This window comes from Bufo bufo, chromosome 5 (genome assembly GCF_905171765.1).
Source record: "Bufo bufo chromosome 5, aBufBuf1.1, whole genome shotgun sequence".
Taxonomy (NCBI): Eukaryota; Metazoa; Chordata; class Amphibia; order Anura; family Bufonidae; genus Bufo; species Bufo bufo.
In genome coordinates, this window is record NC_053393.1 from 173,482,328 (window position 1) to 173,626,506 (window position 144,179).

Sequence of the window (144,179 nt, forward strand, 5' to 3'; positions counted from 1 at the left end):
AAAGAGCAAATGCAAAGCCGCCAAGGTAAAAGGAGGAGCAAGGGAGGAAAAACCGCCAGCCTAAGAAGATAAGGCGAGTGGAAAAAGATAGGGGATAGAAATAGTAATACACAAGGGGGTCTGGGGCCCTGGAGTCAAGAAAACATATAATATATCAAATTCAATCGGAAACGGTAAAGGAACATACATATATGGGAAGATCAAAAGGTCATGTACTTATCTGTTTGGTAGCAGCAAAAAAAGAGGAATTGTATGGGGAGGTGCTGACTATTATACTTGGACTTAGTATGGGAGTTGTCTATCACTATGGTTTCCATGTTCCTACTGTTTGTATTCTTTGCTGCTATTGGTGGACAGTAAAGAAAGGGTTAAGCAATATGAGCCTCCGTGTCTTGACATAAAATCTAATGACTGTCCTCCAAGGGCAGATCTTCTGTACCCACTAGAGATAAAAGACACTGATAGTCTTGGCGCCATGTTCTCCGTAGTAAGAGGAGCCATGTAGAGGAGCTGCAATACTTCATTTATGGTGGCCCTGAACTGTCAGGTCAGGAGGCTCTACAGCTGCTTTTACCTAGCTACTAGCAATGTAGCTGAAAGCAGGCTGAGCATAATGTAGCTCACTGTAAAACCCATCAAGTATTTGCAGAGGAGTGGAGAGTGGGGGCAGAATTTTGTGACTCATCCTTACTTCATCCACTTAGTGTCTCCACTACAACAATATTTCTTTGTGATTCTTAAATCATTCTCCAGCTCAGCGGTTTTCAATGCAATATTAACTAGTTCAGAGGGAAAGTGTATAAAGCAAGGACGTGGCTGAAACTATTGCTTGATGCAAAGGTAATGTTACTTGTTCTATAGATAATGAGATTTATCAAAACTGGTGCAAAGGAAAACCGGCTTACTTGTCCATAGCAAACAATTAGATTCCAACTTTTATTTTTCTTTTGGAAAATGAAAAGCTCAATGTTATTGGCTGCTATGGACAACTAAGTCAATGTTCCTTGCACCAGTTTTGGTAAATTTAACCCACCGTCATCTTAAAGTGAATGTCTGCAATTTCATACGTTATCCCTAAGAGCGTATTCTCACATGGCGCTTTACCGCGTTCCCTTGATGCATTTTTCAAATGTAATTACCATGCAAAGCGGTCAGCATTACCTCTGTATGAAACAGCAGGCACCCGGCAGCTATGGTACTCGCTCCGGCGTGGGCTCCATCTTCAAAGACCCAACATCTGCCATACATGTACAGCAGATGTCAGGAAGGGGTTATCCAAGTTGTTTTTAGTGATGACCTATCCTCTTCAATGGGTCATCAGTATCTGATCAGTGGGGGTCCGACACCCAGAACCACTGGTGATCAGCTGTTTGAGAAGGCAGTAGTGCCGTGGCCTTCTCCAGCTTTGCCTAGACCATGTGATGTCACGTTCATTGGTCATATGGCCTAGGCGCAGTTCAGCCCCATTGAAAGGAATGGGGCTGAGCTGCGATACCAAGCACAGCCTCTATACACAGCCAGAGCCACAGCCTTTATACACAGCCAGAGCCACAGCCTCTATACACAGCCAAAGCCACAGCCTCTATACAATGTACAGTACTGTGCTTGGTGAGCAGAGAGAAGGCAGCAACGCTCACAGGAGCGCCAGTGCCTTCTCAAACAGCTGATCGGCGGGGGCCATGGGTGACGGACCTCCCCTGATCACATACTAATGACCTATCCAGAGGATAGGTCATCAGTAAATTACACTTGGAAAACCCCTTTAATGAACATCTCTCAGCTATTAGAAGGTGATAGATAATTAGGATGGACAAGGTGAGAAGAAAAGATATGAAGAGACTAGTGTGGCCATATATGAGATCCGTAAAGTCTTTGAATTAAAATGGCGTGTACTTGAGGAGGTTCATAGTGATGAAAGACAACTGTATGAGAGGGAGGTCTTTTGGATTTATACTTTGGACACCTAAAAGGGGTATTCCAGTTGCATTAAGTTATCCTCTATGCATAGGATAGGGGATAACTATTAGATCACTGCGACCCCCACCGATCACAAGAACAGCCCTCTGAAATGAATGGAGCAGCCGGCTAGGTATGCATGCGGCCGCCCGAGCTGTACTCCATTACGGTGTTCACCGCACAGGATAATTTTGTTTATATATTGCAAATGAGCCATTTTTTATTGTTTTATTTCTTTTTATTATGAGGAAAAGGGGTTACAAAAACAGCAGAGCTGGCTGTACTGCACTGCAGGGCTTATATTAGGCTTCTTTCATATCTGCTTTGGAAGTTCAGTAAGATTCTATCAAAAACCCCAGACAAAATAGTGAAGTCTGCCACCCTTTTTAAGATGCTGGCCTCCCTGACAGAAAACTGGACAGCTCCAATTATAGTCAGCAGGGTCCATAGGGTGCCATTCATGTCCACTATGCAGCTGATCCAGCACTTCCATGCTTTTCATCGTTTTTCTCCTATAACAGAGCTAGCTCCAATGTGAACATAGTCTTAGGGCTCATTCAGACAACCGTATGCTGTCCGCAAAAGTACTGAATGCTATCAGTTTTTTTGCGGATCCGGAAAAAAACGGATAGCATTCTGTATTTTTGCGGACCCATAGACTTCAATGGGGCCATGTCCTGATTTTCACGGACAAGTATAGGACATGTTTGATTTGTTTTGCGGAATCATGGAATAGAAAAGGGCCCCATAGAAGTGAATGGGTCAGCATCTAATCCGCAAGAAAATGGATCTAAATTTTTGTGGATAGCATACGGCCGTCTGAATGAGCCCTTAGGCTCACATTGTAGGGGCCACTGTGCGTGGTAGGTGAAAATATACAGAATACAACACAAAGAGTTTATGTTAATTTAAGTAAATAAGTACAATTAAGGCAAATGTTGCATTCCAAATAATTTGGTTGAGATGTGTTACTGAATAAAAATAAAGGATAACTGTATTTTCCAAGTCTTTGTGTGTTCACACCTTTTTCATTCCTGATGTGATCAGTTTATTCTGGCTGAATGTCTGTATAATGAGAACATGTCTCAGTTGTAAGTCAATGGGATACTGCCACCTACAGGCCAGGCGTATTAATACTCGATGCAGGTGATGTTCATAAAGCAGGGGACCATTCGGGACTTTTTGGTAAATCCTTGCATGCTATACAAAATTATTCTGGACAAAGTTGTCTTAAAACTCTGAATTGTGCCATTCCTCTGTTATTCCTCCTGAAAAAGTATAAATAAACTGAACACTGAGTAACATAGTACATAAGGCCGAAAAAAGACATTTGTCCATCCAGTTCGGCCTGTCATCCTACAAGTTGATCCAGAGGAAGGCAAAAAAACCCTGTGAGGTAGAAGCCAATTTTCCTCACTTTAGGGGAATAAAAAATTCCTTCCCGACTCCAATCAGGCAATCAGAATAACTCCCTGGATCAACGACCCCTCTCTAGTAGCTATAGCCTGTAATATTATTACACTCCAGAAATACATCCAGGCCCCTCTTGAATTCCTTTATTGTACTCACCATCACCACCTCCTCAGGCAGAGAGTTCCATAGTCTCACTGCTCTTACCGTAAAGAACCCTTTTCTATGTTTGTGTACAAACCTTCTTTCCTCCAAACGCAGAGGATGTCCCCTCGTCACAGTCACAGTCCTGGGGATAAATAGATGATGGGATAGATCTCTGTACTTCCCCCTGATATATTTATACATAGTAATTAGATCTCCCCTCAGTCGTCTTTTTTCTAACGTGAATAACCCTAATTTTGATAATCTTTCAGGGTACTGTAGTTGCCCCATTCCAGTTATTACTTTAGTTGCCCTCCTCTGGACCCTCTCCAGCTCTGCTATGTCTGCCTTGTTCACAGGAGCCCAGAACTGTACACAGTACTCCATGTGTGGTCTGACCAGTGATTTGTAAAGTAGTAGGAATATGTTCTCATCACGGGCATCTATGCCCCTTTTGATGCAACCCATTATCTTATTGGCCTTGGCAGCAGCTGCCTGACACTGTTTTTTGCAGCTTAGTTTGCTGTTTATTAAAATTCCTAGATCCTTTTCCATGTCAGTGTTACCGAGTGTTTTACCATTTAGTATGTATGGGTGACTTGCATTATTCCTTCCCATGTGCATAACTTTACATTTGTCAGTGTTAAACCTCATCTGCCACTTATCTGCCCAAGCCTCCAATCTATCCAGATCCCTCTGTAGTAGTATACTGTCCTCTTCAGTGTTAATTACTTTACACAGTTTAGTGTCATCTGCGAAAATTTATATTTTACTATGCAAGCCTTCTACAAGATCATTAATAAATATATTGAAGAGAATAGGGCCCAATACTGACCCCTGAGGTACTCCACTAGTGACAGTGACCCAATCTGAGTATGTACCGTTAATAACCACCCTCTGTTTTCTATCATTGAGCCAGTTACTTACCCACTTACAGACGTTTTCTCCGAGTCCGAGCATTCTCATTTTATATACTAACCTTTTATGAGGTACAGTGTCAAATGCTTTGGAGAAGTCCAGATACACGACATCCATTGATTCGCCGCTGTCAAGTCTAGTACTTACCTCCTCATAGAAACTGATTAAATTAGTTTGACATGACCGATCCCTCACGAAGCCATGCTGATATGGCGTTATTTGCTTATTTCCGTTAAGATGCTCTAACATAGCATCTCTCAGAAAACCTTCAAACAGTTTACCCACAACAGATGTTAAACTTACCGGCCTATAGTTTCCAGGCTCTGTTTTTGGACCCTTTTTGAATATTGGCACCACATTTGCCATGCGCCAATCCTGTGGGACATTCCCTGTCAGTAAAGAGTCCGCAAATATCAGAAATAAGGGTCTGGCTATGACATTACTTAATTCCCTTAGGACACGGGGGTGTATGCCATCCGGTCCTGGCGATTTGTCTATTTTGATATTTTTAAGTCGCTGTTGTACTTCTTCCTGGGTCAGACAGGACACTTTTAATGGCAAATTTATTTCAGCATTCAGCATTTCATCTGACAGTTTATTTTCCTCAGTGAATACATTGGAGAAAAAAATATTTAACAGCTTTGCTTTCTCCTCGTCGCTCTCTGTGACTCCCCCCTCATTACTCTTTAAAGGGCCGACACCTTCAGATTTATACTTTTTAACATTTATATAATTGAAGAACATTTTAGGGTTAGTTTTACTCTCTTTGGCAATTAATCTCTCGGTCTCTAGTTTGGCCGCTTTTATTTGTTTTTTACATGTTCTGTTTTTTTCCTTATAGTTTTTCAGTGCTTCCGTGCTACCCTCCTGTTTTAGTGTTTTATATGCTTTCTTTTTGTCATTTATTGCTTTCTTTACAGTTCTGTTTATCCACATTGGTTTCTTTTTGTTCCTTAACCTTTTATTCCCATACGGTATGTACCTCTCACAATGAGATTTTAGGATGTTTTTAAAGATATCCCATTTTTTGGCTGTATTTTTATTTTTGAGGACTTTGTCCCAGTTAGTTAGGCCTATGGCCTCTCTTAGTTGGCTAAATTTAGCTTTTTTGAAGTTTGGTATTTTTGTTCCTCCCTGTAGAAACGCTCTTTTGAATGATAATTGGAAGGTTATTACTTTATGGTCACTATTTCCCAGGTGTCCCCCAACCTGCACGTCTGTTGTTCTGTCAGGTCTATTGGTTAATATTAAGTCCAGTATGGCCGTCCCTCTAGTCGGGTCCTGAACCAGTTGGGAGAGATAATTGTCTTTGGTTATTGCCAAGAATCTGTTTCCTTTATGAGATATACAAGTTTCAGTTTCCCAGTCTATATCTGGGTAGTTGAAGTCCCCGATAATAACCACCTCATTATGATTTGCCGCCTTGTCTATCTCGTTTAGTAGTAGATTTTCTGTGGACTCTGGTATATTAGGTGGTTTATAGTAGACTCCTATTAGTAATTTATTGTTGTTTTTAGCTCCATGTATCTCTACCCATAGTGACTCCACATGTTCATGTCCCTCACTTATATCTTCACGGAGTGTGGGCTTTAGACAAGACTTTACATAAAGGCAGACCCCTCCACCTCTCCGGTTTTGACGATCCTTTCTGAACAGACTGTAACCTTGTACATTAACTGCCCAGTCATAGTTATCATCCAGCCATGTCTCAGTTATTCCCACTATGTCATAGTCCTCCTCACACATCACTAATTCCAGTTCACCAGTTTTATTAGTCAGGCTTCTGGCATTAGTATACATACATTTGAGAGGTTTATGTATATTTTTTACCCTACACCTTTCCTTCTGAACTGTTCTTGTCCCTCCTTCCAAGAGTGTTACCATTCCCCTAGTCAAAAGGGTGTGTGACAGTGTCAGATTATGTAAGGACACATCCTGTTGACAAGGGGAGTGGTAATGCCCAATTGTCAATTTATTCATAAATTTACAGGAGGAATAACATTACAGTAAAGAGTTCCGAGACTAGATGCTACTGATTTCTTTTTATACGTAATCAGTGGCAGACTTTACAACTACTCAAACCAAACAATTTTTGGGGGCCCAGAGATCAGGGGGCTCTCTGCTGGCCACAAGCAGCTGAATGACAAAGTATGACTAAAGGGGTGAACATACCAGCTGGTTTAGATGCCCTGGGGGGAGAAGGTCTTAGCGGACCGACGAGCGGAGCATAGTGGTGAGGTGGGAGTGGAGTTTTGATGTGTGACAGAGCTGGTTACTGCATTTACTTTAGTGGGAGCAGCTCTGCAATAACCAGTCCCATCCGCTACACAACTGACGAAGCTGAGGAGTTCCTTCGCCTACATCTGGTGGTAGAGCTACTTCGGAACAGCTAATTGGCATGAGTGTCGGACCCTTCAATAAGATATTGATGGCCTGTGGACCCGCTTCTATCTCCAGAGCAGGCCCTTAGAATTTAAGGAGACCACACGGTGCATGCATCGTTCTCTCAATTCACTGCTATAGGAAGCCTTATAGAAGTAAATGGGGAATAAGCTGTGCAAGTGCAGCCACCTTTCCATTCACCATTATGGGACTGCCGGAAATATCCGAGCCAGCACTGAGTTATTTTGTTAAAGAGGTTGACAAACCTTTATTTTCACCCAGGCAGCCCCCCTGAGGGTAGCATCAGAGCATCTCATGCTCCGATGCGCTCCCTTGCGCAGGGCAAGGTCTCTTTTGTTTTTAACCTCTTTAGGACACAGGGCGTACGCCCTGTGTATTTCCGATCACCGCCGCGCGGCGGGAGGTGATCGGAACCCAGTGCCTGCTCAAATCATTGAGCAGGCACCTGGGGCCAATGCGCCGGGGGGTCCTGTGACCCCCCGTGTAGGCGATCGCAGCAAACCGCAGGTCAATTCAGACCTGCGGTTTGCTGCGTTTCCGGATTATTCGGGTCTCTGAGGACCTGATAACCCGGAACAGGATGGTGATCGGTGGTGTGTTTTTACCCCACCAATCACCATCCTGCGATCCTGAGAGGTGATGTGACATCACCTCAGGATCGCCTCTGATTGGTAGGTGGGCGGGCAGGAGATTCAAATGTTGCCAGCGCTCCTCTCCTCCTCCTTTTGTGTCCCGGAGCGGAGGAGAGAGGAGCGCTGCTGTGCAAGTCGTCGGATCACCCCGTTAGTGGTAAAAAAAAAAGTTGTTACAGCTGTGTAACCCTAGACCCCCCAGGGGTGCTGCCGCTTGCCCCCATCCCCCCCCACAACTTTTTTGGGGCGCAGGCATTTATTTTTTTTTTTTGTGTGGGTACGCTGACTGTGGCCGGCACTCTTAGCGTCCGGCCACTGTTAGCGCATCGCGCACCCCACCGCTGATCAACTTCGGACGGTTTTCACATTTTTCCCCTTTTTTTAGTTAGTCTTTTTTTTTTTCTGTTAGTTTTAAGGATAAGTACGCGAACACCCGTGCCCCCACGCACACCAAATAAAGATTTACACGCACGCACATACACATGCAGACACACACTCCCCTATGGCCCGCCGGATGTTCTCGGCTGAGGAGACATATGCCCAGCTTGCCTCCGAGTCCGAGAGTCCCAGTGAGGACAAGGATGACCCCACTTTCCTGTTGTCATCCGCGTCCTCCTCATCATCTAGCAATGATGATGATGAGCCCCCAAGGCGGCGGAGACGCCGCCAGGTGGAGCAAGGGGACTGCCATGCTAGGGACCCTGTGGCCCACCCTAGTACGAGCAGCTCTGGGGCTCGTACTAGTTTTCCAGCCCACCAGTTAAATCCACCGGAGCCCCCTGCCGGTGAACTTGATGGTGTACCCCAGAGCGATTTGAGCCTGTGATTCCTGAGTTTGTAGGCCAATCAGGAATCCAGATTTCCACAGTGGGCTTCACTGAATATGACTTTTTTAGTCTTTTTTTCAGTGACCAACTGGTAAATCTAATGGTGGAGCAAACAAACCTGTACGCCCAACAGTTTATTGCTCAACACCCGGGCTCCTTTTTGGCTAGGCCCGGTGGCTGGACGCCGGTCAGTGCAGCTGAGATAAGGACATTTTGGGGCCTCGTGCTGCATATGGGCCTAGTCAAGAAACCTTGTGTCAGGCATTACTGGAGTGGGGACGTCCTCTACCAGACCCCACTTTACAGTACGGCCATGACACGTACCCGGTTTGAGGCCATCCGGAAATGCCTGCATTATTCAGATAATGCAGCATGTCCCCCCCAAGGTGATCCGTTCAAGGGTAGACTCATTTTCCGCTAGTATGTTCCCTCAAAGTGGGCGAGGTATGGCGTGAAGCTGTACAAACTTTGTGAGAGTACCTCAGGGTACACTTACAAGTTTCGTGTGTACGAGGGGCGAGATTCCCGTATTCAACCCCCAGAATGTCCCCCACTCTGGGTGTTAGCGGGAAACTTGTGTGGGACCTTATGCACCCACTGCTAGATAAAGGTTATCACCTGTACGTGGATAACTTTTATACTAGTATCCCCTTGTTCCAGTCCCTCGCCGCCAGATCCACGTCCGCTTGTGGGACCGTGCGGAAAAATCAATGCGGCCTCCCTGCCCACCCCCTCCAGGTACCTATCCCCAGGGGTGAGACCCGTGCCCTTACCAGTGAAAACCTGTTGCTGGTCAGATATAAGGACAAGAGGGATGTCCTTGTACTGTCCACAATTCACGGTAACAGCATCACCCCTGTCCCTGTGCGAGGTACCGCGGCAACGGTCCTCAAGCCCGATTGTATCGTCGACTACAATCGGTATATGGGAGGAGTTGATCTCTCTGATCAAGTCCTCAAGCCATATAATGCCATGCGCAAAACCCGTGCATGGTACAAAAAAGTTGCGGTCTACTTAGTGCAGGTTGCCTTGTACAACTCTTTTGTGCTGTCCCGGAGCGCTGGCAACACAGGGACATTCCTTCAGTTCTATGAGGCAGTCCTCAAGGCCCTGATCTTTTCGGACCGGGAAAGAGCAGGCCGGAGTACCTCGGGAACTGGAGGCGCCCGGATCGTCCCTGGCCAACACTTTCCAGGTGTGGTCCCCCATACTGGAAAGAAAGGACGAACCCCAAAAAAGTGCAGAGTGTGTCACAGGAGGGGGATACGGAAGGACACCACTACTCAGTGCGACACGTGCCCCGATCATCCGGGCCTCTGCATTGACGGTTGCTTCAGGGAGTACCACACTTCCATGGAGTACTAAATTTATATCCCAATTTAGCCACTGACAATCGGATAAAAAACTGGTTCTCAAACTAAAATAATTTACAAATTAGGTATCGCCGCGTCGGTATTAATCTCCTCTATAAAAATACCCCATGACCTAACCCCCCAGATTAACACGGTCCAAAAAAAAAAAAAAAAACGGTGCAAAAAAAGAAAATTTTCTTTTCACCTTACATAACAAAAAGTTTAATAGCAAGCGATCAAAAAGTCATATAGCCCCCAAAATAGTGCCAATAAAACCGTTCTCTCATCCCGCAAAAAATGAGCCCCTACATAAGATAATCAGCTAAAAAACAAACAGAAAAATGACTCAGACTTTAGAGTTACAAATTTTTTTTTTTTGTATCAAAAAGGATAATATAGTCTAAAACCTAAATAATTGTAAAAAAGTTGACTTATTCGGTATCACCGCGTCTGTAAGAATCTCCTCTATAAAAATACTCCATTACCTAACCCCCTAGATTAACACGGTCAAAAAAAACAAAAAACTGTGCCAAAACAGCTATTTCAATCAGTTTTTTCCGGTAAAAGCAAGGGTTAACAACCAAACAAAACGTAATATTTATTACCCTGATACTGCAGTTTACAGAAACGTCACATTTGTGGTCGTAAACTGCTGTATCACTAAAAGGCAGGGCGCAAAAGGAAAGGACCGACATGGTTTCTGGAAGGCCGATTTTGATGGCCTTTTTTATTGACACCATGTCCCTTTTGAAGCCCCCCTGATGCACCCCTAGAGTAGAAACTCCCTAAAAGTGACCCCATCTAAGAAACCCCACCCCTCAAGGTATTCAAAACTGATTTTACAAACTTTATTAACCCTTTAAAAAGTATATGTTCTGAGACTGGCACTCCCTCGCATGGAAATAGAGCAATGATAGTAGTGTTGTTACACAATATTTAATTTGGCACAATATGTTAAAATACAACGTTACAATACAATGTTAAAATACTTAACAGTCGCTGCAGCGGAAACACAATGACAATATAAGTCCCTAAAAATGGCTAAAATCTAAAACTTCAATAAAAACTCAAAAAAAGTCCAAAAAGAAGGGACAAAAGTCTCAGTCTATTCCTTATAATAGTATTGGCATTTCTTTCTTATATGCAATATAACAAGAAAATCCATGCAAGGCACTTTTTCAAATATTCGGAATTGTCCGATATAAATATTCGATAAAGTCTCCAATCGGACATAAAATTTTTAATCACAGGTGAATGTCAATTATCCTGCAGTCCCAATATTCGATCCTTTTGATTTTTACTCACGGTATTTATTCATATTCACGTGGTTCTCAGTGATTAGTGTCCCACCTGGTTCGTTCGTCACTGGTCTCTCTCGATCGTTATCCACAAATCTCGGATCTGGTCATACGATCAGGGTGTAATATCGCGAGAGGTAAACTTATACTTGTACTGACCAGTTTGAATGGCTGAAATTCCGGGTCTTTATCTTTGGAGCGCTCCGAATTTTTTTGTATATATCCGGATATTAATATACGAACTTCCAGTGGGGGTCTCTTGTTGTGGATGTCTTTGCATCAAAGATACATATGTACCCTAAAAATAGTCCCAACAAAACCGCCACCTTATCCCGATGGGGTCACTTTTAGGGAGTTTCTACTCCAGGGGTGCATCAGGGGGGTTGAAACAGGACACAATGTAAATAAACCGGTCCATAAAAATCAGCCCTCCAAAAACCACACGGCGCTCCTTTCCCCCTAGTTTCTTAGATGGGGTCACTTTTATGGAGTTTTTACTCTAGGGGTGCATCAGGGGGGCTTCAAATGGGACATGGTGTAAATAAACCAGTCCAGCAAAATCTGCCTTCCAAAAACAATATGGCGCACCTTTCCCTCTACGCCCTGCTGTGTGCCCGTACAGTAGTTTACGGCCACATATGGGGGGTTTCTGTAAACGGTAGAGTCAGGGCAATAAAGATACAGTCTTGTTTGGCTGTTAACCCTTGCTTTGTTAGTGGAAAAAATGGGTTAAAATTGAATATTTGGCAAAAAAATGAAATTCTCAAATTTCATCCCCATTTGCCAATAACTCTTGTGCAACACCTAAAGGGTTAACAAAGTTCATAAAATCAGTTTTGAATACCATGAGGGGTGTAGTTTCTTAGATGGGGTCACTTTTATGGAGTTTCTACTCTAGGGGTGCATCAGGGGGGGGGCTTCAAATGGGACATGGTGTAAATAAACCAGTCCAGCAAAATCTGCCTTCCAAAAACCTATGGCGCACCTTTCCCTCTACGCCCTACTGTGTGCCCGTACAGTAGTTTACGGCCACATATGGGGGGGTTTCTGCAAACTACAGAATCGGGGCAATAAATATTGAGTTTTGTTTGGCTGTTAACCCTTGCTTTGTTACTGAAAAAAATAGATTAAAATGGAAAATTTGGCAAAAAATCTAAATTTTGGGTGGTTTCTATTATATAAGCCTCACAAAGTGACTTCAGACCTGAACTGGTCCCTAAAAATTGGGTTTTTGAAAATTTCTGAAAAATTTCAATATTTGCTTCCAAACTTCTAAGCCTTGTAACATCCCCAAAATATAAAATATCATTCTCAAAATGATCCAAACATGAAGTAGACATATGGGGAATGTAAAGTAATAACTATTTTTGTAGGTATTACTATGTATTATAGAAGTAGAGAAATTTAAACTTGGAAATTAGCAATTTTTACAAATTTTTGGTAAATTTGGTATTTTTTTATAAATAAAAAAAAAACATTTTGACTTCATTTTACCAGTGTCATGAAGTGACGAAAAAAAACAATCTCAGAATGGCCTGGATAAGTCAAAGCGTTTTAAAGTTATCACCACTTAAAGTGACACTGGTCAGATTTGCAAAAAATGGCCTGGTCCTTAAGGTGAAATAAGGCTGTGTCCTTTAGGAGTTAATAACTCACTGCCGGGCGGAAACTTCCGCCCGACAGTGTATTCGGTGACGTCACCGGCTCTGATGAGCGGGCTTTAGCGCTGCCCTAGCCGTTTTACTGGGCTTCCTGGCAGCCCCATGGAGAGCCCCGGTACGTCACCGGATCTCCAAAAAATGCCTTTGCCCTGCACGATTTAGCGCAGGGCAAAGGAGAGCATCGGAGCATGAACTGCTCCGATGCTCAAGTCAGGAGGGCTGTCGGGGAGAAAATGGAGGCATGTCTGGGGTTCAACCCCTTTAAGTCCCATAGAAGTGAATGGAGGGTGACTGCGCATGCGTGGCTGCTCTCCCTTCACTTTGGGGACCTCATTCTGAAGATAAGAGTGGGTCCCAGAGGCAGGAACTGCACCCATCTGATATTTGTGGTATGGGGGAGGTCATAAGGTGCAGTCTATGTAAGAACGAGGACCATGGGGAGCAGTCCATCTGAGAAAATAAAGCCCTCTGAGTAAGTAAGAGGGTCATCGGCAGTCTGTGTAGGAACAGGGAGGCATGGGCAGGGGACTGTCTGTGAGAAAGATGGGATATGGGGAGATGTCTCTGTGAGAAGTAAAGGCTCATGAGGGACAGTCTGAGTAAGTAAAGAGGGCATGGGCAGTCTGTGTGCGAACAGGGAGGCATGGGCAGCGGTCTGTATGAGAAAGAGGGGACATTGAGTGTAATCTGTGGGAAAAATGGTCACGGGAGCAGCTTGTATGAGAAATAGGGTCATAGGGAACAGTCTGTAAGAGAAATAGGATCATAGGGAACCAGTAATTATAAGAAACAAGGGGGCATGGGGAGCAAGATTAATTGTTATTGCTGTGGGGGTGCACTGGAGGCACTCCGGCTCTGGGATGCTGTGTGCAGTATATGTAGTGTCTGTGCGAGTGGTAAATAGAGGGTCTTTCTGATTGACTGGAGTCTAGTCTACCATCTGAGTAGTGAATGATGTAACTGCTATTTGAACAGGCAGGGGGATTATATGGTATGTGGGCTGGTGGGCTTGTGCACCAGGGCTGCTTCTCAGTCCCTGTCTAGCTCAGAGGAAAGGGTCCATATAATTTTTAAAATATTGGTTGTCTAGACTCTAACTGAACGATCTGTGTGCACGAGGTATTAAAGTGGCCATATCCATTAAAACAGAATTGCCTGAACCAATTTCTGAGGGTGCGGCTAGCTGCCAACTCACCCTTAACTACAGATGCCACAGGAAAATAAGGATTGGGCATGTTGGATTTCAGCATACCCCATCCTTTGTTCCCAAGGCTTATTCGCCTCTTCATTGTAAATGGATGCACATGTATAGGGAGTCAGGAAAAATGGCTGTTGTCTAAACAAATGGTCAGTCAGCAGCTATTGAAGGTACATGGGTGCCTTTACAGTGTGAAAGTGACATCTCCCAAATACCTACCGCCACCAACACATCAAATATGCTCTGCATCAGTAGTCCACACTTATCCTCTTGTGTCTGATATAAAGCAGAACGACCGGTCTAGTGTACTGTTACTATTCCCCTGTCCTCTATAGATAGTGACATGGGGACATATTTACTAAACTTGTTGTTGTACAGTAGCCTGTAAAACAAGACATCTTTTTCTTCTGTCTGCAGTGACCTGGTTTGGCCACTAGGTGCCAGCATGTGTAAATAAGTAAAAATATATTAACATTTTATTTTTATACAGTTACATGACAAATATAAATGATGAAATAAAAAAATAATGTCAATTTGTTTTCTAAAAAGTGTTTGGAAAATATTACTTTTGATGCTGGTGTTTCTTTATATAAACCATCAAGAAAAAGACAATGACAATCAGTTTTACGGTTATGACAGACTTGTCAGTCGGAGGCACAGATTTCTACACACATACAGTGAAGGATATCGGTCACCAACATTTGCTGCCTGATCTGAAGGAAGTATAGACGTGTTCTGTTCTCACGTGTAGTGAGACGTGTTCTGCTTGTTATGTGCGTGCCTTGTAGTTTTGGACAAATGTATATTTTTAGTTGTAGTGCTTGTGAAGGAGTGCTCTTAATGATATTAACAAGCACATAGTCCTTGTGTAATGTATTGGGATTGTCCATATTGCCTCCTATGCCGACTAGATGTATTTTTCCATCACATTATACACTGCTCGTTTCCATGGTTACGACCACCCTGCAATCCAGCACAGTCCTCTCTGGTGGATGGGACCGCAGGAGTGTGCATATTCCAACACTTTTTTCTATAGTATGCAAACATGGCCACCACTGCTGGATTGCAGGGTGGTCGTAACCATGAAAACAAGCAGTGTATAATGTGATGGAAAAATGTATCTAGCCTGAAAAGGAGGCAATATGGACAATCACAATACATTAGTAAGTGCCTTGTATTAACTTAGTCTATATGATAAATGCCTTTGGATGAAGTGAGACAACCCCTTTAAGAGGCCCTGTTCACATCATGTCAGAGCCCTATATTGGAGGCGTACGTCGAGAAGACACAATTTTGGCATAATCCAGGGGAATGGGGGTTTATAGATATGTTCGGCTTAGAAGCTGTTAACTCTTTACTACACCTGACAGAAAAGCTGACATGTTCTATACTGCATCAGACAGGAGAAGTGACAGGTCCTCTATACTGCATCATACAGGATAGCTGATAGGTTCTCTATACTGTACCATACAGGAGAGCAGACAGGTTCTCTATATTACACCACAGGAGAGCCGACAGTTTCTCTACTGCACTATACCACACAGGAGAACTGACAGGTTCTCTATACTACACCACAGGAAAGATGACAGGTCCTCTATACTGTACCACACAGGGGAGCAGTCGGGTACTTTATACTGCACCACACAGGAGAGCAGTCGGGTCCTCTATACTGCACCACACAGGAGAGTAGTCGGGTCCTCTATACTACACCACACAGGAGAGCAGTCAGGTCCTCTATACTGCACCACACAGGAGAGTAGTCAGGTCCTCTATAGTGCACCACACAGGAGAGCAGTCAGGTCCTCTATACTGCACCACACAGGAGAGTAGTCAGGTCCTCTATACTACACCACACAGGGGAGCAGTCAGGTCCTCTATACTGCACCACACAGGAGAGTAGTCGGGTCCTCTATACTGCACCACACAGGAGAGCAGTCAGGTCCTCTATACTGCACCACACAGGAGAGCAGTCAGGTCCTCTATACTGCACCACACAGGAGAGTAGTCAGGTCCTCTATAGTGCACCACACAGGAGAGCAGTCAGGTCCTCTATACTGCACCACACAGGAGAGTAGTCAGGTCCTCTATACTGTACCACACAGGGGAGTAGTCAGGTCCTCTATACTGCACCACGCAGGAGAGCAGTCAGGTCCTCTATACTACACCACACAGGAGAGCAGTCAGGTCCTCTATACTGTACCAAACAGGAGAGCAGTCAGGTCCTCTATACTGTACCAAACAGGGGAGCAGTCAGGTCCTCTATACTGCACCACGCAGGAGAGCAGTCAGGTCCTCTATACTACACCACACAGGAGAGCAGTCAGGTCCTCTATACTGCACCACGCAGGAGAGCAGTCAGGTCCTCTATACTACACCACACAGGAGAGCAGTCAGGTCCTCTATACTACACCACACAGGAGAGCAGTCAGGTCCTCTATACTACACCACACAGGAGAGCAGTCAGGTCCTCTATACTGTACCAAACAGGAGAGCAGTCAGGTCCTCTATACTGTACCAAACAGGGGAGCAGTCAGGTCCTCTATACTGCACCACACAGGAGAGCAGTCAGGTCCTCTATACTACACCACACAGGAGAGCAGTCAGGTCCTCTATACTGTACCAAACAGGAGAGCAGTCAGGTCCTCTATACTACACCACACAGGAGAGCAGTCAGGTCCTCTATACTACACCACACAGGAGAGCAGTCAGGTCCTCTATACTGTACCAAACAGGAGAGCAGTCAGGTCCTCTATACTGTACCAAACAGGGGAGCAGTCAGGTCCTCTATACTGTACCAAACAGGGGAGCAGTCAGGTCCTCTATACTGCACCACGCAGGAGAGCAGTCAGGTCCTCTATACTACACCACACAGGAGAGCAGTCAGGTCCTCTATACTGCACCACACAGGAGAGCAGTCAGGTCCTCTATACTGCACCACACAGGGGAGTAGTCAGGTTTTCTATACCACACCACACAGGGGAGATGACAGGTCCTCTATACTACACCACACAGGAGAGAAGACAGGTTTTCTATACCACACCACACAGGGGATATGACAGGTCCTCTATACTACACCACACAGGAGAGCTGACAGGTTTTCTATACCACACCACACAGGAGAGTAGTCAGGTCCTCTATACTGCACCACACAGGAGAGCAGTCAGGTCCTCTATACTACACCACACAGGAGAGCAGTCAGGTCCTCTATACTGCACCACACAGGAGAGCAGTCAGGTCCTCTATACTACACCACATAGGAGAGCAGTCAGGTCCTCTATACTACACCACACAGGAGAGCAGTCAGGTCCTCTATACTACACCACACAGGAGAGCAGTCAGGTCCTCTATACTGTACCAAACAGGAGAGCAGTCAGGTCCTCTATACTGTACCAAACAGGGGAGCAGTCAGGTCCTCTATACTGCACCACACAGGAGAGCAGTCAGGTCCTCTATACTACACCACACAGGAGAGCAGTCAGGTCCTCTATACTGTACCAAACAGGAGAGCAGTCAGGTCCTCTATACTACACCACACAGGAGAGCAGTCAGGTCCTCTATACTACACCACACAGGAGAGCAGTCAGGTCCTCTATACTGTACCAAACAGGAGAGCAGTCAGGTCCTCTATACTGTACCAAACAGGGGAGCAGTCAGGTCCTCTATACTGTACCAAACAGGGGAGCAGTCAGGTCCTCTATACTGCACCACGCAGGAGAGCAGTCAGGTCCTCTATACTACACCACACAGGAGAGCAGTCAGGTCCTCTATACTGCACCACACAGGAGAGCAGTCAGGTCCTCTATACTGCACCACACAGGGGAGTAGTCAGGTTTTCTATACCACACCACACAGGGGAGATGACAGGTCCTCTATACTACACCACACAGGAGAGAAGACAGGTTTTCTATACCACACCACACAGGGGATATGACAGGTCCTCTATACTACACCACACAGGAGAGCTGACAGGTTTTCTATACCACACCACACAGGAGAGTAGTCAGGTCCTCTATACTGCACCACACAGGAGAGCAGTCAGGTCCTCTATACTACACCACACAGGAGAGCAGTCAGGTCCTCTATACTACACCACACAGGAGAGCAGTCAGGTCCTCTATACTACACCACATAGGAGAGCAGTCAGGTCCTCTATACTGCACCACGCAGGAGAGCAGTCAGGTCCTCTATACTACACCACACAGGAGAGCAGTCAGGTCCTCTATACTACACCACACAGGAGAGCAGTCAGGTCCTCTATACTACACCACACAGGAGAGCAGTCAGGTCCTCTATACTACACCACACAGGAGAGCAGTCAGGTCCTCTATACTGTACCAAACAGGAGAGCAGTCAGGTCCTCTATACTGTACCAAACAGGGGAGCAGTCAGGTCCTCTATACTGCACCACGCAGGAGAGCAGTCAGGTCCTCTATACTACACCACACAGGAGAGCAGTCAGGTCCTCTATACTGCACCACACAGGAGAGCAGTCAGGTCCTCTATACTGCACCACACAGGGGAGTAGTCAGGTCCTCTATACTGCACCACACAGGAGAGCAGTCAGGTCCTCTATACTACACCACACAGGAGAGCAGTCAGGTCCTCTATACTGCACCACACAGGAGAGCAGTCAGGTCCTCTATACTGCACAACACAGGGGAGTAGTCAGGTCCTCTATACTGCACCACACAGGAGAGCTGACAGGTTTTCTATACCACACCACACAGGGGAGATGACAGGTCCTCTATACTACACCACACAGGAGAGAAGACAGGTTTTCTATACCACACCACACAGGGGATATGACAGGTCCTCTATACTACACCACACAGGAGAGCTGACAGGTTTTCTATACCACACCACACAGGAGAGTAGTCAGGTCCTCTATACTGCACCACACAGGAGAGCTGTCAGGTCCTCTATACTGCACCACACAGGAGAGCAGTCAGGTCCTCTATACTACACCACACAGGAGAGCAGTCAGGTCCTCTATACTGCACCACACAGGAGAGCTGACAGGTCCTCTATACTGCACCACAGAGGAGAGCTGACAGGTCCTCTATACTACACCACACAGGAGAGCTGACAGGTTTTCTATACCACACCACACAGGGGAGATGACAGGTCCTCTATACTGCACCACACAAGAGAGCTGAAAGGTCCTTTACTGCAACATACAAGAGAGCATGCGTATTCATAGAAAAAGTCAGTAAACAGACAGAGTTCAGTACAGGGACAAACAGAACAGCCACACCTTCACTAGTACTAGCAAGCTAGAATACCTAATGCTCAGGCACTCCCACTGGGGATAGCATCCTAAATACACTGAGACAGCCATTAAGCACACATTAAGACGTGTGCTCTGCCCTTTAAGAGCCAAGAAGCACACTCCCCCTGGGAATGGGAAGAGCAGACATACCAGCAAAGCGCAGGCTACATCCTGCAGAAGGAGTAGGATACTCCGGCGGCTGGGCCTGCTGTGGGTGAGGATGAGGAGAGGTAGAGTGTCTGGGCCGCTTGACAGAACAGATGGGTTGATTAATGTAGTGCCCATGTATGCCGAGAGAGCAGAAGGCACGGCCTGCCATACTAATGCAAGTTTTGTTTTACAGCTAAAATTCTAAACGTTAAAACAAGACTATGGTGCTAGCTGTAATACAGCCAGAGATAGAACCTTTACAATCCAGGTTGTGAGTGAGATCTGCAGGTATTACCGGAGGATAGGTCATATTAACTCCCAGAAATCCCTTTAATACTGCTTTAATATTTAATATTGCTGGTATTCCCTCAAATTATTGACGTTGAGCTTTGTACCTGCTAGACCAGGTTAATGTGTTGACTTGTATTCTAAATTTAATTTTGTATTTCTTTTTAATACTTTGTTCCCACTTCTGTTAAAATTTCCAATTTTCTAACAGGTGAGATGAGTGAAAACTTTTTTTTTCGGATTTATGTTTGATTTATATTTGGATTTATAATTGCTTCACTTTATATATGTGAATACAACAAATCCCCCAAACAGTCCATACACCTAGGAACAAATATATAAAATAAAGAAACAATGGACATACATAAAATGTGCAGAAATACTTTTAAAAATAAAAAGTACAATACTCTGATTCTGGAGTAACATCATTTAGCTGGGATACTGGTTGGGTCCACAACTTGTCATCAGATGTGGATTAGGCCATTATAGGACCACCTCCTTGACTTCAAAGCCCAGAATAAGCAGGAAATTTAAATGAGAGAACTATGTTGTAATGAATATTTTACAAAATACTATATATCAATCTGCTCAGCATCTCCTGCTCTATAACATACTGCTGGCACACTACTTTGTATTTTCATGGTTATAGGTTTCCTTTAAAGAGTCACTGTATTTTTACACAATTTCATTTAATTTAATAGAAAACGGTATAACTAGCACATTTCTAAATAACTTCATTTCAAAAATATGCCTGTATCCACCTGAAAAAAATCTGTAAAGGCATGTTGCCAGACAAGATCCGTCTCTGGTAACAGAGACACAGAAGACGGTAGAGAGAAAGTGGGGGCATGTCAGAGCTAGCTGAGATCATGAGACTGATAAAAAGAACTGCTTTTACACAGCTACTGAACATCACAGGAGCCTCCTACCTTTCTTTAAGTGTGATTTATCCCTCCTTGTGTGTTCTGTGAGCTCAGGAGCTGAAAATAAACATAGTGGGAAGTAAGGGAAAGGATGTAACAGCAATACACTATTGGCAGAAGGGATACACCCCCTGCTTCTCAGCGAAATGCATCTAGCTGTGCAGCTGAGGCTTCTTTCACACTTACGTTAGGCTTGTCTGGCAGGCTCTTCCGGCAGGGCAACAGCCTGCCGGATCCATACTAACGCTTGCACACGTGCGCTACCGGAAGTCCACCCCGGCCCCATTCACTACCGTCACATGCCGGGTGCCCAAGGAAGACCTCAGGGACGTCTTGCAAACAGGGCATGGGCAGATAAAAGACCAGGGACCAACAGAGTACTTTATTACACATGTATTAAATGAACATGACAGTAACATATGCAGGTTAGGCAATAGTGGTAGCACTACCACAAAACCAAGAGCGGCGGCAGACCAAAAGGCAAAACACAGGAGGGCGAAGAGTCAGTGAGCCCCATTCTTCACAGAGCCCCTGGTGGTGGGGGGGATGAACTGGGCCTAGGGCTCACTGGTCGCACCTCCAGGAAGGTCCCGGTACACTTGTCCACTACCTACAAAGAACCACGCTGGTGCAAGCACCAGCGGAACAAACAACAGAACTGGAACCCAAGCAAACACACGAAATGGATCAGACAACAAGACAAACCGAAACCAGCACAGAAGCAGATGCCTGGACCCCATGCAGAATAGAAGCATGGGGGTCTCAGACAGAGCTGCACACAGACAAGAGATACTCCCTCCAGAGAACCCAGGGGCCCTCTCATGAAGGCAGGACAAACACAGGAACAGAAGCAGTAAGGCACTGCAGGACAGACAAGGAACAGACTAGATCAGAAGCAGTAGGCACTGCCAGGCTGGACAAAGGACAGGATCAGAAGCAGTTTTGCACTGCCAGGCTATCAGATGCAGTTAGAGCACTGCTAGACTAGACATGGAACAGAGTGGATCCAGACAGAGAACAGGTACAGAAGAAAAGGAAAGGCATGGACAAGGATAACAACATCACCACAGAACATCAGACAAGGCAACAACAACAACAATGCATTACCAGGCGACACCACACAGAAGGGAGGATGGCAAAACCCCCTGGGTCAGCAGCAAGGTGCTACACCCAGAAAGACACAAGACAGACTGACCCCCAAGCCCCACAGCTCACAGATAGGTATAGCTGTGATAACAAGGGCACCTGATAAGCCACACCCAGGAACAAATCAGGGAATGTTAAACCCATCAAAACCAGGATTAACAAGAAGCACTGAACAAACTATAAAAGGACACAGATCACACACAAGGCCACAGCCAGCACTCATCGCAGAACCAGCATACATGGGAACACCCACAGTCAGTACACAAAGCGCATGCATCCAGCCAGCACGGCACCGGTGACAAGAACCACAGAGATGCAGACATGGGAGCCACAAACACAGGCCACAGTTCACACACAAAACCGCAGCCAGCATACAGCTCCAATCAACCAGCATACACAGGAGTCAGCCTGCAGCCAGTACGCGAGAGGGCATGCAGCCAGCCTACACGGCCACAACTGTCACAGTGAACCGCACTTTGAGAACTATAATGGGGACGGGACGGAGATCCGGCTGCAGCACAGCAACCATGCTGAGAGGCGGCCGGATAAAAAACGCTCAGTGCAGGCAGTATTTTTAGTTTACCAGCAATCGTGTGATATTCTGTATGTCTGCCAGTGTACTGCCTGTTACCGACTGATACTCCACCGCTTGCACTGAAACATCCAAAGTCGATTCGCATAAAACTTTGTTTCAATACTGTACGGAGCGAGCGCTCTGTACAGTACTAGAATGTATTGGCTCTGATGAGCCGAAGTTATTACTTCGCGAAGTCTTGCCAGACTTCACGTAATAACTTCATAAATTAATTTTTACTGTAAAAAATCATTTCCCAAACTCGGGTTCGGTTCCAAGGTATCACTTGGAACCGAACCAGAGTTCGGGAAATGTTTTTTTACGGTAGAAATCAGTTTATGAAGTTATCACGCAAAGATTTTTCGCGAGGCTTCGCGAAGCAATAACTTCGGCTCATCGGAGCCAATATATTCTAATACTGTACAGATTGCCCACTCTGTACAGTATTCTAACAAAGTTTTATGCAAATCGACTTCGGATGTTTCATCCGAAGTCGATTCGCTCATCCCTAATTACAATGTAAAAAAAATTGCTCCTGCAAAAAAACAAAAATGAGAAAAAAAATTATGCAATTTTGAAGTACTTGTGCCCAATTACAGTCTATGGGTATGTCGAGCCATTTTTTCTGTTTACAAATGTATCCACTTGACTTACAGCAAAAACGAGATGTGAATAGCCCTTTACCATGGTTTGCATTTCCATGTAGCATGTATGCATCAGGTATGCGTTTTAAATGTTTGTTCATTCTTTTGACGATATAGTAATAAAGATTTGCTGTGCTATTTATTTAATTATAAAAATGTGCATTTGTAAAATTATTCAATTTATACGTTAGTAAAGTGACTTCTTGCATTCTATTTTATAAAAAACACTATTGTTAAAATTAAATACTGTAAATGAAAAAAATGGAAGCTGTGGTATATTTTACTTATAGCGTTTATTAACTGGGAACTGTAAACACATTATTACAATACAATCATAAAAAGGCATAAAATTTTTAATAAAAGATAAAAAGTCCCATTCTCACCTTACAGGCCTTGTAGTTTATATGTGATTCAAATATAGTATATACAAAAATTCAACATAAAACATGACAAAAAACAATGAAACATTCTATGATTTATCTGTGCAGTGACACGGCATGTATCAAGGGCAGAAAAGAACGTATTTGGGTACATGCACACGGCAGTGTAGTTTATGTGACTTTTCCACCTGGATTTTCGAGCACTTTTCGCTGCAATTCTGCACCAAAATCAACCTGTGCTACTTGTGGAATTTGACATGGATTTGCCCCAGATTTAACCCTTTGCATTCAAAAGGGTGAGATCTGCACTGAAAATGTGCACAAACAATTGACATACTCTGGATTTCAAAATCTGTACCGCAGGTCAATTTCCATGCGGAAAAGGTCTATAACCCTCTACATGAGATTTTGAAAATCTCATCCACTTAGTTGGTACTGTATTATGCTACTTTTTTTTTGCTTGAAAATCCACACGTAATACGCACCATGTGCATATACCCTTACATGGAAGGTCATAACTTGTATAAAATCAGTATGTACAATCATTAAATTCCTTCCTTGTACCTTACAGCGGGCCGTTATTGATAATGTGACTCAACTAGTAAGATGTTTTACAAGACATGTCATCATTGTAACAATTTCTCATTTACACCCAACCTCAAGTACAGACATGGTAAAGTGCTGTTGCTTAACATATGTGGTAATTACATAAAAAATATGCATCGTGCATATGAATTCGTTTTTCTTTGTCAGTTAATGACAACAAATTGACAAATAACAACAAAATATGATTAAAATAGTGTACGCATAGTCTAAAGCAGGGGTGCACAACCTGCGGCCCAGGAGCTCACATGGATTTTTCATGTAAAAATAAAAAAGAGGAGTGGTGAGTAGGGCAGGAGCAGAGATGGGAAGTACTAGTGATTAGTGTTGAGCGAACTTGTGTTTTAAGTTCGGCGTCTAAAGTTCGGGTTATCGAAGTATCCCGTTATGGATTCCGCTACCACGTACCATAACGGGATACTTCGATAACCCGAACCCAAACTTTAGACGCCGAACTTAAAACACAAGTTCGCTCAACACTACTAGTGATGTATGCACTATGTGGCCATCTTTGGTACTCCATATATTGGCAAAATAAAGGTCTCCTGACCCCTGGGTGGAACTCCAGAGAGGTGTAGATGAGATGAAGAGGTGGCCACACAGGCGTGCAGCTATCCTCTTTGTAATTTGAAGTAGTGAAACACCCAATTGTTTCAGCATCTAACATAAACTACAATGAGGAGTGCCCCATACAAGCACAGTCTTTTCCTTTCTGGAGTTCATAGATGGAGAAGTGAAATCCCATTCTCCTGACAGGTAGGAGCCCGGGGAGAAGAACCTGCACATATCAGATATTTATGACATATACAGTACATAAATGTCTCAGATGACTGAAACCTCTTCAAGTTCTATTGCGGTTCTTGGGATGGGTTAAATCTGACAATGAGACCCTTGAAGCAGAAAAGGTTGTGCATACCTGGTTTACAAGACCTAGAAAAGGTAGACACGGCTTCTTTGTTTGGTTTAAGTGTTTCTTGCTTTGTAAATCTGTCTACTTTTATGTTTGGTCAATTAGCGCAAATTACCAAGCGGCAAATTTGTTGCAGAAATTTCTGCGATTGGAAATGTCATTTCATACACGTGAATAGAGTTCTTTCTGCAGTTTGGGCATGGATTTTTGCCAGCCTCATTCAGATGGACGAGATGGTTGCAGATCCTTCTGCAATAAATCCATCCAACTTACCCTTAAAGGGGTATTCCAGTTACATTACGTATTAGATTGGTGAGGGTCCTACCGCTGGGACCCTCAACGATCACGGTCTGGCATGTGTGCAGTTGCTCCATTAATTTCTATGGGATTTCCTGAGATGGCTCAGCGCTGTACTAGGCCATCTCTGGAACTCCCATAGAAATGAATGGAGCAGCCATGCACATGCCCGACCACTTAATTTATTTCAGTGGGCTGCAGGGGGTACGGAGCCCTAGTTCTTGTGATCGGTCAGGGTCCCAGCTGTAGGACCCTCACAATCCAATAGTGCCTTTAAGCTGGAAATACAAATTAGATGTATGTTGGCCAAGCCTACCAATTTCATCTGCATTGTTCGACCATCTAATGTGTACGTCGGCCTCCTGACTCTCTCCCAATGACAGATGTCAAGGGAGAGAAGGGTTGGGCATGTTGGACTTCAACACACTTGATCCTTTTGTTTATGGGGAGATAAGCTGCCAACAGAGGTGTCTGACATCATCTCTCTTCACTCCCATTCACAACACATGCATGCTCAGCTGAGCATGCATGTGTATGGGGGCTGGGAGCGTTACCTTAGCCTGTGGTATCATTTGTTAAAATACACACAGGACATTGCCTGCCAGAAAAGAGCTAGGGTCAAAGAGCTGTGGTATTGTTGGATGCATGCTGGGCCTGGTATTACCTGTACGGACCTGACAGCATAATAGATTTTATTGTCAGGTACACAAATCACACAACGTACGCTAAGCAACATAACAAGTATTGCTAGCATTTTACATTCACATTTAATGAAGCAATTTTGAGGCATTTCATACATTACAACCTACAATCCGTATTCATTGGTGAGCGTTTGTAACTGCCTGAATTATTGTCTCGAGAAATCACTGTGGCGTTATACATTAGGTTTTTGAATGATAATATATTTAGATTATTAAAGCGAATTAAGTCGGTATCTAATCCAGACAGCAGTTCACCAAGTAAGGCCATGATGTCATCCCAAGCAGTGGGCCGATTCCAATGACATCATGGCTTGAAGAGGATTTCCTCATGGACGGATCCTGATGTCCAGTGATATATTTTAAATATTGAAACTATAAACTGATTTAAATCCATAAAAAACATCAATAAAAAAGGACTGCTTTACAGAAGATTGTGCTGAAGATCCTTCAGGCTGCTGCTTCACATCGCTGGCTGAATAAGACTTCAACTATACTGGGGTCAGCAAGAGTAGATATATCTCCCAAATCCTTCTCATTCCGCGCAATCTGTCGCAGTACTCGCCGCATTATCTTGCCTATAAAAAGGGAGCATAGAGTTTAGAAATGCATGTTGATTGGATACTTGTTAGGGCTCATGCACATGACTGTATGTGTTTTGTGGTCCGCAAAACACGGATCCTGGCCGAGTGCATGCTGCCATTTTATTTTTCACTTCAATAGAAATGTTCTATCTTTTTTGCGGGGGCACAGAACGGACTTGCAGAAGGAAAACGGCACGTGGTGTCCACATCTTTTCAGACTCTTTAAAATGAGTAGGTCCGCAATCCGATCTGCAAAAGATGTGGATCGGATACGGACCAAACATAAGGTCATGTGCATGAGCCCTTAAAAGCACGTTTCACCATAAGGGGGGCGAAAGGGGTTATATGAGATTAGAAATAAAAGATAGAAATCTATCTTCATTCAGCAGGACCTGCGCTGACGTCACCGCACTCACCACGTGGTGAGCGCGATGACGTCACCAAAGGTCTTTTTGAAGGTCCTGAAAGAAAAAGAAAGAAGAGGATGCCGGCTGCGTGAACAATTGGAACTGGTAAGTTAATTATTATATTTTTTTTAACACCTCAATCTACAGTTTAGTATGCATTCTGTATTCAGAATGCTAATATTTTCCCTTATAACCATGTTATAAGGGAAAATAATACAGGGAATACACTTTAATGGGGTCCGGGGTTGCTTTCATCCCTATTATCTCCTAGCAACCATGAGTGAAAATCGCACCGCATCCGCACTTGCTTGTGGATGCTTGAGATTTTCACACATCCCCATTCATTTCTATGGGGCTTGCGGTGCGTGAAAAACACAGAATATAGAACATTCTGCGATTTTCACGCAACGCACAAGTGATGCGTGAAAATCACGGCTCATCTGAACAGCCCTATTGAAGTGAAATGGGACCGGATTCAGTGCGGGTGCAATGCGTTCACCTCGCGCATTGCACCTGTGCGGAATTCTCGCCTGTGTGAAAGGGGCCTTAAGCTAGGAAAGATTTATTGTAGATATTATCTGAATCTTGAGAAAAAAATCTATATAATATTTCATGGTAACAATAGCAAGAAAATACCAGGAAATGAATTATTACACCTGGAAAGCAATAGGCATACTCACTGGACAGAGGCCAGTAACCTTTACATGAGCGATTACACTGATCACTGATATTACCTAGTGTATAAATGTTCTCTCATTAACAGCTTACCAAACCAATTATTAGTTACATGCAATTTTTCAAGGAGGATGAAAGTGATCTCTATGTCGTTGGACCTGCTTCTGCACGTCGGTACACATCAGATTGACAGAACTGGTAAAATGCAACACAGGGGTTTTACCTGATCGTGTCTTTGGCAATCCTGGAGCATTCTGTATAAAATCAGGAGTCGCTATTGGCCCAATTTTCTCCCGAACTGCAAATAGTGAGATTAAGCAAGTTTTTTTTATTTACACGGATAGCACAAAATACACTTTATAAACATGGGTTCAAATAGAGTAAAAAAATATATAAATTTTATCTAAGAAATAAGAAGTGCAAGTGAGACTTTAAAGGGGTTGTTCAGGATTTTCATAGCGATGTCCTATCCTCTGACTCCCCGCACCCCTGCTGATCAGCTGTATGAAGAAGCCGCGGCTCTCGGTCATTGCTTAGGCCTCTTTCTAGGCCATGTGATGTCACATTCATCTGTCACATGGCCTAGGCTTAGCTCAGTAATGGAGCTGAACTGTGATACCAAGCACAGTCGCTATCAAATTGACGGCGCTGTGCTTGGTAAGCAGCGAGGAGGTCACTGCCCTCACCAGAGCTCCAGCGAGTGCCGTGGCTTCCTCAAACAGCTAATCGGCGGGGATGCCACTAATTGGACCCCTGCCAATCTTCTATTGATGACATGAGGATAGGCCAGCAATATGAAAATCACGGAAAACCCATTTAAATAGAAGAAAAATGATAATAAAAAGCTCCATCTGTTTATTCTGTAACCGCTCTCAATTGCAACATTTTAAAGGGATTCTGTCACCAGGTTTCACCCCTTTAAGATAAAAATATGCTTATGTTCAGGGTGCCTTCACGATTCCTAATGTGGTCTTATAAATGTAATCTGTAGGCTCATTTTGCTAAAAAAAACGCTATTACTAACCTGTCATTCAACAAAATAAGGTGCCCAAGGGGATGTAAACGGATCCAAGCTGCCGGCCGCACGCGCCGCCGTTCGTGCCCAGCGCCGCCTCATAATCTTCTGTGACGCCTCCCCCTCCTCCTGCTGTAACATCGCTGTGACGCCTCCCCCTCCCCCTGCTGTAACATCGCTGTGACGCCTCCCCCTCCTCCTGCTGTAACATCGCTGTGACGCCTCCCCCTCCTCCTGCTGTAACATCGCTGTGACGCCTCCCCCTCCTCCTGCTGTAACATCGCTGTGACGCCTCCCGCTCTACCTCCCTCCCCCTCCTGTAACATCGCTGTGACGCCTCCCCCTCCTCCTGCTGTAACATCGCTGTGACGCCTCCCACTCTCCCTCCCTCCCCCTCCTCCTCCTGCTGTAACATGGCTGTGACGCCTCCCGCTCTCCCTCCCTCCCCCTCCTCCTCCTGCTGTAACATGGCTGTGACGCCTCCCGCTCTCCCTCCCTCCCCCCTCCTCCTGCTGTAACATTGCGATGTTACAGCAGGAGAAGGGGGGAGGGAGGGAGAGCTGGAGGCGTCACAGCAATGTTACAGCAGGAGGAGGGGGAGGCGTCACAGCGATGTTACAGCAGCAGGAGGAGGGGGAGGGAGGGAGAGCGGGAGGCGTCACAGCAATGTTACAGCAGGAGGGGGAGGGAGGTAGAGCGGGAGGCGTCACAGCGATGTTACAGCAGGAGGAGGGGGAGGCGTCACAGTGATGTTACAGCAGGAGGAGGGGGAGGGAGGGAGAGCGGGAGGCGTCACAGAAGATTATGAGGCGGCGCTGAGGTCGGGAAAGGCGGCGCTGGGCACGAACGGCGGCGCATGCGGCCGGCAGCTTGGATCCGTTTATATCCCCTTGGGCACCTTATTTTTTTGACTGACAGGTTAGTAATAGCGTTTTTTTAGCAAAATGAGCCTACAGATTACATTTATAAGACCACATTAGGAATCGTGAAGGCACCCTGAACATAAGCATATTTTTATCTTAAAGGGGTGAAACCTGGTGACAGAATCCCTTTAACACCGGGTAGCTCAGATTTACTAATGTGTCTGTCTGCCTAGAATGTGTAAAACGTGGCGCAAATTGGCGCTACTACGTTTCTAAAACTTTTTCTAACTTGGAGGTGGGGCTTAGCATTGCTTCAAATAAAGGAGAGTGGCCTAAGATTTGACTTTTGAGCCACAAGTGCACCACGTTTCCGGAGTAACATTCTGTCCTAAAGTAAGCTAACCAATTAGTTGTCATAGAGTTAGACAAAAGGGTCTGGTCCTGCACCACATTTACCATCCACCCTGAGGTCCAGACAGCCTGTCTAAGTGTACGCCATCTACAGGGTTAGTAAATCTGCCTCACTATGTTACAATGGGTTCGCTCTTCATTTTTAGATTCTTGGACCCTTATATTGTGACGTTCATGGTGTACACAGTGCTGTTTTTAAAGGGTACCGTAGTTCCACCTACAAAACTGGAAATGCCTCCCAGAAGAAGTTTAAAAGTGACAGTAGGAGACATCGCCAGGAGAGTGGGTGGTCCGTTGGCCTAGGGAACTCTTCTTTTGAACTGCCCATTCTCCTCGCTGTATCTCCCGTCGTCATATTCAAACTTCTTACAGAAGACACGGCCAAACTTGTTGAAGGAGCTAACCTTTTATACCATAAGATAAAACCTATAAAAGAAAGCAGAAATGCAGGATAACAGATAACAGGACAGTTAGTACAATACAATACTTTACCTCGTTTTTTAAGTTCTTCTGTAACCAGTTCTGTAAATTTCTTCCCATCTTTTAAGATTACAAAGCAGTAAAGACATTCTCCTTTCACGGTGTGCGGCCGGCTTACCACTGCTGCCTCGGCTACTGCCGGGTGCTCCGCCAGGGCTGACTCCACCTCAGCTGTGCTCAGCAGGTGACCTACAGGACAAACACATGTTGACTACACAGGAGAACTGCTGAAAATATTTCACTCACGTAATTAGACATATGACAAATGGAGTAATCTCATGTAATCAGTTCAATATGCTTTGCTGGCCTAGGGTTTGGCATTATGGTTAGATGAAAGATAAATGGTCAGGTAATAAATGACCGTTCTCATCCGAGAAGCCCGCTGTAATGATACTGTCAAAAGTTTAAATCACATATTTTTACATATAAAAGATAGAAGGACAATTAAAGGAGCACTTCAGGGAACACTAATATACAGTGATGTCTATTGCAGGGCCTCAGGGGAGAATGTTATTTAAATATGTGTGTCATGCTCCACCCCACTGAAGCCCCAGGCTGCATTATTTGTATTGCCTCGCGGGTTCCTATAAGCACCTTATGGGCTTTGGTTATGGTTATAATTTTTGAGAAGAAGCTGGGGTTCAAGTGGATGTCAAGCAGGTAAACCAGCAAGGGAGCGCAGCCTTCTCTTCAACCAGCTGATCAATGGTGGTGCATGGTGTCGGACCCCGCCGATCTGATATTGATGACCTATCCTGAGGATATGTCATTAATATTCAAATCCTGGAAAACCCCTATAATTAGACCTCTGCTCAGACCCCCAATTAGACTTCAGATCAGACCCCCAATGTTAATTACACTCCAGATCAGACCCCCTATCAGATCTCAGATCAGACCCTCAATGTTAATTACACTCCAGATCAGACCCCCTATCAGATCTCAGATCAGACCCTCAATGTTAATCAGAGCTCAGATCAGCCCACCAATGTTAATTAGACCGCAGCTCAAACCCCCACCTGTTAGGCCTCTTTCACACGAAAGATACGGATTGTGTCAGGATGCGTTCAGTGAAACTCGCACCATTTTGCAAACAAGTTCAGTCAGTTTTGTCTGCGATTGCGTTTAGTTTTTTCCACGCGGGTGCAATGTGTTTTGAGGCATTTTTCACGCGGGTGAAAAAAACCCCTGAAGGTTTAGAAACAGTGATGGCCAGTTCGCCGGCGAACACATGCGGGCTGCCATATTAACTCACAAGTCCGGCGATGCACAGGTAAGTCCTTACCTGTGCTTGTGCCGGTCTGAAACAAATGCGGTCACCGGGAGCAGGCAGTTCCGAGAACAGCCCGATGAAGGCCCCCGGCGGGTGATCTCGGAACTGCCTGCTCCCGGTGACTGCATTTGTTTCAGACCGGCTCTCGGCACAGGTAAGGACTTACCTGTGCATCGCCGGACTTGTGAGTTAAGATGGCAGCCCGCATGTGTTCGTGGGCGAACACGGCAAACTGGCCATCACTGTTTAGAAACAATACCTCCTAGCAACCATCAGTGAAAAACGCATTGCACCCAAACTGCGTCCAGATTAAATCCGGATGCAACAACGTTTTTCACTGAAGCCCTATTCACTTCTATGGGGCCAGGGAAAACTCGCTCGTGTAAAAGGGACCTTAATCAGACCCCTAATCAGACCTCAGATCAATACTCTTGTGGGTAAGAGTTCTCTGTAATAGAGGTGCATAAGGCAAGCTTGACCAGATGCTCAATGTAAGGAGATACTCTCCCTTCCAAACCTAGAGAACAACACACAGGACCATACACTCTGTACTAGGGAGACATATGGAGCCTGTGCTGCAGTACCAGCTCTGTGCACTAGGTTCTACACCAGGGGTCAGCAACCTTCGGCACTCCAGCTGTTGTGAAACTACAATTTCCAGCATGCTCCATTCATTCTTATGACATTTCTTAGAAGAGCAGAGCAAGTATGCATGCTGGGAGTTGTAGTTTTACAACAGCTGGAGTGCTGGAGGTTGCCTACCCCTGTTCTAGTGTTTGCATGAACTTTCAAAATGGACAGGGTCTGAACTACACAAAGGCCACAATTGAAAATCCAGTGCATTTAGCCTATAACTAACTGTTCTTTACACTTACCTGAAACATTCAGCATGTCATCAATGCGTCCTGTAATCCAGATGTATCCATCCTTATCTCTCCTGCATCCTATTCATAAAATGGAAAGTATGAGGTTAACAGAGAGCTGTGGTGCTCAAAATACTGAAATGGTCATAAAACATCATTAAGCCGTCATCCACACTGTTTCATGTTCATGTATACCCACCTGTACCATTACTACGCAGCTGTTTCTACAGTACAGTTATTGGTAAGTTCAGATTGAATTCCTGGATATTCTGCCTTAGATCCTTACTGAGGTTTGATCCTAGCACTTCCATGGGTAAACAGGATGGTCATAAAACATGAGGAACAATGAAACTGGACTGACCATACTAATACATTCTCACCATTCTAAGGCTAGTTTTACATCTCCAGCAGAGAACCGGACCCTTATTAACAATAATGGGGTCCAGCGGAGATCCGGCAAAAATGCCAAGATTCAGCCGGAACAGAAACCGCTGCACGCTGTGATTTTTGCCTGGGCATTCTGTGCCAGAACTGGCTGCTGGATCACAATGCCGGAGATGTAAAACTAGCCTTATAAACTCCCAGGTTTTCCGGGAGTAGAATACCGACGACCTATAAGTCATTAATATCTGATGGGTAGGAGCCTGACTCCCAACACCCCTGATAATCAGCTGTTTAAAGTGGCTATAGTCCCCCAGTGAGTGCTGCTGAGGCCAGTCATTGGCTGCAGTGGTACACCTGACCCGTCTGTTTGGAAGTTTACAGGACAGGGACCAAAAGACCGTTGAAGGGAACCATGCAACTGGAACTGATTGGTAGGGAGCAGTGGAGAATGATTTTTTTTTTATTTTATTTTTTTAAAACAACAAGGTACAATAGGCTGCTATGGAAAGTTGAAGAATTTAAAAAATTTGGACAACAATTGACAATATGTCTGCCACCAGCTCATACAGTACAATGTACAGCAATTAGGAGCAATACCTGGATAACTAGCAGGTTTACTATTCAATACTGCAGAAAGGCGACAATCCTTGCGGAAGCTGTATTTACGAGCATATTGCTTGTCACCCCATGTCCCAGACTATTGAATCCTTCTGTCCACATCTATAATAACCTTGAGATATCATCATTTTTCACAATTACAATTATTAATAAATTGCAGCTCTGCAGACATAAGGATCACTCACAATGACATCATTACAATCAGTATCTGAGACCTATAACTGTATCTTACCATCTCCAGCAACATAATACCCAGGGAACTTTCTGAAATATGTGCTTTCAAACCGTTCCTGGTCGCCATACACAGTCCTCATTATAGATGGCCATGGCTGCTTGAAGACCTAAAAAAAAAAAAAAAAAAAAAGAAGAGAAATTGGTGAAAATTTAGTCTGAAGATGTTCAGTGGTAGATACTGGGTCAAAAAAGTTCAACTGCACCATCACCTCTCCTTCCCCAGACAACTATAGTAGCTCTCTATTTCAGGATACCACCAAAATACTGCCATATGTCTTGCTGGACCCTTGTGTGTGTGCAATGTGGGTTTCAGTGACATATTGAGGTTATAGGGAATCTGTTATCACAGTATGATACACGCAACTACTTATGGTGCCGTATATAACATTGCTGTCTATTTCAGATCTCATTTTGATATAATCACACTTTGAAATTGTGCCTTTATATAGGCAAATAAGGGGCACGGGATTGTCTTCTTTCACTGGAGTCACCTTTGCAAACCTGCCCTTCTCACTGTTTGGCATCCTCCTTCCTTTTCCACGTCACCCCCATGGTGTATGAAATCTCACACATGCGGTGTAGATGGCCGTTCCCTTCTTCTCTCCTGACACATGAGCAACTTCAGGAACTCACTGCGCATGTCAGGAGTTGCTGGGGAAAGCAGATCTACTGCGCATGCGGGAGGTTTCGGACATTCGGACACGCTGGGGATGACGTGGAGCATGAAGGGAGATGCCAATCACATTGAGATGGGCAGGTTTCTGGGAGTGACTCGGCCAGTGAAGACGAAGAAGAAGACGCCCCCATGACTCCACATCCTTAATTCTTTGTAGAAAGGTACAGTATTTATTATATCAAAATGCCAACGCTGAAAATTTTGAAAGAAAAGGCAATGAATTTACTGTAATGTGATCTACAGTGCCATATATTTAGCTGCATATGGCAAATTAATGATGGCAGGTTCCCTTTTTTCACCCACTAGCAACACTTTTCCTCTATCCAGGGATCATGAAAATGGAGGTTGAGTTTGCTCGGAGAACTGGAGTGGTGGTATGCATGCCTGACCCCTGCTCCATGCACTTCTATGGAAAAAGCCATGAGCAGTGTAGTCAGCAATCTAATAGAAGTGAACAGAGCCGTGGTCTCAGCGGTCAGACCCCCGTCATCATAGTTTCATAATGCAGAGACATGTTAAACTATACATTAGAATTAAAGGGGTATTCCAACCACCACATGTACATCTGACCTAGGGCTGCAGCTATCTACCATTTTTGTAATCGAGTACTCTATCGATTAATCCATCGATTAATCGAGTACTCTAATAACAAAAAACTAATTAAAAGTATGTTTTTCTTTATAAAAACTCATCAGCCCCCCATGCCATCAGACTCCCCCCCCCCCCAGTGCCATCAGCTGCCCCCCAGTGTCATCAACTTCCACCCAGTGCCATCAGCTGCCCCTCCAGTGCCACCATCTCCCCCTCCTAGCCATGTCCCCAGCGCCAGTGAAATAAAATAAATACTTTTTTCTCCTGTAGGGGCGCCGTTCCACAGCTCGTCCATCTTCGTCGTCCTGACGTCAAACAGCCTCAGGTCATAGTACACGCTTAAGTGCACCATGTTCTGACAATGTGTCGGGAGGAAAGTGCGGTGCGGGCCGACGGAGCGGTGAGTAATAGCAAGCGCTTCACTCACGCTCCATGGTCACATGACACAAACGAATCCTCAATGCAAAAAATTTGCATTGAGGATTTTTTTTCTGTCGAATTACTCGATTCAATCGAGTAATCGTTTCAGCCCTAGTCTGACAACTTGGATCCCCACTGATCACTAAACAGTTTCCATGCATAACACCACTTCAAACCAGAAGTACAACACAGTACTGATCAAGTCAATGTCTATGATTTGCGTCTCGTACTGCAGCTCAGCTTCATTTTAGTGAACCTGTGGGCAGGTGTGGTGCTGCATTTGAAAGAAATTAGCCCTACTTTTTTAATCCTTTAATGCAAGTGCTTGGATATAACAAAATAAGAACGAGTGGGAGAAGACTTACCAAGTAGCCCTCAGCTTCCCCTTCCAGCTCCTCTCCATGCTCATTCAGTACTGCGGGTACCACTCCAAAGAACGGGAAAGTCTGCAAGACCCAGAATTTGATCAAATCATGACACAGGCAAGAATGAGAACACTAGTATTAAGACTTGGTGGTGTAAAATCAGTATAAAATGGAGAAATGCAAACACTGTATTCTGGAATAAGCATGGATAATCACATCACTAAGGTTTACACCAGGTCTAATATTATCTGAAAATATTTCATTAATATAATGAAACTGATAAAGGCAGCTTTCATCCAAATAGGAACCCGAACATTTGCCTCAGATATACAACCTAAAACTAGCACAATACGTGGAGCTTAGACCCTCTAATATGAAACATGCTGGAGAAACTCAAACCAGATCAGGAATGCTAACATCTTTTTGGTCTCCCCTGGACACCAAGGAATGGCTGTAAAACGCTTGCAGATGTCTAACCCTTAGGCCCCTTTCACACGAGCGAGTTTTCTGCGCGGGTGCAATGTGTGACGTGAACACATTGCACCCGCACTGAATCCTGACCAATTCATTTCAATGGGGCTGTGCACATGAGCGGTTTTTTTCACGCATCAGTTCTGCGTTGTGTGAAAATCGCAGCATGTTCTATATTCTGCTTTTTCACGCAGCCCTGGACCCATAGAAGTGAATGAGGCTTCAGTGAAAAACGCATTGCATCCGGAAGCAAGTGCGGAGACAATGCGTTTTTCACTGATGGTTGCTAAGAGATGTTGTTTATAAACCTTCAGTTTTTTTATCACACGCGTGAAAAAAGCATCAAAACGCATTGCACCCACACGGAGAAAAATGTAACAACTGAACGCAATCGCAGACAAATCGGATCACGTGAGACGCCGCGAAGAACAAACTGAGTGACTACCTCGTGGCAGGAGGTAGGAAACCAACACCAATTGAAAGGGGGTCTAACCGCAATATTAAGCAATATTCAGTTGCTGAGACTACTTACCAGCGACCGCAAACCGAACAACTGCTGAACAAGTCATGTTCAGATCACTGGCAAACCAACAGATAACTATCTGAATATTAGTGACATTTAATTGTAATACGTAGCAGACGGACACCATATAGCAAAGTAAGAGGTCATATTTGGAGTACTCCTGTCATTTAGGTATATGCGAGAGCTCCGCATTTTAAGTACCTATTTATACACGCTGATATGTTGACATGCAACTAGGATATGTGTAAGATTGTATTGGGTCAATAAAGAAATTTTAAGAAATGCAAAAATACTGTGAGCCAGTCTGACTGTTTTTTACGCAATCGCAGACAAAACTGACTGAACTTGCTTGCAAAATGGTGCGAGTTTCACTGAACGCACCCTGAACGCATCCGGACCTAATCCGCAACGCCCGTGTGAAAGGGGCCTTAGGGCCCATATAATGTACTGATTTATATGCTAGTACATAAACAGAGATCAAACGAGACAATTTATGCCTTAAGCAATACTTGTTAACTATGTACACACGTCCAGCAGAGCAGGCCACAACTCTTTTTCCCTCAGGCTCAACTATTTTTTATGCATTTCCTCCAAAAAGTATAAATTATGGTATAAAATGAAAATTATCTATACCAGTAATGGCTAACCTCTGGCACTCCAACTGTGGTGAAACTACGACTCCCAGCATGCTCCATTCATTTCTATGGAGTTCTGACAACAGCCAAGCAAGTGTGCATCTTGAGAGTTGTAGTTTTACCACAGTTGGAGGGCCGGAGGTTAGCCATCACAGATCTATACTATATACTCAGTCATATATGGCCTAACTCTGAAATAAGGTATGCACTAAGTACTACCTCAGTGTCTCCTTCTCTGATGTTTGAAAAGGATCAATCCCTGCCCACCGCCTCTACACCATGTATAATACATAATGTAAAGACTAAAGCGGAGGTATTTTGTTTTTTATTGTACATGTGGTGCCCTCCCATGTCACACACAACCTTTGGAGAACATTTTAACATGACATTTTTTATTTCTGATTTCTCCTGTAGCTGGGGCTGACACATTAGACCCAGTTACAGGAGGAATACAGCTTTCTGACATGTACTGCAGTGCTGAGCTGGGACTGCTAAGACCCAGCAGCTCCTGCAGTTTTCTGGCAATCACAAGATCGCTAGGACTGGAGCAGGAAGCAGCATGGCCGCTGCATGATCTGTATATACAGCGCTCACTGGCATGAACAGTGAATCTTAACAGCATAGCTACAAATCTCTACCAGGAGACAGACTTTATGGCAATAATCACTTACAGCAGATCCTGGTTTCAGAGGTGTAGCTGCTGGTAAAGGGGTTATAACATGACCTCCCTGAAAATAGAAAATACACATAAAATTGTTTTCCACTTTGTTTAAGCACAATCTATTAAACTTAGCTTAGCTTTTAAGAGGACCTGTCACCTCACCTATTATTCCCCCATGAAATAACAAGATCTATATGTTACGTCGTTCCTCTATTATTCCTTATGAATAAATTGATAACTGGGTGTTTAAAGGGAACCTGTCACATTGTAAAAGCATTGTAATCTTCACGCAGGGTGGTTTCATATAAAGTTTAGGGGAAAATATTCTGTATAACTTGTAATTTATACATTTAAATTCCTGCTCATTCTGGGCTTTGAAGTACGGGAGGCGGTCCTATTAGTGATTGACAGCTGTCTTTGTATACACTGTCATAGAGGGAAGGCTGTCAATCACGGATAGGACCGCTTCCTATCTTCAAAGTCCAGAATAAGCATGGATAGAAAGGGAAAATTACAAGATTTACTAAATCTTTTCCCACAAAACGATATATCAATCTGCTCAGCACTTCCTGCTCCGTAACATGCTGCTTGCGGTTACAATGTGTTGTCATGATCACAGGTTCCCTTTCAGGACAATGTCTCTACAAAGCAGTGATTGAGCAGTGTCAGAGGGAGCAGGGTCACGCCCCCAACTGGTAACACCTTGTTGTCAATTTATTCACACATTTCTAGCAGTGATAGAGGAATCACAATGCAGAGATCTAAGAATAGATGCTTCAGGATTAGTACTTTATGAAGAATACAAGTATTTACTCAAACAGACATATCAGAAGAGGTGACAGGTTCTCTTTAAGTGCAGTCCCAGGTGGTTCAGGATCCAGTTTAATATAAGTTTATCCATCACAAAAAGTGATGACATATCATTAGTATATACATTCACTTACTGATCAGCGAGGTCCTACTATTTAGTTGTAGGTTACTCGCTGTATAATGAAAAGCTTTCCTGTATACAAGTCATGATTCTAGCATATCATACCAAAATACTATCAGGACTTATTAAAGAACTACTTACTGTTTCTGTCTGCCAAAAAGTGTCAACAATGGGACATCTCTGATTACCGATAACATTATAGTACCATAACCATGCTTCTGCATTTATAGGCTCTCCTACAGTCCCCAGAATTTTCAAAGAATTCAGATCATACCTGGAGGAAAATAAGAGATATCAGAGACGATCATTAAAGTAATTATAAAGTTAATTGATACCTAGAGGATCTGTTATTATTCCTTCAAAAAGTGAACAAAAAGAAGAAATAGCAGCGAAATTATAATAAAATTAACTGAACTTTTTTTTGTAATAATCCAATTATTCTAAACCACCCAAAGCTTTAAGGCTATGTACACCTTTGGTGGCAATTTTTATTATTATTGCATTGCACTCATTTTGGGCTAAAAATCCTTTTTTCAATTGGTCTTTATTAAAAAATATTGAGCAGTTTTCCCTGCACAGCTTTGAGTTTATCTAGTAGCTGGTTCTGAATTTTCTCTCTGCTGGTCAGGGCTCCTTATCTCTGACCTTATAAACAAACACTCCTTATAGCTCTATTCTTTTCTTACTGATAAGAATGTGGCTTATGTAAGTGTTTATGACCTCTCAGTAGTTTAGAGATAAGGTTTATTAGATGACCAGCACAAAGTGAAAGTTAAAGAACCATTCACACAGCTAGAAAAACAGTTAAAGGGGTTGTCCAAGTTATATTTATTGATGACCTATCGTCAGGATAGGTCATCAATATCAGATCGGCTGGGGTCCAACACCCCCGCCGATCAGCTGTTTGAAGAGAAGGCGCACGCCGTGCCAGCGCTGCCTCCTCTTCATTGTTAACTTCATTGTTTTACAAGTGTATAGAAGCGATCCGTACCATTTAAATGAATGGGACAGCTTGGGTGTAATTACACTCGCTCACCACTGCAGATGCAACGGCGAGCAGGTAAACAATGAAGAGGAGGCAGCGCTGGCACGGCGCGCACCTTCTCTTCAAACAGCTGATCGGCGGGGGTGCCGGGTGTCGGACCCCAGCCGATCTGATATTGATGACCTATCCTGAGGATAGGTCATCAATTACTATAACTTGGACAACCCCTTTAACCCTTTGTGACAGAATGGCTCAATATTTTTAATAAAGACCAATTGAAAAAATGATTTTTAGCCCAAAGTGTGTAAAATGCAATCATAAAAAAACTGCCCCCGAAGGTGTACATAGCCTTTAAGTAAATATGAGAAAGTGTTTGAGGCCTGCAGCAAGCAATGTGATATACAGTGTGCTCAATAAAAAAAACTAAAAACTCACTTTTGAATGACATCATTTCCATATTTCATCAGTAAGCGTATGGCAGTGGGTGCAGTATAAAACTGGTTCACCTTGTACTTCTCAATGATTTGCCAAAATTTTCCCACATGTGGATAGGTAGGAATACCTTCAAACTAAAAAGCATAGAATTATTGGAATGGTTTTCAGATGCATACATCTCTAGGACAGTGGTACTCCTTGCAGAGATCCAGCTGGTTTAGAGAATCTTACAGGCAAATCTCCTGGGAAAAAATATGAAAATTAGCTTTCCTACAGAAGGAAGAAAACTGCATCTATAGTGGCCCTTAACACTAGCTCAACAAGGACAACCAATACCCCCAGAGAGCTGAATCAAAGTCATCTACAGGGGTTGTTCCATCAAAAATATTCTACATTTTTCAAACCAGCACCAGGATCTGAATACTTTTGTAATTGCGTGTAATTAATAATTTAGCATAGCCACTGAGTTATTCAATAAAATGTATAGCGCCACCTGCTGTTTGTTTTTCTGATTTCTCTGTCCACCTCACTGAGAGAAAGGACATGTCTCCTGAGCTGCCAGCTTGATATAAATCTAGCAGAGTAACTGGAGCAATGAATGTGGAGATCTCTGGATCCATGTGAGGTGCAGGGCTGGTTCTAGCTTTGTTAGACAGAGATTGTCATGTACTTTATGATGTCTGATTTTCATTTTTATATTAATAAAAGCCAGCAAGAACCCCGCTCTGTACTGACAAGGAGAAAGATCTCTGTAATGGATTAGGCAGTCATTTATATGGTAGCTACCTATAGGTGGCACTAGAGAGAGAGACGGTTTTCTTTCTTTTGGAGGAGAGCTAATTTGCAGATGCATATATGAAAAATGGCAATAAAAAAAATGTACTTGTAACCCAAAAATAAAATAATGTCAACATGAAATATGCTTCAATGAGATATCTCTATTCGGCCTCTCATTTTGTGAAATCCAGGTCAATAGACAGAAGTGCTGGATTGTTTACAGTATGCGCATAAGTCATAGTCGTATAGGGGGCATAATTTTGGACCATGGACAGGTTGTTATTAATATTGTTGTTTATATTTGTTTTTTTCCCTATGTCCCTCCCATCCCATCCCTTTCCCCCCCCCCCTTAACCTGATGCGGGCAGTCAATGGAGAATATTTCATGATGTATGTATGAGCTATTGTTTCTAAATGCCTGTATTATTTTGTCCAAAAACTTAATAAAAATATTGTGAAAGAAGTAATGGATTGTTAGGCTTCTTTCACACTAGTCTTAGGTTTGTCCGGCAGGCTGTTCCGACAGGGGAACGGCGTGCCGGATCCATACTAACAGATCAAGCCCAGCCCCATTCACTGTAATGGGGATGGGCGGGAGATGCGGTCGCAGCACGGCAAACTAGCTAAGAGGCGGCCGGACAAATACTGCAGCACGCTGCGTTTCTTGTCCAGCCGCCTATCAGCATGTTTGCCATGCTTCAGCTGCATCTCCTGCCCGTCACCATTATAGTGAATTGGGCCGGGCCGGACTTCCGTCAGCATACGTGGGCTATAGCGTTAGTACAGATCCGGCAGGCCGTTCCCCTGCCGGAACAGCCTGCCGAACAAACCTAATACTAGTGTGAAAGAAGCCTTACAGGCTGGATTAGATTAAATATGCTGGATAACTGGACTGTGATACAGTCCTGATCAAAAGTTTAAGACCACTTGAAAAATGGCAAAAAATCATATTTAGCATGGTTGGATCTTAACAAGGTTCCAAGTAGGAGCTTCAACATGCAACAAGAAGAAATGGGAGTGAGACAAAACATTTTTTGAGCATTCAATTTAATGAAAACAATGAATAAACTGAAACAGGCCGTTTTTCAGCTGATCAAAAGTTTAGGACCACATGCCTTTAAAAGGCCAAATCTGTGCAAAGATGTGGATTCATTGTCATTTTCGGTTAGGTAGTCACACGTTGTGATGGCAAAGGCAAAAAAACTCTCCCTTTTTGAACGTGGTCGGGTTGTTGAACTGCATAAGCAGGGTCTCTCACAGCGCGCCATCGCTGCTGAGGTGGGACGCAGTAAGACAGTCATTTGGAATTTCTTAAATGATCCTGAGGGTTATGGAACAAAAAAAGTCAAGTGCAAGACCCCAAAAAATTTCATCAGCACTGAGCCGGAGGATCCAATTGGCTGTCCATAAAGACACTGGACGATTCTCGACCCAAATTAAGGCCCTTACTGGTGCTGATTGCAGCCCCATAACCATCAGACGGCATCTGAGACTGAAGGGCTTCAAAAACAAAAAAAACGTCTTCAAAGACCTCGTCTCCTTGAACGCCACAGAACTGCTCGTTTGGACTTTGCAAGAGAGCACCAAACATGGGACATTCAAAAGGTGGAAGAAAGTTTTATTCTCTGATGAGAAAAAATGTAACCTTGATGGTCCTGATGGTTTCCAACGTTACTGGCATGACAAGCAGATCCCACCTGAGATATGTTTTCTACGCGCCACAGTGGAGGGGGCGCCATAATGGTCTGGGGTGCTTTTTCCTTCAGTGGAACAATGGAGCTTCAGGAAGTGCAGGGAACGACTGGGTTCTTCAACAGGACAACGCTACAGTACACAATGCCCGCAGGACAAGGGACTTCTTCCAGGAGAATAACATCACTCTTTTGGCCAATCCTGCATGTTCCCCTGATCTAAATCCAATTGAGAACCTTTGGGGATGAATGGCAAGGGAAGTTTACAAAAATGGACAACAGTTCCAGACAGTAGATGGCCTTTGTGCAGCCGTCTTCACCATTTGGAGAAATGTTCCCACTCACCTCATGGAAACGCTTGCATCAAGCATGCCGAAACGGATTTTGGAAGTGATAAACAATAACGGCGGAGCTACTCATTACTGAGTTCATGTTTGGAAGTTGGATTTCTGTTTTGGGGGGGGGGGGGGGGGGGGGGGTTTGTTAGTTTTTTTTTGGAGGTGTGGTCCTAAACTTTTGATCAGCTGAAAAACAGCCTGTTTCAGTTTATTCGTTGTTTTTATTAAACTGAATGCTCAAAAAATGTTTTGTCTCACTCCCATTTCTTCTTGTTGCATGTTGAAGCTCTACTTGGAACCTTGTTAAGATCCAGCCATGCTAAATATGATATTTTGCTATTTTTCAAGTGGTCTTGAACTTTTGATCAGGACTGTATAACCGTATATAATGCTGTCTTGGGTGAGGAACCTCAGATATTACATCATTTGGCCAGCTTACCATCACACTGGTGGCGCCATTAGCTAGTGGACCGTAGGTAATGTAAGAATGACCGGTGATCCAACCGATGTCAGCTGTGCACCAGTAAATGTCATCTTCATGGTAGTCAAAGACGTACTTGAATGTCAGAGCAGTGTACAGCAGATATCCTGCAACTGTGTGCAAAACACCCTGTGCAAAAGAACTCAATCGGTATCAGAAACATACGTATATATGTACAGCATGTAATACATGTGATTGGCTGAACTAAATGAGTAGAGATCAGACTGGGCTATATTTATGTAACAATACAGACTATGTCATTGAGGGTGCATGGAAAGCTCGAAGGGTGGCGTAAGGGGGTCATTATCATGAAGCATCTGCTACTTAGGTAAAAAAAAATAAAGAAGATGACTATGAAATGGTTGAATATCATATGAAAAACCTTCACAGATGAGGACAAGTCAAAAACTCTTTCCTGGTAATTTCAGACTTTTAGGTGCAACGGTGACCTGTCCTTGGACAACCCCTTTAACTTGACTTTTTCAATGTTTTTTTTTTATTTTTTTTATAACAGATATAGTCTATGAATATACAAAGCATCACCTGGTGAAGCAGTTTCTAATCTTTACTGACAAAACTTAGGAAACAATGAATTCATTATTTATTGATTTTGAGTCTACTGGGGGAAGATATCCTCTGCAATGAAACGTTTTTATTGTTGTGCTTTATGGCTGCGAATATAGAAAAAGACTACAAACAGTAGGTCTTCCAGGATGTTGTACTGGAAAACACAAATGTCACACTGTATGAGCTGGAATGTTTGGTCAGGGAGTGGCACTGCTTAAATGTCATAAAAGAAAGAATGTGTCTATAAACGTCCCACATACGTGGACATGGCTGATGTGACATTTTCTTGCCTGAGTTTCCTGGTATTTGACAACCAGTAGGTTTTGAAGAAAACAGAAAGATGACAAGTCCACACCCTCATTAGTAAGGAAACATATAGCACATGGTGGATTAGGAACATAAAGAACACTAGGTCTAACACGTGCTAAAAGGTGGTAGCACCTTGTCACTTCTCATCAGTGCTTCTGAGGGCGAGTTCACATGTTGTGGCTGACGTCCACCAATGATGCTGCCAAAACAGTGTCAACATGCAGATCATCACAGTTGTCAACCTGAATGCAGCCAAAAGCAGTTTCATCTGTCAGCAGTTTTGTACCTATTAAACTGTCTAGCCTGCTGCATGTGCGCTTGGCAGCTGAAGGCATCTGTGTTGGGCCCAAGTTCATATGTGCCCACATTGCTGAGAAAAAAATTAAGTTTCAATATATGCAAATAAGCCTCTAGGAGCAACGGGGGCGTTGCCATTACTCCTAGAGGTTTGGCTTTCTCTGCAACTGCCGCTCCCTGCCCACTTTGATTGGCAGGGCCAGGTGTGGTCACGTTTACGCTGCCTGGCCCTGTCAATCAAAGTGAAGAGGGCAGAGTAGAGGGAGAGCAGAGTCTCCAGGTGCAGCACAGCTCCACTCAGGGACGGCCTGGGAACCTAAAGGGGTTGGCCCATCTGATTAATTGGTGGGATATATCGCTAAGATAGGCCACTGATGTCTGATAGGTGTGTGGCCCAGAGGTGAGACCCACACCTATCTCTGGAACGGAGCTTGCAAAGTCAGCGGCCAACGCTCTATTCACTTCTATGGAGCTGACGTGCTTCCTTAGAAATTAATAGAGGGCAGTCCACTCTCCTACACTTTGCAGGCTCCATTGTAGAGATAGGTGTGGGGCCCGGAGGAGGGACACACATCTATCAGACACTGGTGGCATATCCTAGCGATATGCCACCAATGTATGAGATGGGCCAACCCCTTTAAAGTGACCCTGGAAAAACACCTAAAACTGGTCTCCATGTTGTAGGCAAGTCCAAACTGACAGAAGGTGGGGCAACACAAGTACAATGCCACTGCAATACCATAGGACAGCGGTACAACTGAACTCAGGAGGGTATATGTGGCCGTCAGCCAGTTACATAAGTTCCTGATGCTCCCAGTGTGAATTACTGCTGAGAACATCAGATCATTACGTACCTGGCCAGCGGCAGTAAGGAGGGCGGCTGCTACTGTTTAAAGAAAATATGCAGCCAAGTCTTTCTAATTCTGTAAACCCCTTTAACTATCGTTGGTTCAGAAGAATTAAAACTCACCAGTTTAGTTGTGCTTAACCCCTTAAGGACCTAGGACGTACCGGTACGCCCTATTTCCCGAGTCCTTAAGGACCCAGGACGTACCGGTACGTCCTGACTTAAAATCTGTATTCCGGCGCCCCAGGGGTTAATTGGAACGGGATTTCGGCTGAAATCATTCAGCCGGCATCCCGTAACAATGCAGGGGGGGGTCATTTGACCCCCCCGTATCGGCGATCGCAGCAAACCGCAGGTCAATTCAGACCTGCGGTTTGCTGCGCTTTTTGCAGTTTCTGATCGCCGCGGTCCCTGACCGCGGGGATCAGAAACTTTAGAGTGGCTAAAATAAATATTTTTCACCCCCCCCTGCACGATTTTATGCCGGAGGGTGGTGCGGGGGGGGGGTGTCGCAGGCGGTGGGGGCGTTGCGGGAGGCGGGCGGTGCGGCAGGCGGGATCGCGATCCCCCGCCCGCCTCCCCATGAACGATCGTTGGCTTCTAGTGGTTGTACCAGGGTGCCAGCACATTGCTGGCACCCTGGTATAAACGGCTGACATCTGTGAAGATGTCAGCCGTTTAACCCTTTCCATACCGCGGTCCGTACGGACCGCTGTATGGAAAAAGTTAACTGTCATCGGTCAGGGAGCTCCCTCCCTCTCCATCGGGGGGCTGCTGTGCCTTTGCAGCCCCCCGATGGAGAGGGAGAGAGCCCCCAGAGAGCCCCCCTCAGCCCCGTGCTTACCCTTCCCCGTCTGCGAAGTTCTGAGCAGACGGGGAAGGTTCCCATGGCAACAGGACGCCTGCTCAGGCGTCCTGCTGTCCATGGTGCTGAACAGATCTATGCTAAAAGCACAGATCTGTTCAGTGTAAGTAAAATACAGTACAGAACAATATATATTGTTCTGTACTGTATTATACAGACACCAGACCCACTGGATCTTCAAGAACCAAGTGGGTCTGGGTCACAAAAATGTAAAAAAAAGTGAAAAAAGTTAACCACTTCCCATCTGGGCCCTTTGCCCCCTTCCTGACCAGGCCAAATTTTGCAAAACTGACATATCTCACTTTATGTGGTAATAACTTTGGAACGCCATTATTTATCCAAGTCATTCAGAGATTGTTTTCTCGTGACACATTGTACTTCATGATAGTCATAAATTTGAGTCAAAATATTTCACCTTTATTTATGAAAAAATCCCAAATTTACCCAAAAAATTTGAAAAATTCGCAATTTTCTAAATTTCAATTTCTCTGCTTTTAAAACAGAAAGTGATACCTCATAAAATATTTATTATTTAACATTCCCCATATGTCTACTTTATGTTGGCATGATTTTGGAAATGTCATTTTATTTTTTTAGGACGTTAGAAGGCTTAGAAGTTTAGAAGGAATTCTTCAAATTTTTAAGAAAATTGCCAAAATCCACTTTATAAGGACCAGTTCAGGTCTGAAGTCACTTTGTGGGGCCTACATAGTGGATACCCCCATAAATGACCCCATTGTAGAAATTACACCCCTCAAGGTATTCAAAACCGATTTTACAAACTTTGTTAACTCTTTAGGCGTTCCACAAGAATTAAAGGAAAATGGAGATCAAATTTTTAAATTTCACTTTTTTGGCAGATTTTCCAATTGAATCAAATTTTTTCTTTAACACATCGATGGTTAACAGCCAAACAAAACTCAATATTTATTACCCAGATTCTGCGGTTTACAGAAACACCCCACATGTGGTCATAAACTGCTGTATGGGCACACGGCAGGGCGCAGAAGAAAAGGAACTCCACATGGTTTTTAGATGCCATGTCCCATTTGAAGCCCCCTGATGCACCCTTACAGTAGAAACTCCCAAGAAGTGACCCCATTTTGGAGACTAGGGGATAAGGTGCCAGTTTTATTAGTACTATTTTTGGGTACATATGATTTTTTGATCATTCATTATAACACTTTATGGGGCAAGGTGACCAAAAAATTGGTTGTTTTAGCACAGTTTCTATTTATTTATTTTTACAGCGTTCACCTGAGGGGTTCAGTCAAGTGACATTTTTATAGAGCAGATTGTTACGGACGTGGCGATACCTAATATGTATACTTTTTCTCATTTATTAAAGTTTTACACAATAATAGCATTTTTGAAACAAAAAAATTATGTTTTAATGTGTCCATGTTCTGAGAGCTATAGTTTTTTTATTTTTTGAGAGATTTTCTTATGTAGGGGCTGATTTTTTGCGGGATGAGGTGACGGTTTTATTGGTACTATTTTGTGGGACATACGCGTTTTTGATCACTTGGTGTTGCACCTTTTGTGATGCAAGGTGACAAAAATTGCTTGTTTTGACACAGTGTTTTTTTTTTTTTTTTTTTACGGTGTTCACCCGAGGGGTTAGGTCATGTGATATTTTTATAGAGCTGTTTTTTACGGACGCGGCGATACCTAATATGTATACTTTTTTTTTTTTTTTCTATTTTTAACTTTTTTTTTTCATTCCTTACTTGGGGACTTTTTTTTTTTTTTACATGTGAAACTTTTTTTTATTTTTTTATTTTCAACCTTTTATTTTTATTTTTTTTATTTTACACTTTTCGTCCCCCATAAGGTCATACAAGACCTCTGGGGGACATTTACTTCACTTTTTCTTTTTTTTTTTCACTGTTGATTTCTCCTGTAACTGGGGCTGACATAGTAGCCCCAGTTACAGGACAAATGCACCCCTATAGAGGCTGTACAGCAGCAATCCAGCGCTGTACAGCCTCAGAGCAGGGCTGATCGAGGTCTCTGAGAGACCTCACACAGCTCCTGCACACTCCGGTCACGGCGGTCACATGACCAACGGGCCGGAACAGGAAGCGCACAGCGCTTCCTTCTCTGCAGACACAGCGCTCGGTGAGCGCTGTGTCTGCAGCGATCGTGAAGGCAGGGACACCTGGGAACTGTCCCTGCCTTGTCTTAGGGTTGCCCTGCTGTCACTGACAGCGGGCAACCCGATCAGCAGCTGCACGATTAGCGTGCAGCTGCTATTTCTGACAGGACGTTTTAAAACGTGCTGTCAGAAATAGACGTCCACCCATAGGACGTTTATAGTCTATGGGCAGACGTGAGGTGGTTAAGATAAAAAAAAAACATTTATCACTGAATAAAAATTAAAAAAATAAAATAAACTACACATATTAGGTATCGCCGCGTCCGTAACGACCTGATCTATAAAATGTTACTTTCCCCGCACGGTGAACGCCATAAAAATAAAAAAATAAAAACTATGAGAAAATTGAAATTTTGCCCACCTTACTTCCCAAAAAAGGTAATAAAAGTGATCAAAAAAGTCGCATGTACGCCAAAATAGTACCAATCAAACCGTCATCTCATCCCGCAAAAAATGAGACCCTACTCAAGATAATCGCCCAAAAGCTGAAAAAACTATGGCTCTTAGACTATGGAGACACTAAAACATGATTTTTTTTTTTTCAAAAATGAACTTATTCTGTAAAACTTACATAAATAAAAAAAAAGTATACATATTAGGTATCGCCGCGTCCGTATCGACCGGCTCTATAAAAATATCACATGACCTAACCCCTCAGATGACCACCGTAAAAAAATAAAAATAAAAACAGTGTAAAAAAAGCCATTTTTTGCCATCTTACGTCACAAAAAGTGTAATAGCAAGCGATCAAAAAGTCATATGCACCCCAAAATAGTGCCAATCAAACCGTCATCTCATCCCGCAAAAAATGAGACCCTACTCAAGATAATCGCCCAAAAACTGAAAAAACTATGGCTCTTAGAATATGGAGACACTAAAACATTTTTTTGGTTTTAAAAATGAAGTTATTGTATAAAACTTACATAAATAAAAAAAAATGTATACATATTAGGTATCGCCGCGTCCGCGACAACCTGCTCTATAAAATTACCACATGATCTAACCTGTCAGATGAATGTTGTAAATAACAAAAAAAAAAAACGTGCCAAAAAAGCTATTTCTTGTTACCTTGCTGCACAAAAAGTGTAATATAGAGCAACCAAAAATCATATGTACCCTAAACTAGTACCAACAAAACTGCCACCCTATCCCGTAGTTTCTAAAATGGGGTCACTTTTTTGGAGTTTCTACTCTAGGGGTGCATCAGGGGGGCTTCAAATGGGACATGGTGTCAAAAAAAACAGTCCAGCAAAACCTGCCTTCCAAAAACCGTATGGAATTCCTTTCCTTCTGCACCCTGCCGTGTGCCCGTACAGCAGTTTACGACCACATATGGGGTGTTTCTGTAAACTACAGAATAAGGGCCATAAATATTGAGTTTTGTTTGGCTGTTAACCCTTGCTTTGTAACTGGAAAAAAAATATTAAAATGGAAAATCTGCCAAAAATGTGAAATTTTGAAATTGTGTCTCTATTTTCCATTAAATCTTGTGCAACACCTAAAGGGTTAACAAAGTTTGTAAAATCAGTTTTGAATAGCTTGAGGGGTGTAGTTTCTTAGATGGGGTCACTTTTATGGAGTTTCTACTCTAGGGGTGCATCAGGGGGGCTTCAAATGGGACATGGTGTCAAAAAAACCAGTCCAGCAAAATCTGGCTTCCAAAAACCAAACCGCGCACCTTTCACTCTACGCCCTACTGTGTGCCCGTACAGTAGTTTACAGCCACATATGGGGTGTTTCTGTAAACGGCAGAGTCAGGGCAATAAAGATACAATCTTGTTTGGCTGTTAACCCTTGCTTTGTTAGTGGAAAAAATGGGTTAAAATGAAAAATTTGACAAAAATATGAAATTCTCAAATTTCCTCCCCATTTGCCAATAACTCTTGTGCAACACCTAAAGGGTTAACAATGTATGCAAAATCAGTTTTGAATACCTTGAGGGGTGTAGTTTCTTAGATGGGGTCATTTTTGGGTGGTTTCTATTATGTAAGCCTCGCAAAGTGACTTCAGACCTGAACTGGTCGCTAAAAATTGAGTTTTTGTAAATTTCTGAAAAATTTCAAGATTTGCTTCTAAACTTCTAAGCCTTGTAACATCCCCAAAAAATAAAATATCATTCCCAAAACAATTCAAACATGAAGTAGACATATGGGGAATGTAAAGTCATCACAATTTTTTGGGGTATTACTATGTATTACAGAAGTAGAGAAACTGAAACTTTGAAATTTGCTAATTTTTTTCAAATTTTTTGGTAAATTAGGTATTTTTTTGTGCAAAAAAAATAATTTTTTTGACTTCATTTTACCAGTGTCATGAAGTACAATATGTGACGAAAAAACAATCTCAGAATGGCCTGGATAAGTCAAAGCGTTTTAAAGTTATGAGCACTTAAAGTGACACTGGTCAGATTTGCAAAAAATGGCCTGGTCCTTAAGGTGAAAATGAGCCCAGTCCTAAAGGGGTTAAGGAAAAAAAAAAAAAAAAAATGACAGGTTTTCTTAAATTTGGTCACATTCAGTCTTGCAAAACCTTTCCAATAATTACAGTATTTTCAGTGGAGATTATAATTACCTTTGGCTTTCCAGTGGAGCCACTTGTATAAAGGATAAACAGGGGCTCTTCTGCGTCCAGCCACTCAGGTTCACACTCCTCAGCCGCCTCCACCATTAGCTCGTCCAGCCACCTGTCAGTATCTGGATTCCAGGCAATCTGCAGACAGGGCCAAAATGTTCATCAGTGACCAGGGCTACCAATGAGAACGAACAGCTGCAAAACATAATGTACTGTGCACTGCACACCAATGTCAGGAATAGAAAATGTACACAGCTATTCTCTTCCTGAAACTGCGACATTAGACTGCTGGTAAACACGTATAGCTGTCTCTTGTGAGGGGGCCATACAAAAAAGGAAAATCAACATATAAGAAAGAGGGGTTTGCTGTTTTGTTTTTTTTGTTTGTTTTTTTAACGCACCCAAATATGCCAACTTAGTGCTACTTTTTTGTGCCACTTGGTACTTTTTTGTGACTTTTTTAAACAAATATTAGGGGTCATGGACTATGGGCCTACTCCATTTTTTGGGCGAAGATAAGTCGCAAATTTTGTTGCAAGTGCTGCATGGTGACAACATTTTTGACTTCTGGGTTTTTCAGACACCCTCTCCACTTTTCCAAAAAGTGGCAGGGGTGTGGAGGCAGGCTCATTTAACATCATGTGCACCAGAAAACACACACATTACTCCAGGAATCTACTTCATCTCCTAGCTGGAGTAGATTTCTGTTCTGGCGCACACACAGCAGAAGGTGCATCTTTTAATAAATTGGCCGGCTCTACAGCCAGCAGGGTTTTAACTAAGACCAAAAGTCTTAGCTCAGAAAAATACAAAAATGCTAGTAAAAGACCACATGGGAAGCCACCCTTAGGGCTCCTCACACACACACGTTTGCTCTGGTGTTTATTGACCACAAAAAAAACAATATAGAACATGCTATTTTTTTCCTTAATGGAAAACATGCGTTTTATATGGTTTTTCAGTGGTGTTTCTTTTCCCTTCAAAACAAATGTATTAATGGTGTTTTTTCTCCTATAAAGATGGAAAAATGCTTGAAAAAAAACAACATAATTTTAACATGCTGCATTAAATTTTTTTTGCTAGAGACAAAAAATGCCACCCAATTAATGAAAATTCCAGTAGCAAAAAAAGTGTCCTGTATTTAATATTTCCCCCAGACTTTCAGGTAACATCTGAAGCTGGCGTTTCTTTTTCCACCAAAAATACATCACAAAAAACAGGCGTAAAAGAAAGTCACAAAAAACATGGCGAATACACAACAGAAACCTACAGTACTGAAGAAAATTAGGCTCAGGCAAGACTGTAAAAGTCTCTGGCAAATGAAAAGATTATTATCCATAAAGTATATTACTGGGGGAATTACCTGAAGTTTTGACTTGTTTTGGTTGTTGAGCCTCCCGCTCAGGTGCCTCACCACAATGCAGTTCTTCACAGTGTGCGTCCTTTGTGACAAATACAGTGTAAACATGCAGCATGTACGTACACGACCCAACACATTAACGCATCATGAGTGACAGGATGTGCAGTGACTTAATATTGATGAGCCATCCTTAGGCTAGGTCATCAATATCAGATTGCTGGGGTCTGACCCCCGACACACCCGCCTTTCAGCTGTCTAAAGGGGTAGCTGCACTCACGCGAGCAATACTTCCTCTTCAAAATTACCTGTGCATCGTCTCCTTTGTATTATTACAACTGCTCGCCCCATTAAGCCATCCTGCACAACCCCTTTAACAAATACATGCCAGTCGCTATAATAATTTGCTGCTTAACACCCATACATAGTGAAAAGTGAATTTGACACAAAATTCCAAGCCGACTCCTCTTCTAATGCTTTTAATTTTACAAGACTTGAACTTTAACATGCGTGATCCACGGGCCAGCAGTTTGAGATACATGCCATGTCTCTAAGGCACGGATGCACGAGCCATGGCCCTTAAAGCCATGGTTTGCGGCCCCCGTCCTGCTGGACAAGAAACACAGCTGATCGTCTGCCTGAGCGATCAGCTGTGCTTCTGAGCGCCATATGACCATAGATTAAAGCTCCCGCAGGAGCAGTTTGAGAAGACAGAATGGCTTTATTACCGCTTGTGCTTCCTCTTGTGCTCGGTGCATTGTGCTCAATGAATGCCATGCAGTAAATAGAGGAAGTGGCTATGGACCCAGCAACCACATTATTGGCGGATGTCTTGGGCACAGCAGAGCTGCAGGCTCTTGGCAGACCCTGATCAGGTCTGCCAGTGTACAATGACCCCCTTCCCCCCACAAAGGGCTGTTTTCACCTGTAACTGGGGTTTCTTTAGATGAGTTAGAAAAAGTGCTAAAAGTGAAAACAAAAACGTGTCAGTGTCGCCCAGAAGTTTTTTAAAGACCCCCTGGGGGAAATATTATCTTCCAAAAATATATTAAAAAAAAAGAGTGATGAAATATAATACAAATAAGTAAAAAAATATATAAAAAAGCCCATGCTAACCAAAGCCGTTCACGTGAAGCTATATACATATTATACATCAAAACGACCGACACAAAATAATTCTTTATTTTGGTGTCAGTTTGAATATTTAAAAAATAAGGAGCTAGAGTTTGGAGGAAAAAAATTCCGGTACTTATTAAATACATTTTGCGCCATTTTCCCCAAATAAAGCTAAAAAAATTAAAAAATTGCTAAAATATATATTATAAACTAATATGTGTCACATAAAAACGTTGCAAAAATTATTTTGGTGGTCCAACAAAAAAGGTATAACCGTTAAACCACCATGTGTGCTAAATCACAAAAATGTGTCTGGTCATTAAGGCCTTTTCAGGCCTGATCATTAAAGGGTTAACCAATGAGCGCTATTCCCACTAGTATGGTTGTTGCATGGTACCTGTCACCCAGATATAACCTATAACTGTGGGACAAGAGGTGGTAATAGCCAATGAGTACCGTCCTCGGCAGTGAAGGAAAGCGCTCATTTATGATAGCAGGTTAGGAAATGTCGCCACTTAAGCCCCTATCACACGGCCCAAATATTGGGAACAAGTGTTCATTGAAAGGCTCGTTCCTTATAAATGGCCAATCAGCCAATAAATGAGCAATCACTCGTTTCATCAGGATGAAAGAGGCTGGATTATTGGCAGCACATCTCCCTGTGTAAAGCCTCATGCAGACGTCCGTGGAACGCGGTCCGTAAGATACCGGACTGGCATTGCAGGAGCGCACGGCGTCATTGGTTGCTATGACGCCGTGCGCTCCCGCATTGCCAGTCCGGTATCTCGCGGACCGCGTTCCACGGACGTCTGCATGAGGCTTAACCAGAAAAGCGTTGCCGATAATCTGATGAAATGAGTGAAGGAGGAATGACTTGGGTAGCAATCCTTACACTTTGACGTCATTTATTTGAATTAGGGGGTACTTGTATCCAGGGGGTAGTAATAGGCAACAGACATTAGGAAAAAAATAATTTCAAAAGTCATACTTTTCCAGGCATTTCTGTATAGCCTCATCTGCAATATGCTTCAAGTTGATGAGTTTTTCTCCTCTGAACACACCATCTGCAAAATAAACATTTATTTCAGGCCTAATTGCCACACAATGTGCGTGACAAAGGATCAAGAATTCTGTAAAAGTATATACACACGGCAGAGTTACTGCAAAGGCTTCCACAGCCATTACATACATTTAAAGGGGTTGTCTCTCTTCAGCAAATAGCATTTATTATGTAGAGAAAATTAATACAAGGCACTTACTAAAGTATTGTGACTGTATTGCTTCCTTTGCTGGCTGGATTCATTTTTCTGTCACTATTATACACTGCTCGTTTCCATGGTTACAGACCACCCAGCAATCCAGCAGCAGAGGCCGTGTTTGCACATTATAGGAAAAAGCACTAGCCTATGTGCAGTCCCACGGTCCCGGTCACCAGACAGGCTGGCACTTTTTCCTATAGTGTGCAAGCACGGCCACTGCTGCTGGATTGCAGGGTGGTCGTAACCATGGAAACGAGCAGTGTAAAATGTGATGGAAAAATGAATCCAGCCAGCAAAGGAAGCAATATGGATAATAACAATACAAAAGTAAGTGGCTTGTATTAACTTTCTCTACATAGTAAATGCCACTTGTTGAAGTGACCCAAAACCCCTTTGAAAAGGAACACAGTCAACACAAATGACAAAACTTCTATAGATAGGTAATCCATTGTCAGTTTACTTCTGCCATGAGGGGGTTGTTGTTCTCAGAAGGATACTCCTTGTGATAATAGTAAGTGTAGAACTGAGAAAACAGTATGTTTTATTGACAGCCCTAGATAAAGATGCCCATAGCAGAGCATTGCACTTATCAGTGTAATGTGTCACTACAGACGGCTCTCTCAGGCCACAGTGATGGTCTGACTGAGAAGGTCCAGCCAGCCTGTCATTTTATGCTACAAGTCCAAACAATAAGGAAGCTAGGGGCCGGGATAGGAAGTATAATAGAGTAGAGCGACTTCGATAAATTATATCCAGAAAATTATCCTCTCATTTAAAAAAAATAATTACCGTATTTTTTGCTTTATAAGACGCACTTTTTTTCCCCCCAAAAGAGGGGGGGAAATGACAGTGCGTCTTATAAAACGATGGTTGACTTTTTTTTTTACAGGGCTGACACTGATATATCGCCGGCCGCTATGGTGCACAGCGTGGCCGGCGATACATCAGTTACAGTGCGGGGAGGGAGGAGGGGCTGGAGGCAACTCACAGCGGGCCCCCCTCTCTTTGTATGTAAAATCTTTCATTATTCCTGAATTGCTCTCCTTTTGATAAACTAGCCTAATCGCCTGCATCAGTACTCACTATGAATGTAGCGTGCGGTCCCTCCGGCGCATGACTTCATCCTGCTCCTGCTTCATTAATCAAGTGGGAGGAGCGTGACTGACTGAGTGACGTCAGTCACACGCCGGCCGGACCGCACGCTGCATTCATAGTGAGTACTGATGCAGGCGATTAGGCTAGTTTATCAAAAGGAGAGCGATTGATTCAGGAATAATGAAAGATTTTACATACAAAGAGACTTCTGTGCGCGGGGCCCGGTGTAATACAGTGACTGCACCGGGCCCCGCTGTGAGTTGCCTCCAGCCCCTCCTCCCTCCCCGCACTGTAACTGATGTATCGCCGGCCACGCTGTGCAGCATAGCGGCCGGCGATATATCAGTGTCAGCTAGTTTATCAAAAGGAGAGCGATTGATTCAGGATTAAAGAAAGATTTTACATACAAAGAATAAAGTACTATAATGCTGTGAAACATAGGGCCATGAGGGGGACCAGCATAAGATGCTATATGTGTGTCATCCACACATATAGCATCTTATCCTGGCCCCCCCCATGGCCCTATGTGTCACAGCACACATCCCCCATAACAGTGCATCATCCATAGTTCCCCCCCATAACAGTGTGTCTTCCACAGATCCCCCATAACAGTGCGTCATCCACAGACCATTAGTTCAAAATCCACCAAAAGCACACCTTTTGGTTCAAAATATTTTTTTTCTTATTTTCCTCCTCAAAAACCTAGGTGCGTCTTATGGTTCAATTTGTTTTTATTGAAAACCATATACATTTGAAAATATGCAATATGAGCTAGTTACATTTGAGTATATGCAATATGTGGGCATTATAATAGTACATATCAAATCAGCATATAGAGAAGAGAATCGCCAATCATCAATACTAGATGAATGGAGTAGAACGGGGGAGACAAGACAAAGGATCCAGGGGGGAGGGCAAGGAGGGAGGGGGGGGAAAGGGATTGAACTAGTAATCTATACAAGATATAACTGCAGTCAGACTGGACAGAATACTTTAAGTAGTAGATCCTGAGGACAACCAACCCGAGAAACCTGCTGATGCACGGAACTGGTACCAGGCCTCCCATTGTTTAGAGTGAGCAACTCCAAGACCTTGATCCTCGGCTCCCAGCTCCTCTAGACGTGCTAGAGAATCCAAAGCATTAACCCAAGTGATCCTGAGGGGACTATCTGGTGATCGCCAGGCTCTGGGAATTATTTGACGCATTGCTATGACAAAAAATTTAAGAATGCCCTTCTTAACTATCTTAATTCTGCCCGGATACCTAGGTGCGTCTTATAATCAGGTGCGTCTTATAAAGCGAAAAATACGGTACATAGAATATTCACAAACATGTTGTTAAAATGTGGATGGATGTGTCCATTTAAATAAAATGCATGCACATGCTGCAGAAACAAGCCCTCTCCCATTCTGTGTGTGAATATACCCTGAGGCTGCGATCTGCAGGACCATACAGTACCTGCAGTAATCAGGAGTGCACACTGCGAGTCCAAGATTCTTTCACAAAGTGAATCTGAGGAAAATCCTGCAAACTAAAACAATAGAAATCAAGTGCATGATAGTCATTGTCACATTTCAAAGGTAATAGGTAATAGGCATGAAATAATGCTGATCGGTAAATTAAACCTGTCCAACAGGGTTTGGACTGGGAAATATTATCCTCCATTCTTAATGATTTCAATTTAAATTCAGTTTAAATTCTCAGTTTATATCTTAAAATATTCAGTATAAGGCTACATCCACACGACTGTATTTGGGATCCACATCTGATCTGCAAATTTTGAGGATCGTACACAGACCCATTCATTTGTATAAGGCCTCATGCACACAGTGTGCAAGCACCTGAAACTACGGATACTGGAAGCCTGTGCTAGCATTTCACCTGCGGTGTTGCTATCAGTGTGTGAAGAGTGGGAGAAGAGGGTTGCATTGACAATCCAACACAATGGGCAGCACATTGAACACATTTTATAAGTGGTCAGAAACTTGCAAATAACTCATGAAAGAATAAAGTTACGTTAAAACCAAGCACACCATTGTTTTTCTTGTGAAATTCCCAATAAGTTTGATGTGTCACATGACCCTCTTTCTATTGAAAAAACAAAAGTTGGATTCAAAATGGCCGACTTCAAAATGGCCGCCATGGTCACCACCCATCTTAAAAAGTTTCCCCCACCACATATACTAATGTGCCACAAACAGGAAGTTAATATCACCAACCTTCCCATTTTATTAAGGTGTATCCATATAAATGGCCCACCCTGTAGAACCACCCACTGGACTCCAAAGCAGAGATTAAAATAAATTAAAGAGTAACTAAACTTTTACTCAACTACAGTGCGAAGAATCCGTACTACTACTAATAAAATGTATTTATATAGCGCCACCATATCTGAGAAGTCAGCCATGCACGAATATAGTGAATTTAAAGCGCGGTTCTAAAAAAAAATTTTAGGGCCTTTGGAACATTTTGTAAAAGAGTTGAATTAAAGTTTCGTTATTCTTTAAATGCAAGCTAAGCTGAATCTTTTCTGACAAAACTACATATTCTGCTCAGCTCCTCCTGATCTATGACATGCACGTATGTCCACAAGGACTGTTTCCATTTACGCTAATTTTGGAAGCTAATTTGCTAGCTTTTTGTCATCATAGAGCAATGCATTGTAGGATTAATGTGTATTATGTATTAGGGTTCATGCACACAGCCGAGCCCCCTGTGCTGTACGGACAGAGATGTTCACCTCTATGGCTACTTTCAGTATTTGGTCAGTATTTTTCATCAGAACCAGGAGTGGTCCAAAACACAGAAGAGGCTCATATTTTCACTGTACTTTTTCCTCTATAGGTTCCAAGTACTGATGACAAATATGGACCAAATACTGACTGTGCGAACGTGGCCTGTGGGAGAAGACAAATCTGGTAGTACATGAAGTCAGATGAAGCATGCCACAATTATTTTTCAATTCCAACAGAAAAATCTGCATGAAAGGTATCCAGAGGTATAGTAAGGACCTATACAACGCTTAATCTGGGGGCTGTATTTAGTCTCTGAGGTTGTAATTTGGCCATTAGAAGAGATATTCTTTTTATTCCAAGCTGATATGTCTCGCTCTAGTGAAGAAGCTTTACCAGATCTTCACATGCCGATCGGAGCTACCCGCCGTGACCTCACGATTACTACTAAACAGATTTCGTTGTAGGAGGATGTTCCATACAAGCACAAGCATTTGATTTTCCTCCAGAAACGTTGGAGTGATATGTAAAAAATGTAACCATAAATCACTCCATTCAAGGGGATCATTTCCTAAAGAGGACCTTTCACCAGGATACATGTATTGAAATAGTTATATTACCTTACAGTGCGGCCCCCAGTGATGTCTTTCCTCTTTTTTTTTTTCAAAGGACCCCCCCTGTTCGTCCGCTGTGGTCCCAGTTTGTTTTGGCGCCTCATATGCTAATGAGGCGATTTGGTTCAACTAGGCGGGGACTTGAATTTGTCCTGGGCGCGGTTATCTTTTCCCTGGCTGCGAGCGCATCCAATCAGAGCGCCCCGCTCTTAGCCAGGGAGAAGGAGCTCAAGTTCTCACGAGATTCGCGAGAACTTGAGGGGAGGGGCTATTCACCAGCTCAAGGCAGAGAGCCCTTCACAGTGATGCACCTTCTCTGGGGCACTTGCAGGAGCAGAATCTGATCAAATGTAATATAACTATTTCAATACATGTATCCTGGTGAAAGGTCCTTTTTAAGTGCTGCAACAGGCCATGTTCCCACTCTGCTGGGTATCTTTGTTAAACCTTGAGTGTCCAGAAATGTACAAGAGATCTGTAACCATCTCATTCACATTCTGCAGTTTTTTATGGCTTGTTGCGGTCATCTGTCACAGTTCTGTTGCTTATTTTTTCCATTCGCTTTAATAAGAAAAGTCACAACATTAGAAATAAAGCATGCAAGATACAAAAGAGGCCTTACACAGTGTCCTGATGCTTTACACAGTGTCCTGATGCTTTACACAGTGTCCTGATGCTGTTCTAGTAACATTTTCAAGCTCTGATGGTAAAAGAGGTACCTACCACTATAGAATGAACGGCACCAATCCTTGCACATGCCAGCATGGAATATACTAGCTCTGGGATCATTGGCAAATAGATGGCCACCCTATCTCCTTTCTTCACACCTTAGGAATAAAGGGAAACTATGTTATTAAATTAGGAATCATGGGATCACACTACACTCTTTATGACATTGCATGGGCTACAGTTTGGATGTTTTACAATTTGCTATATGAATATATTTGCTCAGTGGATCAGCTACTATTGAAGCACCGTGAACCATCCCTGTCTATCTACTATACTCACCGCATATTAAAATACATATTGAAATTCCTTGAAGGGGCAGTTCACGATTGACCCATTTTTAAATCCCTACCCCTTCCCCGCTGTACCTGTGAAGGGAAGCATATTTGCCTGCTCCCTGACGCTCGGCTCTGTGGATCCCCAGCTATAATCACGGCGCTTCACTCCCCACATGTCAACATCCAGCATGGACGGGGTCACATCCGCCGCTGCAGCCAATGACTAGCTTCAGTGGTGACGTGTCCCCAAGTGGCATGTGACCAAGCAGTGATGTGCTACTTGGGGACACATCACTGCTGATGACAGTCATTGGCTGCAGTGGCACACATGACACCATCCATGCCATAAGCTTACATGTGAGCTGGGGGAGGGGTGTTTGGCAAACCTCTCCTCTTGGGACGACCTGCAAAGGTAAGCATACTTACCTGTCAAATGGTCACGTGATGCAAGGGGAGCAGGTCACCACTGTGGCCAGTGATTGGCTGCAGCGGAGTCAAAACAGAAGTTTACACCCTAGGAGCGTAGTGGAGCAGCCAAGGCTGCGGAGAGAAGAAGTAGGGAACCAGCACCGGGAAGTAGGTACAATAAGTATGCTTCCCTTCACAGGTCTGCCCAAGAGGGGGAGGGTTGTTAAACCCCCCTTCCCCAATGGTGCAGAACCACTTTAAGACAACCCAACCCAAGGAACCCAAGGAGTCAGAAACCAAGCGTTGAAGAGGGGGTAGTTATGCAACCTTTCACAGAGTGGGTGTGAAATTTATAAAACAAGGCAATCCTAGTTAGCCCCTTTAAAAACTATATATAACGCATGAGCTGTATATCTCAAACTTTTGTTCCTCAAAATTGATAAGCAAAGCATATTAGTGTAACTGCTACTTATTACCTGTGACTTGTATGTATGTAAGTATGCCCTGATTCACTGACATTTCCTATAAAAAAAACTTTTTTTATCTTTATTTCTGGCAGTTGTAAAACACAATCAATGACTTTGCTTTGCCAAGATATATCTGAAAGTTATCTTGAATGTATGAATCTAGGAGAATTTCCTGCCTTCTGCTTGTTTCCTCACATTAGGCCTTGCACACAAACACGTCAGTAATTTGGTCAGTTATTTCCTTCAGTTATTGTGAGCCAAAACCAGGTGCCGGTCAAAAACACTGGTTATTTCCCAGAAATAACTGATCAAATAACTGACGTGTGAACAAGGCCTAAGCATCAAAATGGCAGCATGGGTTCTATATTTTAACAGATTTATGACAGAGATAACCGATCCACTTTACTTCATTAACTGGTGGCTTCTAAAGGATCCTTTTGGCTCATAATAGGTATATTAGGTCTCTGTTTTTTACTGGGCAGCAAAGCACCATATACTATCCTATTGTGCTGGTTAGGAACAATGGAAACCTAACAGAGAAAAATAATCCTTAAAGGGGTTGTTTACGACATGACCATGCAAAACGGTTTGCAGCGGTAGGCAGGGGCTGGAGAGAGCAATACAAACATATGTACTATGGAGATTTTATGATCCGTAGTGTGAATATGAAATTTTATTCTGTCAGATTCTGCTCCTGCAAGTGCCCCTGAGGAGGTGCATCACTGAAGTGCTCTCTGCCTGGTGCTCCACAGACCCTCCCCTCTGCTCTTCTGGTTGAATACTACCGCAATCACTGCTGAGCGGAGGGGAGGGGCTATTCATCAGCTCAAGGCAGAGAGCACTTCACAGTGATGCACCTCCTCTGGGGCACTTGCAGGAGCAGAATCTGATCAAAAGATCATATTTCAGTCATCCAATCAAATTCACAGCATATGGCATGGGTGCAAAACTAAACCAATTCATTTGACATTATAGAAAACAATGGCAGGCACAATTAACAGTAAATGACTAATAGGTAACAAGATATGGTTATAAAATGAGTAAACCATTGACAGGAATAGCATATTAAACCATCTAAATCCATGTGTTCTCTGTAAATGTGTCACTTCATTTAATGTCGCATTTCCTATTACTTCATGTTTTGTACATAAGAAAAAAACATAAAAATGACATCAACATAGAAGTTCATGTAATCGTTTAGAAACCTCCTGTTAGAGGGCAGCGCCTTATCTGCCTACAAAAATGCAGTGTTAGGGCTCATGCACACGACCGTGTGTCATTTCAATGGGGCGGCAAAAGATGTCCGTCATGCTGCCCTGAAAAAAAAACGTCAATTTTGCAGACAAGGATAGAACATTTCTATTGAATTGAAAAGAAAATGGCAGCATGCAAAACACATACTGTCGTGGGCATGAGCCCTCAATCATTTTCATTAGCTGTTATTTGGTTGGGCTGAACTATCACTGCATAAAATGCTCTTGTTGACGTCATAGGATCAGGCGAAATGTCCAAGTATTTATCACAAGCTCTTTTACTGCTAATTAAAAGAGCATATCTTATGAAGACAACCTCTGTCCGCATGTCCAATTAGAACATATGGACATCACAGTGGAGGATTCTAGTGAATATGTAATCTACAGTACATCCTTCATTTCCCCTGAATCGACTCCTGAGAATGAGGAAACAAGGTTCCTTCAGCTTCTTTCTAGGACCGTGGCACTCCGGTCCACATGCTGTGCAGGGAAATGCAGCACAACAGCTGTGTGTGGTCCATAAAATGTGGTCCATGTGATGGCCACGGCACATTTGACCCAAACCTAATACATCACAATGATCGGTTCTAGTCTGACCGCGGGTCTACTGTCCCATACTCAGTGCATCATGTGAGTACAGGAAAGAAGACACATGGTTGGGCTGGAATTTACAGCCTCATAGATCATTATGATGCAGTGAGTTCAGCACACATCAGTCATGGTCAGTCATTTTTCACAAGTAAATAAGTTTATAAGAAACTATGTAGTTCTCTTTTAAGCACTTGGAAGACATACTGTCAAAGACAAGAATACAATCAAATATAAAGGGTGGTTCACAAAGAATGGTGCAGAATTTTAGCCTTGGCATTCATAACGGAGAGAACATAACTTGCGTCTATTAACATGAAAAGACACACTATCTAGCTGAGTTTTATCTATACATTACAAATGTTCAGTGTGAGCTCTAATGGTGACATGTCAGATGTCTAGGCGGTAATCCAGTCCTGTCCAGACGCGCGCCAGCATATCCACACGTATGTAGTCCACTTTTTCAGTGATGCGTCATCTCCAGTTGTTCCGATCCTATGCGGGAGTGGGGAGGGGGGGGGGGCAGTGCAGATACATTGAGTTCTTCAGGTGTAGGCCCACAGAAAATAGTCACAGGGTGTTAGATCTGGCCACACGACATTGGTGAATTATTTTCACCAATATTCTGGAGTGGCCGATCCAACATGCCGGAAGAGCTTCATTCAGTTTTCAGCGAACATCCAACTAGAATTGAGGAGGAGTACCATCTTGCTGTGACATTCCCTTAACATTTCCAGGTAGGAGCGGTCAGTGACAGTATCCTCAGCAAAAAAGAAGGGACCGTAGACTTTCCGCCTGCTCATTACACAGAACACGTTTACTTTGGGTGAGGCCCAAGTCAATGCCAAAGTGTTTTAATTTGTTGTCCGGTTTCAGCTCCTGAAGAATTTGTAATCTGTAGGTCTTACAAAGCAGACATTTTCATAAGACTCACCATCCCGTGGTCTCTAGCACCTGTAGTTCCATACCAGTCAGCCTGGCAGACTTTCTAGGACTATGCTCGTACACGGTTCGACTCCTGTCTCTTCTGAAGTCACTGGCACCCCGGACTTCTCCAATGACATAAACAGCCAGTGGTTTCGAATTGCTTCACCCTACATGAAATGCAGTTTCTATGTGGAGCACATTTACCGAATTTATTCCGAAAATTTTGCTGTACTGTCACAGCAGATCCCGTTTTTTTTGCAAATTCAAAAAAAAAAAGCTTTATAATAGATGAATTGTGCAATGTAGATTTATATGAAAAGATGCTTCAGAATTTTTACTGCATGGGGAATGATAGCAGTTACTAAAACAAACATTTCTTCAACCTCCCATTAAAGGGGTTTTTCAGGACTTCGACATTTATGACCTATCTTCAGGATCTCATGAGCGATGCCGGCTCTTCCTAGACCAGTGAAGTCACATTCATTAGTCACATGTCCCATTTGCTGCTCAGTCTCATTCAAATGAATAGGATTAGGATGTAATACCAAGCACAGTTGCTATACTATCAATATCAAACTCCTGGAAAAACCCATTAAGGTGGCACCAAATAAAAAAATAAATAAAAATGAAGTGTAGATGAATGGAATGTATAGTATCCCTTGGTTTTCTAGGTAATGTGGAATTTGTAAAATAGCACACAAGTCACACAAACAATCTGGAAGAAGCCTTCCTACAGGGTGCGCTGGTATAGCAGGTTATGCAGGATGTGTCCTATTTTTATATTGTGTACTGCATATGACATAGGAACATTACTTTTCTGTAATAAAACATGTGGCTAAATACTTAAACACACCTGTAAAGTTGAATGATCTGTGTGCCCTCAGCAATCTAAGGGCATGTTCACATCTGCATTAGAGACTCCATTAGTTTGTGAAATTGCAGAGAAAAAAAAAAGTCCTGCATTTAAGACTTTATTCTCTGCTAAAAAAAAAAAAAAAAAAAAAGAAGTTCTCCCAAACAGACCCCATTATAGTCAATGGGATTAGTTTGGCTCCATTCCTGTCAGTTAAAGGGAACCTTCACCTGGATTTTGTGTATAGAGCTGAGGACATGGGTTGCTAGATGGCCGCTAGCACAACCGCAATACCCAGTCCCCATAGCTCTGTGTGCTTTTATTGTGTAAAAAGAATGATTTGATACATATGCAAATTAATCTGAGAGGAGTCCTGTCCCTGACTCTTCTCACATACTAGAGTTGTTGCGATACCAAATTTTTGATTCGGTTTCGATACCATGAAAAAGTATTGCGATACTCGATACCATTCGATACCACGCGAAAAAAATAAACAAAAAAAGCCACGTGCATTCCTCATTTTTAAAAATGGCGAATCGCGCAGTTTTTATTTTATTTTTTCTGTTCCGGCATTCACCACCTAGATTTTTTTTTTATATTTTAATAGTTTGGACTTTTCTGACGTGGCGATGTAATATGTTTATTTATATATTTTATATGTGAAATTGGGAAAAGGGGGGTGATTTATACTTCATATTTTAGTGGTTTTTTTTTTTTCACTTTTTATTTAATAACTATTTCCCCCCTTAGGGGCTAGAACCTGGGATCTTTCATCCCTTTTCCTATTCACCCTGATAGATCTCTATCAGGGTGAATAGGACTCCACACTGTCCCTGCTGCTCTGTGCTTTGTGCACACAGCATCAGGGATGTTACCATGGCAACCAGGGCTTCTGTAGCGTCCTGGCTGCCATGGTAACCGATCGGAGCCCCAGGCTTACACAGCTGGGGCTCCGATCAGAAGCTGCCACTGCCACCAATGATTTTAATACTGGAGGGTTGAGAGGGGCCGGCGCACTGTGCCACCAATGATTTTAATGGGATGGGGGGATTGAGGGGGGGGGGGGCACACTGCACCACCAATGATTTTACCCCTTTATACAGGAGGCGGGTACTAGCAGATCAGCGGCAGTTAACTGCCGCTGATCGCAGCTCCCTGTCAGGGGCAGGGTGCCGGCAATGCGATTCTGCTGCCGGCACCCGCCTCCTGTATGTGTTAAAGACTGACTACTGTATATGAGTCCAGACTTTCACTATTAGGCCACACAGAGCGGCGCCCAGCGATGTCTCAGCACTCACCATTTAGTCCTGGGCGCCGCTCCGTTCGCCCGCAGTGCCCCATTACTGTCTCCTCTCCTGCTCCACATGCTGCTGATTACTATCGGAGCGATGGGAGGAGACATCAGCTTCACTAGTGGGCGTTCCTTCTCCCTGGCTGTAGCGCTGTCCAATCGCAGCGCAGGGAAAAGGAACGCCCACTAGTGAAGCTGATGTCTCCTCCCATCGCTCCGATAGTAATCCTATCATTGGTGGCGCAGTGCGCCCGCCCCTCCTCCGCCCCTCTCTTCTCATTGCCGCCCCTCCTCCACCCCCTCTCTTCTCATTGCCGCCCCTCTCTTCTCATTGCCGCCCCTCCTCCGCCCCTCTCTTCTCATTGGTGGCAGCGGCAGCAGCACAGGGGGAGGGAGGACAGCTTCCTTCTCCCCGTGCTGCTGAGAGAGAACATGAGCGCGCCGATAGCAGCGCGCTCATGTTCAGAGATACTAGACTGCGCAGAAGCGCAGCCCAGTATCGAAAAAACGGAAATCCCGGTATCGTATCGATACCGGGACAAAAGTATCGATTGGGTATCGAAATTTCGATACCCGCAACAACCCTATCACATACAGGACTCATCTCAGGTTAATTTGCATATGTATCAAATCGGGTTTTTTTTACACAATAAAAGCACACAGAGCTATGGGGACTGGGTATTGCGGATGTTCTAGCGGCCATCTAGCAACCCATGTCCTCAGCTCTATACACAAAATCCCGGTGACAGGTTCCCTTTAAGTGCCGAATCCGGCACCTCCTTTATTTCAATTGTTCTTCTCTTATAACGTAGCAGAACAACAGGAGTAATAATGCTGATGTGAACATGGCCCTTAACTCAACATCTTAATCACGCTGTTTACCTAATTCCTTCAAGGTATTTGCCAACTTGCAAACTTGCTTGAGTAATTCGGCATAGGAAATCACTGCAGAATCAGAGGGTGAATTGCCTTCCCTGGAATACAAAAGGAAAGGGCACGTGTCAGTTTCATTCCCATTGCTCTAGAAGTACATTTGATACTAGACTATAGTTACCCTATTCTTCATGCGGAGGGACGCACCATTCATGAGGACAGGTGAGGACTTTGTCTAAGGCGCACCCTTCTCTGTAGAGCAGGCATCCTCAAACTGCGGCCCTCCAGCTGTTGTAAAACTACAACTCCCACAATGCTCTGCTGTAGGCTGATATCCGTAGGCTGTTCGAGCATGCTGGGAGTTGTAGTTTTGCAACAGCTGGAGGGCCGCAGTTTGAGGATGCCTGCTGTAGAGGGACAGGGTCTTGACAACAATCCACTCAGGTCTTTACAAGTAGAGCTGGGGGACCTTAGGTTACAAAATAGACTATAATGGGATCCGTTTGAGAGAACGTTTTTTTAGCAGAGGAAAAAGTCCTGCATGCAAGAGCTTTCTCTCCACTACTTTTGGACCTGAACAAAGCCTCCTATGCAAATGTGAACATGCCCTTACGTCAGGGTTTAGAAACAAAGAGAAAGGAGAAGAGCAAGTGTCCGAAACACAATCCATATAGCTGTGAAAAGTCCATTTGACTGGCTGGCCTGAGAGAAACCATTATAAATGGAGAAGATGTCAGCACGTTATCAAATATTATATTTATTGGCCCAAACACTGGCACTCAGCCAGGTGGCTGTCTGTCAATGGTGTGCTAATTCGACCCGATGGTCACGCAGGTCTGACTGCTGTAAGGGGTACGACCATACGGTGTGGCTGTACTGGGGTTGGGATGCGGCCACCTAGGGTGGAGTGCCGTGTGGCCATACGAGACGCACTGCTTCTACCATCAGTTAATGGCTGCACGCTAACCCGCAAAACAATGAAGACACAAGAAACAATGCAGTTCTATTTTTTTATAGGATGCAGTACTTGGCCCACACAGCCACAGCAACTCCATGTGGTCGTACCCTAAAGGCTGCCCTAAACGTTCAACAGCTGTCGGCCAAAAGATCACTCGTCTCACAGCTATCTCTCCCGACTTTCAGTTCGGCCAAAGGTGTGCGTTTTCAATGGAGAGAGAGCGGAGAAAGCCGCTGCCAAAAAGATCTGGAGGCAGTTTATCTTCTCCATAAACCCGACCCTTCTCTACCCTTTACTAGCGGCTATGCCTGGTACTGCAGCTCAGACCTATTTACTTGAATGGGATCAAGTGGTAGTAAAGGGTAATACCAGCAAAAACTAATAAACAATAAAAAAGGACCCTTAGTGGTTAATGCTATGGCCCCTTCAAACAGATAACTGACAGGGGGTGCCTAGAGGTGGACCACCATCAGGGGTGGACTGGCCATAGACCCTACCAGGAAATTTCCTGGTAAGCTGATGCCCAGGGGGCTGCCCAACCCCTTTTCACAGCTGCCGGCCGGGCATATAATGATCTGATCCTCAGGACGGTGATACAGTTGAACACTTTAGCGAGGGGTAGCAGTGTTGCACTGTGGTATTTGGTTCTGCTGGGGCGGTACTATGGTATTGCTGGCCTTCTTCTCTTGTCCCTGCCTAATTATGTTGCACCGTCTTCTGTCAATCTGGACCCGTCTACAAAATGGGGCCAGTTTTAGTTTTTTTCCAGGGCCACTCAGTCCGCCTCTGACCACCATTATGTAATATTGATGGCCTATCCAAAGGATAAAAAAGGTATGCCATCATGAGAACATGAACTAACTTGCCGTTGCTGTTCTAGATACCCCTGAAACACTGCAGTTGATAAGCAGTAATGCTATTTATCTCTACAATAGATGTCCATCTCCACTCAGTATATGAGAGTAATAGATCCCACTAATACTCTTTATTACAGACGAGACTTATCAGGCATTTCAGCAGTTAAAGGGATGCAGGTCCTTAGATGAAGTTCTATGTACACAAGACATGCCCTCCGCCCTGCCTTGCTGATGTGGAACCAGATGATATTATAGAAAGGTACTGTTAACACAAAACAAGCAAACAGAAAAATGCATATGAACAATCATAGTCCCTGATAGAGTTGCAAAAATTTGAAACTGCATTAAGTGCACAGCAGTTTGTAATACTGCTATACAGCACTTCGTCAATCACATAAACATCTTTTTTAGGGTACTTTCCCACTAGCGTTATTCTTTTCCAGTATTGAAATCCGATAAAAACCGGAAAAAAACGCATCAGTTTTGTCCTAATGCATTCTGAAAGGAAAGCAATCCGTTCTGTATGCATCAGGATGTCTTCCGTTCCGTCCATTGCACGGTATTTGACTGGACAAAATACTGCAGCTTGCTGCGGTATTTTTTCCGGACAAAATCCAGGAACACTATCGTATTTGCCGTAGCGATACCATAGAAATGTAATGCCGGATCCAGTACCAAGTTTTCCAGAAATTGCTGCGTTGCCGGATCGGGTTATCCGGTCTGCGCTTGCGCCGGCACAAAAAAAGGAGCTATTTTTGCTTCTGATCTTTCAAAAAAATTAAATACCGTATCCATTATTCCGGATGACACAGATCCGGTATATCACCGGATCCATCTAACAAATCTGGAAAAAACAGCTTTCCGTTTGCATACGGTTTGGCGGAACTGCCTGCTAGTGTGAAAGTACCCTTATGCTGTTTTTGTTGCTGTTTTTAACCTCAACTTGTCCAAACAGGATTGTAAACCCAACCAAATTGGTAAAACACTTGGTAACACTGACATGGAAAAGGATCTACGAATTTTAATAAAGAGCAAACGCTGCAAAAACCAGTGTCAGGCAGCTGCTGCCAAGGCCAATAAAATAATGGGTTTCATCAGAAGGGGCATAGATGCCTGTGATGAGAACATAGTCCTACCACTTTACAAATCACTAGTCAGACCACACATGGAGTACTGTGTACAGTTCTGGGCTCCTGTGAACAAGGCAGACATAGAGCTGGAGAGGGTCCAGAGGAGGACAACTAAAGTAATAACTGGAATGGGGGGGGGGGGACTACAGTACCCTGAAAGATTATCAAAATTAGGGTTATTAACTTTAGAAAAAAGACGACTGAGGGGAGATCTAATTACTATGTATAAATATATCAGGGGTCAGTACAGAGATCTATCCCATCATCTATTTATCCCCAGGACTATGACTGTGATGAGGGGACATCCTCTGCGTCTGGAGGAAAGAAGGTTTGTACACAAACATAGAAGAGGATTCTTTATGGTAAGAGCAGTGAGACTATGGAACTCTCTGCCTGAGGAGGTGGTGATGGTGAGTACAATAAAAGAGTTCAAGAGGGGCCTGGATGTATTTCTGGAGTGTAATAATATTACAGGCTATAGCTACTAGAGAGGGGTTGTTGATCCAGGGAGATATTCTGATTGCCTGATTGGAGTCGGGAAGGAATTTTCTATTCCCCTAAAGTGGGGAAAATTGGCTTCTACCTCAGTTTTTTTTTTTGCCTTCCTCTGGATAAACTGGCAGGATGACAGGCCGAACTGGATGGACAAATGTCTTTTTTCGGCCTTATGTACTATGTTACTAAATTGTGAGCCATGACCTCAGTTAGCTCAGTCCTTTATATGCAATCTGTTATACAGTAGAAATCTGCTTTTAAAGGGGACACTGGACCTTCTAGTCTTCAAAGCCTTTGTGCCCCCCCCCTGCAAAAACAAATACATTCATTGGCTTTACATTAAATTGAAGCTTGCTCTATGAGCTTGCTGTCATGTGAGGCCATCTTCTGAACACCATCCATCTATTCCAACGTCTTATAAATGAGTGTGTTCACAGGATTGTGCAGGATTACAAAAAAAAATGGCCGCTTTGCATAGTACCCACCTCCAGAAGAGCCTAGGGCAGCGCTATACACCGTCTACCTATGCCGATGACCCCAAGGGGCTCATTGCTAGGCGGAAGCCTCTGCCTAGCATAGTGTTGGGAATCCCAGGACGTCACTGTCCGGCTCACAACAAACAGGGCTCGCGCTGCGCAATGCAGCCAGGCAAAGGGAATGCTCCGATGCTCCTCTCATACATACTAAGTGAATACAGAAGAGGTGCTATTCGGGTTCAACCCTCAACCAGGACAACCCCTTTAAAACCAGGAATTTGTTAAACTAAAACGTTATAAATAAGTCTAGACGTCATTAAAAAGATAAATTTAGATCAAGGTAAACTCGTTATAGCACAGGGCTCTTCCCTTTTCATACCGTCACTGCTCTTCGTAAAGATAACGACTCTGTTTAATAACTGGATTACGTCTGCAGAATATCTAGGTCTAGTTCTCTCCCAGCCCTGATAATATGTGATATGTTTTATGACAAACATATTCCTCTGTACAGTAGATCGTTGGCTGATCCTTGTTAGAACCCTGCTGGACCGGGCAGCCTCCTTTCACATTACAACAGCTGTGAAAAGTTCTGTACATTTCAGTAATAAGATTCTAATTTCATAAAGAGCCATTTACACATGAAAAAATTAAAATAACAATTTCCCAGTGTAAATATAAAATGGTTTAACAATAAAGAATTGATCTTGATCATTCATACATAAAACTGATTGCATTAGGGTGCCTACAGGGCTCTTTCACACGAGCGGATGCCGTGCGGGTAATCTGCTGCGTGAAAGAGAGCCAAGCCCCGTTCCGGACAGCAGAGACACGGAGCAGTAACATGACTGATAATGCTCCATGTCTCTCTGTGACCTTTGTACTACAAAATCACAGGGACAACTTTATCTCACTGTGATTTTGTAGTAAAAAGATCACAGAGAGGCACTGAGCATTATCAATCATGTTACTGCTCCGTGTCTCTGGTGTCCGGAACGGGGCTTGGCTCTCTTTTACGCAAAGGGATTACACGCACGGCATCCGCTCGTGTGAAAGAGCCCTAAAGGTCTCTCCGTACCTGCAAGAGCCCTCAAGTAGCAATTTCCGATGCAGGGTTATTGAGGGGCAACCTGTGCTTACTGGGGGACTCTCCTACTCTTTATGATCCTGGGAGGTGAAGTGCCGTGGATCTTCTTTGGCATGTATTTCGCGGCTAGTCTTGTACCACTTAACACCACCGGAAGAATACCTTACTCAGGACTGCAGGTTTCTGTTATTCTGCTGGACATCTCTGAGTAGTGCCGATTGGTGAAGAATTCGCGTATACTTCATATACAGGATTAACATACACATTAACCATTGAATATAAATATAAAATTTGCATTATTAGCACTAGTGAAATCAGCATTAGTCCCTCTTTGTCCTTACCACCATACAGGTCATTCAGATCTATCAGTATGTCCTTTACGTCATTCAATATCTGCCCTGTTTACCTCAGGGAACTAAGAGTATCACTGAATGGCGACACACACGCTCTGCTCCTTTGTAATGAGGACAGAATTAGGGCTGAAACGATTACTCGATTTAATCAAGTAATTCGACACGTGTCATGTGACCACGGAGCGGGAGTGAAGCGCTTGCTATTACTTACCGCTCCGTGGTCACCCGCCGGCCTGCACCGCACTTTCTTCCTGACACATCGTCAGGTCATAGTGCACGTAAGCGCGCACTACGACTCAAATTCAGTGCAGCGCGCAGAGAAGATGATGGCGGAGCTGTGGAGCGGCGCCCCTACAGGAAAGGTAAGTACTGTCGCAGGGGACATGGCTAGGAGGGGGAGATGGTGGCACTGGGGGGCAGTTGGTAGCGCAAGCTGGTGGCACTGGGGGGCAGTTGTTGGCACTGTAGGGCAGTTAGTGGTGCACGCTGGTGGCACTGGGGGGCAAGCTGGTGGCAGTTGGCACTAGGGGAAAAGCTGGTGACACTGGGGAGCAAGCTGGTGGCACTGGGGGGCAAGCTGGTGGCAATGGGGGGGCAGCTGATGGCAATGGGGTGAGGAAGAGCTGAAGGCACTGGGGGAACGGAGCTGATGGCACTGGGGGGAAACTAATGCACTTGGGCTGATCACACAAGGGGAAGGGGGTTGGGGACTGATGGCAGGGGATCTGATGAGTTTTTATAAAGGAAAACAGTCTATTAATCGTAAAAAATAATCGGTAGAATACTCGATTTCTAAAATAATCGCTTACTGCAGCCCTAGACAGAATGTAGTCCATCTTTCTTCAATAACAAGTTGCAATGTTGACTGGCCTAAAACTGAAATTATCTTTAAAATCTGGGTCATCTCCAAAATAGCTTTAAGGCTTCAGCTCCACACCTTTTCTATGTCTAGATATAAATCTGGAGCATTTATAGTGAGTCACTCCAACCAAACAGAACTCTCCTCAGGCTGCTCATTGTTTTTAGAAAAATAACGTTGGTTCTATTCAATAGAAACCGACCACACAAAATAAGCGAACACGATTTCCTTAACAAATGCGTTTTATCTTTCCATGATCTGTGTCATAACGCAAAAGGCATGGCATAAATCTTCACGTTATAACAATAGTCTAGTGGAAGATCTTCAAGGATATGGGTGATGAAATACTGCTCCAATCACAGCGGTGTGGTCGTTGCCGTGAATTTACAAGTACCTCACTATTGATGCAGCCATTGAAGAACTTTAAAAAAAAAAGGTGTTAAGTATTTATGTAGAGCCAGCTTTAGGGAGTCTAGCGCATTGTAAATAGGCTTCAGTTGCGTAGCATGGGTTGCCAGCGTCCTGGGCAAGCCAAGTATTGCGCCCCCTAACCTGTAGACATGCCCTTTTTAACACATGCAGAGCTGATCGGGGTGTGCTAAGAACCAGCGTCTCTACTCTGCCCGGTGATCACATAATCATCAGGTCCACTAGAGTAGGGGGCGTAGCCACGTCTGCTATTTGCAGCATTGCGCCCACTGAGAAAAGGAGAAGGCAGAAGTGGTAATAAACTGCTTTTGTCTTCCTGGGGTCCACTGCTGTCACTGACCTGTTCCTGCTAGATTGCAGGAGCTTTCATCCAGTGCTGTACATGTACAGGGGACCCCTTTGCAAATTGGTGCAACTGCCACTCCATGCCCCCCCCCCCCCCACGCTACGCCACGCCACCGGTAGACCTGCACAGCGAGGATGATTAAATGTACTTACTGTAAAAGTATAGACATTTATACACACATTTTGGGAGTAAGTGTGACATCAAAGGGTAAATTAACAAAGTCCATAATGTCATAACTGTTCCCAAAGTACAGATAATATACATAAATGACCGGGCAAATTATTTACTATATCCATAGTTTAACTGCTATAACAACTGTGTTATGTATATGGCTCATAAATATACAATGTCAGCCAGAATAGTTAATATATGATGCTACAATAAACCGCTAAAGTCATATCAAGACTCATTAGGTACATATTTCCAAGGAGGTAACATAAAAGATTATAAACCAGATAAGGGCTGATTCAGATGACATTGATCGGTCCAGGGAACACAGCCCGTGTGTCGGCCGCATTTCCCTGACCAACTGCGAACCCCCTGTCCCGAACGATCTGCGTCATATTGATTCGTGGTGCAGTCTAATAGCGGGTCTAATGGACTATACTGACATCATCGCATCTCCCCCGCGATCAGATAGGGACTGACTACACCATAAATCACTGTGATACAGTCATTTCCAGTCAGGGGAGCTGCGGTCGGTCCAGGAAATGTGACCGACACATGGGCCCTGACCGATCATAGTCATGTGAATGATCCTTAATGATCTGATTTCAGTTGCTGGGGATAAGTTTAAAGGGGTTTTCTGCCCTAATTGTTATAAAGGAAGGGAAGCAATTAGAATAATAGCAACATGTTACACTTCCCTCCCCAAGTCCTCTGTGATCCAGGGCCGCAGCCGTCTCCTCCCGACTGGCCTGCAGGAATGACAGCCAGTATACCACACGTGGCTTCTGCAGTCAATCACTGTTCCTCAGCGGTATTGTGCTGTGTATGGCTGAGGCCAGTAAATCATAGAATGTGTCGGCAGATAAGAACCATTCGGCCCATCTAGTCTGCCCAATATACTGAGTACTATGGATAGCCCCCGGCCCTATCTTGCATGGGATAGGCATAAGGCCATCCTTCATATATGCTTAAAGAGGACCTTTCACCGATTCTTACCCTATGAACTAACTATACAGACATGTAGAGCGGCACCCGGGGATCTCACTGCACTTACTATTATCCCCGGGCGCCGCTCCGTTCTCCTGCTATGCCCTCCGGTATCTCCGCTCACTAGGTTATAGTAGGCGGAGATACCAGTCCCTAAGTTATGGTAGGCGGAGTCTGCCCTAGCGCTGGCCAATCGCAGCGCAGAGCTCACAGCCTGGGAGGTTATTTTCTCCCAGGCTGTGAGCTCTGCAATGCGATTGGCCAGCGCTAGGGCAGACTCCGTCTACCATAACTTAGGGAACGGAGATACCGGAGGACATAGCAGGAGAACGGAGCGGCGCCCAGGGATAATAGTAAGTGCAGAGAGATCCCCGGGCGCCGCTCCACATGTATGTATACTTAGTTCATAGGGTAAGAATCGGTAAAAGGTCCTCTTTAAACTCCTTCACTGTATTTGCAGCTACCACTTCTGCAGGAAGGCTATTCCATGCATCCACTACTCTCTCAGTAAAGTAATACTTCCTGATATTACTTTTAAACCTTTGCCCCTCTAATTTAAAACTATGTCCTCTTGTAGCAGTTTTTCTTCTTTTAAATATTCTCTCCTCTTTTACCTTGTTGATTCCCTTTATGTATTTAAACGTTTCTATCATATCCCCTCTGTCTCGTCTTTCTTCCAAGCTATACATGTTAAGGTCCTTTAATCTTTCCTGGTAAGTTTTATCCTGCAATCCATGTACTAGTTTAGTAGCTCTTCTCTGAACTCTCTCCAAAGTATCTATATCCTTCTGGAGATATGGTCTCCAGTACTGCGCACAATACTCCAAATGAGGTCTCACTAGTGCTCTGTAGAGCGGCATAAGCACCTCCCTCTTTCTACTGGTAATTCCTCTCCCTATACACCCAAGCATTCTGCTAGCATTTCCTGCTATGACATTGTCTGCCTACCTTTACCCCGGGTTCACACCTGAGCGTTCTGAAAGGAGCGCTCTGTATGCGCGATTGTACGGGCGTTTAAAAGCACGCATACAGAGACAAGCGAACACACATTGTCGCGCGTTCCCGAAAGTCTATGTACGGGAACGCGCGACAAACGCCCAAAAAAACGCTCAAGTACTTGTTTGAGCGTCGGGCGTTTTACAGCGCAATCGTACGCGCTGTAAAACGCCCAGGTGAGAACCATTCCCATAGGGAAGCATTGGTTTCTCCCTGTTGTGCGTTTTACAGCGCGTAGGAACGCGCTGTAAAACGCTCAGGTGTGAACTTAGGGTTAAGTCTTCTGAAATAATGACCCCTAAATCCCTTTCCTCAGATATTGAGGTTAGGACTGTATCACTGATTTTATATTCTGCTCTTGGGTTTTTACGCCCCAGGTGCATTATCTTGCACTTATCCACATAAAATTTTAGTTGCCAGATTGTTGACCATTCCTCTAGTTTTCCTAAGTCCTTTTCCATTTGGTGTATCCCTCCAGGAACATCAACCCTGTTACAAATCTTTGTGTCATCAGCAAAAAGACACACCTTACCATCGAGGCCTTCTGCAATTTCGCTGATAAAGATATAAAAAATTGGCTGCAGTGGTCACGCGTGTTATACAGGAACATCACAACTGCAGTAACGGGGAGGAGCGGTGACGTGGGATCAAAGGGGGCTCAGGGCGGTAAGTATATCCCCTTTAATTGTAATATGCCAAATAAAGTAGATTTCCCATCCACAATGCTGGACTCAACTATTTTTGGCAGTCCCATACTTTTTGAATGGAGTGGCACTGTGCATGCTCAACTGCTACTTCGATCATGTTGGGACAAAGGACTCCCGTGTGAGTCTTTAGCGGTTGGCCCCTACCAATCAGACACTATTCTGTGGATAGGTGATAAGTCAGGATTATGGTAAGGCTCGTCTATTTGGAACTATTCTTTTCATTGCACTGGCAAACAATTAGAATGACTGTTGCTGAAGATCAGAAAGACAATCCTTGCAGGGAGTATTATTATAGTGAAGGCAACAATAACCATCATAAGTCTACCAGCACTATTCATATTTACAGATCATTTCACCAATTATTGTGATTTTTTTTATGGTGGAACAACTGGGCTAGATCAACAACCACAACTCTTTTCCTGCATTGAAACTGGGCAATTTTCATGATTATCACTCAAATGCAAGCAAATAAAGGGAGTCACCAGGAAATTCCCTTTTACCCCAAGCACAATGCCCTGTAAGACTAGCTCAGCTGAATGCAATGGTAACATTCACTTAGGCCACTGTCACACTAGAGTTCGGGGAATGCGGCAGGGAACAGCCTGCCGTGCTTTTCTAGATCCAGCATTGCCGGAAACTGCAAGAATGCCGTCTGGCCCCATTAACTATATTGCAAATATGCTAAGAATACCGCTGCATCTGGCTGATATCCGCACTTTGCAGCTGAAGGCATCGGTGTTGGTCCCATGTTCCTATTTGCCTGCATTGCTGAGAAAAATATATGCAAATAAGCCTCTAGGGCCCAGCAGTTGCAGAGAGAGCAGAGCTTCTAGGTGTGACGGCAATGCCCCCATTGCTCCTACAGCCAGGCATTGTTCCTGGTTTAACAGTGAATTTCCTGGTGACTGACTCCTCCCTTTAAAGGGAACCTGTCATTATTTATATGCTGACCTGACTGGGGGCAGCATAAATCAGTGACAGAAATGCTGATGTCAGCGGTGTGTCACCATGAGCTAAAAGTAAGTGGTTGCCGAGAACCTGTATCATAATCTTTGCAGCCCAGGCCTTGAAGAGTCAAATCTACCTGAGAAGAGTCCTGGTTATCCATAATCTCCTGCTCTCTCACCCATCTGCTGACAATTGACAGTTCTCTCCTGGAGAGAAAGGGAGAAAACTAGGTAGAAGACGGTCAGTCATCAGCAGTTGGGCGGGAGAGCAGGAATTCATGAGTAACCAGGACTCTTCTCAGGTGGCCGGGACTCTTTTCCAGGCCCAGTCTGCAATGGGTGTGATGTTGGTTCTCGGCAACTACTTACTTTAAACTTATAAATGACAGATCGCTGAAATCAACTCACCTGTCTCTACTTTATACTGCCGTTAGTATGGGCAGCATAAAGTTGATGACAGGTTCCCTTTAAGGCTACTTTCACACTAGCGTTTTAGTTTCCCGGTATTGAGTTCCGTCATAGGGGCTCAATACCGGAAAAAAATGCTTCAGTTTTGTCCCCATTCATTGTCAATGGGGACAAAACTGAACTGAACAGAACGGAATGCTCCAAAATGAATTCCGCTCCGTTTAGTTGCGTTCCCATACCGGAGAGCGGTGTAGTTTGCTTTCCGTTTTCTCCGCCACAATAGAAAACAGATCCATCCCCTATTGAGTTTCAATGGAGTTCATGTAACACGCGCTGATCAACTATACATCCTGGCGAGTGGCGCTTGTTAAGTGCCGTTTACACGCGGTAATCACTGGGAGTATAGGAAGGGGCAATCAGTAAAATGATCATTCGCCCACCATACAATTCTCATTTGTCAGCAGAAAATTCCCTGTTTACACGGGGCGACGTGCTGCCAATAAATGATGATTTTTGATGCCATCTATACACATATAAAAGGCCCCTTAGTGATGACACAGCATTATGTTACATAGAAGGGACATTCCAGTTCTCTAAAGAATATCTGCCTTCATAACATGTGATTGGAGATTGAAGACTGTCTATTCAATGTTAATTCTTAAAGGGGTTGTCCCACGAAAAATAATCTACATTTCTCAAACCAGCACCTGGATCTGAATACTTTTGTAATTGCATGGAATTAAACATTCAGTACAGCCCTTGAGATATTCAATAAAATCTGTAAAATCTGCTGTCTGTTCTTTTCCTTATTACTCCATCCACCTCACAAAGATGGTCGCACATGCTCAGATTAAATCTTCATCTGTCACCAGCCATATCACCTGTTAGAAGCTGTGGCAGTTACAAGGAAAGAGCTGCGGCAAAAAAGAACACAGCTCCTGATAAAGGACACGCCCACAGATAAAGGACACGCCCACAGATAAAGGACACGCCCACAGATAAAGGACACACCCACAGATAAAGGACACACCCACAGATAAAGGACACACCCACAGATAAAGGACACACCCACAGATAAAGGACACGCCCACAGATAAAGGACACGCCCACAGATAAAGGACACGCCCACAGATCTGCCAGTCTGGAATCTGGCAGAACAACTGTAGCAATGAATGGGGAGATCTCTGGATACATGTGAGACACAGGGCTGGTTCTAGCTTTGTTAGTAATAGACTGTAATGTACTATATATATGAATATTTACATCAATTATGGTATGACCCCTTTAAGTGCAGTTAGATGAGTAATGGTAAATATGGGGTGATTTCTTGGCTTGTGATGCGGTCCATTACTAGACAACTAACAAACAGATTCCTTAAAAACTTATAGGAAAGCTTAAATGGGTTCTGCACTTTCATTTAACTGATGATCTATCCTCTGGATAGATCATCAGCTTCTGATCGGCGGGGGTCCGACACCCGGGACCCCCGCCGATCAGCTGTTTGAGAAGGCAGCGGTGCTCCAGCAGCGCCGCGGCCTTCTTACTGTTTACCGCCGGCCCACTGACGTCACGACTAGTTTCAACTAGCGTGGGCGGGGCTAAGCTGTGTTCACTTGAATGGAGCTTAGCCCCGCCCACGCTAGTTGATACTAGTCGTGACGTCAGTGGGCCAGCGGTAAAGAGAGAAGGCCGCGGCGCTACTGGAGCGCCGCTGCCTTTTCAAACAGCCGATCGGGGTGCCACGCCGATCAGATGCTGATGATCTATCCAGAGCATAGATCATCAGTTAAATGAAAGTGCAGAACCCCTTTAAGGGCAGATTTTGGGCATGTATTCAAATGCTAGGGAAGCAGGTCACTGTCGTGTGCTATTGGCTGCACCCCGCGGGTGCCGAGGACCGCCTAAGTATCTTACATAGGAAGGGCCTGGGCATTGTGGGGGGTGTTTATACTGTTGGATGACCCCTTTAACAATGCCTGGAACATGGAGGTACACCTGAACTACAACTTCCACTCTTCACATTATCCGCATACCAACCAGTCTTCCTTTATCATCTGCTACACAAAGTAGGGCAAGTATAGCAGAACTTATGAGAATGGGGGTATTCAGGTTGGTAGGATCAAAAGATGGCTATACTTGCCTGTTATTTGGATTGGTGATCAGGATTTAAAGGGGTTTCCGAGATTCTGATATTGATGACCTCTCCCCAGGGCAGGTCATCAATATCAGATCGGTGGGGGGTCTAACTCCTGGCACTCCTGACGATCAGCAGTATGAAGAGGCCACGGCGCTCCGTGAACACTTAGGGGAGGTTCACACGGCAGCTTTCTGAGCGGAATTTTGGCGCGGCCGTGCCAAAATGTCGCCAAAAACCTGCTGCGTCCTCTGTGCCTCTCATAGATCTCAATAAGAGGCAGCGCTGAGGATTGCGGAGCGGCAGCTTAAAGCCCGTGGGCGCGCCAAGAAGTGACATGTCATTTCCAGGTGCGTCCGCGGCTTTAAGCCTCTGCACCGCCGTCCTGTGCGCTGCCTCCCATTGAGAAGTATGGGAGGCAGAGAGGACGGGTTTTTCAGCGAAATTTCGGCATGGCCGTCACCTCCAAAATTCTGCTTAAAAAGCCGGTGTGTGAATGTCCCCCCAGGCCTCTTCATCGCTTACAAGTAAAAGGGCATGAGCTGCAATACCAAGTACAGCTGCTATCAAATAGATGGCGCTGTGCTGGGCAAGCTACGAGAAGGCTGCGGCGCTCACAGGAGCTCCACAGCTTACCCAAATGGCTGATCAGTCTGGTGCCGGGAGTCGGACCCCCGCCGATCTAATATTGAAGACCTATCCTGAGGATACGCCATCAATATGGAGATCACGCAGCATGGCTGGGAGTACCTCTGACCCTCTATCCGCCAGCCACAAAATTGTGTGCGGCTTTCTCCATTCAAGCCTGTGAGATTTTGGGAAAGGTCAAGCAAGTTTGTGGATACAGGAACACCCCTTCGATTCTGCTGCAGGGGAACGATATGTCCGTCACATAGGAAGAGGTACTGGTATACCTCACCTAGCCATCCGCTATCAGTAGGCGGTATCTATATTACCAGAAATACGCCGTCTTATCCCCAAGGTTCTTCTCCAGGACGTTCCTGTCCACAACATTGTAGCACACGTTGGTCTTGGCCCCTTTCATGAAGTCCACAAAGATTTTGCCTTTGGTGATATCAAAATTATAGTCCAGGACTTTGCCGGTGGGGGGAGATTTCCAATAGAATTCCTTGGCCACGTCCATCCAGAATTCTGCGAAGAAGGAAGACATGTATGAGGAAGCACATTCTCATCAATGGTCTCCTTGTGTCATGTAGCAGAGCTTGGTTTGTTATTTAACCATTTGTGCTTCCTAGGTAATGCACCCTGGTATCATAATGAGCTGTGCACATGACAGAGCCAGCTTTTCCTACCTGTACCTGTGACAACCTCAGTGAATGGATATATTCTGTGTTATAGGGGAGTACCTTGAGGATGCTGGATGGACTTCTCATACAGATCTCTGTAAGTTCTGAAGTCTGGGACGTGGGCATGTTCTCGCAGGAGTTCTGCAGGATGATAGGTGGTGACCTCCTCTTCTTCAGTCGCTGCCTTCACCTGACTTGGCATGTTTGTAGCTTGTGAGTGCGACAGGTGAAGTGCCCCCTCCGCAGATGTGTGTGTAAATGAAGGCGACGGGCGGTGGAGGCTACAGGGGATCTACCAGCCGCTGCTAACCCCGCCTCCTCACCGCCTGCTCGCTCGCTCGCTCTTGCAGCAGGACACGATTTGCGAATGTCGCCTGGGTCTGGAGCCTCATAAGTGGCCATCCAATCAATGCACGCCCTGCTCACACTCCTTCTTTCTGATTGGCGAATGTCGCCCGGGTCTGTATTCTCATGTGCGGCCATCCAATAAGCGCACGCCCTGCTCACACTGCTTTCCTCTGATTGGCTGCGGCGCGCTCTGCTCATCTCTTGCCATTGGAGTGTAAGGAGATGGCGCGCACGTAAGACGGGCGGAGGATGAGGGGGCGCTGCTGGCTGGGGTCAGGGGCAATGTGATGGAGGAGGGGGCTCACTGCTGCTGGCTCCTGCAGTACTTGTGTGTATGTGCCTCACAGACTGCCCTTGTGCTGGGCCAGGTGTAGTGAGTAGGGCAGGCTTACTCTACACTGGGGTGTGAGAGAGCCATTCACTGACATGTCCAGGCAGCAGGCAGCACTTCCTGCCCACAAAGCTGCCATTACTAACTATTGTATCATGGGGAACCACCGGAAAACATTTGGCCTCCTACCAAAAGTCGCCTGGTGTGAATGGGCTAGACACATGGGTGGACTGGCCATAGACCCTACAGAGAAATTTCCCGGTGGGCCAATACCTAGGCGGCCGCCAAGCCCTCCTCTTAGGCTACTTTCACACTTGCGTTAATATTTTCTGGTATTGAGATCCGTCACACGGTCTCAAAACCGAAAAAAAACCCGCTTCATTGTCAATGGTGACAATACCGGAGAGCAAAGCGCAGCATGCTGCGGTTTGCTTTCCGTCCTGAGATGCGGAGCAAGACGGATCCGTCGTGACCCACAATGCAAGTCAAGGGGAAGGATCCATTTTCTCGGACACAATAAAAAACGGATACGTTCCCCATTGACTTTCAATGGAATTAATGACGGATCCGTCTTGGGTATGTTAAAGATAATACAATCGGATGTGATCATCAGTAGGGATGAGCGAATCGACTCTATACAGTATTAAAATGTATTGGCTCCAATGAGCCGAAGTTATTGCTTCGCGAAGTCTGGCGAGACTTCACGCAATAACTTCATAAATTAATTTGTACTGTAAAAAAATAATTTCCCGAATCTGGGTTCGGTTCCACCCTGCCGGATCCAGCAAAAACGCTTGTCTGAACGTAGCCTTAGGCTTTGTTCATATCACCGTTCAGTCTTTCCGTTTAGGAGCAGGAGAACGGAAAGGACGGATTGGGCACATAACTGAGCCAAACAGAACCTAAGGACCCCATAGACTATAATGGGGTCCGTTATGTTTCCGCTCAGAAGATGATTTTGGAGCGGAGACAAAAGTTGTGCATACAGGACTTGTGTCTCCGCTTGAAAAATCTTCCTCTGAGCGGAAACCTAACGGACCCCATTATAGTCTATGGGGTCCTTATGCTCCGTTCAGCTCAGTTATGTGCCGAATCCGTCCTTTCCGTTCTACTGTTCCTAAACGGAGCAGAACGGAAAGGCTGAACGGTGATGTGAACGAAGCCTTAGCTGCCAAGTGCATATAGATCTGAAGCTCTTAGCATTAATGTAGAAGCATCACCACTTATGCAACCGGCCAGTCCCCCCAGGTGCCCTCCTGAATTCAACAATATTGCCATGCTCAGGACGATGATACAGTTTCATACTGGGCACAGGTGGCAGTATTTTTTTGTGCTGCACTGTGGTATTTGGTTCTGCTGGGGCAGTATTTTGTGCTGCACTGTGGTTTTGGTTCTGCTGGAGCAGTATATTGTGCTGCACTGTGGTATTTGGTTCTGCTGGAGCAGTATATTGTGCTGCACTGTGGTATTTGGTTCTGCTGGGGCAGTATATTGTGCTGCACTGTGGTATTTGGTTCTGCTGGAGCAGTATATTGTGCTGCACTGTGGTTTTAGTTCTGCTGGAGCAGTATATTGTGCTGCACTGTGGTTTTAGTTCTGCTGGAGCAGTATATTGTCCTTCACTGTTGTATTTGGTTCTGCTGGGGCAGTATATTGTGCTGCACTGTGGTATCTGGTTCTGCTGGGGCAGTACGGTATATTGTGCTGCACTGTGGTATTTGGTTCTGCTGGAGCAGTATATTGTGCTGCACTGTGGTATTTGGTTCTGCTGGAGCAGTATATTGTGCTGCACTGTGGTATTTGGTTCTGCTGGGGCTGTATATTGTGCTGCACTGTGGTATTTGGTTCTGCTGGGGCTGTATATTGTACTGCACTGTGGTATTTGGTTCTGCTGGAGCAGTATATTGTGCTGCACTGTGGTATTTGGTTCTGCTGGGGCTGTATATTGTGCTGCACTGTGGTATTTGGTTCTGCTGGGGCTGTATATTGTGCTGCACTGTGGTATTTGGTTCTGCTGGAGCAGTATATTGTGCTGCACTGTGTTATTTGGTTCTGCTGGGGCAGTATATTGTGCTGCACTGTGGTATGTGGTTCTGCTGGAGCAGTATATTGTGCTGCACTGTGGTATTTGGTTCTGCTGGGGCTGTATATTGTGCTGCACTGTGGTATTTGGTTCTGCTGGAGCAGTATATTGTGCTGCACTGTGGTATTTGGTTCTGCTGGAGCAGTATATTGTGCTGCACTGTGGTATTTGGTTCTGCTGGAGCAGTATATTGTGCTGCACTGTGGTATTTGGTTCTGCTGGGGCTGTATATTGTGCTGCACTGTTGTATTTGGTTCTGCTGGAGCAGTATATTGTGCTGCACTGTGGTATTTGGTTCTGCTGGAGCAGTATATTGTGCTGCACTGTGGTATCTGGTTCTGCTGGGGCAGTATATTGTGCTGCACTGTGGTATTTGGTTCTGCTGGGGCAGTATATTGTGCTGCACTATGGTATTTGGTTCTGCTGGGGCAGTATATTGTGCTGCACTATGGTATTTGGTTCTGCTGGGGCAGTATATTGTGCTGCACTGTGGTTTTAGTTCTGCTGGGGCTGTATATTGTGCTGCACTGTGGTATTTGGTTCTGCTCGAGCAGTATATTGTGCTGCACTGTGTTATTTGGTTCTGCTGGGGCAGTATATTGTGCTGCACTGTGGTATGTGGTTCTGCTGGAGCAGTATATTGTGCTGCACTGTGGTATTTGGTTCTGCTGGGGCTGTATATTGTGCTGCACTGTGGTATTTGGTTCTGCTGGAGCAGTATATTGTGCTGCACTGTGGTATTTGGTTCTGCTGGAGCAGTATATTGTGCTGCACTGTGCTATTTGGTTCTGCTGGAGCAGTATATTGTGCTGCACTGTGGTATTTGGTTCTGCTGGGGCTGTATATTGTGCTGCACTGTTGTATTTGGTTCTGCTGGAGCAGTATATTGTGCTGCACTGTGGTATTTGGTTCTGCTGGAGCAGTATATTGTGCTGCACTGTGGTATCTGGTTCTGCTGGGGCAGTATATTGTGCTGCACTGTGGTATTTGGTTCTGCTGGGGCAGTATATTGTGCTGCACTATGGTATTTGGTTCTGCTGGGGCAGTATATTGTGCTGCACTATGGTATTTGGTTCTGCTGGGGCAGTATATTGTGCTGCACTGTGGTTTTAGTTCTGCTGGGGCAGTATATTGTGCTGCACTGTGGTATTTGGTTCTGCTGGGGCTGTATATTGTGCTGCACTGTGGTATTTGGTTCTGCTGGAGCAGTATATTGTGCTGCACTGTGGTATTTGGTTCTGCTGGAGCAGTATATTGTGCTGCACTGTGGTATTTGGTTCTGCTGGGGCAGTATATTGTGCTGCACTGTGGTATGTGGTTCTGCTGGAGCAGTATATTGTGCTGCACTGTGGTATTTGGTTCTGCTGGGGCTGTATATTGTGCTGCACTGTGGTATTTGGTTCTGCTGGGGCTGTATATTGTGCTGCACTGTGGTATTTGGTTCTGCTGGAGCAGTATATTGTGCTGCACTGTGGTATTTGGTTCTGCTGGAGCAGTATATTGTGCTGCACTGTGGTATTTGGTTCTGCTGGGGCAGTATATTGTGCTGCACTGTGGTATGTGGTTCTGCTGGAGCAGTATATTGTGCTGCACTGTGGTATTTGGTTCTGCTGGGGCTGTATATTGTGCTGCACTGTGGTATTTGGTTCTGCTGGAGCAGTATATTGTGCTGCACTGTGGTATTTGGTTCTGCTGGAGCAGTATATTGTGCTGCACTGTGGTATCTGGTTCTGCTAGAGCAGTATATTGTGCTGCACTGTGGTTTTAGTTCTGCTGGAGCAGTATATTGTGCTGCACTGTGGTTTTAGTTCTGCTGGAGCAGTATATTGTCCTTCACTGTGGTATTTGGTTCTGCTGGGGCAGTATATTGTGCTGCACTGTGGTATCTGGTTCTGCTGGAGCAGTATATTGTGCTGCACTGTGGTATTTGGTTCTGCTGGGGCTGTATATTGTGCTGCACTGTGGTATTTGGTTCTGCTGGAGCAGTATATTGTGCTGCACTGTGGTATTTGGTTCTGCTGGGGCAGTATATTGTGCTGCACTATGGTATTAGGTTCTGCTGGGGCAGTATATTGTGCTGCACTATGGTATTTGGTTCTGCTGGGGCAGTATATTGTGCTGCACTGTGGTTTTAGTTCTGCTGGTGCAGTATATTGTGCTGCACTGTGGTTTTAGTTCTGCTGGGACAGTATATTGTGCTGCACTGTGGTATTTGGTTCTGCTGGGGCAGTATATTGTGCTGCACTGTGGTTTTAGTTCTGCTGGGGCAGTATATTGTGCTGCACTGTGGTATTTGGTTCTGCTGGGGCAGTATATTGTGCTGCACTGTGGTTTTAGTTCTGCTGGGGCAGTATATTGTGCTGCACTGTGGTTTTAGTTCTGCTGGGGCAGTATATTGTGCTGCACTGTGGTTTTAGTTCTGCACTATGGTAATGCTGGCCCCTCCTACTTCTGTTGCCCAAGTTTCTGTCAGTTTGGACCCGCCTACAACATAAGGGCCACTTTAAGTTTTTTCCAGCGCCACTCCAAGTTCCCAGTCCGCCCCTGGAACGTCCATTCAGAAATAGAGAACCACCTCCCGGACGTTTATAGTCAACGTGCGGACGGGAGGTTGTTAAAATGAGCTGTTCAAAAGGACACGCCCCATATCTGGTTAGGCCATGCCCCCTCCCACTTCTCAGCGAATGAGATTGAAAAAATGAAGTTAAAGATCAACTTCTAGGTCCCGCTAAGCCACACCCAGATCTGGTTAAGCCACTCCCACTCCTGAGCCGACGGGGATTGAAAAAATTAACCACCTCAGCCCCCAGTGCTTAAACACCCTGAAAGACCAGGCCACTTTTTACACTTCTGACCTACACTACTTTCACCGTTTATTGCTCGGTCATGCAACTTACCACCCAAATGAATTTTACCTCCTTTTCTTCTCACTAATAGAGCTTTCATTTGGTGGTATTTCATTGCTGCTGACATTTTTACTTTTTTTGTTATTAATCGAAATTTAACGATTTTTTTGCAAAAAAATGACATTTTTCACTTTCAGTTGTAAAATTTTGCAAAAAAAAACGAGATCTATATATAAATTTTGCTCTAAATTTATTGTTCTACATGTCTTTGATAAAAAAAAAATATTTGGGTAAAAAAAATATGGTTTGGGTAAAAGTTATAGCGTTTACAAACTATGGTACAAAAATGTGAATTTCCGCTTTTTGAAGCAGCTCTGACTTTCTGAGCACCTGTCATGTTTCCTGAGGTTCTACAATGCCCAGACAGTACAAACACCCCACAAATGACCCCATTTCGGAAAGTAGACACCCTAAGGTATTCACTGATGGGCATAGTGAGTTCATAGAACTTTTTATTTTTTGTCACAAGTTAGTGGAAAATGATGATTTATTTTTTATTTATTTTTTTCTTACGAAGTCTCATATTCCACTAACTTGTGACAAAAAATAAAAACTTTCATGAACTCACTATGCCCATCAGCGAATACCTTGGGGTGTCTTCTTTCCAAAATGGGGTCACTTGTGGGGTAGTTATACTGCCCTGGCATTCTAGGGGCCCAAATGTGTGGTAAGGAGTTTGAAATCAAAATGTGTAAAAAATGGCTGGTGAAATCCGAAAGGTGCTCTTTGGAATGTGGGCCCCTTTGCCCACCTAGGCTGCAAAAAAGTGTCACACATGTGGTATCTCCCTATTCAGGAGAAGTTGGGGAATGTGTTTTGGGGTGTCATTTTACATATACCCATGCTGGGTGAGATAAATATCTTGGTCAAATGCCAACTTTGTATAAAAAAATGGGAAAAGTTGTCTTTTGCCAAGATATATCTCTCACCCAGCATGGGTATATGTAAAATGACACCCCAAAACACATTCCCCAACTTCTCCTGAATACGGAGATACCACATGTGTGACACTTTTTTGCAGCCTAGGTGGGCAAAGCGGCCCATATTCCAAAGAGCACCTTTTGGATTTCACTGGCCATTTTTTACAGAATTTGATTTCAAACTCCTTACCACACATTTGGGCTCCTAGAATGCCAGGGCAGTATATACCCCACAAGTGACCCCATTTTGGAAAGAAGACACCCCAAGGTATTCGCTGATGGGCATAGTGAGTTCATGGAAGTTTTTATTTTTTGTCACAAGTTAGTGGAATATGAGACTTTGTAAGAAAAAAAAGAAAAAATCATCATTTTCCACTAACTTGTGACAAAAAATAAAAAATTCTATGAACTCGCTATGCCCATCAGCGAATACCTTGGGGTGTCTTCTTTCCAAAATGGGGTCACTTGTGGGGTAGTTATACTGCCCTGGCATTTTCCAGGGGCCCAAATGTGTGGTAAGTAGGTAAATGACCTGTGAAATCCGAAAGGTGCTCTTTGGAATGTGGGCCCCTTTGCCCACCTAGGCTGCAAAAAAGTGTCACACATGTGGTATCTCCGTATTCAGGAGATGTTGGGGAATGTGTTTAGGGGTGTCATTTTACATATACCCATGCTGGGTGAGAGAAATATCTTGGCAAAAGACAACTTTTCCCATTTTGTTATACAAAGTTGGCATTTGACCAAGATATTTATCTCACCCAGCATGGGTATATGCAAAATGACACCCCAAAACACATTCCCCAACTTCTCCTGAATACGGAGATACCACATGTGTGACACTTTTTCGCAGCCTAGGTGGGCAAAGGGGCCCAAATTCCTTTTAGGAGGGCATTTTTAGACATTTGGATACCAGACTTCTTCTCACGCTTTGGGGCCCCTAAAATGCCAGGGCAGTATAAATACCCCACATGTGACCCCATTTTGGAAAGAAGACACCCCAAGGTATTCAATGAGGGGCATGGCGAGTTCATAGAAAAAAAAAATTTTGCCACAAGTTAGCGGAAATTGATTTTTTTGATTTTTTTCTCACAAAGTCTCCCTTTCCGCTAACTTGGGACAAAAATTTCAATCTTTCATGGACTCAATATGCCCCTCAGCGAATACCTTGGGGTGTCTTCTTTCCAAAATGGTGTTATTTGTGGGGTGTTTGTACTGCCCTGGCATTTGAGGGTCTCCGCAATCATTACATGTATGCCCAGCATTAGGAGTTTCTGCTATTCTCCTTATATTGAGCATACGGGTAATGATTTTTTTTTTTCCGTTCAGCCTCTGGGCTGAAAGAAAAAAATGAACGGCAAAGATTTATTCATTCGCATCGATCAATGTGGATGAAAAAAATCTCTGCCAAAAAAAGAAAAAGGAGGGGAAAGGCGTCTGCCAGGACATAGGAGCTCCGCCCAACATCCATACCCACTTAGCTCATATGCCCTGGCAAACCAGATTTCTCCATTCACATCAATCAATGTGGATGAATAAATCATTGCCGGGATTTTTTTTTTTTATATATATACAAAGTGTTTGCCAAAGTATATGAACACTGCCACCTCCTCAGCTCATATGCCTCGTCAAACGTATCTTTTACTGCAGAGGAGAAATCTCGTCTTGCAGCGCCGCATACACCGACTTGCGTGTAATCTGACAGCAGCGCAATGCTTCTGTCCGAATGCACATCAGTGCTGCAGCTAGTCGATCGGTTGGTCCACCTGGAAGGTAAAAAAAAACAAAACAAAAAAGAAAAAACCAGGCCGCAACACAATAATTTTATTAACTTTTGAACAGAACATATAAACTTTTTTTAACTTTTTTAACTGAACGTTAACTTTTATACTTACCGGTATTTTTTTTTTTGTTTAGTTTTTTTTACCTTTATAGAACAAACCTCTCCTTCCCCATGGGACAATGTGCAAAGCGCAAATCGCTTAAAGATGTGGCGAAGTACGTTATGCACTTTATCCCAGGTGAAAGGAGAGGTTTGCAGCAGCTGTGAGTAAAAGGGCCCTAATAGCCCTGTGTGCCTGTCCTGTGAGATGCGATCCCTATGCTAAGTGTACCTGTGTGTGGTACTTCCGGAAACACTCTCCAAAGTATAGGGCAGGGTGGTCAGGACAGACAGGACAGAAATAGCGGGTGTCACGCCTTATTCCACTCCTGCTACAGACACAACATCTTTTTCGGGGTGACGGTTGGGTTGAGGTACCAGGAACGACACTGGGGAAATGTCGCTCGTGTAGACGGCTAACTACACTGGTGGATGGGGCCACGGAACCTCCTGGATAAAGGAGGTTCTCAATGATCTCTTCCTGGAATTTGAGGAAGGATCCTGTTCTCCCAGCCTTACTGTAGAGAACAAAACTATTGTACAGAGCCAATTGAATTAAATATACAGACACCTTCTTATACCAGCGTCTGGTTCTGCGGGAAACTAAATACGGAGACAACATCTGGTCATTGAAGTCCACCCCTCCCATGAGCAAATTATAGTCGTGGACTGAGAGGGGCTTTTCAATGACACGGGTTGCTCGCTCAATTTGGATTGTCGTGTCTGCGTGAATGGAGGAGAGCATGTAAACGTCACGCTTGTCTCTCCATTTCACCGCGAGCAGTTCTTCGTTACACAAGGCAGCCCTCTCCCCCCTTGCAAGACGGGTGGTTACAAGCCGTTGGGGGAAGCCCACGCGACTAGTTCGCGCGGTGCCACAGGCGCAAATCCGTTCTAGAAACAAATGCCTAAAGAGGGCCACACTTGTGTAGAAATTGTCCACATAAAGATGGTACCCCTTGCCGAATAAGGGTGACCTCAAGTCCCAGACTGTCTTCCCACTGCTCCCCAGGTAGTCAGGGCAACCGACCGGCTCCAGGGTCTGATCTTTTCCCTCATAGATCCGAAATTTGCGGGTATAGCCTGTGGCCCTTTCACAGAGCTTATACAATTTGACCCCATACCGGGCACGCTTGCTTGGGATGTATTGTTTGAAGCCAAGGCGCCCGGTAAAATGTATTAGGGACTCGTCTACGCAGATGTTTTGCTCGGGGGTATACAAATCTGCAAATTTCTGGTTGAAATGGTCTATGAGGGGCCGAATTTTGTGGAGCCGGTCAAAAGCTGGGTGGCCTCTGGGACGGGAGGTGGTGTTGTCGCTAAAGTGCAGGAAACGCAGGATGGTCTCAAAACGTGTCCTGGACATAGCAGCAGAGAACATGGGCATGTGATGAATTGGGTTCGTGGACCAATATGACCGCAATTCATGCTTTTTAGTTAGACCCATGTTGAGGAGAAGGCCCAGAAAAATTTTAATTTCGGAAACTTGGACTGGTTTCCACCGGAAAGGCTGGGCATAATAGCTTCCCGGGTTGGCGGATATAAATTGTGTGGCATACCGGTTTGTCTCTGCCACGACTAAGTCCAAGAGCTCCGCAGTCAAGAACAGCTCAGAAAATCCCAGGGCCGAACCGATCTGAGCCGTCTCAACCCGAACTCCAGACTGGGCGGTGAAAGGGGGAACTAATGGTGCGGCTGAAGTTGGTGACTGCCAATCAGGGTTTGCCAGCACCTCAGGGATTCTAGGGGCTCTACGGGCCTGTCTGTGCGGTGGCTGCGACGGGGTAACTACTGCACGTGCCACCGTACCAGCTTCAACTGCCCTTCTGGTGCTCGCCACGTCACCATGTTGTACGGCAGTGCTGGTACTAGGTCCAGGGAGGGCTGCGCTGCTGGTGTATGCCTCACCACGTGATCCGGCAGCGCCAGCCCCACTCTGCTGCTCTTGAAGCGGATCCTGCACAACCTGTGGTCTAGCGACACGGGGCCGGGTACGCCTGGTGCTATCAGGGACCTCCTCGTCCGAACTTTGGGTCAGAGTGCCACTGCTTTCTACAGGTTCATATTCTGACCCGCTAGATTCGTCAGATGAGGGTTCCCATTCCTCATCCGACTGGGTCAGAATCCTGTAGGCCTCTTCAGAAGAATACCCCCTGTTTGACATTTTGGACTACTAAATTTAGGGGTATTCCCTGAGACTACCCAAGAAAAAAGCAAGCCTGTCTTACAAAGGGGAGGCTAGCGAAGTACCGGAGGCCGCTGCGGTTGATAAAAAATATCAAAACTGATTTTTTTTATCGCCGCAGTGCTTGTAAAGTGAATGTGCAGTGATCAAAAAAATATATTTTTTGTCACTGCGGTGGGGCGGGCGTGGGTGAACGCACGTGTGGGCGACCGATCAGGCCTGATCGGGCAAACACTGCGTTTTGGGTGGAGGGTGAGCTAAGGTGACACTAATACTATTATTTTTTAAATCAGATGTTTCTTTATTAACAGTTTTCAGTCATATTTTATCACATTAACATGTATACATTATCTGACATATATAATATATACATTACATTACACATATCTACATAACTAATACTATTATAGATCTGACCGTGATCAGTTTTGATCACTTACAGATACTATAAAAGTACAAATGCTGATTAGCGATACGCTAAACAGCGAATAAGTGACTGCGGTGCGGTGGGCTGGGCGCTAAACAATCGCTAAACTACCTAACCAAGGGGCCTAAACTATCCTAAAACCTATCAGTCAATACCAGTGAAAAAAAAAAGTGACAGTTTACACTGATCACTTTTTTCCTTTCACTAGGTGATTGACAGGGGCGATCAAAGGGGTGATCAAAGGGTTAATTGGGGTGCAGGGGGTGATCTGGGGCTAAGGTGTACTGTTGGTGCTACTCACTGTGAAAGTCTGCTCCTCTGCTGGATCCAACTGACGAAAAGGACCAGCAGAGAAGCCATATAACAGATCATATTTACTAATATGATCTGTTATATGACTTGTGATTGGATTTTTTGAAAATCGCCAGCCTGCCAGCCAATGATCATTGCTGGCAGGCTGGTGACGAACTTGTCCTTTAACTTTTGCTGGCCCGCGATGCGCATGCGCGGGCCGGCTTTGAGCGAAATCTCGCGTCTCGCGAGATGACGCGTATACGCGTGATTCTGCGCAGCGCTGCCACCTCCGGAACGCGAATCTGCGTTAGGCGGTCCGGAGGTGGTTAAGGTAAAAATCAAGTTCTGTCAGCTACAGGGGTGGGAGGGAGGATGACTTTCGTCCTGAAGCTCACACTCAGACAGCACAATGCTGCTGGAGTGAGCTGTTTAAAAGGACACGCCCCTGAAACAGTTAGGCCACGCCCCCTCCCACTCCTCAGCCGACTGAGATTGAAAAAATGAAGTTAAAAATCAACTTCTAGGTCCCGCTAAGCCATGCCCTGATCTGGCTAGGCCATGACCCCTCCACTCCTCAGCTGACAGGGATTGAAAAAATGAAGGTAAAAATCAAGCTCACAATCAGACAATACAGTGCTGCTGTCTCAGAGTGAGCTGTTCAAAAGGACACGCCCCCGATCCAGTAAAGGCCACTGTTAAGGGGGCGGGCCCCTGTGGAGGTCACTGTCAAGGGGGTGGTATGCTGTGAAAGTCACTGTTAAAGGGGAAGGCTGCTGTAAAGGTCAAAGTTAAGGGGGTTGGCTGCTGTGGAGGGCCAATTTTAAGGGACGGGGCACTGTGGGGGGGGATCACTGTTTTGGGAGCGGGGTGCTGTAGATGTCACTGTTATAGTGGATAGTGTTAATATCTTTTAACGACACATACAAACATTAAATGAAATAAACTAAATATACCCGAGCAAAGCCGGGTCCTTCAGCTAGTCTATATATATATAAAGAAGAACGTACTGTATATTTGTATGTATGTATGTATGTTCCGCGATCACTCAAAAACACAACCATCTATTTCAACGAAACTTGGTATACACATCCCTTGCTACCTAGAAAGAAATCTTGTGGGGGTCACAGCTCTCTAGGACGTACTGTTCCTGAGATATTCCCCAAAAATTACCTGCATTAGCCAATATAAGCCTGCAAGTCTTTCTCTTCATATCCCAACTGCCATACATACGGTCACATATCCCTTATCAGCCAATAGAAGCTCGCAGGCCCTTAGTCTCCACATACACACAGTTTTTCTCCAGGTTTCCATAACAACCCAGCCATTTTTCTTCACTGCTGTAGGTCAGCTTTAGGCTAAGGCAACAATAAGTAGCACAGCACATAGGGCACTACACTGCTAAATGTGTCGCGCAACAATTTTTATAATGATAGTCTATGGTGTTGCACTGCGACATGTTACATGCTGCGACGCGACAGTCGCGGAAAATCCATCTTGTTGGACAAAATCGTGTTGAGACAAAATGTTGCACGACATGTCGTCGTGTAGCCCTAGCATTAAAGGGGCAGGGCGCTGTGGAGGTCACTGTTAAAGGGACGGGCATTGTGGAGGTCACTGTTAAAGAAGTGTTCACTGTGGATGTTACTGTAAAGGGGGCAGGCCGCTGTGGAGGTCACTGTTAAAGGGGCGGACACTGTGGAGGTCACCGTTAAGGGGTCAGGTGCCACTATTAAAGGGGCTACTGCTGTGGAGGTCACTGTTAAGGCAGCGGGGTACTGTGGAGGTCACTGTTAGGGGGGCGGGCCCCTGAGGAGGTCACTGTCAAGGGAGTGGGGTTCTGTGAAACTCTCTGTTAAAGGGGCGGGCTGCTGTGAAGGTCAAAGTTAAGGGGATGGGCAGCTGTGGAGGTCCCATTTTAAAGTGGCAGGGCACTAAGGGGGGGTCAGTGTTAAGGGGTGGTGGACTGTGGAGTTCACTGTTAAAGGGGCGGGGTGCTGTAAAGGTTACTGTTATGGGGGATACTGTCGATATCTTTTAATGACATACACAAACATTAAATGAAATAGATGAAATATAATCGTGTGAAGCCGGGTCCTTCTACTAGTTAATTACTAAAACAGACATGTCAGGACCTCTTTAAGAATAGTGAGAAGGACAGGGTGAAGAGAAAGTATGGAAGAGTTGTCTAGCAAACCACCACAAAAGTCCTTTCAGACCAGATCAAGACTGGTAGTAATGATAAATCCAAATCTCTTAAAGGTGTTGTCTGATTAAGAAAACCCCTGTTCATATGCCCTCCTAGGGAATATAAATGTTATGGAGGGGCATCCAATGCTCAGGACCCCTTCTATAAGCCAAGGCAGAGAACAACCCTTTAAAAGTAGCACCCATATCAGATGTGATTAAATCACACAGACTTGGGCCACAGATCCCTTGATAAAGGTCGTCAATCGACGGAAACGTTGGGACTTCTATGGCCTGTAAAGATAAAAATCTGGATATAAAAGAATGTACAAAATTATTTGAATATTAAAACTAATTAAAGCAGCATTGAAAAGGTATTTTGGTGTGCCATAGAGCTACCTACATATTGATATGTAGCTTCGTCCTGGCGATTCTCTGCATATTTGCCAGCACTGACGTAACTAGAAATGACTGGGCCCCACAGCAGATTTTTTAAAGCCCCCCCCACAGCAATTTCTTCGCAACCCGTTCCTCCCTTGCAACACCCATTTCTGTTTCTACTCAAGATCACTCTCTCAGACAAGGCCCAGCAGTCAGTTTCCTACACTGTCTCTGTATATATCTCTATGTCAATTTATAATACTGTTGTGGGGCCCTGACAATAAAATCTTTTAGTCCTCCTGGGTGGACCCTTTCTGAGTTAAGGCCTCAAAGCAGCTGCTTCCCCATAGCTACACCCCTGTTTGACGGGTTGGGGCTGGATCTCTGCCAGTCCCAATTATAGTTAATGGGGTTGGTGGGCATTCAGGCAGAATCTGGCAATTGCTGGATCCAGAGAGCTTTGCTAAGAAGACTCTTTAAATCCTGCTTTCTAGTACAAAGAAGCATCTTTCCCTAATAAAGGGAAATCCCTGTATTATACTGGATTATGCACAGTTGATTCACATTATTATGACCTCTACTACTACCAGGGGCTGACTGGCCATAGAGCCTACAGGGAAATTTCCAGGTGGGCCAATGCCCAGGGGGCCACCTGAGCCCTCCTCATGGCAAACAGCTGGATACATAATGAACTCATGCTCTCAGTAGTAATTAATGCTAGAAGCATCAGGTACTTATGCACTTGGCCAACAGCCGCAGATCCCTCCAGCATTCAGTTGTATCACCATTCTTAGGAGAGTGATACAGTGTCATGGTCATATTGTTGTTTGACCGTGACGCGGTTGCTGGTGGCAACGTGTAGTTGTCGGTTTGCACGTGCATTTCCCCTTTAGGTTGTGTCTCCCTGCGGTTTGGTGAGCGAGGAGTTATTCTTCTAGCTAGTGGGGATTTAGGTGTGTCCAGGGTGTGGCCACTAGCTTGACTTTATCTGTGGCTTCCTGGCTGGGGGCAGTGGTACTCCAGCCTTGATTGGTATTGGAGCTCTGCTCCTTTCCTGGGTGATTCTGCCCAGTCCTTGAGGGCCACCTTTTTGGACATAAATTATCTTCCTTTTGTATGCTCCTTATACCCTACCTCACTTGTTGTATGTTAGGTGTGGGTTTATGTTCAGGGTGTGTTGTACGTCTTGATTGTTGTTACATGTCTGGGCTGTTGTTGTTTGTCCCTGCATGTATGTAAGACGTTTTCCCTGTGTGTTGTGTCCTCCGGAAGGGGTTGGTTTCCCGGAGGGGTGAACCACAAGCCTGTATGCAGCGCTGCCTGAGGCTGCCATGCACCTTGCGGCATGGGGGTCCTGGCAGAGTTTGGTGTGCTGGATACCTGTGTGAGTTGCTGGTACAGCGTCCTGTTTGGTGTTAGGGCTCCTGTACGTATGCACGGGTTCCAGTCGTGGAGACTTCGGCAGGTAAGTGTGTTGTCTTGTGTTCTTACCTGCCAATCCTCTTGCTGTGTATGGTCTCTCCTTTTCGCTGCTACTAGGTCTTTTGAGACTCCTGTTCTTCCGTGTCCTGGAAGAACAGGGCGCCTCTCCTCAGCTCCTTTGTGAGGGATTATCAGGGCAACTCAGGTCCTCAGGTCCGCTTATACGGTGAGGAGTTAGGGAGAGGATTAGGGACGCTATAGGAGGTGACCTGCTTCCCTTTTACTGGCTTCTTGGCCTAGCAGCTATCTACTATCCTTTTACATTGAACGGTTGGGGGTTTCCCCTACTTCCCATCGTGACATACAGTTGAATACTGCAACGGGGGCGGCACTGTGGTATTTAGTTCTGCTGGGGTGCCATTTATGTAAAAGGTGAACATCGGCTACAAAGGTGCGCAAGGGCGGACCAACACACTACAGTGGAGCAGGTCAACACCAAAATGAAGCAGGGGGCTACCAGACATGTGTTTATAACAACAGTTCAGTGAAGTGCACTGAGTATGGGGCTCTGAAGCAGACTGATGGTCAATGCACCTCTGCTAACAAAGTCGCATCAGCTGAAAAGGTTTCAATTCTCATGGCACTACTGGAATTGGGCCTCCGTTGATTGGCAAGGGGTTGCCCTCTCCAGTGAGTCACATTGTCTGCTTTATTGAGTGGATGGACATTTTCATGTTAGACAAGAGAGAAAACACACCCTGCAACCATTGCTGGAAGAATGAAAGTTGGTGGTAGCAGCACTATGGTCTGGGGAATGTTTTCTTGGCATTCTCTGGGCCTACTCATCCATGTGTAAGGTACTTGGAGTGGCCAAGCTGGGTCCCCCGGACAATGTTGAGATGTCAGCATGTGTTGCAGTTCTCCAGAAAGGATGGTGTGGTGTGGTGCACCACAATGGGACATAATTCCAGAGAGTCAGGGTTTACAGTAAACCAGTGTGTTTCTTTACTAGGACAAAGCACTGAGCTGGCTTTTCCAGACTCCTCCTTGGCAGAAGAAGGTTCTGTGCTGAGGAAAGGCCTGAGCTCTCTGTCTGTCTCTGTCTGTCTCTCTCTCTCTCTCTCTCAGAAGGTTGAGAGTATCCCCATCTCAGCATCTTCTTCTGGTCACTCGTACAGTCTGGCAGTGTCTTTCCTACTAAACATTGGTTTGTATTTGCAAACCGGCAGAATCTCTCCTACTAAACACTGGTTGCTATCTGCATATAACTAGGAGCTCTAATTGCTTTCCTTGTTTACAATTTCTAACTGAAGTAGAACCTTCTAGTGGGTGGGGTGGAGAATCACAGCCTAAACAGAAACAATGTTGCAATTTCAGTCTATCATATAAACAAGTCTCCAGACGTAAACAACTGAGCTAAACCAGACAGTCAAAAGGTTAGTGTGTCTGCTTTTTTTCCCTCCAAAACTTACAAGGGTATTCCAGTTATGTAAAATTTTTTAAAGGGTTTCTGTCACCCCGCAAAACTCATATTTTTTTTTTTGGATAGTTAGATTCCTCATAGTGCGATATAGGAGAATATAATAGTCTTACTTACTTTCATGCGGCCGATTCTTTATAAAACGAACTTTTATAATATGTAAATGAGGGCTCTACCAGCAAGTAGGGCGTCTACTTGCTGGTAGCTGCTGCAGAAATCCGCCCCCTCGCCGTGTTGATTGACAGGGCCAGCCGTGATCTCCTCCTCCGGCCGGCCCTGTCAGTAATTCAAAAATCGCGCGCCTCTGGTCATTCGGCGCAGGCGCTCTGAGATGAGGAGGCTCGTATCCTCAGCACTCCCTCAGTGCGCCTGCGCCGATGACATCACCGAAAGAGAAGACGTCATCGGCGCAGGCGCACTGAGGGAGTGCTGAGGAGACGAGCCTCCTCATCTCAGAGCGCCTGCGCCGAATGACCAGAGGCGCGCGATTTTTGAATTACTGACAGGGCCGGCCGGAGGAGGAGATCACGGCTGGCCCTGTCAATCAACACGGCGAGGGGGCGGATTTCTGCAGCAGCTACCAGCAAGTAGACGCCCTACTTGCTGGTAGAGCCCTCATTTACATATTATAAAAGTTCGTTTTATAAAGAATCGGCCGCATGAAAGTAAGTAAGACTATTATATTCTCCTATATCGCACTATGAGGAATCTAACTATCCAAAAAAAAAAAAAAAGAGTTTTGCGGGGTGACAGAAACCCTTTAACTCCTGTAGCGTTGATGTGTATGTGGTGCACTTAAACTAACCTGATACATATCAGCCTCTGAAGTGACTGTTTTTAAATTATGCACCCCACTTCTTCCAGGTCTGCTTCTCTTTCTTGAAACACACAGTGGAGAGTGCATCCTCTGTCATATGATGTTTGTGAGAAAGACAGAACAAGTGATACAGAGAGAGACATGGAGAAATAGTGAGAGATACATAGCGAAAAGCATACAGACACACTGTAAGATTTGCAGACAGACAGGCTCAGACATATTGACATACAGTAATACAGAAACAGAAAAATACAGATATCTATGTAAAAGGCCGAAACCAACATCAAGACAGACAATGAAAGCAGTTTGAAACAGCAAGTAATAGATGAAGTAGATAGGGAAAGACCGAGTGACACTGAGCAAGATCTACATAGGCAAGCTAAAAAAAGAAACCTACAACAAAACCTCAGCTTACTGTTACATGTCAGGCTTATTCAGCAAACCAACTTCAGGTGATGTAGAGCACAGCTCCCTTACATGCCTTGTGGAATCAGCTGTCAGCTCTGGCTCTGAGCAAACAGGAAGTTCCGAGCAGAGAAGCCCTGACCAGAGCTAGTCCTAGGTGCAAGAGAATGCACATTCATAGAGCTGGGACTAGACGCAGAGAAACTGAGCATGATCAACCAGGAGCAGGAGAGAGCAGACAGGTCCTAACCAAGGGATGCATGTGTAAACAAGGCAGAGGGAGACTAAGGCTACTTTCAACACTAACTTTTTTTGCGGATCCGTCATGGATCTGCAAAAATGCTTCCGTTACAATAATACAACCGCATGCATCTGTCATGAACGGATCCAGTTGTATTATGTCTTATATAGCCATGACGGATCCATCGTGAACACCATTGAAAGTCAATGGGGGACAGGTCCGTTTTCTATTGTGTCAGAGAAAACGGATCCAACCCCATTGACTTACATTGTGTGTCAGGACGGATCCGTCTTGCTCCGCACGACATCGCGGACAGAAAAACGATGCTTGCAGCGTTATTCTGTCCGCGATGGGGACGCAACCAAATGAACGGAATGCATTTTGGTGCATTCCATTTTGTTCAGTTCAGTTTTGTCCCCATTGACAATGAATGGGGACAAAACGGAAGCATTTTCTTCCGCTATTGAGGTCTTATTTCGGATCTGAATAGCGGAATTGAAAACGCTAGTGTGAAAGTAGCCTAAGAATAATTAGATATTATGAGAGAACAGTGCTAAAACGTTTATTGCAGTATATTAGACATTTGTAAAACCTACACAGTGCTTTTAAACTAGACCCAATTCAGGGAACCCGAATACCCCTTTAATTCTGCATATTCTTGTGGAAAATTACTAGCTTCTCAATGCATAGGTAGAAAGTCCCAAAGTTTCTTAGAATTAGCAGGCTGTGTATTAACACTTTCCACAGTGCAACTTAGGCTACTTTCACACCTGCGTTCGGGGTTCCGCTTGTGAGTTCCGTTTGAAGGCTCTCACAAGTGGCCCCGAACGGATCCGTAAAGCCCTAATGCATTCTGAGTGGATGCGGATCCGCTCAGAATGCATCAGTATGGCACCGTTTGGCCTCCGTTCCGCTCAGCAGGCGGACACCCGAACGCAACTTACAATGCAAGTCAATGGGGACGGATCCGTTTGACGTTGACACAATATGGTGCAATTGCAAACGGATCCGTTCCCCATTGACTTTCAATGTAACGTCAGGAGTCCCTATTAATATACCATCGGATCTGAGTTTTCTCCAATCCGATGGTATATTTTAACTTGAAGCGTCCCCATCACCATGGGAACGCCTCTATGTTAGAATATACCATCGGATTTGAGTTAGATCGTGAAACTCAGATCCGACAGTATATTCTAACACAGAGGTGTTCCCATAATGATGGGGACGCTTCAAGTTAGAAAATACTGAGAACTGTGTAATAACTGCTGCCTGGCAGCACCCGATCTCTTACAGGGGGCTGTGATCCGCACAATAACCCCTCGGGTTATATTTATTGGTGGCCAGTGCGGCCCCCCCTCCCTCCCCAGTATTATATTCATTGGTGGCCAGTGCGGCCCCCCTCCCTCCCCAGTATTATATTCATTGGTGGCCAGTGCGGCCCCCCTCCCTCCCTCCCTAGTATTATATTCATTGGTGGCCAGTGCGGCCTCCCCTCTCCCCCCCTAATTAAAATCACCCCCTTCATCATTGGTGGCAGCGGAGAGTTCCGATCGGAGTCCCAGTTTAATCGCTGGGGCTCCGATCGGTTACCATGGCAGCCAAGACGCTACTGCAGTCCTGGCTGCCATGGTTACTTAGCAATTTTAGAAGGCGGAGTACGAAGGAGGCCGTACTGGCCACCAATGAATATAATATGAGGGAGGGGGGCCGCACTGGCCACCAATGAATATAATACTGGGGAGGGAGGGGGGGCCGCACTGGCCACCAATGAATATAATACTGGGGAGGGAGGGGGGCCGCACTGGCTACAAATGAATTTAAGACTGGGGAGGGGGGTCTGGCCCCTGCTGCCTGGCAGCACCTGATCTTTTACAGGGGGCTATGATACGCACAATTAACCCCCTGAGGGGTTATTGTGCGGATCACAGCCCCCTGTAAGAGATCGGGTGCTGCCAGGCAGCAGGGGGCAGTTATGTACACAGTTATTTTAGTATATTCTAACTTGAAGCGTCCCCATCACCATGGGAACGCCTCTGTGTTAGAATATACTGTCGGATCTGAGTTTTCACTAAGTGAAAACTCAGATCTGAAAAAAACTGTTATGCAGACGGATCCGTTCTGAACGGATGCAAGCGTTTGCATTATAGGAGCGGATCCCTCTGTGCAGACACCAGACGGATCCGCTCCGAATGCAAGTGTGAAAGTAGCTTTAGGCAGGGTGCTAAATGTCCTTAAAGCATCAAGTCATGTATGGAGACTTGGCCAGCTTCTAAGGCATCGCACTGATCCACCGCTGTCTACAGATGGATATCTGGTCTGGCTATATTCCCTTGTCAAATCCCATGGCCTGTTGGAAAGTAGGATTTTGACTCATAGGGAGCCCCTTCCAATAGATGGGGCTTGCAAGATGATTTTCTTTCTTGGGAGATACCTGCTTGCACAGAGCAGTGCAGATATAGTGCGATAACAGTGTAACTAAACTGTATAAGAATAAATATATAAATTGCAGTTCAGCATGATAAAACAGTGTACATGTAAACAATGGCATAAATCATAGCACTTCCAAGTGCACTAAGTGCAATTTGGCCATGGATCCTTCCTTGCAGATCATGTACACCCTACATGCTGATTGTCTTCTGTCGGGTATATAGAGCAAATGCTTTATATAAAGAAAAAAATAATAATTTAGCGGATCAAAAGAAAAATTATGCAAACAATATTGATCCGGGAGATGGACATAATCATCTCACAACGAGTTCGATCAAGAACCTGATTATTTTGTGCAATCAGTAAAACAGGGTACAAGCGTCTATGCAAAAATATAAATGGTTTATTATACAATAGTTTAATATACAATCAGAAATGAATCAACATAAATTTCAATAATATACAATGATATGCAGTACCCAGAATTCACCACTGTATGATGCCAACAAAACAATACTCAACCAACACAAGAATATTATGCAATACAGCTTTAAATTTGTGATAGATATACAATCAATGGATTATGCGGAAAAATCAATCAAGAAGATGACAGATACGAGCCCTTGCTCCACCAAAAAAAATGATGACCAATCTCAGATATGGGGTAGTATTGCAACAAAACTTATAAATTATTGGCTTGATGTCAAACTAGGGAATATAAAGATTCCCAACAGAGAGTTTCTCCAATATTATCCCCTTTATTCAGTTATATGCATCGTAACTGAAATCAGAGAAAATACTGATGTGGCAACTAACGTTACACGTCCGCAAATGAGCGGGTATCTGACTAAGTATCAAGCCAATTAATTTAGATCAATACTACATAAAACAAAAATATACATTACCCAAGGGTCAAGTGATGTGCAGAGTCTTGGGGCAGCCAGCTCTCAAGAGTTTTTCCCGATAATTCCAATGATTCTCCAGAGATCTATAATCCAAATGTTTCTTTGTGTGTTTGTTTTTTTTCTTTCCTTTTCCTCTTTTTTTTTTTTTCCTTCCTTGGTAACTGGTTTCTTAACCCAAAACTTATCAGATGAACACGCCCTCCGAGTTTTGAACTTTCCAATCATTGTTGGGTGGGCGTGGGCATTAATAAGGAGCATGACGTCATAATACTACCCAGAATGCACTTTTGCTACTGATGTAGTATTAACTGCTCATATCTAGGTGGCACTGTTGTATAAGCAATAGGCATCATACCATTAAGGGTTAACTTGTACATGCCTGATATTTTCACTACTACACCTCTGACGTCTAGAGGCCTTGTCTCAGGGCCGAGGGACAAACTTTGATACATGAATGTATACTTTGAGGAACATCTAGACAATTCTCACACTGTGGAACTCATGTTCAGATATGAAAAACAATGAAGTCTCAGAATCTGCAGGTGCGGAGTATCTTCTAACTTTCTAAATGTATAATATATTGTTACTAAAACACTAGCTTTTGAACAGCACAGTAATCTTCTCATGGACTTACTTTGGCCTTCATGAAAACCCATACAAAACAGTGAATATAAATCAACATTGCTCTTAAAGGCAATGAATACCCATTATAACTAAAATAAGTAGATATAACAGTTTACACTTATGAAAAAGCACAACAAATCCCCCTTCATTACAATGTAATCCAATAGAGAAGTTGGACTACATTGGAATGTCACAAAGGCTTTTCATTCAGATTCTTCAGAGACATTAGTTCTTGTTTAAACTGTTCGTGACTCTCATGAAGATTTATTGAATGAGTCAATAATTTTGAGTGTAAGTCGTGGTAACGACAGTACCCTCTACAACGGAATATAAGTCTGATAAAAAATTTTTTTTCTGATTCTCCATCTCTGCATGAATACTCATTTGGTTCCTTTTCAGTGAACCAATCTCAAGTTCCAATGTCTTAATGGAGATGGAATTAACAGCTGATACACCGGTGGCAATGACAGTGCCCACTACGGCAAAGATTATGGCGGCTGTAATCGCAGAAATGAATCGCTTTGGTCGCCGACTTGTTGAAAACTGTTCTCTAGTCATGGTTTTCCTTGTCTGTTCCAGGATCTGTGTAATCCTTTCTTGGGAATAGCCGATGTGCATTTGATACCAAATCTTTATCTCCGGAGACGAAATTTCGGAAATGTTGAACTGTCTTTCGACGAAGACTCGTGGATCCAAACTGACGTAGATCTTTTGGGATAGAATCCTCTTATTCGTCAAGAGGAATCCCGTGGTATCCTGTAGCATGATCCCAGATGAAGGGCCTGGTACAGCAATCGGCTCGGCCTGGAACTCCTTCCCCAAGATCAGGATGATGTAGATAACAGCAACAACACTCGATGCCATCTTGCGCCTGAAATATATTGTATGACAAATATAAGTACATACATCTTTCACTTTTTATCACTCCTGCAAGAAAAGAGTTAATACGACCATACATCTTTGATTTGGCATCGTTTCTTTTCTTGGACAGAGCAAGTTCTCGATACAAAAGTGAGTCAAGAGATAATTAGTTACAGAGGAAATTACATGAGGATAGGTTAGTACATTTGTATGTTCATACTATACCAATCCTGGGTTTTCGTCTTTAGCTGGAACCTTAATATCTCTTTACTCCTCATCATCCGGCAATCCTTCCATTTGGCGAAGTTGTGACCTAGGATGACAAACACGTAATTGATTAATATGCACCCATTTCTCTATAAATTCATCCCCCTTAGGAATTTTGATCTTGTAGACCACAGGTGACAATTTGTCAATGACGACATAGGGTCCCTTCCAGGAAGGCAGGAACTTCTTTTCCTTCACCTGATCCCGGGCGAAGTTATAGAGATAAACCTGATCGGAAATTTGGTACTCCTTTTGAGTAGTCTTCAGATCATAGTAGGTTTTGGCGCTTATGGCTGCTTTCTCCAGATTCTTCTGGGCAAATGCAAAAGCATGTTGAAGGTGCTTACGTAGATTCTCTATGTACTGATGGGCTGTTGAAGCATTTATCAAATTTTGGTCTGTTGTCCGGTAGAGTAAATGCTGGGGTAACACCATCTTCCTTCCTGTGATCATTTCGAAGGGAGAAAGTTTGGTTGCTGCGCTTGGAGTGGCTCTGATGGGCATGAGAACCAGAGGCAACTTTACATCCCAGTCCTTACCGGATTCATTGACAAATTTCTTTAGAATGTTGACAATTGTTTGGTTGTAGCGTTCCACTCCACCACTAGATGCTGGCCGGTAAGCTATATGTAGCTTCCTTTTTACTCCCAGTATCTCCCACGTTTTTGTCATCACCTCACTAGTGAAATGACTTCCGCGATCGGACTCAATACGTTGGGGAAGACCGAACCTGGAAAACACGTGGTTAATGAGTAGAGACGCACACACACTTGAACTGCAAGTCTTGCAAGGCAAACATTCTACCCATTTTGTGAATAGACAAGTCACGGTTAACATATATCTGTTGCCTTTTGATGAAGTTGTTACTGGTCCAATAAAGTCAATCTGGATGTCTGACCATGGCATGGACATCCCCCTTTTCATCAGCGGTGCCCGATGAGTGGGTGCTTGCGGCTGGAATTGAGGGCATATTAAACATCCTTGACAATATGTGCGAACGTCTTGCAACATATGAGGCCAATAAGCGTAATCCCGTAGTAATTCATACGTTAACTTCTCACCTCGACCAGCCGTTGGGGCGTCATGGGCGTGTTGTAACATCAAACCTCGGTATGCTGTGGGTACCATACCATTCTTCGAGGTTCTTACCAACAATCCATCCTGTAACGAGAATTGGGACTTACCCTTCATCAAAATTCGTAACTCTTCTTTGTCTGCACAGTCTTCCAAAGTTACGGGACAATTCTGCGGATCTTCAATGTGTTTGTAAAACATACCAATGACTGGATCCCCCTTTTGACTCGCGATGAGATCCTCACTAGGGGAATCTTGGCTCCATTGTGCCACATTGGCTCCGGTTTCCTTTTGGGCCTGTCTTCTTGTCATTGCATCCACTTGGATAGTTCCCATGAGGTCATCAACGTTCAAGACTTCTCCATTAATGGCTGCTTGTTTAGCGATGGAATCTGCCAAATCATTCCCCTCTTTATCCATACCTGGAGATTTTGAGTGACCTCTTACCTTTTTCCAGTAAATAGTGAGACCATGGGTGGTAACCATGTCATCGATCTTACAAAACATTTTACCATGCTTGACAGGCTTATTGTTACTCCTCACCATATTAGACCTTTTCCATCCAGGGAAGTACTCCACAAAGCTACTGCGAACATAATTAGAATCTGTGATTATAACAAACTCTTTAAGACCAGAATCAATAGCCATTTGTACAGCTTTATACACAGCGGTGAGCTCCGCGAACTGGCTACTTTTGGAACCAATTTTATATCCGACGGAAATGTCTGGGAATGTGTTATTCCATACGATTCCGATACCTGCAACCAATTTGCGTTCAGTTTCTACATCGGTATGGAAAGAACAGCCATCAACATATACACATGGTAAGGATTTGCAGTATTCTTCTTCATAAGACTTGTATGGAGATGAATATTGTTCTTCCAGGAAATTATTTTGTGGTGATTCACCTGTATGTCCTGAATTGGAACAATCATGCAGTTCGGCTAATCCTTGAGCAACTGGATTCTTATTATTTTGTTTGTACCTGATTTCCAATGGCCATCCCATTAGGGACATCGTCCAGGCGGTTATCCTGCTGTTTGATAAATTCCCATCCTTGATTCTATCACTCTGCAAATATTGCAGGGGTTGGTGTGCAGTTTCCACAATGATCTTTTCGCCCTGGATAAAACTCCTGAAATATTGCAAAGCCCACACAGTTGACAGTAATGCTTTTTCACAGTCATTGAACTTTATCTCAACCGGTGACAAGGACTTGATGGCATAGGCGATGATCTTGTTTAGGTTGTCCTGTTTTTGGAAAAGGACTGCACTCACGCTTTTGTCGGTGAAGCCTGTTTCAATGTAAAAGGGTTTTCCACCTTCTGGATAGGCAAGGCATGGGGCCTGGATAAGTCTGGTTTTGAGCTCATTCACAGCTTGCTCATGACGCTCACTCCACTCCCATTTTACTCCTTTCTTCAGCAACTGCAAAAGAGGTTTTGTAATCTCGGCATAGTTATCTATGAACTTACGTGAATAGTTCATCATGCCCAGGAAGGATCTCAACTCCTTGGTATTTGTAGGTGACTTTGTGTTGATCACTGCTTCCACTTTCTTCTTCTGTGGGTTAATTCCATCGGCAGTGATTTCGTGACCTAAAAAATTTACTTTGGTACGACACCATTGAGCCTTCTGTAAAGAAAGTTTTACACCAGCGTTTCTCAGTTGGGTTAGTACATGCCTCAGTTCCGTAATATGCTCTTCAAAAGTTGTGCTTTTGATTAGGATGTCATCCACATAGGATAAGGTACCTCGTTCAGTGGCATCAGGCATTGCCTTATGCATGAACACGGCAAACTCATGACCCGCATTTATGTACCCGAAAGGTAATCGGGTCCATGCATATTGTTGCTTTCCAAACGTAAAGGCCAGTTTGTATTGATCCCTCTCGTCCACTTTAATTGTCCAATATCCTTGCGCACAATCCAGAGCAGTGAAAATTTTGGATCCCTGTATTTGCGCCAAACTCTGGTCAATATACGGCACGGGCCATCCGGACATGTATACACGTTTGTTTAACTGCCTTAGGTCCGAACAGAGACGGAATTGACCATTGGGTTTGAGAATCCCAAGCACAGGATGGTTGAACGAGCTGTGCACTGGACGGATGATCCCCCGCTTCTCCAAGTTTTTGACGATTTCCGATAGCGACTCATATGCCGCCAGCGGAAGTCGGTACTGTTTAACATATACAGGGGGTGCATTGGGATCCGTTTGAATTCTTGCAACGTGTAGGTCAGTTTCCCCACAGTCGTAAGAATCCTTAGCAAACATGTCCTGGAATTCGGCGAAGAGCCCCTTTAGCTGTTGACGCTCCGACTCCTCGGAACATGCGTCAGCCACAGAGATTTGCTCTTCCACCCTTTCCTGAAATTCTGGAAAGATTTCAGGTTGACTTAACTCGTAAGCTTCTTCAAGCTCACTAGTTAAATCGTTTTGAGTATTGCGTACCTTATCCTTTCCTTGTTGGCATGACTCGTACTCCTTCTCATCGATCTCATGGTTGAAAACCAATGATGACTCTTCGATGTGGCATGTACCTTCTCCAGAGCTGAAAGGATAAACAGAGTGGATATTAAATAACCCCTCAGGTGTTGAGGAAAAATGTTGTTCCACTACCTGTTCTTCCATCAGGTATTCATCAGGAATAAGTCCAATGACATCATTTTGGAAACCAAAAGTGTAATACTCCGAATCCATAGCCAGACCAATTATAGTGTCTTTTTGTAGAGATATACTATGGGGAGCCATGTTATGAATTACCATATGCAATGGATCCTGATGAATGTTTACCATAGGAGTCGGCTTTACCTTCAGGCCGAGTTGCTGCATCCGGTTGGACAAACAGATCAAAGCATCTGCATTCTTCAGTCTTTGTCCCTTCTTTATTTGAATGGGAAGAAGAAATGGTTTACATCCTTCAGGGATTTTAACCTCATCTGCAACCACGATACTCACGGCATAGGGCATCTGTTGTCCCCATCTCAAGGCTTGGTCTTCATTCTGGAATCCCTCCGGGTTCCCAGGTAATCTGGACCATAGAGTATTCTTGATCATATCAATCTGCATGGCAAATCGGTGTAGAAGGTCATTACCTATGTACATCTGGTACCGTGGTTCATTCAACACAATGAATAAATGTTCTGTGGTTTTATCTCCTATGGAAATAGACAAAAGACATCTTGCAATCACATTATGACTCTGTGAATCTCCATCCAGATCATGAACCCATTGGTCCTGTGGAGAGGAAACTTTAATCATTTTAGGATTAGCAATCTGTTTCAAGAGACTCAGGCTTATGTAACTGGCTTCGGATTTCAGATCCAACTTGGCGTATTTCACCCGGGCCATATTGTTCACCTGTACGGGAATCAATAAGTTATCATTAACCTTCTCAATCCGTACCATAGATTGAATATGCCTGGTCAGGTCCGCGACTTCGTAACTTCTCCCTTTAAGAGAAATAGTTAATGCATCCCCATCCAGGGTTACCTTTTCAACTCTGTCCTTCTGGATGGTTATGGTATGTGCGGCACCGTTGACGGCTTCCTCGGGCTCACCATTTTTCAGGATCGTGACATCCGGTGTTTGATTGTTCCTAAAATGCACTTCAACAGAGTTAAACCTTTCCTCAATCACATGACAACTACGTTGGGATTGTGCATTGCAAGAGTACTCATAGGCAATGGGTGCCTTCACCTGAGTCCAGACGGCTTCATTGATGAAGTCTACTATGGAACTCAATCTTCTCAGGAGGTCGATTCCTATGATCAGCCGATCATAGGGTAGGTCCACAATCAGTGTGGGATGTCTAATTATCTTCTTGCCAATTTTGAATTTTAACCATGATGTACCTTTTACCTGCAAAGCGTCTCCGCCGACACTTATCAAAGAGCCATCAAACGATTTCAGTTTCGGCTTCTTTGCTGTCACCTCCGATACTTGTTCGAAATAACTATATGACAATATAGTGGCTTGTGATCCTGTGTCAAGTAAACCCCTGATTGGCCCAATAAGTTCATCTTGGAGATAGGAATCAAGAAAATATCGGCCTTTGATCTGAAACAAATCACATAAAAAATTAGGGTGATCACTTATTTGACATTTGTTAAGGATTTGACCTTTCTGCAGCGTCGCGACCTCTGGTGAATTCTTGGAATTCCTGCTGCTCGCAGCGGCAGCAGCAGCCCCCACCTTTGGAGAACACTGGATCACATCACAGCTTACAGACGGTAGCTCGCAGGTTGACGCTGAGAGGATAGGATCACTCACTGGAGAAGACACATTAGTGCAGGAATCATCATGATTAGACTGTAATATAGACAACATGTTAGACATCTCCTCCTTGGCCTCAATTTTAGGGTCAAGAACACTGCAAGGCAAAGTAGGATTAGAAATCACATTAGATTCTGTTACAACCATCTCAGTAGCCTTGCACCGGCCTGGGCTCTGACCCTGCCCTGCCTGCATTATGGGGCTGAGCTGGGTCCTGCAGTTGCCCCTAAAAAAGACTCAGGTTGTTTTCCAGTTGACACCTGGGACATTTTACTAATGATCTCCTGTAATTTGGCTACTTGATCTGCCAAATGATCCAAACGATTGTTTGGTTTGCGCACAGTTTGGACTTTTGGTGTTCCCTTATTAGAAGTGGGTGACTGACCTCTAGGTGAGGTAAGGGATTCAGGCCTATTTTCCTTCTGTTGTCTGGGCCTGTTGTTCCAGCGCCTGTATCCTTGGGGACCTCTATTGTAATATTGGGGACGGTAGTTAGACCTCCCAGCACTGGAGTTATCCCCCTCTGGCCCCTTGCGGCTCTGAGGTCTTGCTTGCTTGGGTCCTACCTGTTGTCGCTGGGTTTGTTGGACAGGTCCTGTAGAATGAGGGTACTTACGTGGCTGCGTTTCAAATTTGAAGCCAGGGTTTACCTTAGCTTCTGCTATGCTTTGTTCTGGGGACTTTTTATATCTCCTCTCACCTGTAGCATGGCATTCACTGATGTTATACAGTGAGGTGGCAGCCGTCACCAACCTGTCCAAGGGGGCTTGGAGATCAAGATCTCTAGCCAAGCTAAGCTTAATTTGCATGGGCATTGCATCATAAAACAGCTGTTTGAACTCCTCAGACTCCCAGTTTGGGGATCTATACGCTAACCCATAGGCATTTTTAAGGATGGGGAGGAATTCCCGGGGACTCTGATTGGGTCTACATGTGAGTTTATAGATATCACGTTTTGCAGCAGTCACAGTACGGTAAGGGCCAAATTCTAATTTGACCTCATGCAAAACATCCTGCCAATCCAGAATTCCCCTCTCCCTAAATGAAACAAAGTAGTGGCGATATTTACCATCAAATGCCCATGGTAGGAATCTGATCCTGTCCGCATCAGAATACAATTTTAAAGAATCCATGGTGGACTGGTACAGTTCTAAGTGATTGGCAATTTCAGCAGAACCCTTTTTAGAGAATTTGGGCACAGTGACATTTAGAAACTTAATGATACTCGAGGAGTTCTGATCCTTTTCTGAACACTGAGTATTTTTCTTTCTAGAGACCACCTCAGCATATGTTGGTCGTCTGAAACTCTTATCCCCCTGATGGGCAATCTTATGCCTGCGTGGTAGGGAATGGATTACACGATTTCCCACATCACTGTCACAATCACTCACGCTCCACTCACTTCCATCAGACCCTCTTGGCACAGGTGACTTAATCCTAACATTCCTCTCTAGAGGAGGACGTGGAGGGGCACTTCTGTGCCCTTTTGCGTCGCTAGCGCCTAGTAAGGCGGTTACAGCTTGAAACGCCTGATTTAATTGGTTTAAGGCCTCCTGTTTAATCATGCCATCACCCTCGGGTGGCTTAGGGTCTCGGATGGATTGCGCTTTAAGAGCATGTGATGATGACATATCTATATTTTGGGGTGTGAGAATTGGAGGGTCTGGAGATCCCTCATGATCAGACAGATCACTTTGAACATTGGCTACAGTTTGGCTTAGTTCATTTGTTTGCTGCAGACTGCTATAACGGATGTGCAGCTCCTCTGCCTCACTTTTTAATTTGTGATAGGCAGCATGGCTGTGATCGAGCTTGCATTTTAAATCCTCGATCAATGCCTTTGCAGATTCTAATCTTTCTTCCATATGGGAAACATATGCTTGCACTTTCGTTATATTCACATGTCTACTCTCTGAGAGAATGCTGACCTCTAATAATGCATACAAAATTGGTGGCAACATCTTTAAGAGGTGTTGGTTTTTACTGGCAGTATTTTTAAGCACATCAGGATAAGTTAGATGTCTCCTGACTGTGCCAAGTGGCGTCCATACATCCACACATTCTCTCTTGGCTTCTGCCTGCAACTCATTTATCCATGCAGCCACATCATGATCCAATTTTAAATGTGAATTTACATATTCAACAACGTTCTGGATTAACTGCTCCAGGCTAGATGGACTATCTCCTGTTGCAACATCACTACCGGCTGCACTCATTTTCTTGCAATAAAGTTATACACAGATTTATGAATAATCTGGTTAGCCAAGAAAGGTATGGAACGGTTTACTATTTGCACAAATAATCAAAGAATTAACTCGATCTCGCTACCGGGGCCTCCATTTTATGTCGGGTATATAGAGCAAATGCTTTATATAAAGAAAAAAAATAAAATTTAGCGGATCAAAAGAAAAATTATGCAAACAATATTGATCCGGGAGATGGACATAATCATCTCACAACGAGTTCGATCAAGAACCTGATTATTTTGTGCAATCAGTAAAACAGGGTACAAGCGTCTATGCAAAAATATAAATGGTTTATTATACAATAGTTTAATATACAATCAGAAATGAATCAACATAAATTTCAATAATATACAATGATATGCAGTACCCAGAATTCACCACTATATGATGCCAACAAAACAATACTCAACCAACACAAGAATATTATGCAATACAGCTTTAAATTTGTGATAGATATACAATCAATGGATTATGCGGAAAACTCAATCAAGAAGATGACAGATACGAGCCCTTGCTCCACCAAAAAAAATGATGACCAATCTCAGATATGGGGTAGTATTGCAACAAAACTTATAAATTATTGGCTTGATGTCAAACTAGGGAATATAAAGATTCCCAACAGAGAGTTTCTCCAATATTATCCCCTTTATTCAGTTATATGCATCGTAACTGAAATCAGAGAAAATACTGATGTGGCAACTAACGTTACACGTCCGCAAATGAGCGGGTATCTGACTAAGTATCAAGCCAATTAATTTAGATCAATACTACATAAAACAAAAATATACATTACCCAAGGGTCAAGTGATGTGCAGAGTCTTGGGGCAGCCAGCTCTCAAGAGTTTTTCCCGATAATTCCAATGATTCTCCAGAGATCTATAATCCAAATGTTTCTTTGTGTGTTTGTTTTTTTTCTTTCCTTTTCCTCTTTTTTTTTTTCCTTCCTTGGTAACTGGTTTCTTAACCCAAAACTTATCAGATGAACACGCCCTCCGAGTTCGGAACTTTCCAATCATTGTTGGGTGGGCATGGGCATTGATAAGGAGCATGACGTCATAATACTACCCAGAATGCACTTTTGCTACTGATGTAGTATTAACTGCTCATATCTAGGTGGCACTGTTGTATAAGCAATAGGCATCATACCATTAAGGGTTAACTTGTACATGCCTGATATTTTCACTACTACACCTCTGACGTCTAGAGGCCTTGTCTCAGGGCCGAGGGACAAACTTTGATACATGAATGTATACTTTGAGGAACATCTAGACAATTCTCACACTGTGGAACTCATGTTCAGATATGAAAAACAATGAAGTCTCAGAATCTGCAGGTGCGGAGTATCTTCTAACTTTCTAAATGTATAATATATTGTTACTATAACACTAGCTTTTGAACAGCACAGTAATCTTCTCATGGACTTACTTTGGCCTACATGAAAATCCATACAAAACAGTGAATATAAATCAACATTGCTCTTAAAGGCAATGAATACCCATTATAACTAAAATAAGTAGATATAACAGTTTACACTTATGAAAAAGCACAACACTTCCCGGGGGCAGATGGAATCTTCCAGCAAGACAATGCAACATGTCACACAGCTTGAAATGTCTGATATTGAATGGAAGAGCATGACCAAGACTTCAAAGTAGTATCGAGCATAATTGAGCATATGTGAGACCACCTCGATCATTGTGTTTGCTCCGTGGATCCTCCACCATGCATCCTCCAGCATAAGTGGAATGTACTGCAGTCAGCATGGCTCCAGATACCTGTGGCAACCTACCAGGACCTTACTTCTAGCCCATCTAGCTACTGTCTGTGTTGCAACATTTACTCTGTTACTCTGGATATTAGCTGGTGGTCATAATAATGTGACTCAACTGTTTATTATATAATATATCTGTATAATAACCCCTCAAAGACCAGGCCCATTTTTTTTCCTCCCCATATTCCAAGAGCAATTCCAAGATCTTTTTTAAATTTTTTCATTTATATAGCCATATGAGGGCATATTTTTGGGGGACAAGTATTTTTTAATGGTCAGTGGCGCCATTTAATTTACCATGTCTTGCATTGGAAAACGGGAAAAAATATATTTTTGGTGTGTACTTATCATCTTAAGGACTTGCCATTTTTCACCTTAAGGACCAGACCATTTTTTTGCAAATCTGACGTGTCACTTTATGTGGTAATAACTTTGAAAGCGCTTTTACTTATCCAGGTCATTCTGAGTTAGTTTTTTCTTCACATATTGTACTTCATGATAGTGGTAAAATTGAGTAAAAAAAATTCATTTTTATGTATAGAAAAAAATCATTTACCAAAAATTTTTTAAAAGCTGCAAATTTCCAAATTTCAGTTTCTCTACTTTTATAATAGATAGTAATAACTCCAAAAATAGTTATTATTTTACATTACCCATATGTCTACTTCATGTTTGGTTCATTTTGTGAATGCTATTTAATTTTTTGGGGACGTTAGAAGTTTAGAAGCAAATCTTGAAATTTTTCCGAAAATTTCCAAAACCCACTTTTTAAGGACCAGTTCAGGTCTGAAGTCACTTTGTGAGGCTTACATAATATAAACCACCCACAAATGACCCCCATTTTAGAAACTACACCTCTCAAGGTATTCAAAACTGATTTTACAAACTTTGTTAACCCTTTAGGTGTTCCACAAGAATTAATGGAAAATGGAGATGAAATTTCAGAATTTCACTTTTTTGGCAGATTTTCCATTTCAATCAATTTTTTTCTGCTAACAAAGCAAGGGTTAACAGCCAAACAAAACTCAATATTTATTACCCTGATTCTGTAGTTTACAGAAACACCCTATATGTGGTTGTAAACTGCTGTACGGGCACACGGCAGGGCGCAGAACGAAAAGAACGCTATATGGTTTTTGGAAGGCAGATTTCACTGGAATAATTTTAGGCTGCCGTGTAGCATTTGAAGACCCCCTGATGCACCCCTAGAGTAGAAACTCAAAAAAAATGACCCCATTTTGGAAACTACAGGATAAGGTGGCAGTTTTGTGGATACTATTTTAGGGTACATATGATTTTTGGTTGCACTATATTACACTTTTTGTGAAAAATAGCTGTTTTGCCACCGTTTTTATTTTTTGTTATTTACAGTGTTCATCTGACAGGTTAGATCATGTAGTATTTTTATATATTTTGTTACGGACGTGACAATACCAAATATGACTTTTTTGGTTGTTTGTTTTAGTCTTACATAATAAAGCATTTTTGAAAAAAAATTTTTTTTTAGTGTCTCCATATTCTGAAAGCCATATTTTTTTTAAAATTTGGGCAACTGTCTTATGTAGGAGCTCATTTTTTTCAGTATGAGATGACTGTTTGACTAGCTGCATATGACTTTTTGGTCACTTGGTATTATACTTTTTGTGATGTAAGGTGACAAAAAATGGCTTTTGACACAGTTTTTATTTTTTTACTGTGTTCACCTGAGGGGTTAGCTCATGTGATATTTTTATAGAGCTTGTAGATATGGACGCGGCGATACCTAATATGTCTACTTTTCTTTTTTTCCCTATTTAAAAAAAAAATAATTTAACTTTATTTTGGGAAAAGGCCGCTTTTTTTTTTTACTTGAAACTTTTAATTTTTTTTAACTTTATTATTTGTCCCACTCTGGGACTTCAACATTACAGGGTCTGATATCCTGTTTCAATGCAGCTCAATACATCTGTATTGTGCTGTATTGAACTGTTAGTTTCTTACACTGTAAGACGCTAACAGTTGCCTAGGAGACCCAGCCTGGGGGCTGGGCCTCTTAGGCCTCCGTACATGCCGGGCCCCAAGCCTTGGAATGGCTTGGGGCTGCCATGGCAACCGAGTCCCCACCACAGCGCGGGGACCCGATGGATGAGGTGAGGGAGCACAAACCTCCCATATGCCGCAGTCAGCGATGACCGCAGCATATAAGGGGTTAATCCACCGTCATCGGCATTAACAGCCGGATCTCTTCCTGCAGGCGGGGGGAGGAAGGACCGCAGGACGAGAATGCTCGTCCTGGGTCCTTAACTATTTTTTTTTTTTTTGGGATCTACTTATTTAGCGCTACTATATTCTGCAGCGCTTTACAGACATTAGCATCCAACTGTCAGTATGGGGCTCACAATCTAAGGTCCCTATCACTATGTCTTTTGAGTGTGGGAAGAAACCGGAGTACCCAGAGGAAACCCACGCAAACACGGGGAGAACATACAAACTACATGCAGATGTTGTCCTTGGTCGGATTCCAACATAGGACTCCAGCGCTGCAAGGCGCCAGTGCTAACCACTGTTAAATGTTTTAACGTATTAAAAAAAAAAAAAAAGCAACAACTCTGCCAAGGCTTTTTGGGTTTTGATATTACAGCATTCACGGTGTGCTAAGAATGACATGATGGCCTTATTCTGCGGGTCAATACCACTTAAAAAAATGATAGAATAAAATGTATTTTCTTCGCATCACCATTTCTGACAGCCATAACTTTTTTATATTTCTGTCTATAGAGCTGTATGGGGCCTTGTTTTCTGCAGGATAAACTGTAGTTTTTATTGGGGTAGGTACAACTTTTTTATCACTGTTAGGCCTCCTGCACACGACCGTTGTGTGCACCCGTGGCCGTTGTGCCGTTTTCCGTTTTTTTTCGCGGACCCATTGACTTTCAATGGGTCCGTGGAAAAATCGGAAAATGCACCGTTTTGCAGCCGCATCCGTGATCCGTGTTTCCTGGCCGTGAAAAAAATATGACCTGTCCTATTTTTTTCACGGCCAACGGTTCACGGACCCATTCAAGTCAATGGGTCCGTGAAAGAACACGGATGCACACAAGATTGGCATCCGTGTCCGTGATCCGTGGCCGTAGGTTAGTTTTTATACAGACGGATCCGAAGATCCCCCCTCATCATTGGTGGCAGCGGAGTTCCGATCGGAGTCCCAGTTTAATCGCTGGGGCTCCGATCGGTAACCATGGCAACCAGGACGCTACTACAGTCCTGGTTGCCATGGTTACTTAGCAATAGTACAATAGTAGAAGATTCATACTTACCTGCTGCTGCGATGTTCGTGTCCGGCCGGGAGCTCCACCTACTGTAAGTGACAGGTCTGTGCGGCGCATTGCTAAATGAACCGTCACTTACCAGTAGGAGGAGCTCCCGGCCGGACACGAACATTGCAGCTCCCTAGGTAAGTATGAATCTTTTACTATTGTACTATTGCTAGTAACCCGCTGCCACCAATGATCGGGGGGGGGGGGGGGGGAGATGGGAGGCCGCACACTGGCCACCAATGTTGTTAATGCTATAGAGGGAGGGGGGCCAATGGGGGGCGCACACTGTGCCACCAACGATTTATTACAATAGAGGGAGGAAGGGGGGGGGGGGCGCACACTGTGCCACCAACAAATTATTACAATAGAGGGAGGAAGGGGGGGCGGGGGGGGGCACACTGTGCCACCAACGAATTATTACAATAGAGGGAGGAAGGGGGGGGCGGGGGGGGCACACTGTGCCACCAACGAATTATTACAATAGAGGGAGGAAGGGGAGGGGCCGCACTGGCCACCAATGATATTCAAACTGGGGAGGGGGTCTGCCCCCTGCTGCCTGGCAGCCCTGATCTCTTACAGGGGGATATGATAGTACAATTAACCCCTTCAGGTGCGGCACCTGAGGGGTTAATTGTGCTGATCACGGCACCCTGTAAGAGATCGGATGCTGCTAGGCAGCAGGGTGCAGTCATGTACACAGTTTGTAGTATATTCTAACTAGAAGCGTCCCCATCACCATGGGAACGCCTCTGTGTTAGAATATACTGTCGGAAATGAGGTTTCACGATCTAACTCATATCCGACAGTATATTCTAACATAGAGGCGTTCCCATGGTGATGGGGACGCTACAAGTTAAAATATACCATCGGATTGGAGAAAACTCCGATCCGATGGTATAAAAGGGACTCCAGACTTTACATTGAAAGTCAATGGGGACGGATCCGTTTGAAATTGCACCATATTGTGTCAACGTCAAACGGATCCGTCTCCATTGACTTGCATTGTAATTCAGGACGGATCCGTTTTGGCTCCGCACGGCCAGGCGGACACCAAAACGACTTTTTTTTCATGTCCGTGGATCCTCCAAAAATCAAGGAAGACCCACGGACAAAAAAACGGTCACGGATCACGGAAAAACGGGACCCGTTTTTGCGGACCGCAAAAAAATACGTTCGTGTGCAGGAGGCCTTATTCAATTTTTTTGGGGAGGGATAAGGTGACCCAAAATTACAAATCATGTGTTTTTAATTTTTTGAATTACAGCCTTCACCGCACAGGAAAAATATTTTATATTTTAATAGTTCTGACATTTTTGGATGTGGCGATATCTGCCATATTCATTTTTTTATTGTTTATTTATTTATTTAGGTAATATTGGGAATGGGGGATAATTAGAATTTTCTATTAATTTTATGTTTTTTATACTATAGCTTTTAGCCGCCTTAGGGGACTAGAATCTGTGATCTTCTGATCGTAGACCATAATAGAGTACTATTGCGATCTATGTGAGTCTGACATTCTTCCTGCTGGGCAGTGCCTCTCACACAGCTTTATAGGCAGTTAACCATGACAGCTATGAGAACCTTTAGCAGGCCCAGGGCTATCTAATTTCGCTGTGGGGCCTCCGATGTGAAGGCAGCGGGAGCCCTTCCCTCTGCCTAATCGCCTAATCCCACAGATGCTATTGAATGCGGCATCTGAGGGGTTACATGACCGGGTTTGGCATCTTCGCCAATCCCGATCATTGCATTCGGCACCCACAATAAATGGAGAGGGCTCAATGCAGCAGCACACTCCATACAATCCCTTACGCATATTGATGCACATGTACATGATTATGAGTTAAGGGGATAAAAAAACAAACTGAACTGACATCTACACTTTAAGAGAGTTTATAAAAGTTCAAATGAAACTAAATTGTCTGTTTGAATAACTGTGTTTTAATAGGAAGAGGAACCAGACAATGTTTACCCTGTTGCAGTTGGCACAATTTAGAAACCGTTTTAGATCAGTTTGCTGATAGCACGTTCAGACGGCATTGCAAAATATTGGACCTTCAAATGCATTGAAATTGTTTCTGCTGATATTAATGTCTGATACTATATGAAAATGGTAATTGTCTCTATTTATGTTTGTCTGTTCAATTGATCAGAAAATCCTGAATTTATTTGTAATGATTTGTCGTGAGACTTGTATTAAGTCGGCGCTTCAGACACAGGCAATATGAAAATTTGACAATTTTAAATATTTATTACTACCCCAATAGGGAATATAAAAATAAAAAATCAATATAATAAAAAGAAGACTAAAATCAGTAAATAAAATATATAAAAATGAACCATTTAACCCCTTCAGGACCCTGCCATTTTTCACCTTAACCTCTTAAGGACACATGACGTACCGGTCGTTTAGTATTCCTAAAATAGATCTGTATCCCTCCCCCTGCACCCCCCGAGTGATTTTAGCCCGGTGGGAGGTGCAGGGGGAGGGTTGCGGGCAGTGTGGGCGGTGCGGGAGGCGGGCGGTGCGGCAGGCGGGATCGCGATCCCCCGCCCGCCTCCCCTTGTATAATCGTTGGTTTCTAGTGGGGATACCAGGGTGCCAGCACATTGCTGGCACCCTGGTATAAACGGCTGACATCTGCGATGCGATGTCAGCCGTTAACCCTTTCCATACAGCGGTCCGTACGGACCGCTGTATGGAAAAGGTTAACAGCGCAGGGAGCTCCCTCCCTCTCCCATCGGGGGGCTGCTGTGCCTTTGCAGCCCCCCGATGGGAGAGGGAGAGAGCCCCCCTCAGCCCTGTGCTTACCCTTCCCCGTCTGCGCAGTTCTGAGCAGACGGGGAAGGTTCCCATGGCAACAGGACACCTCTCAGGCGTCCTGCTGTCCATGGTGCTGAACAGATCTGTGCTAAAAGCATAGATCTGTTCAGTGTAAGTAAAATACAGTACAGAACAATATATATTGTACTGTACTGTATTATACAGACATCAGACCCACTGGATCTTCAAGAACCAAGTGGGTCTGGGTCAAAAAAAAAGTTAAAAAAAGTGAAAAAAAAGTAAAAATCAAAAAACACATTTATCACTGATTAAAAATGAAAAAAATAAAATTCCCTACACATGTTTGGTATCGCCGCGTCCGTAACGACCTGATCTATAAAACGGTTATGTTACTTTACCCGAACGGTGAACGCCATAAAAATAAAAAATAAAAAACTAGGATGAAATTGAAATTTTGCCCACCTTACTTCCCAAAAAAGGTAATAAAAGTGATCAAAAAAGTCGCATGTACGCCAAAATAGTACCAATCAAACCGTCATCTCATCCCGCAAAAATCATACCCTACCCAAGATAATCGCCCAAAAACTGAAAAAACTATGGCTCTTAGACTATGGAAACACTAAAACATGATTTTTTTTGTTTCAAAAATGAAATCATTGCGTAAAACTTACATAAATAAAAAAAAAGTATACATATTAGTTATCGCCGCGTCCGTATCAACCGGCTCTATAAAAATATCACATGATCTAACCCCTCAGATGACCACCGTAAAAAAATTAAAATAAAAACGGTGTAAAAAAAGCCATTTTTTGTCATCTTACGTCACAAAAAGTGTAATAGCAAGCAATCAAAAAGTCATATGCACCCCAAAATAGATGCCAATCAAACCGTCATTTCATCCCGCAAAAAATGAGACCCTACTTAAGATAATCGCCCAAAAACTGAAAAAACTATGGCTCTTAGACTATGGAGACACTAAAACATTTTTTTTGTTTTAAAAATGAAATCATTGTGTAAAACTTACATAAATAAAAAAAATAGTATACATATTAGGTATCGCCGCGTCCGTGACAACCTGCTCTATAAAATTACCACATGATCTAACCTGTCAGATGAATGTTGTCAATAACAAAAAATAAAAACGTGCCAAAAAATCTATTTCTTGTTACCTTGCCGCACAAAAAGTGTAATATAGAGCAACCAAAAATCATATGTACCCTAAACTAGTACCAACAAAACTGCCACCCTATACCGTAGTTTCTAAAATGGGGTCACTTTTTTGGAGTTTCTACTCTAGGGGTGCATCAGGGGGGCTTCAAATGGGACATGGTGTAAAAAAAAACTGTCCAGCAAAATCTGCCTTCCAAAAACCGTATGGCGTTCCTTTCCTTCTGCGCCCTGCCGTGTGCCCGTACAGCAGTTTACGACCACATATGGGGTGTTTCTGTAAACTACTGAATCAGGGCCATAAATAATGAGTTTTGTTTGGCTGTTAACCCTTGCTTTGTAACTGGAAAAAAAATATTAAAATGGAAAATCTGCCAAAAAAGTGAAATTTTGAAATTGTATCTCTATTTTCCATTAAATCTTGTGCAACACCTAAAGGGTTAACAAAGTTTGTAAAATCAGTTTTGAATACCTTGAGGGGTGTAGTTTCTTAGATGGGGTCACTTTTATGGAGTTTCTACTCCAGGGGTGCATCAGGGGGGCTTCAAATGGGACATGGTGCCAAAAAAACAGTCCAGCAAAATCAGCCCTCCAAAAACCAAACGGCGCACCTTTCACTCTACGCCCCGCTGTGTGCCCGTACAGTAGTTTACGGCCACATATGGGGTGTTTCTGTAAACAGCAGAGTCAGGGCAATAAAGATACAGTCTTGTTTGGCTGTTAACCCTTGCTTTGTTAGTGGAAAAAATGGGTTAAAATGGAAAATTAGGCAAAAAAGTGAAATTCTCAAATTTCATCGCCATTTGCCAATAACTCCTGTGCAACACCTAAAGGGTTAACGATGTATGTAAAATCAGTTTTGAATAGCTTGAGGGGTGTAGTTTCTTAGATGGGGTCACTTTTAGGGAGTTTCTCCTCTAGGGGTGCATCAGGGGGCTTCAAATGGGACATGGTGTAAATAAACCAGTCCATAAAAATCAGCCCTCCAAAAACCATACGGCGCACCTTTCACTCTACGCCCCGCTGTGTGGCCGTACAGTAGTTTACGGCCACATATTGGGTGTTTCTGTAAACGGCAGAGTCAGGGCAATAAAGATACAGTCTTGTTTGGCTGTTAACCCTTGATTTGTTAGTGGAAAAAATGGGTTAAAATGAAAAATTTGACAAAAAAATGAAATTCTCAAATTTCCTCCCCATTTGCCAATAACTCTTGTGCAACACCTAAAGGGTTAACAACGTATGCAAAATCAGTTTTGAATACCTTGAGGGGTGTAGTTTCTTAGATGGGGTCATTTTTGGGTGGTTTCTATAATGTAAGCCTCGCAAAGTGACTTGAGACCTGAACTGGTCCCTAAAAATTGAGTTTTTGTAAATTTCTGAAAAATTTCAAGATTTGCTTCTAAACTTCTAAGCCTTATAACATCCCCAAAAAATAAAATATCATTCCCAAATCAATTCTAACAAGAAGTAGACATATGGGGAATGTAAAGTCATCACAATTTTTTGGGGTATTACTATGTATTACAGAAGTAGAGAAACTGAAACTTTGAAATTTGCAAATTTTTCCAAATTTTTTGTTAAATTAGGTATTTTTTGGTGCAAAAAAAATAATTTTTTTGACTTCATTTTACCAGTGTCATGAAGTACAATATGTGACGAAAAAACAATCTCAGAACGGCCTGGATAAGTCAAAGCGTTTTAAAGTTATCAGCACTTAAAGGGACTCTGGTCAGATTTTCAAAAAATGGCCTGGTCCTAAGGTGTAAAAAGGCTGTGTCCTTAAGGGGTTAAGGACCAGGCCATTTTTTGCAAATCTGACATGTGTCACTTTATATTCACCAGATGAAGTACCGCACTCCGTGTTTAGCTAGTGCTCACAAGGACTTTGCAGTTGTAGCACAATAATAGAGAATTGCGGCACACAGCTTTTTTGAGATTTGCAATTAATCAAGTTTTTAATGGTTTCATTTCACATCATCAACATGATCCAGTTATAATCCCACATCATAATGGTAGTCACAATTGTACCGTACGTTTTGGCCTTCTTCAGCGGTCAGAAAAATCTATAATTGAAATAATGAAAATAGTGAGCAACTTAATTGCATATGGTGACTAAAATAAAATGAAATTAAAAGCAAAAGGGTTTTCTTTGTCAAGAAAGAATTACAAAACTACACATGATTAGAGGAGGCAGAAGATACATTTATCAATTCACATATATGCGTCCATTGTTCCCCATATCATATACTGTTATCTAGGAGACAGGCGAACTAGGCCTGGTGAAGAAATGTAAACAGGGAAACTGAGAGACATCAAAGGTGGGGATGGGGGCGGAGGAGAGGGCAGGTGATCATAATATTACAGGGCTATAGGGATCCATAAGTGGGGACCTGATAATCAGAAGGCACCATGTAGATTCATAAGGATGATGTGCCGTTACTGCAACGTTATAGGGGAGGGTTGTGAAAGCAAAAAAATTGATGATGAAGACATCATTGCATGGCCAATATCAGGGGTTGGCAGTTTGGGAGACAGGGACCTTACCTGAAGATGATTTGGGTGGTGAGCGCTGGATCACAGGCCGCTGCCTGTGTGTGTGACCATTTAAAGTGTGCCGGTATGCGGCTGATGCCGGTCACGTGGTCCGAGAACCACTTGACCGGAAGTGACGATCTGCGTTCCACCTGTGTCGCTTCCTGTCTGGTGGCCAATGCCGGGCACGTGATCCGGAAATCACGTGACCGAAAGTGACAATATGCGTTCCACCTGCGTTCCAAATATCGGCAATTTCATGTCATGTGTGTTTGTGACATATGGTGGGGGGGGGGGGGGGGCGGCAAGGGCGAGGATAATCATGTGTGGAGTAGATTACACTTGTATAACATGGAGATTAATTGTTATGTGTCCTGGTACATGTAAATAGCAATTTGACAAATAGAAATATCATATAACATGATCAATCCCCATGCAACATATAACATCAGAGGAATAAATAATAAATGTATTATCTATAAATACACATATATATCCACATGCCACATGCATACAGTTGACAACTTCATATAACTGTCCCTACATTTCTCAGGTTAGACTATATTGATACACACGAACCTCCTTTGTTATGACGATGGATATAGGAAGGGGGAGGAAAAAGGGGCAAGATCTATAACATTGTCATATTTAGGGCTCTTTCACACTTGCGTTCTTTTTTTCCGGCATAGAGTTCCGTCGTCGGGGCTCTATGCCGGAAGAATCAGGATTATCCCCATGCATTCTGAATGGAGAGAAATCCGTTCAGGATGCATCAGGATGCCTTCAGTTCCGGAACGGAACGTTTTTTGGCCGGAGAAAATACCGCAGCATGCTGCGCTTTTTGCTCCGGCCAAAAATCCGGAACACTTGCCGCAAGGCCGGATCCGGAATTAATGCCCATTGAAAGGCATTAATCCGGATCCGGCCTTAAGCTAAACGTCGTTTCGGCGCATTGCCGGATCCGACGTTTAGCTTTTTCTGAATGGTTACCATGACTCCCAGGACGCTAAAGTCCTGTCAGCCATGGTAAAGTGTAGTGGGGAGCGGGGGAGCAGTATACTTACCGTCCGTGCGGCTGTAACGCACCAAGTTGATCAGTTAGGATCTCAACTGCGGAATCAATGGACATCCACTTCTACCACACTGCCTGAGTGTTTGGCTGTGTGATTTGCGGCTGCTCAGTATGAACCCCAGGTGGCTCTCTCAGTCTTAGGCGGAGAGTTTGGGGTTAGCAAAATCATATACTGCAAAACGAACTAAATAGTAGCTATGGGGAGGAAGGTCTCCTATTAGTTGAAGGGGATACGAGGTAGTTCATAGCATGTCCTCAGGTGAGGAGTAACACTGCAATACCCACTCTCACCACAGGGAGTTCCCTCCACTCTGACTTGCCGTTTTAATAGAAAAGCCGGTTAGCAGGCTTATACTTGCAGTTAGTAGTCCCTTGGCGAGGGAGCCAGCAGCGGGGGAGCCAGTGGATGATGGTGGGGTGTCCTCCAGGGGGTTCAGGGTTCCAATCCCGATTCAGGACAGCGTCCTCTGGGTGAATGGAGCTGACAGGGTGCGCACTCCATTAGTGGAACACCCTGTACAGCCCCTGGCTCCTATTTATCGGCCGGAGCGTGAGTGGGCGGAGCCACTAAACGGCCTGGCGGCCGCTGCGTTCCACGCTGGAACGCAAACCAGCGTCCCATTACAGGCGGCCGCTGCGTTCCACGCTGGAGCGCAACCCAGCGTACCATTACAGTGGCTCACCGGGCGCTCCAGAGTGACATCAGGGCGCCCCACGCTCATGGATGACGTGATCGCATGGACACGTCATCCAAGCGCATGGGGCGCTCTGATGTCATTCTGGAGCGCCCCGGGAGCCGCACGGACTGTAAGTATACTGCTCCCCCGCTCCCCACTACTACTATGGCAACCAGGACTTTAATAGCGTCCTGGCTGCCATAGTAACACTGAACGCATTTTGAAGACGGATCCGTCTTCAAATGCTTTCAGTTAATTTGCGTTTTTCCGGATCCGGCGTGTAATTCCGGCAAATGGAGTACACGCCGGATCCGGACAACGCAAGTGTGAAAGAGACCTTATATGGAAGATCCCGATGTAAAATATGTATTAACATGGGGACCAGCGGATGCAACTAAAGAGGAAAGAGGCAAGGGGAGGGGGAACCAAATATATCTCACCCTTACTGGATATAGTGGGTGGGTATAGAAAGTGTCACCAAACATGAAGAAGTTCTTTGTCAGAATAATCCCCAAAAGTTCAAGGCAGAACTCTTGTTCCAAATACTTGAACAGGTGGGTCGCCCTAGACGTGGCGGCGATCGAACCCTATTACTCAAACAGCGAGAAGCACATTGGATCCATAAACTTGGAACTCTATCACCTAATGGTCTAAATCGGGAATGTGATTTCTTTATTAACATATAGAATTCTTTGCACGATATGTGTTTAATCCTTTTCCGTATCTTCTTTTTTTCAGGCACGCTGATTTAATTTCCGATATCCAGTAAGGGTGAGATATATTTGGTTCCCCCTCCCCTTGCCTCTTCCCTCTTTAGTTGCATCCGCTGGTCCCCATGTTAATACATATTTTACATGTGGATCTTCCATATAAATATGACAATGTTATAGATCTTGCCCCTTTTTCCTCCCCCTTCCTATATCCATCGTCATAACAAAGGAGGTTCGTGTGTATCAATATAGTCTAACCTGAGAAATGTAGGGACAGTTATATGAAGTTGTCAACTGTATGCATTTGGATATATATGTGTGTTTATACATAATACATTTATTATTTATTCCTCTGATGTTATATGTTGCATGGGGATTGATCATGTTATATGATATTTCTATTTGCCAAATTGCTTTTTACATGTACCAGGACACATAATTAATCTCCATGTTATACAAGTGTAATCTACTCCACACATGATTATCCTCGCCCTTGCCGCCGCCCCCCCCCCCCCCCCCCCCTCACCATACGTCACAAACACACATGACATGAAATTGCCGATATTTGGAACGCAGGTGGAACGCATATTGTCACTTCCGGTCACGTGATTTCCAGGTCACGTGCCTGGCATTGGCCACCAGACAGGAAGCGACACAGGTGGAACGCAGATCGTCACTTCCGGTCAAGTGGTTCTCGGACCACGTGACCGGCATCAGCCGCATACCGGCACACTTTAAATGGTCACACACACAGGCAGCGGCCTGTGATCCAGCGCTCACCACCCAAATCATCTTCAGGTAAGGTCCCTGTCTGCCAAACTGCCAACCCCTGATATTGGCCATGCAATGATGTCTTCATCATCAATTTTTTTGCTTTCCGAACCCTCCCCTATAACGTTGCAGTAACGGCACATCATCCTTATGAATCTACATGGTGCCTTCTGATTATCAGGTCCCCACTTATGGATCCCTATAGCCCTGTAATATTATGATCACTTGCCCTCTCCTCCGCCCCCATCCCCACCTTTGATGTCTCTCAGTTTCCCTGTTTACATTTCTTCACCAGGCCTAGTTCGCCTGTCTCCTAGATAACAGTATATGATATGGGGAACAATGGACGCATATATGTGAATTGATAAATGTATCTTCTGCCTCCTCTAATCATGTGTAGTTTTGTAATTCTTTCTTGACAAAGAAAACCCTTTTGCTTTTAATTTCATTTTATTTTAGTCACCATATGCAATTAAGTTGCTCACTATTTTCATTATTTCAATTATAGATTTTTCTGACCGCTGAAGAAGGCCAAAACGTACGGTCTTTGTACTCACCAATTGTGACTACCATTATGATGTGGGATTATAACTGGATCATGTTGATGATGTGAAATGAAACCATGAAAAACTTGATTAATTGCAAATCTCAAAAAAGCTGTGTGCCGCAATTCTCTATTAATGTGTCACTTTATGGTCCCTTTCACACGGGCGAGTATTCCGCGCGGATGCGATGCGTGAGGTGAACGCATTGCACCCGCACTGAATACCGACCCATTCATTTCTATGGGGCTGTTCACAAGAGCGGTGATTTTCACGCATCACTTGTGCGTTGCGTGAAAATCGCAGCATGCTCTATATTCTGCGTTTTTCACGCAACGCATGCCCCATAGAAGTGAATGGGTTTGCGTGAAAATCGCAAGCATCCGCAAGCAAGTGCGGATGCAGGGCGATTTTCACGCACGGTTGCTAGGAGACGATCGGGATGGAGACCCGATCATTATTATTTTCCCTTATAACATGGTTATAAGGGAAAATAATAGCATTCTGAATACAGAATGCATAGTAAAATTGGGCTGGAGGGGTTAAAAAAAATAAAAAAATAATTTAACTCGCCTTAGTCCACTTGATCGCGTAGCCCGGCATCTCCTTCTGTCTCCTTTGTTGAATAGGACCTGTGGTGAGCATTAATTACAGGATCAGGACCTTTGATGACGTCACTCCGGTCATCACATGGTACGTCACATGATCTTTTACCATGGTGATGGATCATGTGATGACCGGAGTGACGTCATCAGAGGTCCTGTTCTTGTAATTAATGCTCACCACAGGTCCTATTCAACAAAGGAGACAGAAGGAGATGCCGGGCTACGCGATCAAGTGGATTAAGGTGAGTTAAATTATTATTATTATTTTTTTAACCCCTCCAGCGCTGTTTTACTATGCAGTCTGTATTCAGAATGCTATTATTTTCCCTTATAACCATGTTATAAGGAAAAATAATACAATCTACAGAACACCGATCCCAAGCCCGAACTTCTGTGAAGAAGTTCGGGTTTGGGTACCAAACATGCGCGATTTTTCTCACGCGAGTGCAAAACGCATTACAATGTTTTGCACTCGCGCGGAAAAATCGCGGGTGTTCCCGCAACGCACCCGCACATTTTCCCGCAACGCCCGTGTGAAAGAGGCCTTTGTGGTGGTAATTTTAAAATGCTTTTACTTATCCAAGCCATTCTGAGATTGTTTTCTCGTCAAATATTGTACTTCATCACAGTAGTAAATTTGAGTCAAAATCTTTCATTTTTATTTATAAAAAAAATACCAAATTTACCCAAAATTTTGAAAAATTGACGGGGATTCAACCTCTTAGCAGACTCGAGAAACATAAGGTTTTTATGGTCAGTGACAACAGTTGCACAATGTCTTGCCCCCTCCAGGAAATGCCTCCACTCCTCAAATGCCCATTTAATGGCCAGCAGCTCCCTATTCCCTATGTCGTAGTTTCTCTCCGTGGGAGAGAATTTCCTGGAGAAGAAGGCACATGGTCTCAGATTAGTGAGGCTAGCAGGACCTTGTGAAAGGACTGCTCCTACGCCGTCCTCGGACGCATCCACCTCCACAATAAAAGGTTTCTCCTGATCAGGCTGGATCAGAATGGGAGCGCTACTAAATGCCTTTTTTAATTTTTCAAATGAAGAAATGGCCTCAGTAGACCAATTCTCCAAATCCGCCCCTTTCTTAGTAAGGTCGGTCAACTGTTTAGCAATTACGGAAAAACTCATAATAAATTTACGATAGTAATTGGCGAAACCTAAGAACCGTTGTAAGGCCTTTAAGGATGAAGGTCTTACCCATTCCTTTTTTTTTTTTTTATAAATATTTTTATTTTCCAGATTATAATATTAATACATAAAACAATATTAATCACGATGATATGCCTAGCGTGGCAGTCATATACATCATTATGAAAAGTTCTTACACATCATCCTAAGAACACCCCCGCGATAATATGTAATAATAGCTATAACAACCCCCCCCCCCCCATTGGCTGCCGTCCACTCCATTCCTTGATGTATAGAATAGTATCAGTCTTCATATAACTATATAGTTCTGCGTGTGCCTCTCCATTTCCTTTCAATGTCCTCATATACTCTAATTTGTTGAAGATATGAGCTCCACTCCCTTGCTGAGGGCGGGGAGACAGAGCCCCAATACTTTATCAATATGAATGTCCAGCTAAATCAATATCAATTTGGTACAGAAGGATCATAAAGTCAAAAAGTGTCCAGCAGTATTGATCCCTTTAAAACATAACTTTTACTTATTCATCTTATATAAAATAATACCACCGTAGTGGTTCACCAGTGAAAAATAGTGAGACAAACAACAACAATAATAAACAATAATAGATGCTCCTGGAAGCCTTCCTTAGATATATTGAGTGGTGAGTGAACACAGGGCAGCTACGGGGAGCAGTAGGTATATCTAACCTGTCCCTTTCGCTCACCCTGACTATTTCCTCAGCCCAGGGACGTCCCCTGGTGGTGGAGACTCCCTGTCCTCGTACCTGGGCTGACTGCCCTGCGTTTACCCTCCTCTCAAATGAAATAATGAAAGATACTTAGCACAGCTCCCCAGAAGCTGACGGGTGATACTCTGTGTCCCAGGTAAAAAATTACCAACATGGACACCAATAGATAAAACAAGACCAGATGGTATTTATAAATAGGTGAACGAATATATGTATCGCCTATAAAAATGAGGAACCAGACACTGGGGCATCAAAGCTGAGTATACCCAAGCTAGTTCATATAACCCTGCACTGGGGCATCAAAGCTATGCATCCCCAGGCTAGTTCATGTAACCCCTACGCGTTTCCCCTATTGCTAGGTTCATCAGGGGGCATTCACAGTCAAGGGTACAACCGTCATCATAAACAGATACATGAGATATACTTATGATATAGTGGAGGAAACAGGATCAGAGACGCAGACGATAATGTGCATAGGACCAAGGGACCAATTGATATGTCCCACTTCGTGTCCTAGGCAATCAGGAGGCTAAAGGGCCCAATGAGATAAGGGCCAGTACTTTACCCAGAAAGATTTTGGCTGCGTCCCAGTAGCGTTCCGTTCCTCCTACTTTATCAATATGGCTTTAGCGACCATCAATCCCCGCATCCAAATCCGTCTGACCTGGGGCGGGATTCCCATTTCTGAGCCATAATCTCCAAAGATCACTATCAAAATCCCCGGGTTATAATTCATTGAACACTCCTTTTGTAGGGTAGAGAAAACATCATCCCAATATTTTCTTATTTTGTTGCAGCTCCAAAGCAAATGGACATAGTTTGCATTAACATAACCACATTTAGGGCAGCAGCAATCCCTGTCTTTATTTTGGGGGAATTTTCCTTGGGTTTTAGGCGTATAATACAGTCTATGGAGGATCTTAAATTGGATTAACCTATGCGCACTGGAAACTGTCGCCTTTCTCACATTCCTATAGATAGTGGACCACTGTAGTGGGGGGCAATTCAGCTCTTGCTCCCACTTAACTGTGCTTTTGAAAGGTGTTACAGTTGCCAGTGCCATTCGGAGTTTCGCATAAAGTCTAGATAACTTCACCTTTTCATACTTCTGACCGTCACAAAAATCAAAGAATATATTCTCTCGTGGGAAAATGCAACCCCTATTCCTAGAGGCTTCAAATATATTTTTCAAGCGTGAATACATAAATAAGTCTAATAGTGAACTATCAGTGAAACCAAATTCTAAAAGTGATTTAAGACGACCCAAATAAAACAGGTCGGACACCCTGTTAATACCATTACGTAACCAATAGCCAAAGTCTGTAATTTTGAAGAACTCCTCCAGCCCCCTGTTCTCCCACAAAGGGGTGAAACCAAACGGACCGGAAGATTTAAGAATCTGCTTCAGTTTGCTCCAGTCTTACCCATTCCTTAATTGCTAGTACCTTACCAGGATCCATCTTGAAGGCGTGAAGAGTCAGAACATGTCCTAGAAACAGAATCTCCTGTACACCAAAGACACATTTCTCTTGTTTAGCGGATAGCTGATTCTCCCTCAACACCTCTAATACTTGTTTAACATGAGACACATGGGATTCGAAGTCAGGAGAGAATATCAAAATGTCGTCAAGATAGACAATAACAAATTTACCTAAGTACTCCCTAAGAATGTCATTCATGAAGTTTTGGAACACAGCTGGGGCATTGCTGAGTCCAAAAGGCATCACTTGATATTCAAAGTGTCCTACCGGAGTATTGAACGCCGTCTTCCATTCGTCTCCCTCCTTGATTCGGATTAGATTGTATGCCCCTTTCAGGTCAATTTTGGAAAACCAGGTTGCCCCCAGAACCTGGTTAAATAAATCCGGAATCAATGGGAGGGAGTATCTATTCTGGACAGTGATTTTATTTAATCTCCGGTAATCGATACATGGCCTAAGACCACCATCTTTTTTCTTAGGAGTTCACGCAAGGGAGCAGGAGTGGCAATGAGCAGAGAAGGACTTGCTCCACCAGTAGTAAACTGCATGGCCTTGTCATGCCACTCTGCTGCAAAGGCTTGCTGAACACAGACATATGAATACAAAACAGGGCAACTAATAATACAAGCAGGAGTTCACGCAAGGGAGCAGGAGTGGCAATGAGCAGAGAAGGACTTGCTCCACCAGTAGTAAACTGCATGGCCTTGTCATGCCACTCTGCTGCAAAGGCTTGCTGAACACAGACATCAGAATAAACACAAAGTAACTAAAACATAACTGGCAGAACAGAAAGGCAGGAAAGAGGACAGGAAAAAGGACGCAAATGAACAAGTAGGGAAACCCACAGAGCACAAGCAGACAGACACGGATCCCATGGGTCAGCAGCATGGGAGAGAGAGTACAAAACAGGAGCAGGACAAGACAACACACACCAGGAGAGCTGACAAGTACAAATGGAGCAAGCAGAGAATTGTCAGGAGAAGCCGGGGTCATAAATACCAGGAGAGCAGAGAAGTACAAGAGGAGTCCTAAGAGAGTAGTCAGGTGCGAGCCGAGGTCACAATACCAGGACGGAAGCGCAGTACAGGAGGAGCAAGCAAAAGGATGGTCAGGGAACAGGATCAGGTAAGTATTCAGCAGTCCAACAAATAGCCAGGAACCTAGAAATTAACAGGCAACCTGTAGCCAGCAGGTGTTCATGTGATATCATATGATATTTTTATACAGCAGGTTCTTACGGACGCGGCGATACCTAATATGTATACTTTTTTTACGTTTTACACAATAATATCATTTTTGAAACAAAAAAACATGTTTTAGTGTCTCAATAGTCTGAGATTTTTTGGGCGATTGTCTTAGGTATGGTATCATTTTTGTGGGATCAGATGACGGTTTGATTGGCACTATTTTGAGGTGCATATGACCTTTTGATCGCTTGCTATTACACTTTTTGTGATGTAAGGTGACAAAAAATGGCTTTTTTAACACCGTTTTTATTTTATCTTTTTGACGGTGTTCACCTGAGGGGTTAGGTCATGTGTCATTTTTATAGAGCAGGTTGTTACAGATGCGGCGATACCTAATATGTCTACTTTTTTATTTTATTTTACATTTAACACAATAAAAGCATTTTTGAAACAAAAAAATTCATGTTTTAGTGTCTTCATGGTCTGAGAGCCATAGTTTTTTTTACATGTACCTGTACGGCTCTGGTCCTTAAGTCACGTCGACCAGCGCTGTACATGTACGGCGCGGGTTCTTAAGGGGTTAAACAATTCATGTTACAATTCATAAACTGAATAGTCCTTTTGTTTTCCCTCACTCTTCAGTACTGGCTTTCTCACAGAAATACTGCACATGTGACATGGTAATAACACTATTTTAGTGCGACATTACGATTTGTTAATTATATGGTAATAACACTGTTGTGGATTTGATACTCCTGTAACATTATCCAGTAAACAGGCTGGTGAATGTTGGTCTTGATTAATCACAGAACATGACAGCCATCCAGATATTGTGCTAGATCCTTTCTGCACCACTAATATCTCTGTATATCAATGTATAGATAAATCCAGAATGATGCTGGGCTTTCTTGTTCTACTGACGCTCGCTAGGTAGGCAATCCCAGAATTAGACAATAGTTGCTTGTATTAAGCTGGTCATATGTGACCAAACGTAATACAAAAAAACTACTGTTACATTGTATTAACAAGCAACTATTGTCTAATTGTATTAAGTTGGTCATAAATATCTGTGGAGTCAAAATGCTCACCCCACCCCCTAATACCTTGAGCGGTAGAGTTTCTAAAATGGGGTCACTTCTCCAGGTTTCCATTTATTATTTTACCCCAGAGCCTATACATTTGTCAGCACAAGTAGTGTAAATCACCACATTGGGCCTCAAAGTCCTCTCATAAGTTCAGGCAAAAGAATAGGGTCACATGTAGGGCGTTTCTAAAACCAGGAAGCATAGCATAATAATAAGAGGGCTGACTTTTCACACTGGCACACACTGGGCTTAGTATATTGGGCACTGAATATCTGTGGAAAAATTGCAATTTTCACTTTGCACCATCTACTGTGCATTTGTTTTTTGAAAAAACACCCATGGGTTCAAAATGCTCACTACACCCCTTGGTAAATTTTGTGACTAGTGCGGTTTCTCACTTGGGGTCACTTCTTGGGGGGTTTATTTTTCACTTCACTGAAAAGCCTCTACATTTGTTGGACAGTGCTGTATAAATCCAAACTAAGCTTCAAATGCATTCTTTCTCTTGTGAACTCTGCAGTGTGAAAAAAAAAAAAGTTAATAACCACATATGTCATACTCACAAAAAATTATGTAACAAAATTTTTGGTGCTTTTTCTCCTATTACCCCTTGTGACAATGAAAAATCTGGTGCTAAAGCAATATTTTAATGAAAATTTAGATTTCTAAATTCTTTGAAATACCTTCAGTAAAAATATTCACTACACCCCTCAATAAAATCCTTGATGGGTGTAGTTTCTAAATTGGGTTCACTTCTTGAGAGTTCCCACTGTAAGAGTACCTCATGGTCTCTTAAAATGTGATATAGCCCCCATAAACCATTTCAGCAAAATCTGCTCTCCAAAAACCATATAGTGCTCCTTCCCATCTGAACCTTGCCGTGTGCCCATGCAACAGTTTACGACCACATATAGGAGGCTTCTGTAAACTTCATAATCAGGGTAATAAATATTGAGTTTTGCTTTGCTGTTAACCCTTGCTGTATTACAGCAAAAATTGATTAAAATTGAATTATTGCAAAAAAGAATTTGTGGCGCCGGTCTTAATAACCCGTATAGCTGGCGGTGGATCTGCTGAAGTTATGCACAGTTGCAGGCCTCTACATAACTTTGGCATATCCAGCACCAGTCTAAATCTAAGCCCGGCGTAAAAAAGGATGAATGAGATGGGCCTGCCATCCTGCCCATGCCATGCCCACTTTTTAGACCTAGTGTGAGTGGGCAAAAGTCGCATTCTGCGCCAGAAATGTTCTGGATAGTAAATGACCCTCTTAATTTTTTAATTTCACTTCCATTTTGCATTAATTCCTGTGAAACACCTAAAGGGTTAACAAAGTTTTCTGAAATTAGTTTTGAATAAATTGAGGGGTGTATTTTTCAAAAACTTTCTTCTAAAATTCTAAACCATAATGTCATAAAAAAAAAAGACATTTACAAATTATGCCAACATAAAGTAGACATATGGTGAATGTTATTTGATAACTATTGTGTGAGGTATCACTATCCATCTTAAAGAGAAATTCAAACTTAAAAAACAGAAATTTTTTCAAATATATAAAGGGCTCACAATCTAAGGTCCCTATCAGTATGTCTTTGGAGTGTGGGAGGAAACCCACACAAACACGGGGAGAACATACAAACTCCATGCAGATGTTGCCATTGGTCGGATTCGAACCTAGGACCCCAGCGCTAACCACTGAGCCACCGTGCTACTGAATATAAAAGTTTATATTATTGATTAAAAATGTGACACAAAGCAGAAAGTTACACAAAACTGTTCAACATGAATAAAGGTCATACATACAATTTAAACTACATAATTCCACTTACACCTAAATTTACATTCACAAATCTTCATAAAATCATCAGAACTGGAAAGAACAAACATTTTGTTTTAAGTGGAAATTTTATAAAATAACAACCTATAAGAGACAAGGATTACACACCTTGAAAAGTAAGTGCACCCCAAAACCTATATATTTCCTGAAAGTAGACAACCTGATGATTGCAGTTGCCTTGACAGCCATGTCCATCTTAATGTAATTTTGTGACAAGCAGAAATTCTTTAAAAAAGTGCAACAATGAGCCTAAAACTCACATTCAAACAGAAGTTTACACACAAAAACAAAGGGGCACATTTATTAGGACCAGTGTTTTAGACGCCGGTCTTAATAAGCCCTATACCTGGTGGTGAATCCTCTGGCGTTATGAAGAGGCGCAGGCCTCTCCATAACTTAGGCGCATCTATCTACAGTTCTAAATGTAAGACAGCTTCTAAGCCAGTGGTTCTTAACCTGGGTTCGATCGAACCCCAGGAGTTCGGTGAGTCAGTCTCGCAGGTTCGGCCGCCGGCCCTGGGGGGCCGCTTTGATAGGTGGCTGCCACAAGACAGGAAAATATTTATTTCCTGTTACTCAGACTCCTTTTGCGCCCGCTGCGGCTCATGATCAGAAGAGCCGAGCGAGCGCAATGATTTTGCTTCTGCCAGCCGCCGGATGTGAGCGGCATAGGACGACATGACATCATATCCGGCGGCTGCGCGGCGGATCTAGTGACTGCACAGCATGGTGGCGGCGGCGGCATCCTGTCCCTGCTGCACACAGACACCGGCATCACTGAGCTAAGCTGACCTGTTGTACTACAGGTAAGAGTAAAGGGGCTTGGAGGACCTATTGTGTATTGTATTTAAGGGGTCAGCATTGTATTGGAGGGGCCAGCAGTGTATTGGGGGGGCTGGGAGGGTGGGGGTCAGCAGTGTATTGGGTTGGCAAGGATGGGGGTCAGCAGTGTATTGGGGTGGCTAGGAGGGAGGTCAGCAGTGAATTAGGGGGGCTGGGAAGGGGGTCATCATTGTATTAGGGGGGCTGGGATTGTTTTGGGAGGGGGTCAGCAGTGTATTGAGGGACTGGGGGGTCAGCAGTGTATTTGGGAGGCTGGGGGTCAGTAGTGTATTAGGAGGTTGGGAGGGGGGGTCAGCAGTTTATTAGGGGGTGGGAGGGGATAAGCAGTGTATTAGGGGGGTGGGAAGGTGTTCAGCAGTGTATTGGGGGTGGTGGGGAGGGGGCAGCAGTGTATTAGATAGTGGAGAGGGGGGGGGGCAGTAGTATATTAGGCGCAGTGACTTATGGGGCTGACATAGATTTTTTTTCCCAGGGCTGCTTTGTATCCCCAGTCCGGCCCTGGAGGTCAAGACACACACCCGACTCGCCCCGCTTGTCCATCATTGGCTGCAGGTGATCACGCAACATCGCTTGGCCTATCCCTTCATACTAACTATGTCGAGCAAAAAAAGAAAGTGGTCGGACGAATATGTACAATATGGATTCACATGTATAACGGAACGTGATGGGAGTCAGCGTCCTAACTGTATGATTTGCAATGCCAAGTTGAGCAATTCTAGTCTAGCACCGGCAAAACTAAGAGAACACTTCCTTAAGCTGCATGGAGATGGAAAATACAAGAACACAACGCTCGCTGAATTCAAGGTGAGGAGAGCCAGATTCAATGAAAAAGCTAGTCTGCCTGTTCTCGGCTTTGTACCCATCAACAAACCGATCCTCATAGCATCGTACGAAGTTGCTTACCTGATCGCAAAGCAGGGTAAACCCCACACCATTGGTGAAACACTCATAAAACCAGCTGTGTTGAAGATGGCGAATATCATGCTGGGAAAAGCGGCTGAAGTTAAGTTATCCCAAATTCCTCTTTCAAATGACACCATCAGCGACAGAATAGAGGACATGAGTAAAGACATCTTGGCTCAAATATTTGCAGATCTGATTTCAAGCCCGGCAAAATTCAGCCTTCAACTCGACAAGACCACAGACGTCTCCAATCTAAGCCAGCTTGCAGTATTCGTGCGCTATGTGAAAGACGACGTGATAAAGGAAGAGTTTTTATTTTGTAAGCCTCTTACAACAACAACTAAGGCAGCCGATGTGAAGAAACTTGTGGATGACTTCTTCAAAGACAACAATCTTTCGTGGGATATGGTTTCTGCAGTTTGTTCGGATGGAGCTCCAGCCATGCTGGGAAGAAAGTCTGGTTTTGGTGCGCTAGTGAAAGCCGATGCACCACACATCATTGTTACGCATTGTTTTCTGCATAGGCATGCATTGGCAACAAAAACCTTGCCTCCAAAACTGGCAGAAGTATTAAAAATTGTAGTGGAATGTGTGAACTATGTGCGAAATAGTGCTCTGAGGCACCGCATCTTCAGGGAGCTGTGTAAAGAAATGGGATCTGAATTTGAGGTACTTCTGTACCATTCCAACGTTCGGTGGTTATCCCGGGGACAGGTGTTGAATCGTGTTTTTGCCGTGCGTGTGGAATTAGCCCTGTTTTTGCAAGAGCACCAACATTGTCATGCAGATTGCTTCAAAGATTCTGAGTTCATTCTCATTTTAGCGTACATGACTGATATCTTTGCAGCTCTAAATCATCTCAATCAACAGATGCAGGGCGGTGGAGTCAACATCATCGAAGCGGAAGAAAACCTGAAGGCTTTTCAAAAAAAGCTACTGTTATGGAAACGACGAATAGAGAATGATAACTTCGCAAACTTTCCCCTGCTAGATGACTGTGTAAGTAAGATCGAAGATGTATCTGGAATCGGAGACATTTCTGTACCCACGGAACTGAAGCAAGCAATTGCGACGCACTTAGATGAGCTTGCAACGTCTCTTGATGGATACTTCCCTACAAGAGAGTCATATCCAGCATGGGTGAGACAGCCGTTCACATTTAGTGTTGAGACAACAGATGTCAATGATGAATACCTTGAGGAAATCATTGAACTTCAGCAGAGCCAGGTTCAACAGCAACTCTTCAGAACAACAACGCTCTCAACGTTTTGGTGTCAACAAATGGTAACGTACCCTGTTATTGCTAAGAAAGCTCTGGAGTTTTTCATACCGTTTGTTACAACATATCTTTGCGAGCAATCCTTTTCAAGGATGCTGGACATAAAAACGAAGAAAAGGAACAGACTTAATTGCAAAAATGACATGAGAGTGGCACTTGCCAAGGTAAAGCCGCGCATTTCTGACCTGGTCTCTGATTTGCAGTAAATATTCATTATTATGTTTTTATTTTTGTGTGAAAATCATGTTTTAATGGTTTTGTTCTTTGTTCTTAATGGTTTTGTTCTTTAATGGTTTTATTCACTTTGTGCACCTATGTATAAATATATACCTATGTTTTGAATTTGAAAAAAATCATATTTAATTTTTCCAATTAAGAAGGGTTCGGTGAATGCGCATATGAAACTGGTGGGGTTCAGTACCTCCAACAAGGTTAAGAACCACTGTTCTAAGCTATCTTACATTTAGACCATTTTCTACGCCTAAAACAGTCTAAAATTGTGTGAAGGGGAGGGGACAGAAGGTCCGTCTCATTCACCATTTTCTATGCCTGTTTTAGGCATAGAAAATGGTCTAGAACTGGCGCTGGATGCGCCAAAGTTATGAAGAGGCCTGCGCCTGATCTTTCCATTATACCTTATTTCCGTGTCGGCTGCACTCCTGGTTTTGGCTCACAATCACTGATGGAAATAATTGATCAAACACTGACTGTAAAAGCGGCCTAAAGCTACTTTCACATTATTTTTAGCAGGGTCTCGCAGGCAAACAGCCTGCTGGATCTGTACTAACGCTAGCCAATATATGCCGCCGAACGTCCGCTCCGGCCCCATTTACTATAATGAATATGGGACGGAGGTCTTGAGTTCAGGCACAAAGCACAGAAGCACAAACACAAGCCAGGACACTATACACAATTGTCATTGCCCGGGTTAAATCTCCTACCTACACCTTTGATTGGATGCCGATCCAGAGCCCTACATAGCTCGCCGGCCCAAGTCTCTGATTGGCCAGCCAGTCAAAACTTGTATGGTCGGCCCAACAACCTTAAAGGGTTTTCTGGGTGATCAACTGTTTGAAGAGGCTGAGCTCCTTGCAGCTTACCAAGCAAGATGCAGTCCATTGAATAGTGGCTGTACTTGGTACTGCAGCTTAGCCCCATTCACCTGAATGAGACTGAGCTGTGTCTAGGCCATGTGACCGATGAACTTGATGTCAGCTTATCGCTTGGGGAATTTGGACTCCTGTCGATCTGATATTGATAACCTATCTTGAGGATAGGCCATCAATATCAAAATCTCAGAAACCCCTTTAAGGCCCCTTTCACACGGGCGTCGCGTGTGAGGGCCGGAGAAGATGCTGGTGTGTTGCGGGAAAATGCGTGATTTTTTTTCTGCGCGAGTGCAAAGCATTTTAATGCGTTTTGCACGCGCGTGATAAAAATCGGCATGCTTGGTACCCAGACCCGAACCCGGACTTCTTCACAGAATTTGGGGTTTGGGATCGGTGTTGTGTAGATTTTATTATTTTCCCTTATAACATGGTTATAAGGGAAAATAATAGCATTCTTTTTTTTTTTTACTCGTTTTATTGGAGTATAAAGGTGCAATAGTAATGTACATTACATTTTTGACATGTCAATAAATCCAATAAAGGAAAATACAAAGTCAACATACAAATTGACATAAGACAATCATAAGAAATAAAACATTTCGTGGTACATTATTCTGGATATAATTCCCCCTGGACGCAGCAGGGTTTCTGACAGTTACCGTTACAATTCCTAAAACAGTTTCACACTAGACATTTCAGGGACATCACAGATGGCTATTGATTACATAAAAATTCTACATTTCCCATAAAAACCTACATAGATATATAGATATGAGATCTCATCGAGAATTTAGCGTATTAGTGGACGCACACCACTCCCCCCACACTTTCTCAAATTTCTGAGGGCACCCCCTGTGTATGTAAACTACTTTTTCTAGAGGAATAATCTGATTTACTACCTGCTTCCAGTGGTTAACATTAGTCATCCTATCAGCCATCCACCTAAGGGCTATCGCCTTCCTAGCCAGGAATAAAGTTTCTTCCAGGAATATCCTGTGGTGATGAGACCACTGCTCCTCATCTATAATTCCCAACAGGCACATCTTAGGACAAAGGGGAACAGTACCTGGCACTAAATCTGACAATAAGGATGTCACATCTCTCCAAAAACTTTGTATGAGTCTACATTCCCACATCATATGCCAGAAGTTGGCATTGGCCTGATGACCTCTTAGGCAGTTGTCGTTCTCCATCCTACCCATTCTAAACAACCTGCTAGGAGTAAGATAGCTTCTATGGCGTATATGTAGCTGTATCATCTTATTATTGACCAAGGGAGAAACTCTTGTAGGAGCTGCTAACGCCTCGGTTCATTCTGTCTCGGAAAGGGATGGAATGCAATTCCTCCACTTGTCTTCTACGGTCAGAGGGGACGTGATCATTTTCGTGGTTATGAGGTGTGTTTAGATAGCCAATATGAGACCTCTAGGACCTTGTGTGGACAGCACTCCAATCAATGGATAGTTGGAGATCTTTCTAGAGCCTCTACCAAACTGCGCAGAGAGGGCATGTCTAATCTGTAGATACCTGAAGAACATGTGTCTCAGAATATCAGATTTATCCTGGATTTGAGAAAAGGATCTCAAGGATCCTCCCTCATATAAGTCCCCCAGGGTCAGTATCCCATGATCCTTCCACATCGCAGCGCCATCATGTCTACTCAAATGCTGAAACATAGGGTTTTCCCAAAGGGGTATTGCGTCCGGCAGGTCAGAGTAAGATTTTAGTTTAGCTGCCTCCCAAACCTGATGGGCCAGCCTATGTAGTAGAAGGGCTCTTCCGTGGAACAGACTAATATCTTCCAGTACTGGCCATAGGGAATGTATCTGGAGGAAGTCCTGTAGATAGAACTCTGCATTGGGGAGAGGCTGCGAGGAGACCCAGGAGTTAATATAACGTAGCTGACCCGCTAGGAAGTACAGGAACAGGTCTGGGAGTGCCGCCCCCCCCCCCCCCTGCAACTTAGGCCTCTGCAGAGTACGGAGCGCCTACTTCCTTCTAGCCGCACCCCAAATGAAGGCGGACATCATAGAGTGAAGGCGATCAAAGAACCTTCTCGGGACGGTCGTACTAGCATGTTCCAATACATATAAAGCCTTGGGAAGAAGGACCATCTTTATGAGGTTCAGACGCCCCATCAGTGAAATAGGAAGAGATTGCGATACCTAGGTATTTAAACCGGTCTACCACTGGGAGATTGCAATATGTCGTAGGCCAGCCCTCAGGCCTAAGAGGCATCAGAGCCGACTTGGACCAATTAAAATGCAATCCAGAGAAACGGGCAAAAATTTCAATTAACTCAATTGCTCTAGGTAGCGACTGTTCCGCCCTATCCATAAAAAGGATCAGGTCGTCAGCGTATAGCCCGACTCTGTTCTCTCTGCCACCTAAGGAGATTCCACTGTAGACCCCATCCTGCCTCAGTCTAAGTGCTAAATGCTCTATTGCGACTGCAAATAGGAGGGGTGACAGGGGGCACCCTTGCCTTGTTCTACCTAGTTCAAAATGACCTGAGTGTGAGCCGTTCACCAGTATATTCGCTTTAGGCTGCTTATATAACATTTGTACCCACTGGGCAAATACCGGACCAAAACCAAAACATTTTAGTGCTTCCAGTAGATACGGCCACTCCACCGAGTCAAAGGCTTTGGCCGTGTCCAAAGAAGCTAGGACCCATGGCTTATCCAAGGCTTTACCGATTTGCGTGATAACTTGCGCCCTCCTGATGTTATTGGATGTGGACCTCCCCGGCATGAATCCAGATTGATCCTGGTGTACAATAGATGCGACTACCCTGTTTAATCTATTGGCAATTATTTTCGTAAGAACCTTATAATCTAGGTTTAACAAGGATATGGGTCTGTACGAACCACATTCTAAAGGGTCTTTATCTGGTTTCAAGATGACCACTATGGTGGCATCATAAAATGAGTCTGGCAGTTTCTGTTGAGTCTTAGCCGCCTGCAGCATGTTCCTCATTCTAGGGGCCAAAATGTCACCATATCTATTGTATACCTCAATCGGGATGCCATCAGGGCCGGGTGCCTTTCCAGTTGTCAGTCCTCGCATGGCATCTTGTATTTCTTCTAGTGTAAAATCCCTCTCAAGCATTTCTCTATCCTCAGCACACAATTGGGGATTTGTCACCTCCTGTAAGTATGTTGCAAGCTCCTGGGGCGAGTAATGTGACACTGAACTATATAATTCTTGATAGAATTCTTGGAATCTAGCAAGAATGTCCAGCGACTTTTCTTTTATCTCTCTGATGCGCAGGACTGGAGGGGCTGAGGAATTATTCCGGGCAATATGGGCCAGTAGCTTACCTGCCTGACCTCCCTGCTCAAAAGACTGTTGTTTAAGAAAGAAAAGTTTGCGATCGCTCTTTTCTTGTAGGTGCTGCATGTCTAGCCTATTAACCTCAGAGGGGTTTCCAATAAAAGCATTCTCGGCTACCTTGCAAGTCTCCTGAAGCTCTACTTCCCTACAGTGGGACTCTCTTTTAATAAATGCTATGGATGATTTAATGCAACCCCTTAAGTAAGCTTTTAACGTTTCCCAGATTAGTAGCTCGTCTGTTGTGTCTCCCTGCACCTCAAAAAACATATGAAGTTGATCCGGAATCCGATCATTAGATCCTATTAGGGTGAGCCAAAAGGGATGTATACGCATCTTGTTCCCTCTCTCCCGACCATCCAACAGTAAGAACCTTGCTAACAGCGGAGCGTGGTCAGAGGGCCCCTGCGGGCAGTACTCAATACTCCAATTCAGTAAGGGTTAGTGCGTTACCCATGATGTAATCTATCCTGGACAATGCACCTCTAGAAGGGGTGAAGCAAGAGTACTGCTCCGTTAGGGGATGTCTTTCCCGCCATAAGTCAAGCCATCCCATTTCAGTGGCCACTTTCAGAAGTGCTGAAGTTGAACTAGTTGTCACCTCATCTCTTGCCAGGCTCTGAAAACGGTCTAAATCTGAGTTCATTAGCATATTAAAGTCCCCCATACATATTAATCTGACATTCAGATACTGCACTACAAAGCTCACTACAGCCTGCAGGACAGATGTGCTTGCCGGCGGAGGATTATACACATTAATAATGA

The 144,179-nt window shown here is 44.0% G+C and overlaps 2 protein-coding genes and 1 long non-coding RNA gene across 3 annotated transcripts; 2 read left to right on the top strand and 1 right to left on the bottom strand.

Annotated features, from left to right (window-relative positions):
• Positions 1-24,189: 24,189 nt before the first annotated feature.
• LOC121001112 lies at positions 24,190-24,666 on the top strand. Its single transcript, XR_005778979.1, has 2 exons — positions 24,190-24,332; positions 24,457-24,666. It is a non-coding gene; the product is annotated as an uncharacterized LOC121001112 (long non-coding RNA).
• Positions 24,667-24,811: 145 nt separating this feature from the next.
• Positions 24,812-81,892, bottom strand: LOC121001109 (acetyl-coenzyme A synthetase, cytoplasmic-like). Its single transcript, XM_040432038.1, has 18 exons — positions 81,619-81,892; positions 81,208-81,403; positions 66,927-67,018; positions 59,977-60,080; positions 57,366-57,438; positions 54,541-54,616; positions 52,443-52,521; positions 51,080-51,217; positions 43,424-43,594; positions 40,179-40,312; positions 38,900-39,032; positions 37,838-37,894; positions 35,538-35,618; positions 33,484-33,592; positions 32,262-32,330; positions 30,129-30,305; positions 27,571-27,645; positions 24,812-26,259 (listed from the first exon to the last, which is right to left on the bottom strand). The coding sequence occupies exons 1-18, from the start codon at positions 81,758-81,760 to the stop codon at positions 26,132-26,134; spliced, it is 2,034 nt and encodes a 677-aa protein (XP_040287972.1). The 5' UTR covers positions 81,761-81,892; the 3' UTR covers positions 24,812-26,131.
• A 55,492-nt stretch (positions 81,893-137,384) lies between these two features.
• On the top strand, positions 137,385-139,178 carry LOC121002456 (protein ZBED8-like). Its single transcript, XM_040433911.1, has one exon. It carries the CDS (start codon positions 137,385-137,387, stop codon positions 139,176-139,178), a length of 1,794 nt encoding a protein of 597 aa, XP_040289845.1.
• The last annotated feature ends 5,001 nt before the right edge of the window (positions 139,179-144,179 follow it).

Bases quoted from the DNA above. Each gene is read 5' to 3' on its own strand.
- LOC121001109 (XM_040432038.1), bottom strand. From the start codon at position 81,760: ATGCCAAGTCAGGTGAAGGCAGCGACTGAAGAAGAGGAGGTCACCACC. The intron at 60,081-66,926 runs GTAAACAGCGTG...TTTATTCCTAAG, and splicing joins AAATACCTTGAAGGAATTAG to GTGTGAAGAAAGGAGATAGG. The intron at 33,593-35,537 runs GTAAGTCTTCTC...TTTTTTTTTTAG, and splicing joins GGGAAGCTGAGGGCTACTTG to GTCTTCAAGCAGCCATGGCC.
- LOC121002456 (XM_040433911.1), top strand. From the start codon at position 137,385: ATGTCGAGCAAAAAAAGAAAGTGGTCGGACGAATATGTACAATATGGA.